This window comes from Homarus americanus, unplaced genomic scaffold (genome assembly GCF_018991925.1).
Source record: "Homarus americanus isolate GMGI-L3 unplaced genomic scaffold, GMGI_Hamer_2.0 scaffold45698, whole genome shotgun sequence".
Taxonomy (NCBI): Eukaryota; Metazoa; Arthropoda; class Malacostraca; order Decapoda; family Nephropidae; genus Homarus; species Homarus americanus.
Window position 1 is genome coordinate 12,637,438 of NW_024735554.1, and position 144,179 is coordinate 12,781,616.

Consider the following 144,179-nt stretch of genomic DNA (forward strand, 5'->3'; position numbering starts at 1 on the left):
CCCGGCGATCCCCCCAACACACCAGGTGACTGTATCCTCAACACCCAGGTGACTGTATCCCAACACACCAGGCTGCCTCCACACCAGGTGTGATCCCAACACACCAGGTACTTACCCAGGTGACTGTATCCCCAAACACACCAGGTGACTGTAATCTCCAACACACCAGGTGACTGTATCCTCCAACACACCAGGTGACTGTATCCACACCAGGTGACTGTATCCTAACACACCAGGTGACAGATCTCAACAACAGTGACTGTATCTCAACACACTGGTGCATCCCCAACACACCAGGTGACTGTATCCTCCAACACACCAGGTGACTGTATCCTCCAACACACCAGGTGACTGTATCCTCCAAGAAAAAGATTAAAGACAATAACAATTAATCAATAGTGACAAGACAGACGGTGTCAGCAAGGCTTTACAGCACTAGAAAACATGTTTATTTCACCTTATTCGGAGATGATGCGAGGCACCAGGCTAGTTTCACAACAGGATAATTAATTCTCTAGGTAAAACTCGGCTGTGACTTTATCAGCCTACTGAAGCCAAAAAGTAGGAGATCGTGTGTGTTATTTTCAAACAAGAATGTCTTTGAATAGTATGACGATCACTGGAGGTGATAAGACATATGCATTGCTACCTATCCAAAACAATGTTGATTGTCAGTAGCCCTGTCCGTCAACCATCTCAACTATTGGATATACACCTCACACCGTTACACCTTCAATCACCACTGTACCAATCTTAAAATCTTCAACATATGATGCAGTTGCTGGTGAAATTAAGTCACAATACAAAAAATATATTCCTATGAGCGTCAAGAGAATTTGTACACGAGGCTGCACCTTGAATGTCGATACTGATAACTCTGAGCTGAGCTTGACCCTACTAAAGGTAAAAGCCTGTGGGCGCCTCAAATACCATATACCCCTTCCCACGACATGTGTTGAAACCTCCTCCTACAGGTCCCCAGCCATTGATCGCTTTGCTCTACACAGGTGAACTTTCTGGGACTCATCTCTACGAACAACGCATCCTTCACTCTCTTAACTTAACGCCCAAACTTCTGTGTTTAAGAAGTCAAACATCAATATCTAGTGTTCCCTTTTTCGGCGCAATGTTTTAATCCTTGGTGCAGGATGCTCAACTACCCCGCATGCCCACAGAAAGAGGAGAGGAGGAGGAAAGATGATGACGAGGAGGAGGAGAGCGTAACTAAGCAGATGACCTCTACTCTTAACTTGAGCAGACTTTCACTCTCCACCAGCTGATACACCACCTTCCCTCCCTCCCCTGAGCACTCCCACAATATATGTCGCCCCACATAACTCAACAGCCCGTCTCCCCAAACCCCCTAACCTCCCACACATAAACCCCACAACTTGTTCCTCCTCCCTATACACATCCACTTCTTTCACACACACACACACACACACACACACACACCCCCCACACACACACATACCCCCACACACACGCACACACACCCCACACGCACCCCATACCACACACACATACCACACACACACATATCCCAAGCTCACCTATGCTCCCCTACTGATTTTCTCCTTAAGCCACACGAAACACCTGAAAAAGTGCAAAAGATGGCATGCAAGATTATTCTTCTCCCTTCCTAATATCATAACGAAGCGTCAACACACTGGACCTTTGACTTCACTGACCATCACCACGACCTCATCTGCAAATTTGGTAAAAGCTTCTACACCATCCTCGACACCGGCTCCTACTACCACCTGAGATCCTTAGCCCGAGAATTGCTGTTCGACACACAACCGCATCCAGCCCATACGCACGAACTGATCGCTATAAGAACAGCCCAGTCCCAACCATTGTAAAATTATCAATAACTTGTAATAAACCAGTGTATTCACCGTAAATTAGCTTTAATGTTGAATGCACTGTAGTTTGAGTTTCATCTATATTATATATCTTATTTGTATCACTTATGTTACTTGTATATTATTTATAATTCGAAACCCATTCTCAATATGTAACTGTATATTTTCAGCCTTCTGGCTGCTGCTCTTCAATAAACCAATTACATAATTATTATTTATACACACGACACATACCCCCCCCACACACACACACACACCCCCACACATACAACCACACACACACACACACATATATATATATAATATATATATATATATATAGCGGATAACCACAAGGAGAAAAACACGACTTTCCTTGAAGAATGCATATACTAGATCACGCGCACTACAGTGATTTACTATATATATATATATATATATATATATATATAAATAATATATATATATATATATATATATATATATATATATATATATATATATATATATCCCAACCATTTTAAAGATAATCAATAACTCGTAGTTAAACAGTGTGTCTACTCCCAGTCAATCTTAATGCCTGCTATAATTCTCCCCATTATATAATTTATATTTCACTTATGTTACTTGTATATTATTTCAATCACCCTCACCTTGCCTCAGCTGCCATGTCTCAATAAACTGATATAGCCTACACACACCATTATACACATATATATAGACCTAAAATACACACTTACCCACATACATAATCATATTCCGCACACACTCCAATCTCATAAAGACACATTTTCCCCACATACACATACTGTACATATCCCACACAAACGACCCCACACACACCCAACAGGCATTTACCCACCTGTACAAATGTCACATCTCAAGGGAGTTCAATATATATAATTTTCGGATGTTAAGGCTTTGAGATATAGCTATGAAGAGGTAGGGGAGAGGGGAGGGGTGAGGGGGAGGGGGAGGGGGAGAGGGGGAGAGGGGGAGGGGGGGGAGAGGGGGAGGGGAGAGGGGGGAGAGGGGTGAGGAGAGGGGGAGGAGAGGGAGAGGGGGGGAGAGAGGGGGGAGTGGGTGAGGGGAGGGGGGAGGGTGGAGGAGGGAGAGGGGGAAGGGGAGGGGGGTGAGGGGAGAGGGGTGAGGGGGTGAGAGAGGGAGGAGGAGGGGGAGGGGGAGAGAGGGGGAGAGGGGATGAGGAGGAAGGAGAGGGACCTATATCATCACGTCAACCACACCAATGGCACCTCTACCACCTCTCTATCAAACCTACCATCACCATCAACCACACACTCACCTCTACCACACTTACCATCAACCACACCTGCACCTCTACCACACTCCATCAACCACACACCTGCACCAAGATGACATCACTCAGGGCAGGAGGGAGGAGGAGGGTCGAACTTGAATCAAGAACTCCCAGTTACCTACACCAACACCCTCTACCACCCCACACCCTCTACACCCCCCTCCACCCCACCCTCTACCACCCACCCTCTACCACACACCCCATTCCACCACACCCTCTACCACCCCACACCCTCTACCACCCACACCCTCTACCACCCACCCTTACCCTCACCTCTACCCACCCACACCTCTACCACCACCCCTACCCTCCCCCACCACACCACACCATCCACCACCACCATCTACACCCACACCCTCTACCACCCACCCTCCTACCACACACACCCCACCACCACCATCCCCCACCGCCCTCTACCCATACCTCTACCACCCACACACCTCTACACCCACCCTCCACCACCCACACCCTCTACCCACCACCCCCTACCCTTCCCACCCCACCACCCACACCCCTACACCCACCCTCTACCACCCACCCCTCCACCACCCACACCTACCACCCACCTCTACCACCCCCTCTACCCACCCCTACCCCACACCCTCTACCACCCACCCTCTACCACCCACACCTCTACCACCCCACACTACCACCCACACTCTCACCACCCCCTCTACCACCCACACCCCACACCACACACACACCCTCTACACACCCTCTACCACCCACCCTCTACCACCCACTCTACCACCACACTCTACCACCCTCTCACCACCCACACACCCTACCACCCACCTCTACCACCCACCCTCTACCACCCCTCCCACCACCCACACCTCTACCCACCCTCGACCACCCACACCATCTACCTCCCACTCACCCCCCCCTCTACCCACACCCTCTACCACCCATACCCTCTACCACCCACACCCTCTACCACCCACCCCTCTACCACCCACCCTCTAACCACCCACCTCTACACCCAAACCTCTACCACCCACCTCTACCACCCCACACCTCCACCACCCCTACCCCCCTCCTACCACCCACCATCTACCCCCACACTCTCTACAACCCACCCTCTACAAACCTCTACCCCACACCCTCTTACCACCACCCTCTAACCACCCACACCTCTAACCACCCAAACCCTACCCACACCTCTACCACTCACACTCACCACCATCCTCTACTACCCACACACACTCCACCAACAAAACTAACACACTCCACCCACCACCATCCCCCCTCACCACCCACGCACTCCACCCTCTACCCCACACACTCCACCAGCAAAACAACACATTCCACCCCACCACCACCCACCACTACCCACACCCTCTACCACCACCAACATCCACACCCTCTACCACCCTTACATTCCACACACACACCACCACCAACCACTACCGACACCTTCCACCAACACGCCACCCACACACCACCACAACCCACCCCTCCACCACCACCACCCCACACCTCCACCCACCACCACCCCACCCTCCACCCAACACCACCCCACACCCTTCACCTACCACCACCCACCCTCCACCCCAACACCACACACACCCACCACCACCCACACCCTCCACCCAACACCACCAACACCCCTACCACCAACACCCTACCACCCACACCTCCACCCACACCCACACCTCCCCACCTCCCCCACCACCCACCCTCCACCTACCACCACACCCCTCCCACCTACTACCACCCCCCTCCCACCTACACCCACCCCTCCCACCCCTCCCTACCCACACCCCACCTCCACCCCCACCCACCTCCCACCCCCTCCACCTACCACCCCCCACACACACCTCCTCCTACCACCCACACCCTCACCTACCCCACCCACACCCCACCCTCCTACCACCCACACCACCTACCCCACACCCTCACCACCACCCCACACCCTCCACCTACTACCACCCACACCCCCACATATACATGTTTCATGATTCACTAGATTACAAGATTTTGTAACCGCTAGATTAAGGTTAGGATATAAGTACCTCTGGCAGTATGTTCCTCAAGCAGATGTAAGACTAAATGTAAGTGTGTGGCCAGACATATGGCCACCTTGAACACTACGTCCTCATGTGTGAAGATAGAACCTTTAGGGACAGGTCCAAGCACACTGTGTGTGAAATGGTACAGCACTTCATCTCTAATGGCAAGATAGCCGACATATTAAGATTGTATCCACTTTTGCACTTAGTAACTATATCAGTTCTCATGTACAGAACCAAATACGCAATGTGCTTGAATACTTCTCACGTAAATGTGAATAACAAGTGTGAGGCCAGACATACTCCTCACACGCCTGTACTCACGCATTTGTGAATAAGTTACCCTTTATGTATGGAACTAAACAAATAATGTATTGAAATACTGTGTAACATTCAGTGCCATAATATCCTGACAACGGGGTTAATTATTATGACCCGTTGTAAACTATTCTGTAATCCTTTGCGCTACCGCTCACAGGATGAGTGTGGGGTGCACAATAAAAAGTAGCGCTGAAAGCAGCAAAATCAAATCAAATCCATCCACCAACTCACCCAGCACTACCCACCATCCACCCACCACCACCCCACCACCACCCTCCACCCTACCTACCACCACCCACCTCCACACCACCCACCCACCCCTCCACCCACCACCACCCACACACCTCCACCAACTCTGTACCCTCCCACCCACACCCTCCCACCCCACCACCACCCATACCCTCCACCTACCACCCACCTCCACCAACTCCACCATCACCCCACCTCCACCCACCACCCCACCTCACCTACCACCCACACCCCTCCTCTCCCCACCCTCCCACCCCACCTCCCACCCCCAAACCCCACCTCCACCCCACCACCCCACCCCTCTACCCCACCACCACCCACCCCTCCATCCACACCCACCCTTCCCCACCACCCCACACACCCTACTTACCCCTCCATCACCCACCCCTCCACCACCTCACAGCACTACCCACATCCTCCACCACCACCACCCCACCCCCCACCTGCCCACCCTCCACCCACCACCTTCACCCTAAGACAGGTAGTCGGTTGCAATTACTGTCAAGGCTGTTGTGGAGGAAACTTTCTCTCCGCCTGTTGCTGACACCTGTTGCTAAAGCCTGTTGCTGACACCTGTTGCTGAAGCCTGTTGCTGAAGCCTGTTGCTGACACCTGTTGCTGAGCCTGTTATGACACCTGTTGCTGAAGCCTGTTGCTGAAGCCTGTTGCTGACACCTGTTGCTGAAGCCTGTTGCTGAAGCTTTGCCTGTTGCTAGCTTGCTGACACCTGTTGCTAAGCCTGTTCTGACACCTGTTGCTAAAGCCTGTTGCTGACACCTGTTGCTAAAGCCTGTTGCTGACACACCTGTTGCTAAAGCCTGTTGCTGACACCTGTTGCTAAAGCCTGTTGCTGACACCTGTTGCTGACACCTGTTGCTAAAGCCTGTTGCTGACACCTGTTGCTAAAGCCTGTTGCTGACACCTGTTGCTGACACCTGTTGCTAAAGCCTGTTGCTGACACCTGTTTTGACACCTGTTGCAAAGCCTGTTGCTGACACCTGTTGCTGACACCTGTTTTGCTAAAGCCTGTTGCTGACACCTGTTGCTGACACCTGTTGCTAAAGCCTGTTGCTGACACCTGTTGCTGACACCTGTTGCTAAAGCCTGTTGCTGACACCTGTTGCAAAGCCTGTTGCTGACACCTGTTGCTAAAGCCTGTTGCTGACACCTGTTGCTAAAGCCTGTTGCTGACACCTGTTGCAAAGCCTGTTGCTGACACCTAGTGTAACACCTGTTGCTGACACCTAGTGTAACACCTGTTGCTGACTGACGCCTAGTATAACTTGTTGCTGACACCTAGTGTAACACCTGTTGCTGACACCTAGTGTAACACCTGTTGCTGACACCTAGTGTAACACGTGTTGATGAACGCCTAGTGTAACACGTGTTGCTGATGCCTAGTGTAACACGTGTTGATGACGCCTAGTGTAACACGTGTTGCTGATGCCTAGTGTAACACGTGTTGCTGACTGACGCCTAGTATAACTTGTTGATGCCTAGTGTAACACGTGTTGATGACGCCTAGTGTAACACGTGTTGCTGATGCCTGATGTATTCACGTGTTGCTGACGCCTAGTGTAACACGTGTTGATGACACCTAGTGTAACACGTGTTGATGACTGACGCCTAGTATAACTTGTTGATGACTAGTGTAACACGTGTTGATGACGCCTAGTGTAACACGTGTTGCTGATGCCTAGTGTAACACGTGTTGCTGATGCCTAGTGTAACACGTGTTGCTGATGCCTAGTGTAACACGTGTTGCTGACTGACGCCTAGTATAACTTGTTGATGACTAGTGTAACACGTGTTGATGACGCCTAGTGTAACACGTGTTGCTGATGCCTAGTGTATTCACGTGTTGCTGACGTCTAGTGTAACACCTGTTGCTGAACTGTCGTGACACCTGTTACTGACAACCGGTGTAAAACCTCGACAGAAACCCAAACCTGAGACGGTTTGACACCTGTTGCTCTCGTCTGTTGTAACACATGGTACAGACACCCGTTACCAACACTTGTTACGGCACCTAGTGCGAGAACCTTCTGGAACTCCTGTTGGTGACACTCATTGCTTAAACCCCAGGTGACATCTTATGTGACACCCTTTGTGGCACCAGCTGCTAAAGACCCCGCGTGACACTTAGTGCTGACGACACATGTGACAACTCTTGCTGATACCTGTTATGACATCTCGTCCAACGTCTACTCCTGACACGGACCGGACACCAGGCTGTAAACTACTATTTGTTAATCAGAATATTTAACATCTGACTGCTGACGTTGTTGAGTTAATATTTAATAACATGTGGATTAACACCTGTTAATTAAGAGCTGTGATCATATGGCTGAGAAAACTTAGATATCAGTTCAGAACATGACCGTGAAGATATGAGTAGTGGTGACACACACACACACACACACACACACACACAAACCAAACACACACACACACACACACACACACACACACACACACACACACACACACACACACACACACACACACACACACACACACACACACACACACACACTTTTGGTTCTTAAGCGTTAGTGAAGAATACTCAAGATATGCTCCAGAGTTTACAGCAAGGAGCATGTGCGGGGCAATGAAGAAGCTAGTCAGTCAGTCACGAGAAACATCCATACAGACGATACATATCTGACAACAACACTCCTATATGGTAAATGAACTCTAGTGATCTGTAAAATAAAATACCACTAAAATAATAACAATATGTGAGGTGATATTTCTTTATATGAGGGCGAAAAGTATGAGTGGGTGCGTGAGTGTGTGTGGCAGTAGTGGGTGCGTGAGGTGGGTGGGTGCGTGGGTGGTGTGGCGGTGAGTGGTGGGTGTGTGGAATGGCGGTGGAGTGGTGGGTGCGTGGTGGTGTGGCGGTAGTGGTGGGTGCGTAGTGGTGTGGCGGTAGTGAGGGGTGCGTGATGGTGTGGCGGTAATGAGTGGGTGCGTGGTGGAGTGGGTGCGTGGTGGTGGGTGCGTAGTGAGTGTGGCGGTAGTGGTGGTGCGTGAGGTGCGTGGTGGTGTGGCGGTGAAGGACTGGAGTGCGTGGTGGTGAGTGCGTGGTGGTGTGGCGGTGGTGGTGCTGGTGGTGGGTGCGTGAGAGTGGTGAGTGGCGGTGGTGGTGGGTGTGCGTGGTGGGTGTGGGGGTGGAGTAGTGGTGCGTAGTGGTGTGGGGTGAGTGACTGGGTGCGTGGTGGGTGGGTGCGTGAGTGAGAGGTGTGGCGGTAGTGGTGTGGTGCTGAGTGAGTGGGTGCGTGAGTGTGTGGGGTGTGAGTAGTGGTGCGAGTGGAGTGGGGGGTGAGTGATGGGTGTGGTGGGTGGGTGCGTGGTGAGTGTGGCGGTGAATGAGTGTGGTGCTGGTGAGTGGGTGCGTGAGTGAGTGTGGCGGTGGAGTGACTGGGTGCGTGGTGGGTGGGTGCGTGGTGGTGTGGCGGTGGTGAGTGTGGTGCTGAGTGGTGGATGCGTGGTAAGTGTAGTGGCGGTGTGGGAGTTAGTGAGTAAGTGTGAATTTCGGAGTGAGGGAATGAGTGACTGGTGATAGAGTGAGTGACTGAAATTGTGACTGAGTCTGATGGTGAATGAATGAATGAATGAATGAACGAGTGTAGTGATGGTGGTGATAGGAGGCAGTGAGTGACCAAACCGCAGCCTGTCCTATCCTGGTAACTCACCCTCTCACACACACACACACACACACACAGTCACGCCACCCCCCACATGTTTATTCTCACGTGATGACCTCAACACACGGCCTGACACCAGCTATGGAACAAAACACACACACACACACACACACACACACACACACACACACACACACACACACCAGGCTATTAGAGTGAAGTATATTAGGTGTAAAGGCTAATAAAACAAATGTGAGGAGAGGATTGTGGATGTGAGGGAGGATGGTGGTGTAGTGTGAGGGAGAGAATGGTGGTGTAGTGTGAGGAGGATGTGGTGGTGTAGTGTGAGAGAGAATGGTGGTGTAGTGTGGGGAGAGGATGGTGGTGTAGTGTGAGGGAGAGGATGGTGGTTGTGTGAGGGAGAGGATGGTGGTGTGGAGAGGATGGTGGTGTAGTGTGAGGAGAGGATGGGTGGTGTAGTGTGAGGGAGAGGATGGTGGTGTGGTGTGGGGGGGAGAGGATGGTGGTGGTGTGGTGTGAGGGAGGATGGTGGGGTAGTGTGGGGGGAGAGGATGGTGTGGTGTGGTGTGGGGGGAGAGGATGGTGGGGTAGTGTAGGGGAGAGGATGGTGGTGTAGTGTGAGGAGGATGGTGGTGTAGTGTGAGGGAGGATGGTGGGGTGGTGTGAGGGAGAGGATGGTGGGGTGGTGAGGGGAGAGGATGGTGGGTGTGAGTGTGAGGGGAGAGGATGGTGGTGTAGTGTGAGGGAGAGGATGGTGGGGTAGTGTGGGGGAGAGGATGGTGGCGTAGTGTGAGGGAGAGGATGGTGGTGTGAGTGTGAGGAGAGGGATGGTGGGGTGGTGTGAGGGGAGAGGATGGGGGGTAGTGTGGGGGAGAGGATGGTGGGTGTAGTGTGAGGGGAGAGGATGGTGGTGTAGTGTGAGGGAGAGGATGGTGGTGTAGTGTGAGGGGGAGGGATGGTGGGGTGTAGTGTGAGGGGGAGAGGATGGTGGTGTAGTGTGGGGGGAGAGGATGGTGGTGTGGTGTGAGGGAGAGGATGGTGGTGTGGTGTGAGGGGGAGAGGATGGTGGGGTGGTGTGAGGGAGAGGATGGTGGTGGTGGGAGGGAGAGGATGGTGGGGTGTAGTGTGGGGGAGAGGATGGTGGTGTGGTGTGAGGGAGGGGATGGTGGGGTGGTGTGAGGGGAGAGGATGGTGGTGTGGTGTGAGAGGATGGTGGTGTAGTGTGAGGGGGAGAGGATGGTGGTGGTGTGGGTGTGAGGGGGAGAGGATGGTGGTGTAGTGTGAGGGGAGAGGATGGTGGTGTGGTGTGAGGGAGGATGGTGGTGTGGTGTGAGGGAGAGGATGGTGGTGTAGTGTGAGGAGGGATGGTGGTGTGGTGTGGGGGAGGATGGTGGGGTGGTGTGAGGGAGAGGATGGTGGTGTAGTGTGAGGGGGAGAGGATGGTGGGGGTGAGTGTGGGGGAGAGGATGGTGGGGTGGTGTGAGGGGGGAGGAGGGATGGTGGGGTAGTGTGAGGGAGAGGATGGTGGGTGTAGGGGAGAGGATGGTGGTAGTGTGGGGGGAGAGGATGGGGTGAGTGTGGGGGAGAGGATGGTGGTGTGGTGTGAGGGAGAGGATGGTGGTGTGGTGTGGGGAGAGGATGGTGGGTGTGGTGTGGGGGGAGAGGATGGTGGTGTGGTGTGGGGGAGAGGGGGATGGTGTAGTGTGAGGGAGAGGATGGGGGGGTGAGGTGTGAGGGAGAGGATGGTGGTGTGGTGTGGGGGGAGAGGATGGTGGTGTAGTGTGAGGGGAGAGGATGGTGGCGTAGTGTGAGGGGAGGATGGTGGTGTAGTGTGAGGGAGAGGATGGTGTAGTGTGAGGAGAGGATGGTGGTGTAGTGTGAGGGGAGAGGATGGTGGCGTAGTGTGAGGGAGAGGATGGTGGGTGGTGTGAGGGAGGGATGGTGGTGTGAGTGTGAGGGGAGAGGATGGTGGTGTAGTGTGAGGAGAGGATGGTGGTGTAGTGTGAGGGAGAGGATGGTGGGTAGTGTGAGGGAGAGGATGGTGGGGTAGTGGAGGGAGAGGATGGTGGTGTAGTGTGAGGGAGAGGATGGTGGTGTAGTGAGGGAGAGAGGAGGATGTGGTAGGTGAGGGAGAGGATGGTGGTGTAGTGTGAGGGAGAGGATGGTGGTGTAGTGTGAGGGAGAGGATGGGGGGGAGGTGAGGGAGAGGATGGTGGTGTAGTGTGAGGGAGAGGATGGTGGTGTGTGTGAGGGGAGAGGATGGTGGGTGAGGTGAGGAGAGGATGGTGTAGTGTGAGGGAGAGGATGGTGGTGTAGTGTGAGGAGAGGATGGTGGCGTGGTGTGAGGGAGAGGATGGTGGTGTAGTGTGAGGGAGAGAGGATGGTGGTGTAGTGTGAGGGGAGAGGATGGTGGTGTAGTGTGAGGAGAGATGGTGGTGTAGTGAGGGGAGAGATGGTGGCGTAGTGTGAGGGAGAGGATGGTGGTGTAGTGTGAGGGAGGATGGTGTAGTGTGAGGAGAGGATGTGGCATAGTGTGAGGGAGAGATGGTGGTGTAGGTGTGAGGGAGAGGATGGTGTAGTGTGAGGGAGAGGATGGTGGGGTAGTGTGAGGGAGAGGATGGTGGTGTAGTGTGTGAGGGAGAGGATGGTGGTGCAGTGTGAGGGAGAGGATGGTGGTGTAGTGTGAGGGAGAGGATGGTGGGGATAATGGCGCGCACACACACACACATAGACGAAGAGATAAATGCATACCGACAGACACACCGACATGAAGACAGGCACAGTTATACAGACAGAACCATAGAAACATACACATAGACAGATAGAAAGACAGACAGACAGGGAGGCACCAGGCAGGTTCTTCAAGCTCTTGGTCCACTCCACTTGATAGATCTCGTCACCCCCTGTTATTAACTTTACATATGTTCACAAACTCATATTCACACAAGTATGAAATCCTTTAATAATAATAATAATAATAATAATAATAATAATAATAATAACGGTATTATTTTTTTTTTAATTTGCCTCGCGAGGGGGCTAGTTTATTGGGCACTCCCTTGCATTCAGTGCAAAAAGCGTTTACAGCGCCCAATAAGGAAGCACGCCGAGCTCATGCTTGCCTAGTTGACTCATGCATTAAAAGGCGTAACTTGTCACTCGTGTACGAGGATGGCTGGCCCATGGGCCACCTAGAAGTTGTCCGGTCCAAGAAGACCGGACAACTCGCCAACTACACTGGCTAACCATTACCCCGGAACACGATCCACAAATTGAATAACATCCAGGTTCCCAATTACTGCTGGGTAGACAGAGGCACCTGGCGTAAAGAAACTTGCCCATAGCTTCACCCTGCCCGGGGATCAAACTCGGGTCCACTCGTTTGCGAGGCGAGCATGCTGATTATTACACAACAGGTAGACATACAATCATTTAAACACACACAAACACACACACACACACACACACACAAAGGTTAACGGCAAGACCACCAAAACAAATGTAAACGTTAGTAAATATTTAATCCAGAGGAACGTGGAGACGTGAACACACCGACACACACCCGAGAATAATGTCGGCTCGGCTAACCTAACCCCACTAAAGACTCCCCCACCTGAATAGCGTTAGGGTAGTTAATCTTCAAGTGATTCCTCAGCTCAAACTAGCGCTCCCCAAACAGTGGCAAGATGTTGATGAATTCACCAAAAGGATAAAGAAGCCGGTACTAGTGGTAGTCCAGAGGTAAACAAGGATGACTAACTGACCTATCGGCCAAGCTCCACCCACTCGACACAGTACATGGAAGCTGCTACACTAAGCAACCAACAATTTATCATAAACTGTAATGGTTACTAATGACGCCAAAAATAGGAGCTTAGCCGACAGGTCAACTGGTGGTCAAGAGTTTTTAGGAGAAAGATAAATTAACTGAAAATTTGTATTGTATCAAAAATAAATTTTTTAGTGTACTGTATTAAGTTATCATTATGTTGAGCAATGTGAAATGTGCCAGAGACGACGGCGGAACACGAGCCACGTCAGGACACAAGAACTGACCCATACTGTACAGTACAGTATATCAGGAGTACAGCCACCACCACACGCCTCCTGTAACAAGTTTCCTTTAATTCTTTTCAAATTTGTTGGGCGAGTTGATTACATAAACTTATGTTACAAGACAAATGAACATACCAACTGGTTTATGCCCCACCCAAACTAGGGGGAATAATAATAGGTTAAAAAAAAAAATAATAATAATAATTATATATATATATATATATATATATATATATATATATATATATATATATATATATATATATATATATATATATATATATATATACTCCTATGTATAAAATAATAAAAGAAATAACATCTATATCTCCCTGATACAAGAACTGTCACCAACACAAACATGAGAGAGCGGCAGAGTAAACACTGAGCGTCAGCCAGTTTGTTTCCTTTACATCTTCAACACCAACAAAAGGCTTACAACTAATGATCTTCTCTGGCATGAATATTAAACACAAATTGTGATTAACTTTTACTAAACAAAACCAAGTTGTCTGCCCACACCAAGCGGCGAGAAAAACCTCGTGGATGGAAGCCAAGAAAAATATTTACTGTACTGTACATAATTATTGATGACACACAGGACATGTTAAGGAAGACGGACTGATTAAGGTTACCGGCACAGTTATGTCAATATGACTAGATAACAGAGCATCCCCCTTGTGTGTGGGCCACGACCTGTGTGTGGGCCACGAGCTGTCTGTGAGCCACGAGCTGTCTGTGGGCCACGACGACCTGTGTGTGTGTGGGCCACGACGACCTGTGTGTGTGTGTGGGCCACGACCTGTGTGTGTGTGTGGGCCACGACCTGTGTGTGTAAATTACGACTTGAATGGAGGGTCCGGATAAAACATTAACCACAGTGACCACCTCGCCTGTGAGCAGTGGAGCCAGCAGTAAGGGTCTGGCTCCCTTGTTTACATCTTGTTGGCCTCGTGACGCCCGACAACCGGACATAAAACTACAGCTGTCACTTAACCAACTCTCTCAGGGCTCATCCGGTTATTCTTTCCTTTAAGAACTGGCCCAACTTAACCGCGGCATTAATCACACCACCTGAAGCTTAGCCCTCTCCGTTTATTTCACCACAAGTTTAACCACCCTAACAGTAACCTATAACTCCGTAGGTGGCGTTAGTCTGTTTTATAATAAGCTAAAGGGGGTAAATCTACAGGTGACCCAATTAACCTATATAATAAAAACACAAATTAGGGATCTGTGAACACTCATTATCTCCTCCGGGTTCCTGATCCTATTGAAACATGGCATGAATACTCCCTGAGCCACGGGGTGTGTTGGTAAGAGTATGGAGGACTGGTGCACGTCCATGTTCGTGGTGAAGTAATTGGACGCAGCCAAATTTCATCCCGGTCTAAGAAGTGAATTTGCTGGTACTGGTTTGTGATATAATTATGTGATATGATTATTTTAACACCGGTGAACATGAGCACACACCAGCCATATAGGCCCGTAAATCAACAATGCTTTCAAAGGTGTCACAGATATGAGTGGTGGAGCCAACACTGAACAATACCACCTCTGCCAAATGGTCACACACACACACACACACACACACACACCAGCATCACAGTCCTCCCCACAGACAATTATACACGGGTAATCTATCTCGCCTTTCTCTAAATATACGCGAACCACCCCATCTCAACCCCTGCCACCTAGGTGACATGCTCCGCCCTCTTATTTCTGGGTGTGTACAGTGGGCCAGCCTTTTTTTTATGTGTGTGTGTGTGTGTGTGTGTGTGTGTGTGTGTGTGTGTGCAGACATCTACTCCCAGCCCCTCCGACCCATTTGATCGTTAGTGCGTTAACAAGTAACTAAATAATAGCAAAAAATGTATATTGCAACTTGTAATAATTGATCATAACAAATAAATAAAAAAAATTAGAGAACAGCCGAAGGCACAGACTGGGTAGAGACCAACAACGGAACTATTTATTGAGGGAGATATTTTGATGGAACATGATTTTCCGAAACGTTAGTGATTAATGAAACCCAACTTAGTCAAGTTGTTTGTGTTTTACCTGGTTCTCCTCTTCGTTATGAAACTACGCTTTCCACGAAACAAGTCCATTGCTGAAGTGCTGAAGTTATATATATATATATATATATATATATATATATATATATATATATATATATATATATATATATATATATATATATATATATAAAATTTTTAGTCCATATAACACGAGACTTTGAACATATATTTCAACGACCTCACCAGCGAGTAATCCCACACTCTCTCTCTCAAGACGGGCAGTTATTACTAGGATGAGAAACGTACGAAAAACTTTCACAGAGAAACAAACTGGAAAGTAAGTTATATTACATTGGGTTAGGTTAAGTGGGAATTAAATTATGTTATGTTATATCATGTTTGGTTTTGTATGTTATGTTATTTTAGGTTAGGTAACATGGGGAGTAGGTTATGTTATGTTATGTTAGGTGGAGGAGGGTGAGAGGGGGTAGAGAAGGTTAGGGTCACACAGCAGCCTCCCTGACCCAACAACAGCTGTGTATGTACAGGTAAAAAAGGTCATGACCTCTCCACATCTCTCTCACACACGATGACTCACGCACCACCACACCAGGAAACGGTACTTCTTCAATATAATCCCAAAAGAAGGAAAAATATTATCTCTCTCTCTCTCTCTCTACTGGTTCTCCATTCTGGGCATTACTGGACACTTAGGGCAGAATGTAAGCTGTTGTCACCCTGCGTCAACACTTCTCACTAAATAAAACTTTCCTTGTAAAAAACGTCACGAGAAAATTCATACAAAAATTTATATATATAATTTTTCTTGAATCGGTTTTTTTTACTTTTATATTTTCTTTGTATTGTTATATCTTATAATTAAATTTTGCCTCAGTGTTGTCTTCATCAATAACATTATTATTATCGTCATCATCAATTATTAATTATCATCGTCATCCTTAATTATTACAATCATCATCATCATAAATCATCATCATCATCAGTTATCATCATAAATCATCATTATCACAGTCACTATTCCAAAATAATCAAAATTAAATTAACGGAGACCCCCTGACTCTTACCCCCCCCCCCTCCCCGCCCCCTTGATGACACGTGTTCGATTTCATGGTTCTATTCCAGGTATCATGTGATGTTATGTGACGTGACGTGTGTGTATGTGCTACCAGTGCGCGCGCGCACACACACACACACACACACACATTGTTATCTCATAAGGATCGTGTATGACAGGCGGGGTACAGTAAGCAGTTCATGGCAGACTTTCACTGATATTGTTGATAGGGGAGGACATCCTGGGTGGGGAAGCAGGGTGGTGATGTAGAGGAGGTGGGTGATGGTGGGGAGGAGGTGGTGGTGGTATGGTGGAGGAAGTAGTGGTGGTGATGGTGGAGGAGGTAGGTGGTGATGGTGGAGGAGGTAGTGGTGGTGATGGTGTATAGAGAGGTGGGTGATGGTGGGGGGAGATAGTGGTGGTGATGGTGGGGGAGGTAGTGGTGGTATGGTGGGGGAGGTAGGTAGATGATGGAGGAGGTAGTGGTGGTGGTGGTGGATGTAGGGATGGTGGTGGTAGTGGTGAAGGTGGTGGTAATGGTGGTGGTGGTGGTAGTAGTGGAGGTAGGAGTTGTGGTGGTAATGGTGGAGGTAGTGGTGGATGTAGGGGTGGTGGTGGTGGTGGTGACGATGGTGATGATGGAGGTAGTGGTGATGGAGGTAGTGGTGATGGAGGTAGTGGTGATGGAGGTAGTGATGATGGAGGTAGTGGTGGAGGAGGTAGTGGTGATGGAGGTAGTGGTGGTGGAGGTAGTGGTGATGGAGGTAGTGGCGGGTGTGGAGGAGGTAGTGGTGGTGGGTGGCGGAGGTGGAGGATGGTGGTGGTGGAGGTGGGAGGAGGTATGGAGGGAGGAGGTAGGTGGTGGAGGAGGTGGTGGTGTGGTGAGGTGCAGTGGCGGTGGTGGAGGAGGGTGGTGGTGGTGGGTGGAGGTGGGAGGAGTGTAGGTGGGTGGAGCAGGTGGGTAGGAGGTAGGGCGGTGGTGGAGGAGGTAGGTGGTGGTGGTGGTGGAGAGGTGGAGGGGAGGTAGTGGTGGAGGAGGTGGTGGTGGTGGTGGAGGTAGTGGTGGTGGAGGAGGTAGTGGTGGTGGTGGAGGTAGTGGTGGTGGTGGAGGTAGTGGCCCTCAACATAACTTACAACACTCCTGTATCAGTAAGTGGCGGTCGTGGTGAGCTTACCGTGGACTATTGGCACCAGCCATCAACTACAAGAGGTTGAAGAGACAGGCGTGTCAATAGTACACCCTTGTATGATACAGTGGTGTGTGGCAATTAAACACTAGTTACACCACTTAGGAATAATTTACACCATTGTTTTCATAACATCCCTATTTTCACCACTTAGGAATAAGTGACACCACTGTTTTCATAACACCACTATTTTCATAGTTTGGGAATAACTGACACCATTGTTTTCATAACATCCCTATTTTCACCACTTAGGAATAACTGACACCATTGTTTTCATATCACCACTATTTTCACCACTTAAGAATAACTGACACCATTAATTTTCCTTCAGAATAACACACCACTTGGGAATAAACCGCACAACTAGATGTAACCATATAGGAATAAAGCGCATGTGGTCACTTGGGACCCACTGTATCTTTACCGGTGGTTACTGAAGCAGTTTTCTAGTGTCGAATACTTTGGAGAGTTACCAGACCTCAGTCTCAACAGGTCTGTGTGTGTACCTTATTTCACACACACACACACACACACACATATATATATATATATATATATATATATATATATATATATATATATATATATATATATATATATATATATATATATATATATATATATATATAAATCAGGATAATTACTTCCCAGTTGACACTATTAATAAATATTTACTACTGTTTATAGATACATAAGTTAAGTAAAGAGAGGTCAGTGTTCACTTAGGAAAGGTCCACTAGCGTCGCACATTAATAACCAGGTTTCACTTTATCATCATGTTTAGCTGTACAAATATCTTTTGAAACGTTCACTTGTGACACATATATAACTTTACACAGCTCTGTATTTACGCCTTATTTCAGATATATATACCTGATATTCAAGGTAATTGATACGTTTCTACTAGTCTCAACAGATGTACATAACAAGAGGACCTTAACACGCGTGACACTGTGGACGTGTGTGTTTGACCCACGCCACAAGTGAAGTTGTACCCACCAGCGAGCTACTGGCGATCCTCACGCAGCCTCACCAAACGCCACACTGCTGCCGCCCACCCCGTCCTGCCACCCACCTCTCACTACCTCTTACCTACCCTCTCTCTCTACCTCCACACGCACCGCTCCACCCCCTTCTCCTTTTGCGACCTACCCCTCCCTATCCTACCTCTCCTTACCCCTCCACACACACACCACACTTATGCCATCCACCCCTCACCACCCTACATCCCCCCTCCACGAAAATATTTGGGAAGGTGACAAGCCAAGACGATGTCACAACAATGCAGTAAGACCTGCATGAGCTGTTCAAATGGTCTTGAGACTAGCAAATACTCCTTAACATTATAAAATGCAAGGCCCTACACGTAGGATACAACAACCTTAATCACAACTATTTTGTTCGTAACACTTTCATAGATACTGTTAATAAGGAGAAATATCTTGGCGTTGTGATACGAGTATATCATTCACTGAAGTGGAGGCAGCAGTGAGGAAAGCATATCGAGATCTGGGAATTATAAAGCGTACCTTTGAATACAAAGATATGAAAATGCTCCTTCAACTGTACAACCCTCAAGTACGTCCCAGTCTGGATTACTGTATACAGGCAATATGGAAATCCTACCTCCCTAAGGACCTAGCAACCCTAGAAAAGGTGCAACACAGAGAGACTAAGATGATTTGGGAACTATATCATTTCGATCATCCAGGTACTGTAGACTGAGGGCCTTGAGACTACAACCCTACAAAATAAGGCAGATCTCAATGAAACAAAATTCGGAAAGGGATGGAAAACGTGAACCAGGGCCATTTCTCTGTGCTGTCACACGAGAGGACATAACTACAAGTTCATCAAGTTATCATGCAGAACGAATACAAGGAAATACTTCTTCACACAGAGGCTGGCAGATCTAAGAAACAGTCTACCAGCCCACGTTGTGGAATCAAGAAGAGTACTGCTGACGGTCGTGTAATATTTCAATGTGATTCTGGTCTTTTAATATGTTAGTTTTTGCATAATGTAGTATTACTGATACATAATTTGTCTTAGTATGCCTTATTGTGGGTAAAAATAAGTATATATTAAATGCATCCTCCGAAAGCGTGAATTTGCTACCAGAGTTTAACAGTTAATTCATGTATAATACTTCTTATAAACTTCCCACGTGCTAATGTTTGAAATAATGAATGTATGTATCTTTATATAATTTAGGTAAATATCGTTCTCGTCAGAAACGGTCATCCCAACGATTATGAATAAACTCATTAAGAAATACATCATTACTTCAGGACAAAATCGGACAGATTTGCAAGTCAATCAGCTGTAACTTTTTAGGAGGGGGCGGGACATCTGTTCTCAGCTGGGAAATAACGCACTATAGTATTAACCCGACGTAATCCTCCAAGTAGTGTTAAGGTGTTTAATCATCAGGCGAAATAAGCTGAGATGCCTAATCTTCACACAGTTAAATTATCTCGGTGATTCTTGTAATACTGTTGGTGTTTCCTTTACTCCTTTTGAACATTTTCTCTTCCCCCTTGTCTCCTCGCACCTTTATCCTCCAGCGCGGCCATATGGTGGGCACAAGGCCAATCAATATATATTGACCTTGGGTGGGCCTAACACCCACACCTTCCTCCGCAAGTGTCCTACCGCCCACGTTATTCAGTTCATATACAGCATATAAACTCTGTGTAAACATAAATCATATTATTACAGCAGGTGTCATCCAGTGTGACCCAACCAAACATCCCAGGTTCTCTCCGAACGGCTATTAAGCAGACAAGTGCTGGAAGTAATAAATTAAACTTCACACAGACCTGATAGTAGAACCCGTCAACCAGCAGCTCCATAACTTTGCTCCAAAATGGGTTTGTCGGCAGTCCTTTAGGGGCGTTGGTGTAGCCGCTTGCGGTGTAAGTTTTCCCCCATTTGGTTGTTGTCACAAACTCCTGCAACTATCCTAAGGCGTTCTGGAATGATGCTCCCTTCATGGTCGTTGGATGCCATGCAGTAAGACAAGTGCCAATAAATATTCCTCTCGTTTAAACGGAGAGATGCGCGTTCCCACTGAGTCCTTCAGGGAGAAGTTTATCACCTCTATGGACTGGTTTAAGAGCTCATCACCCTACACTAACTAGTGGCCGGTGAAGGACGGTGCACACCTCAGGAGGTACATCAGCCTATACACACAGAGACACTTTGTGAGGAGGTACAAGGTGTCATGGGCATCCAGGTGCTGGTCTATTCTTTTCTCCATCATAACTTCTTAATGTACAATACATGAGCTTATTTTGGAGGACAACGGTGATAACGCTGGTGTCCACGGGTGCCCCAAGCAGGGTACTGTTGGAGTGCCTGCAGGCATCCAGCAAGATGCCCCTTAATGAATGCCTTACAATAAATTAATCTCAATCTCACCAAACAGCAGGTTTAGGACTTTGCCGAACCAAGATGACACGCCGGGCAGGAGACAGAAACAGAGATGGATGGCTTTGGTACTTCACTTCTTCTGGTCTAGTTGAAAACGCACTTGAAGTCACATTTTACTTCACCTTCTCCCCAGTGGTGTTGTTGACAGTGACCTTTAATGCACGGACTGTTGCCCAAGTAATTTGTTATCAGTAGTTTGGTGGTGGCCAATAAGATATCTCCCATTACTGTTCTGACGAAAAGGCACCAGAGGGTGTTACCCACAATATGTCTGATTCCGCTACATTTATTTTTCGGGCCATTTAAGGAAGGTGTTGACAAGGCTTGCTAGCTCAACCAGGTACATCATAATGACACGTTCAGGGACTGGGTTGATAACAATGTATTTTAGGGGTAATTCTAAAACAGCAGAAATTTATATACAAAGAGTTGTTCTTCCCTTTTCAACAATTCAAATAGGTTTCTATGTAGATATGAAGATGTAGATTGTTGATAATACCACAAATAATACATGAATAACATCAACACTAACCAACCTAAGAACCTAGCCTTGACTAAACCAATTTAGGTATATTTTAGTTACGTTGTGATGGCAATTTGTGTCTTAAATGAAACTGAGCTAATTTTACCATCATGAGCTAAATTTCCTTAGGTTATAGAAATATAAACAGAAACTTACTCCAATCTGGCGAACATAAACACACACAGACAGAAGAACTCACCGTGAAGTGGTTGAAACAGCTGTCAGCCGTCAATACAAGTCTTTCCTTACCTGGGGAAAATAAACATAAGAATCAGTACCTGTACATATTAACAACTAGAGTCATGAGGGAGCTTAGACATTTTAGAAAGAAGAGGACACACACACACACACTGTACCATGTTTATCATAGTTTCATTAGTAATTGTATGACGATCTGATTTTGGTCTCTCTCTCTCTCTCTCTCTCCCAAGGCCACACCCTCGCTACTTCCCTTTTAACCCTGATAACACTCTGCTATCAGTGCATCACGATCCTTCTTCTATTACACTCAACACAGAAACTGGCCACGCCCCTCCCAGCTCTCTCTCACACAGACACCTGCATAGGCCTGTGTGTGTGTGTGTGTGTGTGTGTGTGTGTGTGTGTGTGTGTGTGGTGTGTGTGTGTGTGTGTGTGTGTGTGTGTGTGTGTGTGTGTGTGTGTGTGTGTGTGTGTGTGTGTGAAGAGGAGAACAAGAAAAACACAAACATATTGACTACGTTCGGTTTCTTAATTTACTAACATTTCGTTTTTATTTTCCATCATAAGAGCCAGAAAACAGACTGAAAGTTCAAAATTACAAGTAATAAAATTAAATATTATTAAAAATTTCCTTTCACAAAACTTTTAAAGATAAAATAGTATTATAAATTACAACTACTAAAAATGACGGGAGACCAAAGTACAAAACTAATATCAAAACAAACTAAAACATACAGGAGATACTACCTTAATTGAGAAGGCCTTGGTGAGAAAAACACAGGAAGCTATATCACAAATGTGTGGCTTTACTTTAGAAAGTCACCCATCACCAGCACGACCTTACCAGCTAGCATCACCCATCACCAGCACGACCTTACCAGCCAGCATCACCCATCACCAGCACGACCTTGGCAGCTAGCATTACCCATCACCAACACGACCTTACAGTAGCGTACCCACATCCTGCCCGAGCCTTGTTAGCACATCACGCATCACCAGCACAACCTTACCAGCCAGCGTTACCCCATCACCAGCACGACCTTACCAGCTGGCATCACCCATCACCAGCACATTGTACCAGCTAGCATCACCCATCACCAGCACCACGCAGCTAGCATTACCCATCGCAACACGACGCCCTGGCTAACATTACCCATCACCAGCACGACCTTACAACCCAGCATCGCATCACCAGCACAACCTTACCAGCCAGCGTTACCCATCACCAGCACGACCCTTACCAGCTAGCATCACCCATCAGCTTTTGACCTTACCGGCTGCGTGCCATCACCAACACGACCTTACCAGCTAACGTGCCATCACCAACACGACCTTACCGGCTTCAGCATCACCCATCCTGTACGACCTTACCAGCTAGCATTACCCATCACCAGCGCACGACAAAAAGCCAGCATTACCCATCACCAGCACGACGCCTGAAGCTGGCATCTCACCCATCACCAGCACGACGCCTACAGTAGCATTGCCATCACCAGCACGACGCCCTGGCTAGCATCTCACCCATCACCAGCACGACATACCAACTAGCGTACCCATCACCAACACGACCTTACAACCCAGCATCACCCATCCTTAGCACAACCTTAAAAGCCAGCATTACCCATCACCAACGACCTTACAAATAGCATCACCCATCACCAGCACGACCTTACCGGCTAGCATCACCCATCACCAGCACGACAACACAACCCAGCATCACCCATCACCAGCGACGCCTGGCTAGCATCACCCATCGCAGCCGACCTTACAAGTAGCATCACCCATCGCCAGCGACCTTAAAGCCAGCATCACCCATCACCAGCACGACAGCAAAAGCTAGCATCTTGTCCCCACGACCTTACAAGCCAGCGTACCCATCACCAGCACGACCTTACAAGCTGGCATCACCCATCACCAGCACGACCCAGCAAAAGCCAGTACCCATCACCAGCTTACGACCCGCCTGGCTAGCATCACCCATCACCAGCACGACCTTTAAAACCGGCATGCCCATCACCAACACGACCTTACAAGCTAGCGGTACCCATCACCAGCACACGAACCCAGCAAAAGCCAGCGTACCCATCACCAACACGACCTTACTGGTACAGCATCACCCATCACCAGCACAGACAGCAAAAGCCAGCATTGCCCATCACCAGCACGACCTTTAAGCCTGCGTACCCATCACCAGCACAGACGCCAAAGCCAGCATTACCCATCACCAACACGACCTTACAAGCTGGCATCACCCATCACCAACTGAACCGTAAAAAGCCAGCGTACCCATCCACCAGCACGACCTTACAAGCTAGCATTACCCATCACCAGCACAGACAGCAAGCCAGCGTACCCCATCACCAACACGACCTTACAAGCTAGCATCACCCATCACCAGCACGACAGCAAAGCCAGCGTTACCCATCACCAGCACGACCTTACAAATGGCATTGCCATCCACCAGCACAGACAAAGCCAGCATTATCCATCACCAGCACATTATTAAAGCCAGCATTGCCCATCTTAACACGACCTTACAAGCTAGCATTGCCATCACCGCGCACGAACGTTAAAAGCCAGCATTACCATCACCAACACGACCTTACAAGCTGGCATCTTACATCACCAGCACACGACCTTACAAGCCAGCATCACCCATCACCAGCACGACCTTTACAAACTAGCATTACCCATCACCAGCACGACGATACAAGCCAGCATTACCCATCCTGGCACAGACAGCCAAAAGCCAACGTACCATCACCAACACGACCCTTACAAACCGGCATTACCCATCACCAGCACGACCTTCAAGCTGGCATTGCCATCACCAACACGACCTTACAAACCAGCACATTACCCATCAGCACGACATACAAGCCAGCATCACCCATCACCAGCACGACCCTTACAAACTAACGTTACCCATCACCAGCGCGACATTACAAGCCAGCACCTATCACCAGCACGAACCAGCAAAAACCAGCATTACCCATCGCAGCACGAACGCCAAAAGCCAGCGTGCCATCACCAGCACGACCGCCTGGCTAGCATTACCCATCACCAACACGACCATACACATGTCGGCATTACCCATCACCAACAAGACCCTTCAAGCCAGCACTACATCACCAGCGACATTACAAGATAGCATTACCTCCACCAGCGTTTACAAACCGCGTGCCATCACCAGCATGACCTTGCAAGCTACTGTCACCCATCAACAGCACATTGTACATGTCAGCATTACCCATCACCAGCACGACATTGCAAGCCAGCATTGCCATCACCAGCACGAACGCCAAAGCCAGCGTACCCATCCTGGCCCGACCTTATAAGCCAGCATTACCCATCACCAACAAGACCACCACAAACCAGCACTACCCATCACCAGCACGACCTTACAAAGCCAGCATCACCCATCACCAGCACGACCGCCTGACCAGCATCACCCATCACCAGCACGACCATGCAAGCCAGCACTACCCATCACCAGCACGACGCCGTACAAACTAGCATTACCATCACCAGCACGACCTTACAAACCAGCATCACCCATCACCAGCACGACCTTACAAGCCAGCACTACCCATCACCAGCACGACATTAAGATAGCATCACCCATCACCAGCACGACAGCCTGAAGCTACCATCACCCATCACCAGCACAACCTTACAGCCAGCACTACCCATCACCAGCACGACATTACAAGATAGCATCACCCATCACCAGCACGACCTTACGACTACCCGGCATACCCATCACCAGCACAACCTTACAAGCCGGCACTACCCATCACCAGCACGACCTTCCTGAGATAGCATCACCCATCACCAGCACGACCTTACAAGCTACCAACACCCATCACCAGCACAACCTTACAAGCCAGCACTACCCATCACCAGCACGACATTACAAGATAGCATCACCCATCACCAGCACGACCTTACAAGCTACATCACCATCACCAGCACAACCTTACAAACCAGCACTACCCATCACCAGCACGACCTTACAAGCTACCATCACCCACCACCAGCACGACCTTGCAAGCTACCATCACCCATCACCAACACGACCTTACAAGCTGCAACACCCATCACCAGCACGACCTTACAAACTAGCATCACCATCACCAGCACGACGTTACAGATAGCATCGCATGCTGGCACGACCTGGCTAGCATCACCCTCACCAGCACGACCTTACAAAGTTAGCATCACCCATCACCAGCGACCTTACAAGCCCTAGCATCACCCATCACCAGCACGACCTTACTGTGGCATCACCCATCACCAGCGACGCCTGAAAGCCAGCATCACCCATCACCAGCACGACGCCCTGGCCAGCATTACCCATCACCAGCACGACCTCACGTACCAGTACCCATCACCGGCACGACCTTACAAACTAGCATCACCCATCACCAGCACGACGTAAGCCAGCGTACCCATCACCAACACGACCTTACAGGCTAGCATCGCCATCACCAGCACGACCTTAAAAATAGCATTACCCATCACCAACACGACCTTACAAATGGCATTACCCATCACCAGCACGAACCTTAAAGCCAGCGTACCCATCACCAACACGACCTTACAAGCTAGCATCACCCATCACCGGCACGAACCTTAAAGCAATGCCCATCACCAACCGACCAACCCTGGCTAGCATTACCCATCCTGGCACAGACGCAAAAGCCAGCATTACCCATCACCAGCAAACCTGGCTGGCATTGCCCATCACCAGCACAGACAGCAAAAGCCAGCATTACCCATCACCAGCGACCGCCTGGCTAGCATCACCCATCACCAGCGACGCTCAAAGCCAGCATTACCCATCACCAGCACGTATACAGGCTAGCATTACCATCACCAGCACGAACCTTAAGCCAGCGGCATTATCATCACCAGCACGACCTTAAAACCGGCATTACCCATCGCAACACGACCTTACAAGCTAGCATTACCCATCACCAGCACGAACGTTCAAAACCAGCGTTACCCATCACCACGACCTTACAAGTAGCATCACCCATCACCACTTCGACCTTACAAGCCAGCATCACCCATCACCAGCACGACCTTACAAACTAGCATTGCCCATCACCAGCACGACATTACAAGCCGGCATTGCCCATCACCAGCACGAGCCGCCGTAGCATTACCCATCACCAACACGACCTTACAAGCCAGCGTGCCATCACCGGCGACTTACAAGCTGGCATTGCCCATCACCAACACGACCGCCCTGACCAGCATTACCCATCACCAGCACGACCTTCCTGAGCCAGCATCACCCATCACCAGCACGACCTTACAAACTAACATTGCCATCACCAGCACGACATTACAAGCCAGCGTTACCTATCACCAGCACGAACCTTAAAACCAGGCATTTACCCATCACCAGCACCAGACAAAGCAGCATTACCATCCACCAGCACGACCAACCTGAAGCTAGCATTACCCATCCACCAACACGACCTTACATCGGCGTTACCCATCACCAACAAGACCCATTCAAGCCAGCACTACCCATCACCAGCACGACATTACTGAAATAGCGTACCCATCACCAACACGATCTTCCAAGCCAGCGTACCCATCACCAGCATGACCTTGCGACTCATCCTGCATCAACAACGTTAACACATGTCAGCATTACCATCACCGGCACGACATTACAAGCCAGCATTACCCATCACCAGCTACGAACCTTAAGCCAGCATTACCCATCACCAGCACGACCTTACAAGCCAGCATTACCCGCCACCAACAAAGACCCTACAGCCAGCACTACCCATCACCAGCACGACCTTACAATCGGCATCACCCATCACCAGCACGACCTTACAAGCCAGCATCACCCATCACCAGCACGACCGTGCAAGCCAGCACTACCCATCCAGCACGACATTACAAGCTAATTACCCATCACCAGCACGACCTTACAGCCAGCATCACCCATCACCAGCACGACCTTACCAAGCCAGCACTACACATCACCAGCACGACATTACAAGATAGCATCACCCATCACCAGCACGACCTGGCTACCATCACCCATCACCAGCACAACCTTACAAGCCAGCACTACCCATCACCAGCACGACGTTACAAGATAGCATCACCCATCACCAGCACGACCTTACAAGCTACCAACACCCATCACCAGCACAACCTTACAAGCCAGCACTACCCATCACCAGCACGACCTTACAAGATAACATCACCATCACCAGCACGACCTTACAAGCTACCAACACCCATCACCAGCACAACCTTACAAACCAGCTACCCATCGCCAGCACGACATTACAAGATAGCATCACCCATCACCAGCACGACCTTACAAGCTACCATCACCCATCACCAGCACAACCTTACAAGCCAGCACTACCCATCACCAGCACGACGCTTACAAGCTATCACCCACCACCAGCACGACCTTGCGAAACTGCCATCACCATCACCAGCACGACCGCCCCTGACTACCAGCACCCATCACCAGCACATTGTACAATGGCATCACCCATCACCAGCACGACATTACAAGATAGCATCACCATCACCAGCACGACCTTACAAGCTGGCATCACCCATCACGCCAGCGACCGCCTGAGATAGCATCACCCATCACCAGCACGACCTTACAAATAGCATCACCCATCACCAGCACGACCTTACTAGCCAGCATCACCCATCGCCAGCACGACCTTACAGCCAGCATCGCACCCATCACCAGCACGACCTTACCAAGCCAGCATTACCCATCACCAGCACATTCTCACATGCTAGCGTGCCCATCACCAGCACGACCTTACAAGCCAGCGTGCCCATCACGAGCCCGACCTTGTGCCAGCATCTTACATCCTGGCAACGACCTTACAAGCCAGCATCACCCCTCCTGGCACGACCTTACAAGCCAGCATCACCCATCACCAGCACGACCTTACAAGCCAGCATCACCCATCGCAGCGGCCTTCCAGCATTACCCATCACCAGCCCGACCTTACGTACCAGCACTACTTATCCCCGGCACGACATTACCAAGCTAGCATTACCCATCACCAGCACATTACAAATAGCATCTGCCATCTGGCACGACCTTACAGAATAGCATCACCCGTCACCAGCGACCGCCTGGCTAGCATCACCCATCACCAGCGACCTTATTAGCCAGCATCACCCATCACCAGCTTGCGACCTTACAAGATAGCATCACCCATCACCAGCACGACCGCCTGACCAGCATCACCCATCACCAGCACGACCTTATTAGCCAGCATCACCATCACCAGCACGACAACCCACAAGCCAGCATTGCCATCACCAGCACGACCTTACAAACCAGCATTACCGTCACCAGCACGACCTTACAAGCCAGCATTACCCATCACCAGCACGACCTTACAAGCCAGCATTGCCATCACCAGCGCGACCTGGCAAGCATTGCCATCACCAGCACGACATACAAAGCCAGCACTACCCATCTGGCACGATCTTACAAACCAGCATTACCCATCCTGCTTACGACCTTACAAATAGCATTGCCATCACCAGCACGACCCCTTACCGACCAGCATTACCCATCACCAGCACGACCTTACCAAGCTGGCATTACCCATCCTGGCACGATCTTACAAGCCGCATTGCCTATCACCAGCACGATCTTACAAGCCAGCGTGCCCATCACCAGCACGACCTTTACAAGCCAGCATTACCCATCACCAGCACGACCTTACAAGCCGGCATTACCCATCACCAGCACAACCTTACAAGCCAGCATTACCATCAGCACGACCTTACAAGCTAGCATTACCCATCACCGGCCACGATCTTACAAGCCAGCATTACCCATCACCAGCGACCGCCTGAAAGCCAGCATTGCCCATCACCAGCACGACCTTACCAGCCAGCATTACCCATCACCATACGACCTTACAATGGCATTACCCATCGCCAGCACGATCTTCAAGCCAGCATTACCCATCACCAGCACGACCTTACAACCAGCGTACCCATCACCAGCACGTGTACCAAGCCAGCGTTACCCATCACCAGCACGATCGCACAAGCCAGCCATTACCCATCACCAGCACGACCTTACAAGCCAGCATTACCCATCACCAGCACGACCGCCTGAGCCAGCGTGCCATCACCAGCACGACCTTACAAGCCAGCATTACCCATCACCAGCACACGACCTTACAAGCCAGCATTACCCATCACCAGCACGATCTTACAAAGCCAGCGTACCCATCACCAGCGACCGCCTGAAGCCAGCGTACCCATCACCAGCACGATCTTACAACCCAGCGTACCCATCACCAGCACGACCTTCAAGCCAGCATTATAATCACCAGCACGACCTTACAAGCCAGCATTACCCATCACCGGCACGACCTTACAAGCCAACGTGCCATCACCGGCACGACCTTACAAGCCAGCATTACCCATCTGCCAGCACGATCTTACAAGCCAGCGTTACCCATCACCAACGCACGATCTTACAAGCCAGCATTACCCATCACCAGCACGACCTTACAAACCAGCGTGCCCATCACCAGCACGATCTTACAGTATTTACCCATCACCAGCACGACCTTACAAGCCAGCGTGCCATCACCAGCACGATCACAAACCAGCATTGCATCCCAGCACGATCTTACAAGCCAGCATTACCCATCACCAGCACGATCTTCCAAGCCAGCGCCACATCTCCAGCACGAGTCTTACCGACCCGGCATTACCCGTCACCAGCACGATCTTACAAACCGGCATTGCCCATCGCCAGCACGATCTTACAAACCAGCGTTACCCATCGCAGCACGATCTTACAAGCGGCATTACCCATCTTCCGGCGCGATCTTCCAAGCCAGCATTACCCATCACCGGCACGATCTTCCCAACCCAACGTGCCCATCACCAGCACGATCTTACCAACCAGCATTTACCCCATCACCAGCACGATCTTACAAGCCAGCATTGCCCATCACCAGCGCTGACCTTACAAGCCGGCGTGCCATCACCAGCACAATCTTACATGCAGCATTGCCATCACCAGCACGATCTTACAACCCAGCGTGCCCATCACCAGCATGACCTTCCTGGCCAGCATTGCCCATCACCAGCACGATCTTACAACCCAGCATTGCCCATCACCAGCGCGACCTTACAAGCCAGCGTTACCCATCTCCAGCAGATCTTCAACCCAGCATTGCCCATCACCAGCACGACCTTACAAACCGGCATTGCCGTCACCAGCGCGCGACCTTACAAGCCAGCGTTGCCATCTGGCACGACATACAAGCCAGCGTACCCATCGCCAGCACGATCTTGCAAGCCAGCGTGCCATCACCAGCACAACCTTACAAGCCAGCGTTACCCATCACCAGCACGATCTTACAAACCAACGTACCCATCACCAGCACGACCTTACAAGCCAGCATTACCCATCACCAGCACGATGCTTACAAGCCAGCGTGCCATCACCAGCACGACCTTACAAGCCAGCATTACCCATCACCAGCACGATCTTACAAGCGGCATTGTTACATCACCAGCACGACCTTACAACCAGCGTACCCATCACCAGCACGACCTTACAAGCCGGCGTGCCCATCGCCAGCACGATCTTACAAGCCAGCATTACCCATCACCAGCACGACCTTACAAACCAGCATTACCCATCACCAGCACGATCTTACAAGCCAGCGTACCCATCTACCAGCGACCTTACAAACCAGCATTGCCCATCGCCAGCACGATCTTACAAGCAGCATTGCCATCACCAGCACGACCTTACAAGCCGGCGTTACCCCATCACCAGCACGATCCTGACCCAGCATTGCCATCGCAGCACGACCTTACAAGCCAGCGTACCCATCACCGGCACGACGCCCACAAGCCAGCATTACCCATCACCAGCACGACCTTACAAACCAGCATTACCCCGCCATCGGCACGATCTTACAAGCCAGCGTGCCATCACCAGCACAACCTTACAAGCCGGCGTGCCATCACCAGCACGATCTTGCAAGCCAGCATTACCCATCACCAGCACGACATACAAACCAGCGTTACCATCACCAGCACGATCTTACAAGCTGGCATTACCCATCACCAGCACGACCTTACAAGCCAGCATACCCATCACCAGCACGATCTTACAAGCCAGCATTACCCATCACCAGCGCGACCTTACAAGCCAGCATTGCCATCGCAGCACGACCCACAAGCCAGCATTACCCATCGCCAGCACGATCTTACAGCCAGCATTACCCATCACCAGCGACCGCCTGAAGCCAGCATTACCCATCACCAGCACGATCTTACAAGCCAGCGTACCCATCACCAGCACGACCCTTACAAACCAGCGTACCCATCACCAGCACGATCTTACAAGCCAGCATTGCCATCCCCGCAGCACGACCTTACAAGCCAGCGTTACCCATCACCAGCACGATCTTGCAAATAGCGTACCAGTACACCTACCATCACAACCTCTTCCCGTGTTAATGTACTGTACACCTACCAACAGAACCTCTTCCCGTGTTAATGTACTGTACACCTACCATCACAACCTCTTCCCGTGTTAATGTACTGTATTCCTACCATCACAACCTCTTCCCGTGTTAATGTACTGTACACCTACCATCACAACCTCTTCCCGTGTTAATGTACTGTATTCCTACCATCACAACCTCTTCCCGTGTTAATGTACTGTACACCTACCAACACAACCTCTTCCCGTGTTAATGTACTGTACATCTACCATCACAACCTCTTCCCGTGTTAATGTACTGTACACCTACCAACACAACCTCTTCCCGTGTTAATGTACTGTATTCCTACCATCACAACCTCTTCTGTTAAACCACTGTTCAGTAAAATACAAGCCTGTCCAACTAACCGTGAATCTATCATACACTTAATTTATCCACCCTGTCTCACACTCACCTATGCGTGCATCCATGACCTCTTTGGTGTACCACATCGCACAAGTGTAATATTCACCAATAGCACCAGCTTACTAAGTGCACCACACACGCACAGTACTGCCTCCAATGTACCATCACCCAAAAAACGCCCTGTCACCTCTCATCCTGAACCATGAACCCCGAGATTCAGACTCTTGAATCCGAAGCATTTATGGGCAGAATAATGTATCAGTGTCTACTGCTCTGGCTCCTTTAGTCTGAATCTCGGGGATCGTGGTTCAGGATGAGAGGCGACAGAAATTTTGGGGTGACTGTACAGTATTAAGGATATTTCACTTTGTAGTACTGTACAATATAGTAACTGTGCACTATATCAACAAGGTTGCTGCACTGAAACAGGCAGAGGAACTAGATAAACAAGTTATCGGTTCAGCCAGGAAGTCTCCAAAACTAATAATTTCATTATCATGTAAAGTTCCGGTCCCATTTCAGTATCTGGCATATTAGCTAAGGTACAGTCACTCTCAAAAGTTGGACGCATACCCTCTCACACCCCCCACCACACATTGTGGTTCCACCTGTCAGTGAGAACAAATACCAATCTCCACCATAACCAGAGTTTCTTGTCACCAATCCCTTTATCAGTGAGGCGAGGAAGCAAGGTGTTGTCATACCCAGAATATTACTGCTGCTAGTATCATTACTGACTTCCGTAATATGACATTTTAAAAGTTTAATGGCTAATGTATTTCAAGGATTTAGTAACACCTGTTGTAGGAACCATGACATAAAAAACATAAGGATAAATATGTAATAATAATTCTAGTCGTATTCGACAAGCAACACGATTTATCTATACCATAACAATATTATGCATTACAGTATAGAAAATGTGTCTCTTAATAACTAGTGCTACTCTAATGTGTATTTCCTCAAGAGTGCACTAGAGTGGACAGCAGAATCATTCTCTGGTGAAGAGGTTAGGGTGAGAGGGTTAGGCTCAGGACTGACCATACCTTTGCATTATGTTAACATTGAGACGGGATTTATAAGTGGTAAGGTTAAAGCTGGTATAAGTGAGAAATTACCTGTACATGGTGTAGATATGTTGCTGGGAAATGACTTGGCAGGTGACAGGGTGGTCCCAGAACCAATAATGATTGATAATCCTTTGGAGTGTGATGTAGATAATACAGTACTGCATTGGAAATGTACCTATAACTGATGTGATCCATACAAATTCTGATGATGTGGTGAAAGGGGAGGCTGTGGCAACTGATGTGTTCCCAGCTTATGTTATAACAAGGGCTATGGCCAAGGATAAAGATATTTGTGCTGATGAAATGAATTTAGATGAATTGTTTATGGAAAATGAGAAATGTAACGAGGATGTAACAAATACTGACAAGGTGGAGTTGTAGGTGGATTTTAATCCAGATTTTCTTGTTGAGAAAAAAGAATTAATAAGATGTCAGTTAGGTGATGATAGTTCAAGAGAATTTAAAAGTGAAGCTGAAAGGAATGGAGTATCTGGTGATGAGTCAGTAGGATTTTATTTTCAAGGTGGTGTGTTAATGAGAAAGTGGAGGCCTCTGAATGTTCCAGTATCTGATCATTGGGAAATGAAAAGGTACTGTAACTAGTTGTTCCTAGAAGGTACAGGAGGGATATAATAGCTTTGTCCCATGAACCTTATTTATCAGGACATTTAGGAGTAAGGAAAACCACTGACAGAATACTGTGGTGGGCCTTTGCCAAAGACACACAGGGGAAATAGTTATTTGTTAACTATTATGTGTACTTCAACTAGGTTCCCAGAAGCAGTACCTTTAAGGAGTAGTCATACTAAAAATATTGTGAGAAAATTAATTAAGTATTTTTCATGCATAGGATTGCCAGAAATTATTCAGTCTGACCAGGGAAGTAATTTTACTTCAATTATGTTCAAGAAAATTTTGAGGGGTTTACACATTCATAAAAAATTATCAAGTGCTTATCATCCTCAGTCACAGGGATGTTTGGAAAGATTTCATCAGACACTTAAGAACACCTTAAGGATTTAGTGAGGAATTGGTAATAGATTGGGATGAGGGTGTCCCATTAGCTTTGTTTGTCTTAAGAGATGCTGTGCAGGCGTCTGTAGGTTTCAGCCCATTTGAGTTGGTGTATGGACATGATGTGAGGGGGCCTCATAATATCCTCAAGGAGAAACGGCTAGGGAGTGAAAACCTTCCATGTCTATTTTAATATGTTTCAGAATTTAAAGATAGGTTGTTAAGAGCTCGTGAACTGGCCGCGGAAAAATTTGAAAGAATCGCTGGATGAGATAAAATTGTGATATGACAAAGATACAAGGTCAAGGGAATTTAGACCTGGTGAAAAAGTATTAGTCTTGCTACCATTGCAAGGAAATCCATTAAAAGCAAGATTCAGTGGCCCATGGGTAGTTGAAAAGAAATTGAGCAATGTGAATTATGTAGTAAACACTCCAGGCAGATGCAAAAAAAAATCAATTATGCCATATTAATTTGATGAAGCCATATTATGAAAGAAATATAGAGAATGAAAACCAGAGTGGGGTGAACAATGAAGTGAATTGTGGATGTGTAGAGTTGGGAAAAGAGGCATTTGATGAACCTGATGATGTAAAGTTTAGTAGATGTGAGGATAAAATTCTGAAGAGCTCTGTTGTGTTAAGTATGTTAGAGAGTAAGCTTTATCACTTAGACCATGATAAAAAATGTGAAATTATAGATGTTGTTAATGAATATAGATCTTTGTTTTCTGATGCTCCCAGGAGAACTAATGTTGTAATTCACAATATAGAGGTAGAGAGTGTATCCCCTATTAAGCAACATCCACATAGAGTAAATCCAAGAATGAGGGAATTATGAAGAGAGAAATTGAATATATGCTTGAGAATGACTTGATTGAACCCAGTAACAGTCCATGGAGTTCGTCTTGTGTTCTAGTTCTTAAGCCTGATGGTGTTTCCTATAGATTTTGCACAGATTATAGAAAGATAAATAATATAACTAAAACTGATTCTTATCCTATTCCTAGGATTGATGATTGTATTGACCAGGTTGGAGATGCTAGATTTGTGAGTAAATTTGATCTGCTGAAAGGGTTTTGGCAGGTGGGTTTGACTGAGAGAGCGAAAACAATCTTCTTTTGTTACAATGAATGAACTGTATCAATATAAAGTGTTACCATTTGGATTAAAGAATAGTGGAAGTTGTTTTCAGAGATTAGTGAATGAAGTATTACGTGATGTTAATGGTTGTTCTGTATATATTGATGATATTATATTATATTCTGAGGAATGGAGAGATCATGTTTGTCTAATTAGAGAAGTGTTTGATAGATTAAATAAAGCAAATCTCATTGTAAATTTGATGAAAAGTGATTTTGTAAAAGCTACTGTAGAAGGTTTTGTAAAAATTTATCTGCCATTGCATTACCTTTAACAAGATTGTCGTCAAAGAAAATAGAGTTTGTTTGGGATGATCGTTGTCATGATGCTTTTAATAAGATTGAGCACTTCCAGATTGAGAGATTTCTAGGTAATGAGACGACTCTCTCAAGGCCGGAAAAATCCTTCATCCCCGGAATTTTCCAGAATTTTCCTGAGTACTGGGAAAATTTTATCAGAATTTTCCAGAGAATGTGCCTTCTGAAAATCGTTCCCAAAGCCAGAATTTTCCAGAAAATTACAGCTTTTGGAAAAAATTTTCAAGAAAATTTCAATTCCGGCTATGGGAGAGTTCCGGTTAAGAGGGATTCCGGCTAACAGAGATATTACTATATCTCTAAACTGTATGTACACCTGACCCTCGCTTTATGCTGTAGTTGTGTTCTGGGACAACACAGCATAATGGTATATGTTCTACAAATAGTAAAAATCAACAGTAATGTTATAAAAGTTGTGGAAAAATCATTATAATTCTCTAATGTGGGTTATAAATAAGGATAATATAATATGAAACTATAAACTAAGACATATGAAGAACATGGGTGTTTGTGTGGCAGTGAAAGTGTGTGGAGTGGCTGACTCGCCATTCCAGCTGCATCCTGTGATGTCACATACAGCGCAGTACACACACACTGTGCCACATTTCACAACTATTCCTGGAGCATTAATACTCTAAAAGTTGTAGAAAATCATTAAAATACTCTAATGTGGCTGAGAAATAAAGATAATATAATATAATATAAAATAATATAAAACTAGTGCGCTATACAGTATCTTCTACAGAACACATAATAGGGAATCTTTTCCGCATTAAATGGATTATGGGTAGAAAAAGGGTCGCCACATAAATGCGAATTCCCATACTGTATAATGAATGCACATAAAGTGATGGTCCAGTGTATGTACAGTACAGTATATAAGAAATGTACCCTGATCCACTTCATCTCCACTGAAAGTGAAAGTAGGTCCCATACACACCTGCAAAACACACGTAGCCATAGCTGTGGCCTTGAGGTGGCTACGTTGTCACTGACTCATTTAATGAAACTTCTGTGTTGTTGTGATGCGGGTTGGCGGATGACGTGGTTTGCATCTTCGCCCCAAAACAATAACTAATTACCGACAAAGATTTTTATTTATTTTTTTTTTACCCAAATTTGTGTTGCTACTCAGACACATTGATACTCAGGAGTCCAGTGATCACGGTCTTTACTGTACACTAAAAATTCATGACTTGATGACCTGGTGGCACTGTGGTGACCTGTGATGCTCTAGTTACCAGGTCACTAATTTTCTCTCATTCACTATTACCTGTTTCTCTTATATACTACTGTGAGCTGGTCTTGGTGTTGCTTCACTATATTACCCGGTGTTTCTATAGTGGGTAGCTCATGGACACCACTAATGGATACCTCTGATTAGTTGCTCTACTTTCCACTTTTATTTCCCTTGACTAGTGGCCTAAGGCAACTGATACTTAACCATTAGGCAATTCACTCAAACTAATAAAGTTTATATTTTTCCTCAATTTCTGATGTACCAGGTACTTTAGTAAATAGCTACTGCATGCAGTACAGTATAACCTTCTCTTTACTTACAGTAAGTCTGTGTGAAAAAAATTTGAAAACCAAAAATTCAAAAGAATGTTCTTTTAGTTCACTTTTGGAACAGTTTTGAGTTAAAAATAAACATCAAAAACACTATTTTAATAATAAAATGCAAATCCTATATTCAAAAATTTCAAATCATATATTTTCCAATAATACAACCCATTCACAAACATGCCTACCATAACACTATTAATCTACAGTTAACTGAGCCTTAATTTATTCCTTTAATCTCAGCCTAGTTTTATGAGGTTACTTTAAATGGCCTTAATACTAAATTAAGAGGTTACTTTATATGGCCCTAATACGATGATGTCATTCACTTCAAATTGGGGATGATATTATGAGCTTATTCATTTAAACTGGGCAAGTCGAGGTTTTTCATTTATACTGATCAAATGTTTATCAGATTATTCCTTTAGACCTGGAAATTATAAGGCTATTAATCTACACTAATCCTATATTTACACTGACCCTGATATTATGAAATATATATATATATATATGGTACCCTGTAAACATTCTCATGTTAAATATTTATACATCTAAAGTGAGTGTTACAAAGTCATTCATTTGAACTGAACCTGATATTAAAATTATTCATTTAAACTGGCCTTAATGATAATGAGGTCATTCATTATAACAGAGCTCCGTGTTACTTATTCAAACTGTATCTGAGACGGTTTAAATTGACCGAGTTGGTTTAAATTAATCCTAATATGGTTTAAATTGATCCTGTGATGGTTTAAATTGACAGACATGGTTTAAATTGATCCTATTATGGTTTAAATTGATCCTAAGATGGCTTAAATTGATCCTACAATAGTTTAAATTGATCCTGAAATATTTTAACTTTAAATTAACCGAGATGGTTTAAATTGATCATTGCATTAAATGATCATACATTAAACGAAGCCCAAGTATATATGTACGAATTTCCAGTGCATTAATTTGTAATTTGTGTAGAGATTATTCATCTTTGACTGAGTATATGAATGGTATATATATAGATTATTATTCAGTAAAAAGAGCCCAAGGTTAGAATTTATATACAGGTCATTAAAACTAAGGTTTTATAAGGTCATTCCTTAAATTCAAACTGAGATTGTGAGCGACTCCAAGACCCAATAAATTCTGTAATATATACATAAGTTGAAAGATCATTCATTTAAATACAGCCTGAGGTTAAGTGGTTATTCACTAAGTTCATCCTCGGTAAGACTGGTAGAATGACACCTGCCACCCACACTCCGCCCACTCACCTAAATCATCCATTTTTGCCTAAAACTGTTGGGCTGGAGCAATGACCTGGTCCCTCACACCTCACTACCCGCTCCTTCAAGTGTCCACTGTACGTGTTTGATATTTATTTGTTGTTATCAATGTTATCAGGGAGATTATGCACTTAAAAGGTAAGAAAGATACGTCAACCCAAATATGGCGGAGAACTGGACCGATGCCAACTTGTAAATAAATACAATTAATATACGACATAATATAAGTATAGGAAGGTAAAAATACAGTATTATACCTCAATATACTTTATAAGCTCCAAATTAATAGTATGAAGTGGAGATAAGTTTATAAAGCACTGTTCATGTGGCTGCGCTTGGAGATACTCGTCTTAACAGTTGGCGATGTAAACAAAGTTATCTTCCCCGGTATTCCTCAAATTCAACCTTACATTTTATAATAATATCATTTACTTTTATCCTCTTCACTATTTGTCAGTTAACTAGTCGCTCAGTTCTCTGTTACACACTTGGCAAGAGCTGAGAGTGCCAGTGTTGGTCAAGTCCCTTAGTGGGTCGGCCATCCGCTCTTTCATAATAGGTATATTTGTGAATAACTTGAATACAGACTATGTTGCCTCAAACTACGAGATGGTTAGGCATCTGAATCAGCATGAAGTGTGAGCTCCAGAGTATCTTACAACAAACTTTGCAAGGATAGGGATATGAACCGGCAGCCAGCAGGGCACGAGAGGGAGCGAAGTTAGCGAACATATAATGTTGTGATACCTGGGTGTCCACAGGGTCGGATTAACCATGAGGCACTGGCCTCAGGCCCCCCGACTCTAAGGGGCCCCCAAATCCAAACATTCTCGAAGTAAAAAACATATAAAACATTCAACGATGTCCTAGCAACGTCCTTTTCTGTCTCTTATGACCATTGAATGTGTTATTTTGCAGAAGCTTTTATATATATATATATATATATATATATATATATATATATATATATATATATATATATATATATATATATATATATATATATATATACCTTGAGGGTAGGGGGCCCCAAGTTGATCTGTGCCTCAGGCCCCTATTAAGCTTAATCCGTCACTGGGTGTCCACGGTCAAGCGAAAAACATTTTCTTCTTTACCAGACCATATCAAAGCCAGTTAAGGAATTAAACAATTCAAAACTAAAACAAAGAAACACATAACAGATGAAGCAAGAGAAGGCAGCTTCCATATATTATATAACTACTGAATGTAGTACTGTAGTGGCAGTAGTGCAGTATTAATCCGTCAGCCTTGGATAATCTAAGGCAAAGCGTAAACCTAAGCAAAGAGACTGTAGTGGATACTCTTCCCTACAACTGCTGCTTGAACACTTGCCGTCCGCTTACCAGCCAAAAAGCGGCGAGTTCCTAATGTGATAGGCCTCACTTTCGGATTGCTCGGTGATTGGCCCGTTACCGCCTTCACCTCAGCCAATCAGCACTGCCACTCACTTCACACCTCTCCAACCTTCGAACTAGCAAGGATACCAGGGAAGAGAAGGAAGAAATCAAAAGCGCAAGCTGGCTCAAGTGGTGCTCCGAACTGAACGAGCACACCTCCCTCGGCAAAATGTGGGCCCAGATCCGAAGGGTATCTGGGAAGACAACACCACCACCAACCCATCCCAACCCAGACGAGGAAGCCAAGGGACTTGCAAAACTCTTCTCCGACCGATCAGCAACGAAAAACCTCCCGAGACATGCGGAGGAGACACAACAGCGTCTGCGACAGACCAGACTCCAGATGGTCGAAGAGGCCTGCAATGTTGAAGATGACACCGACAGACCCTTCAACCAGCAAGAACTACAGAAGTCGATAAAACGAAGCAAGGACACAGCACCAGGGGCCGACAGGATAACCTACTCCACGCTTTCCTATGCCGGAGAAGCCGGCCACGAAGCATTGCTACAAGCCATCAACACTTAGTGGATAGCACAGAGACTTCCACCTGAATGGAAGAAGGCAGATATACAGCCCATTCCGAAGCCCAGAGAACCAGACAAACCAAGACCCATCTCCCTCCTCAGCTGCATAGCGAAGATGGGAGAAAGAATGGCTCTCAACAGACTCAAGTGGAAAGTCGGCAGCCCACACCCTCACATTTTTGCTTAAACTGATAACACCGGCACAAGCAACAACATTACCTAGATACTTACACAGTGGACAATAAACCAGCTTTGGTGGTCTTCCTCGACATGGAGAAGGCCTTTGAACTAGCAAATCCACTGGCCATTGTAACGACGGTCGCTGAAAAATGCGTCAAAGGAAGGTTGCTGGGGTGGATCCAGAACTACCTTACACAGAGAGAAGCAAGAGTACGCTTTCAGTGGGCAACGTCAAGCTATAGGGTCCACGAAAACGAAATTCCACAAGGAGGCATCCTCAGTCCAACGCTGTTCAATGTCCTGATGGAAAATCTAGTCAGACTACCTTTCAGATAAACAGCCAAGCTCCTCTGCTATGCAAACGACTTACAGCTCAGAGTAAGAGGAACAAACAGACTAGCCAACATGCAACACGCACTCCAACTTATAGAAGAGGAGTGCAACAGACTTTGACTCAAGATAAATCCAGCCAAGTCGAAAGCAATAGCCATCTGCACAGACACACCAGAAATGATGCTCTCCATTCAAAACACGCCGGTAGTCTGGACCAACACCCACCAGTGTCTTGGAATCTGATTCGACCAGAAACTCACATTCAAGTCGCAACTCGAGTATCTCAAGCACAGGACGAAGAACAGACACAACATAATGAGGTCGCTCACCAGTACAACTGCAGGAGCGAACATACACTTGCTCAAAGACCTACTACACGGCCACCATCAGATCGCTGGTACATTACAGTGCTCCAGCGCTCATTGAACTGAGAGAAGACCAGATACTTAAACTAGAAGTTATCCAAAACAATGCTCTCAGGACCATGCTCGGAGCACCCATGTGGACCAGAATTTGCAATTCTCAAATGGAAACTGAACTACCACCCCTGGCAGTGCGGGTCAAGCAGGTGACAGCCGGTCTCCTCGCCAAAATCTGTAGATCAGATAAGCCCACAGCTGCCAAAACGTGAATCAGTGCCTCCCTCCACCTCGACCACGAGGCAAACGAGGTAGGCACCTGCAAGCAGAAACACTCGTCAAGAACAATCAAGACATACGAGACAGGGATTATGTAGTAACACCACCATGGAGCCCTCCACCAGCCACATTCAAAATCACCGAACTAGGTGATAGCAAAGCCAACCTCCAGAAGGAGGACCTCAAAAAAAAAAAAAACTCAGGAAGCCATAGCCACCGAGACACCGGATTAGGTAGCATCATACTTCACAGACAGCTAGGTGGTCCCAAAACATCTTTTTACTTTTTTACTTTTATTCTCTTCACCACTGATTGGCTCGTTAGCCGCTTGGGCGATCGGTCACGTCTCTGTTATGCACTGTTGGCAAGTACTGGGCATCCACAGGCTCCTGAATGTACCTGAACCCGCTCCAGTGTTGGTCAAGTCTTATCTTGAAAGAGCTCACACTCGGTGCCGTCATAACACTTTCTGGCAGATTGTTCCAAGAGTTCACAACTCTCACTCCGAAAAAGTTTGTCCTCACAGTATTCTGGACTTGCGGCTTCTTCAACCTTGAGCTGTGACCCCTTATGGGGCGAGCGTCCGCCAGCTCCAAGTAAGGACACTCGACCGAGTAGTGCCCCTTGAGATGCTTATACACCTCTATTAGGTCACCCCTTGCCCGTCCGTAGTATAAGCTAGGCAAGTTCAGGCGCTCCAAACTCTCAGGGTAGCTGAGGTGCCGAAGGGCAGGCACCAGTCTGGTGGTCCTCCTTTGAACATTTTCAACCAACTGACAGTCCCTAGCATAGCTTGGGGACCAGACGGGGTGACAGTACTCCAGATGGGGAAGCACTTCACTCTTGAAGTTCGTTACGAGGGACGGACCGTCTAGATATCTAAACGACCTTCTTATAAGACCAAATAATTTATTTGCCTGGTTTACCTTCTTCTCGCAATGGCCCGAGAACTTCAGCTCATTGTCAACATACACACCTAGGTCCTCACATTCAGTCTCAAATATTGCAGTTTCTTCATCCCGTTGGAACATATGATACGCTTCCTTACCGTTGGTACGCCCCAGGTGCATCCTCTTACACTTCGTGACATTGAATCTCAGCAGCCATTTTTTCGACCATTCTTGGAGCCCACAGAGGTCCTTCTGCAGCTCTTCACAGTCCACTTGGTTCTTGATTTCCCGAAATAACTTGGCGTCATCGGCAAACATTTGTATGGAGGAGTGTAGAACGTCAGGCATGTCATTTATGAAACAAACAACAGCGGGTCCAATACACTGCCCTGTGGTACCCCACTTGTGACAGGTACGGATAATCATTTCGTGCCATTAATAACCACACACTGCTTGCGGTCATGTAGAAAGTGTTCTATCCATGCTAGGACATTTCCCCGAATTCCGTATCCTTCCAGTTTGATTTTCAGCCTTTCGTGGGGTACACTGTCGAAAGCCTTGGCAAAATCTAGGTAAATATTGTCGATATTACCACCCCGTTCCAGAATATGGGTCCAAATATCCAATATTGTACCTTGAGCAATTGTGTTAAGCAGGAGCGACAGGCATAAAACCGTGTTGACAATCCTTTACAAGGTTGTTTCGTAGTAGATGTTCCATCGCGGCATCTCTGATAATACTCTCAAGTACTTTACATATTATGCTGGTCAGCTTCACCGGTCAATAATTGTTCGTGGAGTGACGATCGCCCTTCTTGAAGATGGGATTCACATAAGCCACTTTCCATTCACTGGGGACCTTTCGTTCATCCAGGCATTTATAAAATGAGGATCTTCAGGGGCTCGGCAAGCTCGTTGCTCAACTCTTTTAGCACTCTAGGATGCACCATGTCAGGGCCGGGACTCTTATAGACCTTTAGCTTTGACAGTTTATCCGAAGCGGCCTTCTACGCCCAAGGTCAGACCTTCCTATGGAGACTTTCTAATGACTGCTCCACCCTACAAACGGAGTTGGTAGCAATCTCAAAGGCCCTACAACAAGCTGCAACACAACACAACAAGTCCATCATAATTCACAAGGACTCGAAAACGGCCATGCAGGCGCTGCAACACAGTCAACCAAGAGACAACGTCCACATCATAACCTCGATCCTCGCACAGCTACAGGACTTCCAAACACAAAATCGCCCAGTCGTCTTACACTGGATTCCCAGTCATGTAGGGATCAGGGGAAACGACGTGGCAGACGAAGCAGCCAAGGCAGCCACACGTTCTAGAAGCGTACACATTCAAGTTCCAGCAAGTGTGCAACAGATCAAGAACTACCACAGAAAGACTACCAAGCTTCACATCCAAAAGAGCGTCCTTGACGCATTCAACGCTGGTTCCCAATCAGCCAAATGGTACCTGGTGGCTACAAAAGGGGAACCACCATTCGCGGACAAGAAAACACCAAGACAAAACCAAGTTAGCCTTCATCGACTACAATTAGGGTACAAGTGCACCTGGCAGACGGTCGGAAATGTCGTCAGGGAATGCACCTACTGTCAGGAGCCAGCGGCCAACCCACTTGAACACTATCTCCTCGACTGTGAAGTCACAGAATTCGAAACTTCCAAGAAGAACACACAACACCAGCGGCCACTCTAACCCGAAAGGCCCAAACAAACCACATTCACCACCTTCTCCGGGTCATCACACGATACCCACCACCCAGATAGCTAGAAAGGTATCCTCCCCCAGCAAGTGCAGACCCCAGTTCGGGGGGCGCGCCACTCCGAAACTGACCACGTCCAAGAGTGGTGGTTGGTGGTAAGCGTTCACTGACCGAGGGTCCGCTTACACTTGCAACCTGCAGTATCCTTTCATATCTGCAGGTAGGACAACCTCCATCCCCAATCCTAAATCCGGTCTAGCTGCTCCAAGAGCTCCAGCCGGAACCACCAAACAGGCCGACAATCTCAACAACAACAACAACACATGCGCGGTGATTGGCCAGTTGCCCCCTTCACCTCAGGCAATCAGCAACGTTTCTCATCTTTGCACTTCGACTCTTGATCTGGCAGACAACACCACGCTCTTTGGCAGAGAAGACCGCCTCTAAGGCAGCTCCTCCACGGTAACTCCTCTACTACGCAGCAACTTCCCAGCACCAGACTGATATATATATATATATATATATATATATATATATATATATATATATATATATATATATATATATATATATATATATATATATATATATATATATATATATATATATATACAACGTTACCGAGAACAAATTCTGGCTTGAATGTCGTGTACACTAATACTGACACGTTCCTTGATAAGAGAGAGGAGTTTGAAACACTACTGAAGGTACACCAACCAAATATTGTAGGAGTCGTCGAACTGTTGTACAAGAACAGGAGAATCGACCCAGAGGAATGTGAGTTCAATACTGCTGGATATGACTCATTTACGAACCTTTCTCAAGAAACTTGCAAGAGGAATGTGGTTATCTATGCTAGGCAAGACCTTAAAGCCAGCCAGGCGAGGGTACAGGGAGAGGATGTTTTTGAAGAGTCCAAGTGGTGTAAAATTAAATTAAAGGGAAGGGACTTACTTATTGTCGGGTGTATCTACAGATCCCCAAACTGTGGCCCACTAAATCAAAGGAACTTAAGAGCCTTAATAGACAACGCAGCTATGCTCAACCCTAGCCACCTCCTTATCATAGGGGACTTTAACTATGGCGACATCGACCGGAGAAACGAGTTCACCCCAAATGACTTGAATAACCCTGCTACTCTTCTTGTAGAAACTTTGAGAGATAATTTTCTGTTCCAACATGTTAGAGACCCGACACATTACAGAGGGGAGCAAACACCCAAGCCACTAGACCTCATCATAACAAACGAGGAGGGTATGGTGGCCAAACTGGAACATCTTGCCCCAGTTGGCACCAGTCACCATGTAGTGGTGTCATTCAGATTTAACTGTTACTTAGTTCAAGATAAAGCCAGGCCAAGGTGCAAATATTACAAGGGAAATTATATAGGGATGAGGGAAGAGATGAGGGGTATCAACTGGCCTGACTCATTAAGGCACAAGAACGCAGACACTACGCTGAATAACATAACTAGTAAAGTGACCCATTTGATCGATAAATATATACCCAGTGCCTCTAGGAATACGAGGGGATCCCAACACATGAACCATGCGGCGGTCGACAAAGTTAAGAAGAAAACTCAGAAATTCAAGACGTGGGTTGTGTAAAACGATGAGCAGGACAGGAGGATGTATGCAAGAGCCAGAAACCAAGCAAAGATAGAGTGTAGAAGGGCTGAAAAGGAGTTCCAGAGACTGGTTGCAAGCGAGGTCAAGTCAAACTCAAAGGCGTTTTACCGCTATGCAAAGTCGAAATTAAAAACGTGAGTAGGAGTATCAGACCTGAGACTTGAAGATGGTAGTTATGCAGATTCTGACCAGGATAAAGCTGGGGCATTGAACAGCTTCGTTTCCTCGGTGCTCACAAGAGAGGGTGCGATTAACCTTCCTGAGTTTGAGGACAGACGGTTCGACACAGCACTGACCCACATTGTGTTCACAGAAGAGGGTATAAGAAATAAACTGTGAAAGCTAAAGATCCATAAGAGTCCCGGCCTTGACATTGTGCATCCAAGAGTGCTAAGAGAGTTGTGCAATGAGCTTGCCGAGCCCCTGAAGATCCTGTTCTGTAAATGCCTGGATGAACAAAAGGTCCCCAGTGAATGGAAAGTGGCTTTTGTGAGCTCTATCTTCAAGAAGGGCGATCGTCACTTCACGAACAACTATAGACCGGGGGCACTCAAGGGGCACTACTCAATCGAGTGTCCTTAATTGGAGCTGGCAGACGCTCGCCCCACAAGGGGTCACACCTCAATATTGAAGAAGCCGCAAGTCCAGAAAACTGTGAGGGCAAACTTTTTCGGAGTGAGATTTGTGAACTCTTGGAACAATCTACCAGAAAGTGTTGTGACGGCACCAAGTGTGAGCTCTTTCAAGACCAGACTTGACCAACACTGGAGCAGGTTCAGGTACATTCAGGAGCCGGTGCATGCCCAGTACTTGCCAACAGTGCGTAACAGAGACGTGACCGATCGCCCAAGTGGCTAACGAGTCGATCATTTGGTGAAGAGGATGTATTGCAAACGCATAAAGCTAACGCTACCGTGCCACTGGAAACAGCCATGTACATTTCAATGTGATCTCTTTTTGGAATGGAATACCAGCTTAACACTGTGCATGATACCATATTGGTGTTATCCCGCCGATTTCCAACTGGACGTTAGTCTCTTATGAGATTTTTACCATCTTACATAGACGATTAGGTTACTAATACGTTATGCTTGTCTATGTTAGGTTGACTATCGTAAATACAGACGATCGTCCATATGGGAACCGCCCAAACGGCTAGTAAACTGATAAGTGGCGAATAGGAGACAAAAAAGTGGGATGTAAATAACCTTAACTTAACACAAGCTCGAATGGAGTCAGACGTAAATATATACTGTTAGTAGTCGTCTGTTGTTACAGAGATTTTCAGCAAGATGGCATGTGACCGGCTGCTTCTTTAACCAGTACGAGGCGAATAGTAGTCAAATAAAGATGTTTATTATGAGATATGACTGGGAGTCATGTCATTGGTTGCAGTGGTTGGTAAATACCTGTTGCTAGTAAAAAAAACACACACACCAGGGAACTAGAGTGTCTACTGTGAAATTAACTCACTTAATAAACAAGAGCGTCTGGTGGTGAGTGGGCTAATGTTAGATAAGTACCACGTGGAAAACCATTAAATCAGGAATTTTATTTTAAAAGTTAATGATCTGTATATTATCTTACATATTCTAATGTAACGTAAGGGTCTTCCGATATTTTTGACTAAGTTTGGAAAATCTTGATTGTTTTGTATTCCTCAAAAAAAGTTTATAGTTTTGTGTAGCACGTTATATTTTTTAACATTGATCTATTATACCTTAAGGCACCTGAGTCTGAGTTTAACAAATCAGAAAAGAAGTTTGTAATGACCAATTGATGATGATAAAGTGAACAACTGAAGCACCTGTTACAGAAGAACAACCGTCATGGCTACAAGTGGTAGGTCAAAGATTCGTAAATGCTACTTAGCATTGTACTATACTGTAAAGGTTAGCGGCGTGTCCTGACTAGCTGCTTTGGTTTATTGCAATATATATATATATATATATATATATATATATATATATATATATATATATATATATATATATATATATATATATATATATATATATATATATATATATATATATATATATATATATATATATATATATATATATATATATATGGTCAATTTATAGTATCACACAGGTCTTTATTTCGATATTAAAAATAAGTTTTTCCTATGTGTTTCGAGCGAATTTGATATTAATTTCCACCGGAAGTCACGTACTTTGTTAGATAACCTGTAAATTTGCATTAGTGCACACAACTCTGTTAGAAAGTCAAAACTATGTGTTTATAGTGCACTTTTGTGTTTTGATTGGTTTTGACCTTCATTTCCGTCGGAAATTCCCCGTTTTTTAGTTATCAGGGGTTTTTTGGTGGGAAGTTTTCCGATAAAAATTATGACTAAGCGAATGCAAAATGCAAAAAAAAAAAACCTGACCTAACGTAACCTAACCTAACTAACTCTCACCATATGATGGAATCACTTCTTTCTTACCTTATTGGCCTGGTTCTGGTTTGTCGTTGGATTCTGAGATTAGTAAAGGTTGCTGATGCTGATTCTCACTCAACGGGAGGGGGGGGGTGGTATAGGCGGACAGCTTGCACTTAGGACACTTTATTGAGGTTGGGAGAACACCATGAAATCTAAAAGATAATATAGCTTGTTCGTTTTTTCCCCAAAACGCTCGAGCAATTCCATATAATTGAAGTGACACCCATCGCAGACTTCCATGGTCGGAAAGGAATTTGAATTTCAAAATAGAGACCCAAAATAAAAATTGAATTTGATTGGGCCAAACATACCGCGAATTAAACCACAAATCATTTCAATTGGTGGCCAAAAAAACAACAACTTTTGAGTGGTTGCGTGACATGTACAGGAATGCATGTGTGTGACGATTTATGAAGGAGACACGCAGAGTGGGAGGTGAGGTAGGCGATAAAGGAGAAATATTTGGCATGTGCTATCTCCATTATTATATGCTTGCGACGGTAATGTAATAGAAGAAAATTATCTTATAATTAGATGTCTTTTTCGAATATGATAATAGATTTGGGGTAGGACAGTTGTGTGCACAAATGCAAGAATACCAGATAACCCCCCCCTTCCTCCCCTCCCCACACCCAACAATCATAATGGAAAAAGTTGGATTTCTTTTTCGAATAAATAACATAAATTATATTACTAACCAACCAAGAAAACCTAACCAAACCCGTTGTTCATGCCCCAGACGTTTAAAGAGTGAAGACGGAGGCCTGGAGCGATGCGTGAGCGTGGGGTCAGACCACCTCCGCCATAAGTAAACACAATTAATACTTAAGAGAAATAGAGAAATACAGTCGCCAAGTTAATGTCCATTCAAATAATGGACTCAACTCCCTCCCCGTCTTCTCACACTACACTCGCTGGCTCTTCCCTCTCTGAGAAATTTTGGGGGGAAAACCACTAGATTTTAATAAATAATACCTCAAACTAAAGTTAGGATAATATTATTGACATTGCTGGATTCCTTGTAAGACCAGGAATATTTTGAATATAAATGTCAAATATTTTGCACAAAAGATAACATATTTACTCAGAGTAAACATTATATCTAAAATTTGTATGTCTAATGCAAAATCTATGATGTTTATATTCAAAATGATCATCAAATTGTAAGAATTCCAGCAATGTAAATTATATTCTGGCCGGGTAATTTGTATGAATTTTATGAGCTAAAACAAATATCTTCAGTTAATGAAAAAAAAAATATATTCTTCACACCGCCAGATGGTCGGTCGGTCCCTCCCTCACCCCCCACCAACCCTCCCTACCAGATGTGTGGGAAAACCAGAATATTTACCTTTTTAGTAATAAATAATACCTCAAACTAAAGTTAGGATAATATAATTGACATTGCTGGATTCCTTGTAAGACCAGGAATATTTTGAATATAAATGTCATATATTTTGCACAAAAAATAACATATTTACTCAGAGTAAACATTATATCTAAAATTTGTATGTCTAATGCAAAATCTATGATGTTTATATTCAAAATGATCATCATATTGTAAGAATTCCAGCAATGTAAATTATATTCTGGCCGGGTAATTTGTATGAATTTTATGAGCTAAATAAAAAAAAAAATATTATACTTCACCGCATATATGAGTAGATGAACCGCGTTAAGTGAAAGTTCGGTTCTGGCGAGGCACCGTGTATATGAGAAATTGCGTTAAGTGAAACTGCATAAAGCGGGGTATTACTGTACAACTACTCCTCGACTTACGACATACTTGACATACTACCACCCGGACATACGACCGCCCCTGTCGTACCAAATTTTTTTCAAATTATGTATTTTTGAGTCCCGATGTTAGTGATCGCTCTGTGTACGGACAAAATTTTCGTTTGTAATTCCATTTAAAATGGCTGGCATGCTTAAAAGTGAGAGTTTTGTGGTGCTGAGAAGAAAAAGAGACACCCATTTTAGATTTTCTATGTATTATCTTCGCATTTTCGACTTACGACCTGGATTTGGGTCCCTAACCCCGTCGTAAGTTGAGGAGTGGCTGTACTGAAAGAAATGTAACCTAACCTAACCTACCCCCTTTTTCTGTGTAAAAAAAAAAACATAAAACAAAAAACAAAAACCAACCAACCTAACCTGACCCCCTAGTGTGCAAAAAACTTACCTTAAATAAGAGATACAGAAGGATAGAGTAATGCAGCTTGATTGACGAAGTGATGTCTTCCTCAGTGCCCTTACCACAGCACCATGCATGGTGATCTACACGGTACTGACACTGAATTACATCTCAGACATTTAACAGATGATACAACAACACTGCGAGCCTTAAAAATGTCAACAGCTGCTGCTTCATTGTCCAATATGCGGCAGTCAGCCAATGTACAACCTTTGCACACAGACTCCATCTTCCAACTGGATGTGAATGCTGATTAGCGCACAAGTATTACGTCACATCGGCACTCGAGCTGATTGGCGCGTACGACTATGAAGTCACATCAACACTAATGCTGATTGGTGAAATATTATAAAATAAAAGTTAAAATAACTCAAATATAATAAATTTCTGTTGGAAATGTTATACAATAAAATATTTTTATTTTTTTTTCTATCTCCCCATATATGACTCAATATTCAGTTAGGTGGTGGCAACTTCTAAATGTTAACCACCTGACAGGCTGTGTTTGGCTATAAATATGGTGACATTACGTCCCCTGTGGTGACCATTACGTTGGACCACTCCTAAGATATAAGGGAGTGAATCTGGTCTTGTCAACATGTGCAGTCAAAGACAAAAGATGTGTCCGGGAATTTGGTGAAAACATCTCTTGAATGGCAAACCATTTAGTGTGCACTTTCTTGTGTCATCAGAACAGTTGGATTCAGGCTTGCCAACTGCCAGGATATAGTCGTGGAATGGATTTCAATATGGTTCGTTAAATGTACTGTGATCATCAGACAGAACAAGAACACTACTTCTGTCTGACTGTACAAGACAGGATCAGCATCTTATGGCTGTGATTGAATTTCATAGTAGGGGCTTGGATACCTTACATTTTAATTTGGAGTTGCATTGGATTCAAAGTCATTTGTATGTTCCTTTTGCTATTGTTCTTCCACAAGGAGTCGCATTGCCTCATGTACACAATTATGGTGTGTATTGGAAATTCCATAAGTTATTGTAAGCCATGGACATGTTAGAAGGATGTGCAAGTGTCCAAAATACGGTAGGGAAGTGACATCCAACCGACATTATTTGTTTCAGTGTAACACGCAACCTCACTATTATTAAGGTAAGTTCCTGCTCCAGATCTGGGGGGCAATGGTAAGTTAATATGGCTAAACAACATAAATATGCTTGGCCTCACCATTTTCTCTAATATGTCATGGAACCCACACATCCTCAACATTGCTAAAGCTGCCTCTCGAAAGCTGGGAATTCCGTACAGATGCTGCACCTACTTCACTCCTGAACAGGTGCTTCAAGTATAGAAGGGATTCATTTGTCCTAACTTTGAGTACTGCTCTCATATCTGGGGTGGCTCTTCTTCTGTCCAATTGTTAGTTAGGGTGGAATCAAGGGCATTTCATCTCATTGACTCTCCTCCTTTAGTTGATAATCTTTCTTCCCTTTCTCTTCACCACAATGTTGCTTCACTCTCTTTCTTTTACAGGTTCTTTAATGGGCAATGTTCAGTGGATTTGGCATCCTGTGTACTACCTTGCCGGTGGTACACAGGATGCCAAATCCATGAGCTGTAAGCTCGTAACACTCGCCTTGCCCACGGTGCCCACCATTTCTCTGTGGAAGTCGGTCACACTAGAATAACACTTTCTTTCCTCACACAGCCAATCTGTGGAATGCTCTGCCTTCTTCTGTGTTTCCACACTCACACAATGTCTCACTTCAAAAAGCTGGTTTTCATGCATTTGCGTGGTGTAGATTAATATAATCTTTACCTTTTCTACTTTAATTTCCTTTTACTCTTATTTTTTCGCCCCTAGGCCCAGTTGTGGGTCGATGACCTGTGCCTGGTGGGGGTGTAGTGCCCGGCCTGGTCTATCAGTGTAAACAAGTACGTACTGTACTGTACCTGTACTATACACTTCTTGTACTATACACTTCATCCATGTCGGTCAGTTGTGGAGTACACATCTATGGTCTACAGCACAAGCTTTTCTCACTTGTTTTCCATCATTGCTCAGTGTTTTTGCCATTATGTCTGATAACCCTGAACGAAGCACCTCTAAAAGTACTGTAATTAGTAATATTTAAATTTTGATTGGGGCGGATGAAGAAAAAATACAGTAAAGCCTCACTAAGGCCGACCCCGCTTAAGCCGAAAAAAAATTATTTGCAAAAAAAAAGAAGAAAAGTAGGACAAGCCTCTTGCAGTCAGAGGCATGTCCAGCTGGATCTGCCTTCCATTTTTGGGGTTAAGTGTACAGTACTTTGTGTACATTACTCCTTTTTTTAATTAATTTAGATTAAAAACATGTATTTCATTCATAAAAACTGGATACTTTGGTGTTGTACTTGTTTTTTGTTTAAAATAGTTTTATTTATTTTTATTTTTTTTAATTTGCTCTAAGGTGGACAACCTCTTATCCCGGACACCCCTTCCCCCCAATTAGTCCGCCTTAGCGGTTTTTACTGTACCATTGTTTTTGTTTGTTTCTGGAGATGTCCCTCATATTTCATAGCATCTCATTTCGAATTATGGGTGTTTACTATGTACAAAATTACTTTTGCATTTATTTAGTGCAGAAATTTGTAGATACTGTATTGTGCTGTTTATTAATAGATTGTGCTACAAGGTTTAATATTTTAATACTAAAACATGGTATCTTTTGTTTACTCTCAGAAGAAACAGTTCGGATCTTTGAACTCAAAGATGCTCGGTCAGTGCAGGATCCTGTCCATCCATATGATGCGAGTCATAAAGAAGTCCCTCTCATAATTGATAATGGTAAGTGGAAAGTCATGTACCTCAATATCATATCTGGCAGTTTTCTAGACAACTTTATAATTTTGCATGATCCCAAATGCAATCCTCATTGTAGTATACAATATTATACTGTAACCATTTGAGCAGTGAGTTCTGAGTTTCAAATTTCATGCTATGTCCGGCATACGGTAATGAGTTTTTGAAATGCAGAATAACCTTTATAGTCTACACTCCTCTGGGACTGTTAATCTTATTTGAAACTTGAAATTTTAAGTTGAAGCTAATCAATATAACATGAACCATTATAAATGTACAGTTGGTCTATTTTTGGGTTAATGTAACCCGGAGGTACCGCGGAAAGTGAAAGCGTAAGTGAATAACATAACATATGGGATTAATTGAAATGGAGTCGGGCGATCCCCAAACTCCACTTTTACGACACAACTATGTTGTAGTAAAAATATTATCTTAACTTTATGATGGCATGCACACAATTAATAATTAAGAGAAATATCAATAATAGGTTTTTAACACTTACATTAGTAAAAAAGATGGCTGGGCACAGGATGGGCGGTTGGTTCGAGGCAGAGGGCAGATTATTGGCCCTCACCTGTATCACTTGTATCAATTGTATCACTATCCACCACAGAGGCTTGCAGGGCCTCTTTGTCAAACCCCCAAAGTTCATATAAGTCCATATCCTCACTATAATTATCACTATCACTGACTTGGGCGGCTGTAGTGGGTGGCGGGTGAAGAACTGGTCATGTTTTGATGACTGGGCGACCTTGTGCTCCATTTTCGCGCCTCTTACACAACATGGCGGATGGCGGGAGGTTTGGATCCAAATGGCGGCTTGCCAGCCGCCCTCTCCCGTAATGGGGTTCACGACATGGAATGTGAAATGTTAGGTTCTGGCAAGGCACCCGTTAGCGGTGAAAGCGGAATCTGGGACAGCGTAATATGAGGACCAACTGTATTTTTATTTTTTATTTTTTATTTTTTTTTTACAGACATTAGCCCACCCAGGTACAGATCACTGACCCACATCAGGACCTGGGGGCGAAAATATAAAAATAATGATACTGTAAAAATAAAAATAAAATATTTATATTATTATTATTATTATAATAATAATAGTAAAGAACCATTAATAAATACAAAAAAGAAAAAAAAGAAAAAATCAAGAGTGTGAAACGATGTGCAATGTATGTTGTGTTGTCAAAGTAAAAGAAACAATTGAGACCCTGTAATTGTATGTAAATGAGGCACAAAGTCAGATCAGCAACCTGGGACTTGGTCACAATTTTCGTGATACCATATGGCAGCAGGGTCTACCATTAGACAACACATAATGCTTCCAATTTCTTCCCAGGCGGTAGTACCTCCCTGTTTGATAGCTGCCTACTACTGACAACCTGAATTAAATACAATACATAATATATAAACAATTTACAATGGAATCATTTGAAATATGAACCATTAATAATGTGGATCATGTGTAGTATTTTTTAACAATTACATGAGGAAATCAGTCTTGTTTAATCCCCCCCCCTTGTTCTTGGTGAGTTTGTCCTTCCTTGTCCAGTGGTAATGCAGGAGAAGATTAGAATACTGTACTGTACTGTACATGATTGGTAGAGTAACACTGGATAACACTTACTTTATCTTCTCACATCTGACCTGGGAATTGAACTCAAGGAGCAGTACTGTACAGTACACTACCACTGTACCACCACCATTATGTAAAATATGAGTAATTTATAATGTGAACCATTTACATTATGAACTATGTCTAAAATTAAATATACTGTATTCTGAGTCGTGTATAATATGAATCATTTGCAGTACTGTGTGAACCATAACAAAATAAATTTACCTCAGATTAAAAAAAATTATCTTTAATCTTTATTATTTTATGTAAATCCCATTAAAGTCTCTGGTAGTTACTGACCCTAAAATTTCCTTTGTTTTCAGGGTCCTACCACTGTCGTGTAGGATGGGCAACTGATCAAGAACCAAGAATTGTTTTTCGGAATTGCTATGCCAAGCACAGGAAGGACAGAGGGAAGAAAATTGCGACGGTAATTTTAACTGTATTTTTAAATAACCAACCTCATTAAATCTAATTCTTCTGTGTATGCAGGGAGCTATTAGGAAATGGAAACACAAAGGCTAAAATATAGTGTGGTACATTTTACTCCTTGTAACCAAGAACAAATATGAAAAGACTTGGAACTTTGTGTTTCCTGTTTGTGAATATCTTGTCTCTTCATATGTATCCTAGCAATCCAGGTTGAACTCATCCTTCCACTTTCAGTTTTGAGCTGACAGTCCAAGAGGATGCTACAAAGATTTAGATATTTCTCTTGTATATTTTATTCTACAAAAGGTAAATACCAGTTCCCATTCTTGATGCTCAATGTTCTGTTAACTTTATGTTGCAGGTCTAGGTCTCATAATGTATAGTGAGGCAAATTTTACTATCACAACACTCTCTGTTAGGTTATTCAAAGAGTTTACTCCAAAGAAGTTATTTCTTATAATTTTCTACATTTATAACATCTTTAAATATGCTTTTAAAGGTTAATTTCAAATGTAGACAGTTGACAGCTGCTGCAAAAGTAGTTTCCCCCACCCACGAACATGCACGAACTGTTAAAACAAGCTACAACTACACAGTTCTCTCATGCCACCCTAAATAAACAAAACAAAATCCATCTTAGGTTGTTTTGTTGGAGTAGTAATATTGAGTCTGAACAACTGCAGTCCAGAAAGCATTGACATAGATCACATATGATTCACAACAACTGAGTTCTATTGCTCCATCACTTACCTTGAGTGTGAAAAACTGAAGTCTATGAAACAGTGTTGAAATAAGAAAAAGTGGTGTGTTAGAGAATTTTTTGTGTGAATGTTTTGGGGCTGTGATTCTGTACCCTACTTTCTATTGAAAGACATGGATCGATTTAATATGACTCAATTTTACAGACAGTTATCTGTCCCACTCTCGTGTTCAATCGGGGGTTTGCTGTACTGTACTTACAAAAGTAGCTTACTACATATATTTTGGGGAGCTGCTGTATTTACTTTATTTTTTATTTATTAATCATTAGAAAGGGATGTGACTGCTGAGTGGATAGAATGCTCACCTCCTGTTTTGAAGGTTACAGGTTCATGCCCAAGGCACTCCTAGTTTACCCAGTTGTGAATGAGTGCCTATCTTTACAGCCTAGAAATGTGAAGTGTATCGCATTAGATACAGAGACCTATCCCCATGATTGACTCATTTTTGACTGTGTTTTATAGCAGTGATGCTTGATTTAGAAATGTAAGGGCTGTACATTTGGTGTACAATTACATCTCATTTCCTATTATGGAAAGGATGCCTTAACAAAGATGAGAATACAGGTGCTCCCGGACTTACGACGGGGTTAGGGACCCAAATCCAGGTCGTAAGTCCGACATGGTCGTAAGTCCGACATAGATAAAAAAAAAAAAAAAAAAAATTAAAAATTAAAAAAAAAAAATAAATAAATAAAAAATCTACAATGAAATACAGTACACTAAACGTAATAAATAATGAGGAATGGATACAGTGCAGTAAAAGTAATAAATAATGAGGAATGGATACAGTGTGACTGAGCACTTACCTTAAATGTAGTCAGCTGAATGCACACGGCCCCCATAATTTTCTATTTACAGGATACATGGAGACTACATTAATTGGAAGAAGCAGAAGAGGAGACAGGGCTGGGTGGGGCATCAATGTCGCTTTCTTCAGACAGGTTTATGTGCTGTGGAAACTGGCTGGTTGAAGGTATTGGATCATCTTGAGAGTGAAGAGGCAGCACTGGTGGCGTGAGGAGACAGCACTGGGGCTTCTTGAAATAGATGTCAATTTAGACTACAGTTTGCTTTTTCTTTTCATTATAAATCTCCCTGTAGCAAGCTAGTGACTCTTGGACCATTCTGTCAACTTTGGCATAACGCTCATAATTTTGATCCATGCCGTCAAACATTTGCATTCCTTTATTAACTGTAGCAAATGCCTCTGCCATATGTTTCACTGAAAACTTTTTGGGGGTGCAGGTTCTTCTTCTACATTTTGTCTCTCTTCTTCCTCTGTAATTTTCTGTGCATCTAGTTCAATAAGATCCTCGTTACTGAGCTCTTCTTTTTCAACCAACTGTCAATCACTTCATCTAACTCCTCCTTAAAAGCTTCGGCATACCAACATCGACACTAGCTGCCTCTCCACTCACCTTAACATTGTGTAGACTGTAGCATTTTTTAAATCTATCAAACCACCCATGACTTCCTATAAAGGTTTGATCACATTCATCTCCTGCCTGCTCCTTCAGGCTTTGGAACAGGCTTCTTGCTTTAGCCTGTATGGTTAGAAAGCAGGGTACACACTTCTATATCTGGTCTTCTATCCATATCACCAATAATTTTTCCATATCGTGAATAGGACCTTGTCTTCTCTTTGATATTATAGTTCCTTTATAGGTGTTGTTCCTTTCACTACTTACGAAAACGTTCCTTGTCCTTCAGAATAGTGGATATAGTCGAGTGTGATAAACCTAGGTCACGTGAGATTGTTGCTACTGTTTTTCATTCTCATGCTGTGTTATTATCTTCATTTTCATCTCAAAGTAATTGCCTGTCTCCTTTTCTTTGGAGCACCACCAGCATTCTCACTTTTACGCTTTCCAGTCATTATAAAGTCAATTAAATCGATAATAACGAAAGTTCTAGCGCGATCAGTATAGGATCGATAGCCAAACACAAACAAAGCGCTCCACTGGTGAGTGTACCTGAAGCGACCGAGATGCGCCACCCTTTCTCCCGGGACGGAAACGTTTCGGTATAGAAAATCTTGGCGCATCATTTGAAAATATTTTTGGTCACGATGCAGGCGTATGTCCCGTATGGACGTACGGTCAAAGTAGGTAAAGTACCCATGGACGTAAGTCCATGTGTTAAGTCGGGGACTACCTGTATATGAAAGTGGGTTCAATTGGCTTGTTGGCCTATTAGGAGCAGGGCAGAAACAGCTCACTGTATGCTCAAGCTTCAGTACACAAGGGGGCAGTGTGTCTGACACCACATTTGACTGCCTTCACTTCCTCATCTATAAAGTTAGGTACTGTACCAGTTTACAGCTGGGTGAACTGGATGTACACTGGATATAGACCAGTAGCAGGACAAGAGACAAGTGCTGTATCCACTTAGCCAATCCATCCCTAGGTAAGAATATAAATGAGCCTAAACTCTGTTTAATCTTGTCATTTAGGTATAAAGTACAGGTACAGCAATTACCATGGATGTAGTTAGGAATATGCATTTACATTATCTAAAAATGAGTACCTAATTATGTACACCCAGTAATTTTATGAGTCACCATACTGTAATCTTATATAATATTTCTCCGTTGCAGGAAACTGAAGTGTTAGTTGCCAATGAAATAGGAAACATTGAGGCTGTGAGGTTCCAGTTAAAGTCCCCACATGATGAGAATATTGTTACTCATTTTGAAGCTCAGGAGACAATGTTTGACTACACTTTCTCTCACCTGGGCATCAACACATCTCGGGTGGACCATCCAATTATCCTGACAGAGGCATTCTGCAACCCTAACTACTCCAGACAGTGTGAGTTTCATTTATTACACCCAGTTTATTACACTATTCGTGAGCCACATTTATAATGGTTGGGTTGAGTGGTGATCTACGGTATGTAGACTGGGGCCTATTAGAACTGCAGTAGTGCTTATTTAATATTCAACCAATATTATTCTCACCCGCTTAGGCTTAGTTAACTCAGTTTTCTAGATCTGACGTACTTCAAGGAATGGTAAGAGATGAAGTACCATATATTACTGGCATACTGCCTTCCTTACATTTTTCTTAACATTCCTAGATAGTTCATTACTGTATACCTATTTCTGAGGTGCTCCTCCCCTCCCTTTAATTTCTTATAAATTCCTTTCTTTATTCCTATGTCATGTTTAAGTTTTTGGTCATCCACCTTGGGTCATTCTTATTTGACCTAATTTTTCTGTGTGGTATATTTTGTTCTTGTGCTTTATGTAGTATACTAGTGAATATATTATCGTCATGATCAATTGTTAAGTCGCCTGTGACCTCACCCGTTCCTACCGGGTACTGACCTGACTTTTCCCACAAATTACCGACTCATGAATTATAGGAATAGAATATGAATTATACAGTACAGTCGAACGTTGATTTAACGTGAGATACGTTCCAAGAGAGGTCGCTTTAAACCGAATTCGCGCTAAATCAAAGTGTTGTTTCAATGGAATAATTTAGTTTGGTACTTGAGAGAAACACAAAATACTAAAAACACTGAGAGTCTACCCGGATGCACATCAGCCCATCTCCTAGAATAAACAAAACTATTTTTTTTAGTATGTTAAAACAAACACTCATAAATCAACACAGCTAAAATTAAGGGATAAGAAATGGTCTGTTTACTCGCGATGAGCTGATGTCAGAGGGTGGTCACGCTGGCGCTGCACACCACCCGCCTCTCGTCTGACTCGCCAAGCACTCTCACTTTCCTCTCAACTTAGTTTTTAATTGATTTATGCAAATTTACTTAGCAATTCATCCTCTGAAGATGCAGAGCCCAACTCGACTCATTATCCAGATCACTGTCCAAATGCCCCCACCTTGAAGCACCATTTCCTCGCTGCAGTGCTTCCAGCATGTTTTCTGCTCCAGTGTAATTGCTTGCCTTGATTTCATGGCCTGGGGGAAATTAATGATGTAGTAGCTCTTGGACATAGTGGCGATGGTTGATACACGTGATAGAAGAGATAGTGTCACACAGTATATCCGTTCACTAGAGCGCTCAGTGTGAGAACTGAGGATGCGAGGCGGGAGGTGGTGGACAGCATTGTGTAGTGTGTCCAGAGACGTGTCTGGTGGGAAACATTAGGTGCAAAATTTAAAATTTGATGCGCCAGATTGACTATATAGGAAAGTTTCGCTTTAAATTGAAACATTGTCCTTAATTGTGTTCTAAATCAATAATCTTAAATCGATTCACGTTAAATCGACGTTCTACTGTACAATATTAAGATACTGCACAAAAGTGAATTTGGGTGCATAGACTGGGGGAGATGATGGGTGGTAGAGGGAGGACTAATGGACAACTTGCCTGGTCTGTCACCAGAATTCTAGTGCTGTACTGTATTAAAGTTCATTTTGGTTCCTGGTTAATACAACATTTTCAAAACATAATTAATTTTCCTCCCAAAATCCCACACTTAGTTCCATATGAGCTATTGCATTGTAATATATTACAGTATCACTCTTGTTTACAGTGAAGTAACAACTGATGTTTCCACTGACACTGCTCTAACAGTCAGTAAAGTTGCTAGCACTAGTCATCTCACTGTTATTCACTGCTCAAGAGGGTTGGTGCAGGATCTGTTGATTTTCAGAACATAATAAATATTATTGTAGAGTATTGTATATAATGCATCTCCATATGCCCTGGTTTATTCACTCATTAAAATTTTATAAGCCCATGGTTTAATAATGCTGTTAAAGGCGTGTCAGTGTCTTATCATGTCATCCCTCAACTCATCACCTTACTACCTGCCTCCACACCCACACCTTCCTCATCCCTCGCCTCCTCACCCCTCAACTCATCAATTCTGCCTCACCACACCACTACTCCCTCACACACCCCTGCCACCTCCTTCCTCACCCCTCAACTCATCACCTCACTACCTGCCTCCACACCCCTCGCCTTGTCACAAAAGTAGGAGATTGTTGAATAATGTACATTGTATAATACATTTTGTATAGAGTACAGTACTCACCAGCAGATGCTGTCGCTTTGAGCTTATGATACAGGCAGGCAGGTGCCAACGAAGTGCTGCGTCGTAGTGATGAGGGCTGTGGGTTGGGGCCAGAAACACTACCACCACTGGTGCTAGGGAAATAGCTGGTGGAGGAGGCAACACTAGGACACCTAGGGACTCTAGAGAAGTAGTTGCCGATCTTACACTGCTTCATCTGGACTTCATCAATGACTACTGTTCGCATCTCACGAAGGTTATGGCAAAAGGGGATGAGGCTGAGGATGTCAGTGTTGTTGGGCAGGGACTTCCAGTAGAGGCCTGTTTCATCCGCATTGTACATCTCATACCTCCTGATGTTGTTGTTGCGCTTGAGTTGCAACAACTCCTCTTTAAATGGCTGAACACTAGCCACATCGGCACTTGCACTCTCGCCAGCTACTCGCCTGTTGGAAATTCCATGGAGCCTGTAGAACTTGTGCAACCATCCAAAGCTCCCACGGAAGTCAGGCACTCCAACAGCGTAGCAAAGCATTTGGCGGCATCACACAGATCAGTGCCACGAATGGGAACTCCACTGGCTTGTTGCTGCTTGTACCAGTTGTATACAGCAGCATCCACTTTCTCGCATTTCACTGGACCCATTCGAGTGTGGGTGAGGCTACCTCCTTCATCTGCGCCTGGCAAAGCTTTTTGTTCTTGTTTCCTCAACTTCTTCTTGGCATACTTGACGTCATAGATGGTAGACATGTCCACTCCATACATACTCCTCCATCAATGCTTTCACTGACACATTTTTTCCAAGTTTGGTCAAAATGTCCAATTTTTTCTTAATGGACAGCCTTTTCACTGGGCCTCTCTTCGACCCCTTGGTGCCCAGGGCCGGATTCAGGAGTGGGCAAAGTGGGCAGCTGCCCAGGGGCCTCCACAATCTGGGGGCCTCCACATGTGCGGTAGTAGCTATATCAGGGCTGGTCGACTTGAAACCACATGAATGACTCCAGTCATGTCTCACTTTTGTGTGTGTGTTGGGAATTTGTACACTATCAATAAATACAGTATACAGTTAATTAAACATTTCTCAATGTTCTAATTTCCTCAATATAACTGCATATGGCTTCAAAATTCTCCAAAGAAGTGTTCAAATTTCAAAATTTTCCCAGGGGGCTTACAGCTCCCCCCGGAACTCCCAGATGTTTAGGCTCGCTTCACTTTCCACCCCACCCTCTTAGGTAGTTATAATGAGGGGGGCCTCCACAAAGAGGCTGCCCATGGGCCTCCACAGGTCTAAATCCGGCACTGTTGGTGCCACGGGTTTTCTCTGTAGCTTTCGGCATTGCAATACACGTAATTACATTATGTACATAAATAACACGATGCTACAGTACATAAACACTGTTCACTGCTATGCACGTTAGCATATACTGTACATGGTGTTCACAATGTTAATTTACAGTGTAAAATTATACACTGTAATCACTGTTCATGTCTTAACACAGTATACTGTACATTATTGTACTGTGTTGTATCTCAGAATTTGATGATTTCATATACAGTAGTTCGACATGTATATGGTCTCGGAATGGATGAGACCAAAGTGAACAAGAGATGCACGAGTCTGAATGTGGAGGGTGAGGAGCCAGGGGTAAGCAATGACATGGGGAGTGGTTATAAGAAATAACATACTTAAAAAACCTGACGAGAGACTGCAGGAGACTGTGCACCATGGAGAGCCACTATCAGGTAATCACAACCAACCCACACAAGCATGGAAAGTGGTCACAAAATGTTGATGATGACGATAGTGTTGCTTACTTACTACTTAGTCACTAAGGTGCAGCTCTCTCAGTGCATCTCCATAGCTAGTGTTGTTCCTGTGGTTAATGGTTAGGTAACAGAAATGCTTCTGCACAGACTTAATGACATTAGACACATACTTTGTGATGCAGCATTGCCAAACATCAAACTTGTGTGGTCAGATCAATGATTAATAGAAACTATTAATATGATTAATATGATTAAACCTGTAATTTTATCCCAACTTCAGTAATTTAGGAACAGTTGAATGTGATACAATACACCATATACTGTACTGTATCGATCATTTTGGGTTAAGAGTTTTATTTAAATAGTATAAATACAATATAAAGTAGGATTAGATCACATTTAAGTCATAAATGACCCTCTTTCTTTTTCATCTGTGCTGAGTAAACTATCTTTCTTATTAAAAAAAATATAAATTTCATATGTATAATTTTTGAAATTATATCTCCTCAACAGTAATGTCGGAACTTCTGTTTGAGTGCTATGGAATTCCAAGTGTATCATACTGTATTGATGGCTTGCTGAGCTACCACAGAAACAATCGTAACAATCCGGATGGGCTCCTTATCAACATAGGCAATTACACAACACATGTCATTCCAATCTTAGATGGCTATGCTGATCCTTCAAGCTCACGTAGGATTAGGATGGGAGGTCTTCATCTGAGCAAGTTCTTGTGGCGATGGCTGCAACTGAGATTTCCACAGCATTTAAATGCTGTTACATTATCAAGAGCAGAGGTAAACAAGTGTGATGAACATGAAATCCTCACCTTTGGAGTTATTCACATCTAGGTTAAAGCACCAACATTATACAGTACTGTACTTGTACTTTTTTACCTATGTAAATCTATAGTTGTACATTAATTTATGAAAGAGGAATTGAGAGAGAATTCAGAAGCAGTAACTGCTACCCCCTTAGTAGATGGAGCTAAAGCCAGTGAGAGCTGATATTGACACAATACAACATCGTCAGCCATAGTAGCTTCAAAACTACCCAGCAACATTTAGACAAGGGGAAGAAGGGTTTGTCCGATCGTTAAACCTTCACTTGCCATGGCTCCGGCTATTAGGGGGGAAGCAATTATACTGCTTCTGACTGTACAGCACTTTACATATATATTTATATTTAGTTTTTAATTGTTTATTTTTTGTATATACAGTGGAGTCTCAATAATTTATGAAATATAAATTCGCATTCTCAGATTCACAGGTACTGTACAGTACCTCTATTACTACCCTGTTTTTTAATTTTGTAGTCAAATATTCATATTTAGTGGCAAGTGCTGACTATCACAGTGTTTGTTTGCATAAAAAAACGTAAAAGTTGTGGAAATATCATTTCATTGCTCTAATTTGCCTTGGAAATAAAGAAAATATAAAACTATAAAACAAGAAAAATTAAAAGTAGAAAGTGAACTGTTTGAGGGAGGTAGGGCGGTTGGGTGATTGACTGAGGGTCCCCTTCCCCCCATTCCCGAACTGAGCACATCTCCGACCTCATCAATACAACATTACGTAATTTTGCCAAATTCCCATATTACTGTACTATACATTATTTAGGTTCATTTGGTACCTGGTTACCGGGTAATGAAACATTAATGTAAAGTATTTAAAAAAAATTCCCACACTCAACCCCAGTTCAGTTTGTGTGGTATTAAATTCCTGGCTCTTTGTTGACAGTGTGGTCACAGCCAGCCCAGCGACTGCCTGTCTCCATGTTACTGTATGGGCATAACCCCCACGAATTTATGAGATGGGAAGGAGCTGTTTATGTTATATAGAACTACTTTTTGTACAATATCTGTGTGTTACTGTATTTTGTGATGTATTATATACACTGTTAGTGTTCATTACAGCAGTTTTGGAACAGACAGGCATTTCTTGGCCTCTGGAATGAAACATTCTTTCCATTAAAAATAATTAAACTATACAGTAATTCACACTTTGATAATTCACAATGTCATCTGGTACCTAACCCGCAAATTATCAAGACTCCAGTGTACTATATATACAGGTGGCCTTTGCTTGATGCTGGGGAAAATTTGCATAGAGCAATATTGTATAAAGAAAATACTGTAATTTATTACATGTACAGTACTGTACTGCATACAACAGGGATGTGTTCCAGGACCTTTACTGACTCGTCCAAAAAATATTTTTTAAAGCTACAGGTAATTTATAACAAATCCAATGAAAAATCAATTAATAAGGTAAAGCAGTTGTTTAATATTATATAGAAAAATAGAAATCAAATAAATAAGATACAAATTTATTTGAATACTCACATTCATGAGGGACATGTAACCACTTGAGGGATCTCTTATTTTCCATCAGATTTGGTCCTCAGTTCTGTGTATCTTCTCCATTTTTCCCAGCTGAGGACATCTGACCCAGACAGGGTAGTCTAGTTGAACCATCAAGAGTGTATTATATACGTACGATAAACTTTTAATTGAAAGTACAGTCTCTCCTCAACTTACGACAACTCGGACATATGACCGTCATGGTAGTATAAAATATTTTTCACATTACGTATTTTAGAGCCCCCGAAACGTTTGGTTGTAATGTGACCCCGTACGACAGCGTAGGCTGGGCCACCTTGTGGTGTGCAGCATCCACGTTGTACCCCGCTCAGTTAATGGTGGCCTTTGTTGTTGTTAGTGATCGTGCTATGTACTGACAAAATTTTCGTTTGTAATAACCTTTAAAATGGCTGGCAAGCATAAAAGTGAGAGTTCTCGTGGTGCTGAGAAGAAAAAGAGACAGTCAATTACTTTTGAGATGAAAATGAAAAAACGGTAGCAACCATTTCATGTGACCTTGGCTTCTCTCACTCGACAATATCAACAATTTTGAAGGACAAGGAACGAATTCGTGAGGTAGTGAAAGGATCAGCACCTATAAAGGGAACAATAATAACGAAAAAAAAGACAAGGTCCTCTTCATGAGATGGAAAAATTACTTGTGATGTGGATGGAAGATCAGACACAAAAGCGTGTACCCTTAAGCCTTCTAACCATACAGGCTAAGGCAAGAAGCCTTTTCGAAGGCCTGAAAGAGCAGGCAGGAGATGAGTGTGACCAAAACTTCACAGCAAGTCATGGATGGTTCCAAAGGTTTAAGAAACATTACAGTTCGCACAGTGTAAAGGTGAGTGGAGAGGCAGCAAGTGCTGATGTGGGTGCTACCGAAGCTTTTAAGGAGCAGCTAGATCGTGTCATGGTGGAGGGAAATTATTTGCCTGAGCAAATATTTAATGTGGATGAAACTGGCTTATTCTGGAAGCGCATGCCAGAACGGACATACATCCACAAAGAGGCGAAAACCATGCTGGGATTCAAGGCATTCAAGGACCAAATCACACTTCTGTTGGGGGGGGAATGTAGCTGTTTTCAAGGTAAAACCCTTTATGATATATCATTCAGAGAACCCAAGGGCTTTTAAAAATGTCAGCAAGCACACACTGCCAGTGTTTTATCGCAGTAATAAGAAAGCATGGATGACCCTAGCACTGTTTGAGGATTGGTTCCTGAGTTGTTTCATTCCATGAGCCAAGGAGTATTGTTTGCAACAAAGGGTTGTGTTCAAGATTTTATTAATTTTAGTTAATGCTCCGGGACACCCACCACACCTGGACGACCTGCACCCTGATGTTAAGGTAGTCTACCTTCCATCTAACACTACTTCTATCATCCAACCCATGGATCAAGGTGCTATTTCACAGCCATTTTAAAGTGAATTACAAACGAAAAGTTTGTCAGTACACAGCGCAATCACTGACGTAGTTTATTCTCTCGAAAAACTTAACCCAGTACCCAGAAGAATGTAACAATAAATAAAATGGCTGGGCTGGTAAGTCGGCGACACAGCTACAGCCTACCACCTCCACACACGTACACACCAAATGCTCTTCATATTTTCAATTTTACAGTTTTATATTATATGTGTACTTTCTTTATTTCTAAGCCACATTGTTTATGTAGAGTGAATTTTCATGAATGTTTAAATTTCAAAACAATTTAATTAAAAAAAAAAACATGGTAATTGGGGAAGTCATGAAAATTAACATTTTTGTGGAAAAATGGACTTCCGAGATACAAATTTGCAAAGTCAGCCTGTAGCACTGTGCACTGTAGGAATTACTGGGGGATCCCAAGAGTAAGGTTCAACTAACCAGAAAATCTCCTTATCATGCACTTATCAATCCCCATAGGTGCCAGATAACCAGGATGCTACTGTACAGTATTTCCATACCAAATACTATATACTATATTATAATGACCCCATTGTAAGCTGATTTACTTAAATTTCTCTCTCTCTTCTGAGCTTTTAAGAGGTATTACTCTACATGTTGGATCACATATATTCCTAATTACATTAATTCTCATGGAGAAAAATTCTCCAACCTGTAATGAGGACCCCCTCTACTGTACTGTATGCAGTATGTACTTTGACAGGAAATTCTTCATAACCACATGCATGTTGCTGAGGATTACATGTCAGAGATCTCCAAGTGGTCTAATGTCAACTACTATGAAAAGTATGTTCGGAGAATTCAGCTCCCTTTTGTAGCCGCACCAGTGAGCACAGTGTCTGTGGAACAACAGCGTGAGCGACGTAAGGAGGCTGCCAGACGACTTGTTGAGATGAATGCTAAGAAAAGAGAAGAAAAGGTGAGTTTGTTAACATAGATTAAAAGTGTTTGGTTTCTTCTGTTTTAAATGGAGATTGGTAGATTGAACTTGTGATTTTTCAGTTTATAGGAAACCCTTGATAATCCAGTTTAATTTGGAGAGTTGGTGAGAAACATATGAAATTATGGATGTTCTGGCCATGTTCTATGGTGCATGAAATACAACCACTCTCAGCTTTTTTCATAAATTGTACTGTACCTTATTGCATCCATGTTCCATTAAGCACAAAGAAATGTATATTGACAGTAAATACTTTTACAATAAATTACAGAACCACAGAGACTTAAAGAGGTAACCTGTTAATATGCTCTGAAGGTACTGAGTGAAGTGGCAACCTAAAGATAAACGTACAGTAATCTACATGCTAAACCAATGTGAATTTCTGTAGCTAATTATTTTTTAATAAATTTCTGCCTGTCAATATCTCTCTCTTTTCCCATCTTTGTCTGTGATATGTAGAAATCAAGAGTCGGAAGTGTATTAATCAAATATAATAAATTTTAGCTGATGGAGGATGAAGCAGAACTAACCCGCTTGATAGAATTAGTGGAAGCCATGGAAGAATTCACACCGGATGAACCGGAGTACCAACATGCCCTGGAGGAGGCAGAGGTTACATCTCCAGATGACCTCACCAAAAAGATCACATTATTGCACCAAAAGATTGAGAAGACTCGTCAGAAGATGCTGCAAGCTACTTCAGCTGCTACTGAGGAGGAGGTATGTAAGATTCACACAAAGCTATGCCCAAAAGTTGACAGATGAAGATGATTGTTGAATTCTTAACAGAAGGAAAGGCCTTTGGAACATTTTCTCAAAATATTTGTTATACTGTTACTGAAACTTCATCGAGAAATAAAAGTATTAGTGTCAATTCTGGTGTAAAGTGTAAGTACAGTACAGTGGTCCCTCGGTTAACGAGCACAATCCGTTCTAGAAGGTTGCTCGTTAACCGAAACCATTGTTTCAATGGGTTTTTGGGTAATTGGTTCCAGCTCACCGAAAATTGCCTAAATTCAACAAAAAATGTAGTAAAGTACACTTACTTTCAGGTGTGTATGTAGAAGGCTCCTGGATAATGATGATGATGGGAATTAGAATGGGGTGGAGGAGAAGGGAGAAGAGAAGGCACTGGGGTGGAAGAGAAGTCACCCCATGGCGCCATTTCACCCATAAAATTTTAGTTCTCTTGGTGTACCGTATATACTCGTCTATAATTGTACCTCGTTTATAGGTCGACCCTGATTTTTTGACCAAGAAATCATTAATTTATGATATGCCTCGTTTATAGGCCGACCTAAGTTTTTGAGTGTGAAATATCGAAAAGGTTTTTATTACCGGTATTTTTGTAGATCAATGAGTACTGTGATACCGTATATGATATGATAAGTTAGCCTGTGCTAAGAACTTCAACATAGACTACTGAAAGCACGTTGTAAGATAATTTAGCCTGTTGTAAGTTGGTGAGCTTCATCTGCTGAAGGCACTGCACAGCTTTTCATTACTAATTGGTACATATTTTATGTTTCCATTGTTTACTGGCAGTAAATGGTAAATATTTTTCATGTCTGAAGCTAAAAGTACAAAGGCCAGCCAAAGCAATCTTCCAGTGGCGTGACAGTCCCTTATATTCCCAGGCACTCAATGCATAGTGTCTGGTGTCAAAATTTTGTGAATACAGTACCAGACACCTGTCTAACAACACGTCTGAATAATGACACAAATCTTTGAAAAAAATATTTTAAAAACGAAAAAATATCTTATGTATCTTATGTGTCATTGTTAGCTGTGGAGCAGAATGGTGGAGATCACATAGTTCCACCAACCCAGCCCGGCCCACATCACAACATAGAATAATAAAAGATTGGACCCTCTCCAACCACAGCATTAAATTTCAAGTATCTGCGGATTAGTGTGGCATCTGCGGCTGAATGTATTTTTATGTAAATGTGAGGAATGAATAAAATAATACTGTACTAATAAATAAAAGAAAAACAAATACTGCATTGCCATTTGGAAATCGTTTCATTAAGGACACCGAGGACAGGAATGTGCCCCCCCCTCCCACAGACATAAGAAATGTATATTCTCTTTATATTTTTGACCATATGATAATCAATTCTTTTATTTTCACTTTTTTGCACACACTGTATGAACGATTGCGTGTGCATGTAATCCATGTTAAACAAACCCGTGTTAAGCAAGCGGGTGGTGTATGTACAGGTATTGATATTTCGTTCCTGTCCATTACGGGGGATAGGTGTGTCAGGCAGAGATGGTTAAGAATGCATTGAGACTGCTTGAAAGATGGATAGATGAAAGAAAATCTTATGCCATTTTTCACAGTACAGTACAATACAGTAAACCCTCACTTCTACGTAAGGTTGTATCCCTAAAGGGGTCGTGTAATCATAAAATCACACTGTTATAAATCTATAAAGTAATGGGAAAATAAGGCAGAAGGTCCAGGAACCACTGAGCTCATCCTTTATAGCCCTTATATAACATTAACCGAATGATAAACACAAAATTTAAATTAAAAAAGCTATTGAGTACAGTAAAAATACTGTATGTGCAAATTTAGTGTCATGTAAGTAATGAAACCACTGCAGTAATAAAAATGTCTCAAGTAGTTAATTGAAATTAATGGTAAATTAAAGAGGTAAACAATCATCATGTTGACATTTCTGTACGTCCTGTACTTTTATTTTAGAACATCAAGTGGTAAAGTACTTGAACTTTTTATTATTATTTTCTTTGAGTTGTTCATGATAGATGAAGTTGATAAGAGCATTTTTGAAGCTGTGTATCTGTCTTATAGGATATACTGAACTGGCAATGATATTTAAACTTAAATTAGCTTATATAATTTCCAAACTACCTAAGAATAGCTTCTTCAGGTTTCAAATTACACTACTGAAGAATATTTCTTTTAGGTTGTGAATTAATTAGATGGCCTGTTTCTTTCAGGAACCTAAACCAAAGAGAGTGTGTGAGGATATAAGTCCCAAGAAAAAAGCTGACCTTGAGCAGTGGGTTGAGGAGGTCAAGCAACAGTGGAGGGACATCCAGTCTCGCCGGGCAGCTCGGCGACACAAGAGGTTGGACTGGTTAACTTAGCCATGCATCACTGTCTCGGCCTTAATTAATTCTGTCATTGGTAATCTTTAAAACTCATTGCATCAGGACCAGTTCTTTTTATAGCTTCCGTGACTTTCTTAACATATTATTAATATACAGTTAACTTTCTCTAATCTGGTTTGACCGAAATTCCGGGTTGGATGTGGGTCTGTATTGTCTATATTGCAAGGTGGAAAATGTCAAGAAGGTGGAGGGATTTCCGACTCAAGCTACCTAAGAACACTGAACCTACTATAATTTTAAGCCTAGACTAAACACACTCAGGGTTTTTATATATCATCTGAATGTTTTGTTTAGCAGCTTAGGGAAAAGGTATTTTTTCCTCGGTCTCTCATATGCTCTAGGCAGCTTGGTGCCTTCTCTCAGTACAGTCAGTCTCCGAGTGGCTGGTGTTGCCTGGAGTTCTCTCATATACCTGGTAGCAGTGTGTGCTGTCTTGACTGTCACACCCAGCTGCATTCAAGCCACATGCTCCTAAAAACACCTCTATTTGATTGCCTGTATCATATAGATCTTTTGTATATATATATATATATATATATATATATATATATATATATATATATATATATATATATATATATATATATATATATATATATATATATATATATATATATATATATATATATATATATATATATATATATATATATATATATATATATAGTCAACCCTCACTTTACGCGGTTAATGTAACCCACAGGGTACCGCGGAAAGTGAGAAACGCGTAAAGTGAATAACATAACATATGGGATTAAATGAAATAGAGACCAGCTGACCCCCAAACTCCACTTTTTCCAACACAATACCTATGTTCTAGTAAAAATAACATCTTAATTTTATGATGGTACATGCACACAATTAATACTTAAGAGAAATAGAGAAATACAGTCGCCAAGTTAATGTCCATTCAAATAATGGACACGACTCCCTCCCCCTCTTCTCACACTACACTGCTGGCTCTTCCCTCTGAGAAATTTTGGGGGGAAAACCAGGTATAGTAATAAATAATACCTCAAACTAAAGTTAGGATAATATAATTGACATTGCTGGATTCCTTGTAAGACCAGGAATATTTTGAATATAAATGTCATATATTTTTCACAAAAGATAACATATTTACTCAGATTAAACATTTTATCTAAAATTTGTATGTCTAATGCAAAATATATGATGTTTATATTCAAAATGATCACCAAATTGTAAGAATTCCAGCAATGTAAATTATATTCTGGCCGGGTAATTTGTATGAATTTTATGAGCTAAAACAAATATCTTCAGTTAATAAAAAAAAAATATTCTTCACGACACTATCTGTCAATCAAAGTACCCCACCTTGCCTCCCCCCTCTTCCAACCGCGCGGTCAGTCCCAACCCTCCCCCCCACCCCCCACCAATCCTCCCTTCAAGAGAAAGAGTGGGTGAAAAAAATAAATTTTAACATTTTGTATTAAATAATACCTCAGATTAAAGTTAGGATAATATAATTGACATTGCTGGATTCCTTGTAAGACCAGGAATATTTTGAATATAAATGTCATATATTTTGCACAAAAGATAACATAGTTACCCAGAGAAAAATTTTTATCTAAAATTTGTATGTCTAATGCAAAATATATGATGTTTATATTCAAAATGATCACCAAATTATAAGAATTCCAGCAATGTAAATTATATTCTGACCGGGTAATTTGTATGAATTTTATGAGCTAAAACAAATATCTTCAGTTAATAAAAAAAAAATAATCTTCACGACACTATCTGTCAATCAAAGTACCCCACCTTGCCTCCCCCCCTCTTCCAACCGCGCGGTCAGTCCCAACCCTCCCCCCCACCCCCCACCAATCCTCCCTTCAAGAGATGTGGGGTGAAAAAAATAAATTTTAACATTTTGTATTAAATAATACCTCAGATTAAAGTTAGGATAATATAATTGACATTGCTGGATTCCTTGTAAGACCAGGAATATTTTGAATATAAATGTCATATATTTTGCACAAAAGATAACATTCTTACTCAGATTAAACATTTTATCTAAAATTTGTATGTCTAATGCAAAATATATGATGTTTATATTCAAAATGATCATCAAATTATAAGAATTCCAGCAATGTAAATTATATTCTGACCGGGTAATTTGTATGAATTTTATGAGCTAAAACAAATATCTTCAGTTAATAAAAAAAAAAAAATATTCTTCACAGGGTAACAGATGGTCGGTCGGTCCCTCCCTCCCCCCCACCCCCCACCAACCGTCCCAAGGAGATGTGTGGGAAAACCAGAATACTTAACTTTTTTGTAATAAATAATACCTCAAACTAAAGTTAGGATAATATAATTGACATTGCTGGATTCCTTGTAAGACCAGGAATATTTTGAATATAAATGTCATATATTTTGCACAAAAGATAACATATTTACTCAAGAGTAAACATTTTATCTAAAATTTGTATGTCTAATGCAAAATATATGATGTTTATATTCAAAATGATCACCAAATTATAAGAATTCCAGCAATGTAAATTATATTCTGGCCGGGTAATTTGTATGAATTTTATGAGCTAAAACAGGCAGTCAGGCAGGGTGGTGGGTGGGGCAAATCTAAAAATAGCGTCTCGAGCCGGACACTCACCGCGTATATGTGGAAAAAATCCGTGTTAAGTGAAAGTTCAGCTCTGGCGAGGCACCGCGTATATGATAAAACGCGTGAAGTGAAACCGCGTTAGGCGGGGTAATACTGTATATATATATATAATATATTCAGGATTACTGTGGTATAAAAATGGTGTTTCTAACTTAATTACTGTTTTTTATGGCATATAAGATGCACTTTTTTGTTTGAAAAGTAGCTAAAAAAATTGGCCTGCGCCGTATACAGTATGTGAGGCTGTGGTCTGCTGTAGGCTAATGAATCCCCCAGTTGCTGTCTCCAATTAGCTAAATTCTACCTAGCCAAACTCCAAAATTAAAAATACTGAATGTTAATAATTAAACACATTATTATTTATTTAAATAATAAAAAAAGAAAAGAAATATAAAAGCTGCATTTATAGCTACAGTATTATACTAATGATGATAACCCAAGACAATTAGCATCCATACAGCTGACACCCAACTCTTCAGAGGTGCTGTAGTTAAATAGTAACCATTTCTGAACTCCTACAAGGATTACTATCTATTAATGTCATACCTGTAACAATTATATTTAAACCTACAAATATCTGATACAAATGAAGATTTACAGATAACTTCTTTTCACATTTGTGTGTTAACATCGCTGTTTGCATTATAGCCAAGTTAGACTCGTCACTGTAACCACCAGGCTACTGGGCCAAGCTATGTGTAATGGTTGTTTTCAACTTGTATTTTTGGGTAGACATACGTAATTTTCTTCATTTATTTTTACTCAGTTACATGCACACACCATCCTACATACATATTGTGAAAAAAATTTAAAAGAAACGATTGCCCTAAGGAGAAACACATGAAGGGAATATCTATTTCGCACACAAGTTATGCGGCTCAGTGGGTGAGCGAGAGGATGGCGCAGAGTGTTGGGGGTGGAGCGTTAATAGGGAGTCGACAGAGGTAGCTTCCCTGCTGGTCTGCGCTCTTATGGTGAAGCAGGGAGTGTATGCAAATGGCAATTGAGCTAAACTTTCATTTGGGTTTTATTTACTGGTTTGGCAACTTTCTTTTGGGTTTTAATTACTGGTTTGGCAATACTGTACTGTACAATATTTTTTGCTGTAACTTATTTATTGGTATTATTTTTATTTATTCCTCACATTTACTGGTACTGTATATATTATTTTAAGAAAACTATGGTTACAGGAAGAAAATACACTCAAAAGTTTTTTCCTAAAGAATTGAGTTCCCATCATTATATTGTGTAAAAATATTTTATCAAAGGATTTTTAATTGAAACAGTCTTCTAGAGAATTAATTCAGGATCATTATGGTACAGTAGAATGTCGATTTAAAGCGATTCAATTTAAGATTATTGATTTAAAGCAACACCCACAATTAAGGACAATGTTTTAATTTAAAGCGAATCTTTCCTATTTTGCGCGAGTCAATCTGGTGCATCATATTTAACATTTTGCGCCTAATATTTCTCTGGGCACGCTACACAGTCCTAAGGGCAAAGCTGTACTGTACATGTACTCAAAATAATGTACTAAATGATTACTAAAATTTTTGTCTACTGCAAACTATAGCATGTTTATATTCAAATTAATCACTATCTTATAAGAATTCCAGCAATGTAAATTATATTCTCCCCGGTCACTTTTGTGACATTTTATAAGCAAAAAACATAAACTCAAGCTAAAGGACATAAATAAACAAATAAATACTTCACTAGACCTTCAGCTCTAATTGTCCAACATGTCACTGTCACTTCCCTCCCTCCCTCCCACCATCCCCCCCAGTTAGGGTTTGGTGTTTTAGGCTTAAAGTTTGTTCTTATATAATGTCACAGACTAAAGTTAGGAGAATATAATTTGTATTTCTGGAATCCTTGCAAGACAGTGAATAATTTGAATATAAACGTCATATATTTTGCACAAGAGATAAAAATTTTTGCTCTTTATAATAAAATTCTTAAATTAGAGCTAAAATTTGTATGTCTAATGCGAGCTATAGCATGTTTATATTCAAATTAATTACTATCTTATAAGAATTCCAGCAATGTTAATTATATTCTCCCATGTCAGTTCAGTGACATTTTATAAGAGAAAAACTTAAAGTCATTCTTAAGGACAGATAATTAAAAAAGCACTAGACCTTAGCATCAACTGTCAAACATATCACCTCACCCCCCCATCTTCCCAGTCAGTAAACAGACCATTTTGCATCCCTTAATTTTAGTTGTGTTGATTTACGAGTGTTGTTTTACCATAATACAGTGATCCCTCGGTTAACGAACGCCTCGGTTAACAAAATTTTAGGTTAACGAATTACCTTCCATAAGATTCTTCACTTCGGTTCACGAAAAAATTTCGGTTAACGAATTCCTTACAAATTTTTTCCAACATGTTTTCTCTTGTTTTCGGCTGCTCACCAGCTGTAGTATTAGTCCGCCAATGCAGTAATCGGTTCTAGGGCTTAAATTCGTTACCATTTGAGTAAATATCAAGAAGGTTGTACTATTCAATAATTTTAAAAGTTTTATATTAAATTTTTTAGTAATTTTAACAATGATTTAACATATAGTATACTGTAGTCTGCATTTACGCGGTCAATTGAACCCATGGAGGTTCGCGTAAAATGAGAAACGCGTAAACGAAACAACAGAACATATGGGATTAATTGAAATAGAGACTGGGCCGACTCCCAAACTCCACTTTTTCCGACACAATACGTACCTTATAGTAAAAATAACATATTTTATGATGGTATTGCTACACACATAATATCTAAATAAAAAACTACAAATCTAAAGGTGTTTAACACTTACGTTAGTAGAAGAGATGGGTCGGCACACGTGGATGGCGGCTGGTTCCGAGGCAGAGGGCAGATTAGTTGCCCTCCGGTGAATCACTTTCACTACTCGCAGAGGTTTGCAGGGTCTCTCTGACAAACCCCTCAAAGTCCATATCCTCACTGTCGCTATCACTGACTTGGATTGGCTGTGGTTGTGGTGGGTTGCGGGCAAAGAAGTCCTTAATGCTACGTTGACGACTAGCATTGATGTTGTCGTGATAGATCTGGACATATGGCTCCATAATTTTCGACAGAAGGTTATTAGACACTTCATACCGATGATTGACTGGATCTTTGTCAAGGACAAGCTTGATTTTCTCCCCCAACTCGATGATTTCCTTCACATAACCATGGCTTGGTCCAGGTAATTCAAGGTTTTTCTCAAGTGGTGGGGGTCCAGCGGAAGCCATTGTGAGGGGAATAGCTGGCACAAGAGAGAACTGTATTCGCGGACTGAGAACAATGAGACTGGCCCGGCTAGGTCAGCGACTTCTGGTGGCAGGGCACATCATGTTACATTAGACCAATCACAGCTAGCGGTGGAGAGAACGCGTGGGTGGTAAGGATGCGTGGCCCAATCACAATCCGATACGTCATATGACGTCAGCGATAATGTAGGAGCGACCTAATGAGCACAATGCCCGCGCCGCTTCCCGCGTAAATGATGAAATTTACCACATAATTAAAACATTTCATTCTGGCAAGGCACCGCGTAAATGACCAAACGCGTAAACAAAATCCACGTAAATCCGACTATACTGTAATTGAAGTACAGGGAACTAAATTTTAGTGCGCCAAACAGCCACTTGACTCACCCAAAATGGCGTCAGTGTGTGTTCCTGTTCAGTGGAGGAAGCATCTTGCTTGAGACACTCTTGAACATAAACTATTTTTATGTTTTTACAGTACAATTATTGGTCATTTTGAAGTTTATTTTACATATTGACAATATATAATGCAGTGCAGTGTTGATTTAAAGAAAATAATCTTGAATTACACCAAGTGAACTAAAAGTTTATGGGTGAAATGGTGGCATGAAGCATGGGGTCACTTCTCTTCCACCCCAATGCCTTCTCTTCTCCCTTCTCCTCCACCCCCCATTCTAATTCCCATCATCATCATCAACCAGGAGCCTTCTACATGCACACCTCAAAGTAAGTGTACTTTACTGCATTTATTTTTAGTTTGTATGTAATTTCCGGTGAGCTGGAACCAATTACCCAAAATCCCATTGAAACAATGGTTTCGGTTAACAAAATTTTCAGTTAACGAACGACCTTCTGGAACGAATTGTGTTCGGTAACCGAGGGACCACTGTACTACAAAAAACAATGTTTTGTTTATTCTAAGAGATGGGCTGAGGTGCATCTGGGTAGACTCTCAGTCTTTTTTGTATTTTGTGTTTCTCTCAAGTACCAAACTAAATTATTCCATTGAAACAACACTTTGATTTAGTGCGAATTTGGTTTAAAGCGACCTCTCTTGGAACCTATCTCGTGTTATATGACGTTCTACTGTCCCAAATTTATCTTTCAAACACAATTAGAATAGATTCTGTGGATAAAAGTTTATGTACTTTTTTGCTAGCTATAAATATTTTTACTTGTGGCTGCGGCCTAATATAATGAGAGTGATAAGAAAATCGTATAAAAGAAAAGTACTGAACTTATTAATTATCAACTTATCATGAGGCGGTTGAGTCTTGAGGTGGGAGGTGATTATACTATACAATGTATCTGGTGCTGGACCCCAGTCCAGTTTGCAAGGGGATCCAGATTAAGTGAGTCTGGTGGTAGAGGGAGTTTAATGTAAATGTTAATAAATATTATGGTATGCTGTATCCTTATCTATATTCCACAACCTCAATTTTAGCCACTCCCTTGGTACTTTTGTCTCCTCTATCATCTCTCTGCTCCCACTTGTATTGTAGCTATGTGGTGGATCAAGGGAAACAAAAACAGGCAGAAAGAGGGAAAAGTATTGTAAGGTAAGTGTAGAACGTGACAAGAAAACACTAAAATAACAAGTGTGAATACTTTGCACACACACTACACCATGTCCTCAACTTACAGAACATAGAATGCAATTTGAATCCTTAACTTTTTCATTGAGTACATGTACAAGGTTTAATATCAATTCAACATGCAAGCTAAATTGATTTATCAGGCATTTTTGCATTTAAAATTACATCATAATTTTTTAAATGTAGTATTATTATCAAGAATTTTTACATCCCAGACAGGAGATGGCTAAGCGACGTACTGCAGCTTCCCAAGAAAGAATGCGTATCATATCACAGTTGGCAAGACGGGAGAAAAAAGATGACAACTTTGGTATGAGGGATGAAGATTGGGATGTGTATAAGGCCATCAATAAGGTTTGTAATTTGTCAAGTTATCATCTTAATAAAATATGGGGTGGGGGGAGTGTGCCAGTGTGCAACTCCTTAGTTTCCAAAGTCATGACTGCATTTGGTGTGCCCCAGCAAGGAGAATGTATGAGGCCTTTAGAATAGGTGCATTTAATATGAAAGGAGTTCATGCAGTATAAAAGAAGTGAAAATTATTTAAGCATTTTGCAGATCATAGACTGGATGTCTTTATATAAGTACTGTACTGTAATTAGGGAGATGCTTCTGCCAGGAAAGGGAGTATGGGAAACAGAAGAGAGAAGTTATGGATGGGAAGGAATAGATGTTTGGATGTTGTGGCCTGAAGTAGGTGAAAATTATACAGGATTAAAAGAAACTGTGGCAATCCTCTTATTACCAAGGGCAAAATTATGGGATATGGCTGTGAAAACTCCAGAATGGTATGGATAGTATGCAAAAGATAGGTAAATAAGTATGCATTAATATTTGCATATGTCCAGTAAATAAAGAAACAAATCAGGGAAAGTAAAAACCAGAATCCTTTGGAATCAGTTAAATAATTGTATCCAAAGACTTCAGAGAAATAGAAAAGTAATATTGTTAGGTGAAATGAAAGCAAAACTCAGAATTAAGAGTAATATGAACATTATAGATATATAAGGGGTTGCAGACTGAAATACAGATGGAGATTTGTTGAGTGTACAGTATGCAAAAAAAAAATTGTTTGAAGCATAAATAAATATAAACTTAGGTATGCTTGGAGAAGAAGGGACAAGATAGGATATACACTGAGGGATTAGGAAGCACTACCTGGTGTTTGTAGAATTTAATAGGAGAATGAGATGGGTCAACAAACCAGCAGTGCAGGGACAAAAGAGGTGAGAGTCGAGTGGGTAAAGATGAAGGAAACTGAGGTTGAACAAGAGTTTATCCAAAAACAGGAGGAGTTAGATGAGACTACAAAAGAAAATCAATATAACAAAGACATAAACAAGCTGTGGGAGGAGAGTAGTAATGGTGTAAATGAAACAGTAGAGAGCGCTCGAAAGTAACATATAATGCCAAGTTCCCACTCTGTAAAATTGGATTGGCGAGAGGAAGGGCATCCAGCCATACAACTGACTTCAAATTTGTTTGATGGCAACCAGGACCTAATGTCATCAGGTAATTGTAGCTAACTCACTCAAATGTGGAAAATAGCTGTAAAATGGTGGTGATGAATTGATGATGATTTATTATTATCATTCAAGACTCCAAACTGCTGTGGGTGACACATTGGTTAACTTGTCAGTGGTCTTTAAAAGGTCAGGAAGAGAAGTTGAGTACATGTTCTCAGAATAATTAGTAAAACAAACTTTTGAAACAATTAGTGAGATATGCATTTTAAATGGTCAGTAAAATGAGTTCATTGAATGGACATCGAGAAAAGTTGTTTGAATTGTCAGTGAATGAGTTCTTTGAATAGTCTATGAAATATGCTGTTTAAACGTCCAGTAAGAATAGTTCTTTAAATGGTCAACAAGCCATGCTCATTAACTGATCAGCAAAATAAATCCATTGGATGGCCAATTTTGGCAGTAGATTAAGGTATTGTGTTTGAAGATAGAGACAACCTGAAGAAGGTGATAAGGTGAAAATTGTTGACTGTAGGTCCAGGGTTTTCTCTCATTATAGAGACTAAACACTCCATAATTCTTAAAATTATAGAGGAGAAAGTATTATTATTGAACTCCTCTGAGGTTTTATTGGGTTACATGCTTCAATCAAGTTTAATAGGGGTGCTTGTGGTAGAAGCGGTACCGCTCTTGCCTCGCAAGCAAGATGTCACGGGTTCGATTCCCGGGCAGGCGGAAGTTGTTTGGACACTCTTCCTAGCCCCCTTGGTCCCTGTTCACCTAGCAGTAAAGTAGGTACCTGTTGTAAATCGAAAGGTTGTGAATTCGTATTCAGGGAAAGTTGTTTGAGCTTCTAAACTTGGAACTAACACAATCTGAGGAGTGGTGACCCGAGGATCACACACCAAACACGGACAAAAACCAAATACGTGCGCTATGTGCTAACCAAATAAACGCAGTCGTGTAAAGCCACGGCACTATCTCTCCTACTACAATTCCCTTCCTAACCTCCTGCTCCTTCCTCTGTCATCTTCCCCGCTCTGCCTTTCACTACCAACAACTTTTGGAGCTTCTAAACTTGGAAAAAGTTTAATATTAAAATAGGTTTATTTGTTCAAATAGTCTCATTTATACAATGTCTGGACAGATGGCAATTATTTCCATTGTCCACTCCACTGGCCTCTGGCATGATAAGGGACAAAGAAGTGTGAAGGTAATGTGGACTGTCATACAAGGAACAAGTATAGGTTGTATCATAATTCTTCCATACCATGGGAAGAGAAGTATTTAATGTGTGTATATAAACTGGCAGAGGGAAAGAAAGTGATCAACAAGTGCTCATCAGTGTGGTCTGGTCTGAATTTTCCCCCAGTGAGTGAGTTAGTCAGAATTAAAATACAGTACATGCAGTTGACTGATGAAACTACTGAGGAACAGTATGGGCTGATTACAAAGTCCTATCAGTGAGTGGGTGAGTCAGTCATTCAGGAGTAATATTCATCGTAATTTAAACTGACCAATAGAACTACAAACAACTGATATTGGCAGGAGGGAGGAGGGTCAGACAGTGAAGAGGAGAATGAGAAGTTGCAGGAGCTTGAGTCAGCCTTACGACAACACAGTCCTGAGTTCTTGGGAGACACCACTGCCACCAAACCAACTTCACTTGCTGAAAATTACCAGATTCAGCTCTCTACAGAACAGGTACATAAGCTAGAGGTTCACTATGTCACAAAACTCAATACAGTATTATTATTGTGTTCACTGGAAGCCATATTACTGATTCAGCTGTCAATGGAACAGTATCACTTGAGGTCATAAATTTATTTATTTTTTATCATGTTTTCTTGAAGTAACTTCCATAGTCACATCTCACTGGAACACGTAATGAATTTACTTGTTCGGTAGTGGTTATAACATTATTTTCTGCTTGAGTGAAGTAATTTTTTATGTGGCAGGATTTCACTTTGTCTCACTGATCCTAAGTTGAAATCTTAAATTTTATAAGTTTATGCCTTATTAATAGCATCCACAGTTTTCATATTTACCCAGTTTATGATTTAAGCCAAAGATGGTCATCAGCCCTCCCCTTAAAATTCAATCTCCTGGGAGGCCAAAATTTATTTGTAAAAAAATACCTCAAAAGCTCCCAACAACCCTAAAATATAAGGAAATCGCAAAGAAATTGCATATCATGTCATTTAAATGTCTTGTGGCATGACAAAATGTTTTGTGATGTCATAATGGCACGGGAATTCCCTCCAGCTGAGCCAAGCCCAGCATGCTGTGCCACGTCTTCCATTGCCTCCCATTTGCTCGCTCTTACCTCACAATCAGAATACATCCCCACACCTGTTTTTTAAGTTTTGTATTATAATTTACTTATTTCTATAGTAGGTACAACTCGACTTTCGACTTACGACCACCCAGACATACGACCACCCCAGTCGTACCAAAATTTTTTCAAATTACGTATTTTCGAGTTCCGGCGTTAGTGATTGCGCTGTGTACTGACAAAATTTTCGTTTGTAATTCCCTTTAAAGTGGCTGGCAAGCTTAAAAGTGAGAGTTTTGTGGTGCTGAGAAGAAAAAGAGACACCCATTTTAGATTTTCTATGTATTATTTTTGCATTTTCGAAATACGAGCAATTTGACTTACAACCTGGATTTGGGTCCCTAACCCTGTCGTAAGTCAGGGACTGCCTGTACACTATATGTAATGAATATTGAAATACTTTTTCCACAACTCTTATTTTTTTTTGACTTATTAATTTGTTTTTTTGTAAGTGGCATCACAGACATTCTTCTCTGTGCTGCCTGGAGTTCACCACTTGAGACACACGCACAAAATGCTTCCACTATATCACTTATAAAGGTATCCCACGTTTAATGATGGGGATGCATTACTGAGAAACCTATCGTTACATGAAATGATCGCTAAATGAGGAATAATATCCTAAACGAGGGATAACAAAGGGTAATATCCTTGGAGATGGCATGTAGCCGATTCACCACATAGTAGCACTCAGTACTATGTTATTGTTCAACTCATAATTTCGGGTAGATGTACATAATTTTCTTCATTTTTTTTACTGTTACATGCACACACAGGTGTTCATACAGAATGTGCAAAAAACAACAATACAAAATATAATTGTCATAAAGTAAAAAACGTAAAAGGGAATAAACATTTCTTATGTGTGTGGGAGTTAACACAGAGAGCATGGGAGAGGGGAAGTAGCGTGGGGGATCTCTCGGCTGTTTGCAGTCTTGTGTCCTTTATGGAGCGAAATGATTGCCAGATGGAAACACAGTATTCTTTCTTTTCTTTTATTAATTGTTATTATTTCTATTTATTCCTCACATTACTGGTACAGTATACACACACCACAGTTCATCCGGGCAGCCACCAAGCTGACTCATGAGACGTGTGTGGCTGCTGCCTGTATGCCGTGGTGTCACATAGGGTGGAGGGAGAGTACAGCTAGCCACAGTTACAGCTCACTGCCTCAATATATAAATTTACGTCCCACACATACACACCCATGCTTTTCATTTTTCTTATTTTATCGTTTTATATTACAGGCATCCCCGGGTTATGGAAGGGTTCTGTTCCTGAAAATCTTTCCATATTGCAAAATTTCATATCGCGAAGCCATTTTTTCCCATTGACTCCCATTATATAAGATGAGATGCATTCCTATGGAAATTTTTTGTGGCCAAAAAATGTAACACAAGCACATATATGAATGAAAATAGACACATATGATGATTCAATCATGATGTAACATGACAATAAATGCACTCACTTGAAGTTAACTTACCAGAAACAATGTTGAGTGCTGCAGGAGGTGGTGCAATCAGAGTTACTGGGAGTTACCTCCTTAAAACATCATGTTTATAGTCCAACATACCATATTTTATGGTATATAAGATGCACGGTCATATAAGACGCACCCCCCATTTTAGCAGGGAGTACAGTAAAGCCTTGAATAACGATGGTAATGTGTCCTCCAATATTGCAGTGCAAGGTGAATCATCATATCGTGAATCATTAACTTCAGTTCCATTAAAATAAAGCAATAATAACGAGATGCGTTCCCTATTCTGACCGTTTCATATCTTTTGTGTGGCTCTATTTTCCCCCAAAACAATAAAATTAATGAAAAATGCAAACTATATTCTTTAAATAATGTTTATGAATGAACCTTATACATTATAAATCAATAATACTATGGTCACACAAGAGGAGATGGAATGCCACTGTTGTTGTCAGTGTTTACACCCCTGATGTCAGTTATCCATCTGAAACTGAAGAAAATCAGACCCTGGTTGTTGTTGTAGTAAAATTAATGTAAAAAATATGTATGTTTTAATTAATGTTATTTAATGTGCAGTAGAAGTAACCACTGATATTAAAGAAAAAAGTGAGAGACTGATAGTGGAATGCCAATGTATGTACGAGAGCAGTCATGGAAACATAGCGTCATTTACCTTATTAAGAATGTGTACAAAATATTCAATATTGTTTATTACTGAATATTTATTTGATTGAATTAATGTTTATGCATGCGAAATGAACAATACGATTCATTAATAATACGTAGAATATTAAAACACACAATAGGAGACGATATGCCATTATTTTCGTTAGTGTTTACACCCGTGACGATGGTTCTACACTGAAACTGAAGAAAATAAGACTGGTTACAGTTGAAGCAAAATTAATGTAAAAAAAGAATATTTATGTTTTTTTTTTAATGTTATTTAATGTAAATAAATGGAACAATAGAAGTAGCTAACCACTAATGGTAAAGAAAAAAGCGATACGGATTGCTCAACGCCACCGTATGCAAGTGCGTACATGTGAAAATATATTGTCATTTCTCTACATAAGAATATGAAAGCAACACTTATTACTGTTCATATATGTCTTAAATAATACTTACAAGTGTAACACAAAAATTCTACTCACCAATGGTGGTAAAGTCTAAAACATAAGGACAGCCAATGTTGTTGGCCGAGTTTTTACTCAGATGACAAAGTCATCAGGTTCATCTCTGGCTGAAGCTGTAGCTTTCCATAAAGATGCCACAGCTGTTGCTGAACCTGAAGCTGTTGCTGAAGCTGTTACTGAACCTGTAGTTGTTGCTGAAGCTGCTACTGATGCTGAATTTGATGATGTAGCTGAAACTGAAGTTGATGGTGTAGCTGACCCTGAAGTTGATGGTGTAGCTGTACCTGAAGTTGATGGTGTAGCTGTACCTGAAGTTGATGGTGTAGCTGTACCTGAAGTTGATGGTGTAGCTGTACCTGAAGTTGATGGTGTAGCTGTACCTGAAGTTGATGGTGTTGTAGCTGTACCTGAAGTTGATGGTAGCTGTACCTGAAGTTGTTGGTGTAGCTGTACCTGAAGTTGATGGTGTAGCTGTACCTGAAGTTGATGGTGTAGCTGTACCTGAAGTTGATGGTGTGCTGTACCTGAAGTTGAAGGTGTAGCTGTACCTGAAGTTGATGGTAGCTGTACCTGAAGTTGAGCTGTACCTGAAGTTGATGGTGTAGCTGTACCTGAAGTTGATGGTGTAGCTGTACCTGAAGTTGATGGTGTAGCTGTACCTGAAGTTGATGGTGTAGCTGTACCTGAAGTTGATGGTGTAGCTGTACCTGAAGTTGTTGGTGTAGCTGTACCTGAAGTTGATGGTGTAGCTGTACCTGAAGTTGATGGTGTAGCTGTACCTGAAGTTGATGGTGTAGCTGTACCTGAAGTTGATGGTGTAGCTGTACCTGAAGTTGATGGTGTAGCTGTACCTGAAGTTGATGGTGTAGCTGTACCTGAAGTTGATGGTGTAGCTGTACCTGAAGTTGATGGTGTAGCTGTACCTGAAGTTGATGGTGTAGCTGTACCTGAAGTTGATGGTGTAGCTGTACCTGAAGTTGATGGTTTAGTTCTTCAAATAATAAAACTGATGAAAGAACCTTGCAGTTGTGTAAGTTGCACAGCTGCTTTCTTTTTCTTATACATCTTTATGTAGAGGTCATATGCATTTTTCACATCACTATTTGCTCCATATAATATCCATAGATCTCTCACCTTTTTATGTTGTTATAACACATCTAGTTTCTTGGCTAGGCTTATACACTTTCTTTTAGCTTTTGAACCAGCACTACCATCACTTGCTCTCTTGCTCATGTTGAATAGGGACACAAAAATGCCATAAGAAACCTGAGAAAAATTTTCTCCTGTTCACATTCGTGAAAACAAAAGGCCCGCCAAGCTGCACCTGCTTATACTAGTGATGCTGGCGTCACCACTCACAAGCCCGGCAGCTTCCATGCGCAAGGAGTGGTAATTTTTTTTTTATGATAAATATCGGGATTTACTTATTATTTACAGTGACCCCTCGTTTAACGAACGCCTCGGTTAACGAAATTTCGGTTAACGAACTGCCTTCCATAAGGATCTTCAATTCGGTTAACGAACAAAAATTCGGTTAACGAATTTCTTACGAACCGACCTCAACATGTTTTCGCTTGCACTGACCGGGCAACCAGCTTTAGTATCAGTCCGCCAATACATTAATCGGTTCTAGGGCTTAAATTCCTTACTATTTTAGTAAATATCAAGAAGTTTATACTATTCAATAATTTTAAAAGTTTAATATTCAATTTTTTAGTCATTTTAACAATTATTGAACATAATTGAAGGTAAAGTGACTAGTTTAATGTGCGGCATCCAGCCTCTTAACACAGCAAACAGGCGTTAGTCTCTCTCTGTTTTCACTGGAGGTAACATCTTGCTTGAGACTCTTTTCAACTAAACGCTTTTTTTCTGTGTTTCCAAGCAAATTATTGGTCATTTTGAAATATATTTTACATATTGACAATATATAATGCAGTGCAGTGTTGATTTAAAGAAAATAATCTTCAAATACACCAAGAGAACTAAAATTTTATGGGTGAAATGGCACCATGGGGTGACTTCTCTTCCACCCCAATGCCTTCTCTTCTTCCTTCTCCACCCCCATTCTAATTCCCATCATCATCATCATCATCCAGGAGCCTTCTACATACACACCTCAAAGTAAGTGAACTTTTCTACCATTTTTGTTGAATTTAGGAAATTTTTGGGGAGCTGGAACCAATTACCAAAAAACCCATTGAAACAATGGTTTCGGTTAACGAACTTTTCGGTTAACAAACGACCTTCTGGAACGGATTGAGTTCGTTAAACAAGGGGTCACTGTATATGAAAATGTAAGTTTATTCTATTTTTGTCGTAAATCTGAATAAAATAACGGTGTAATTTGAATTGGGTCCTAAATTAAACAGGGTTTTAATACGAATCGTTGTTAGTAGAACTGTCATTATCGGAGGTTTTCCTGTTCAGTAAAGCCTTGAATAATGACGGTATGTGTCCTCCAATATTGCAGTGTAAGGTAACCAATCGTATCGCGAATCATTAATTACCATTAAAATAAAGCAATAAAAATGAGATGTGTTCCCAAGTGTGACCTTTTCAAATCTTTTGTGTGGCTTTTTACCCTCTTCCCCCCCCCTCCGAAACAATACAATTAATAAAAATTGCAAACTATACAGGCAGTCCCCGACTTATGACAGGGTTTGGGACCCAAATCCAGGTCGAAAATGAAAAAATAATACATAGAAAATCTAAAATGGGTCTCTCTTTTTCTTCTCAGCACCACAAAACTCTCACTTTTAAGCTTCCCAACCATTTTAAAGGGAATTACAAACGAAAATTTTGTCAGTACACAGCGCAATCACTAACGTTGGGACTCGAAAATACGTAATTTGAAAAAATTTTAGTACGACTGGGGCGGTTGTATGTCTGGGTGGTTGTAAGTCGAGGAGTACCTGTATTCTTTAAATAATATTTCTGAATGCACCTTATACAATGTAAATGAATAATAATATGGTCACACAAGAGGAGATGGGACGCCATTGTTTTCGTTTGTGTTTACAGCTGGGAGTCCGGGACGATAGTTCTACACGAGAAAATGAAGAAAGTAAGACCCTGGTTATAGCTGTAGTAAAATTAATGTAAAAAAAATTAATATACTGTATATGATTTAAGTAACGTTATATAATGTTAATAAATGGAACAATAGAAGTAGCTAACCACTAATGGCAAAGAAAAAAAGAGATGGATTGGGAATGCCAACATATACGTGCGCATTTAAGGATAGCGCTTCATTTATCTTTTTAAGAATATGTACAAAAGATTCATTATTGCTTATTACTGAATATGTATTTGATTGAATTATTCTTTATATTTGCGAAATGAACAATACAATTCATTAATAATACGTAGAATATTAAAACACACAAGAGGATAAGAGACGGCATTGTTGTCTGTGTTTACACCCATAATGTCAGTTATCCACCTGAAACTGAAGAAAACAAGACCCTGGTTGTTGTTGTAGTAAAATTTATGTAAAAAATATGTATGTTTTAATTAATTTCATTTAATGTACAGTAGAAGTAACCACTGATATTAAAGAAAAATGTGAGACTGATAGTGGAACGCCAATGCATACGTACACACTCAAGGAAACATCGTCATTTATCTTAAGAATATGTACAAAAGATTCACTATTGTTTATTACTGAATATGTATTTGATTGAATTAATGTTTATATACTATGTGAAATGAACAATGCAATTCATTAATAATACTTAGAATATTAAAACACAAACGAGGAGACAAGGCGGCATTGTTTTCGTTTGTGACGATGGTTCTACATAAGAAACTGAAGAAAATAAAACCCTAGTTGTAGTTGTAGTGAACTTAATTTAAAAAATGAATACCTGTATGTATGTTTTAAGTAATGTTATTTAATATTAATAAATGGAACACTAGAAGTAGCTAACCACTAATGGTAAATGAATAAAGTGAGACGATTGGGAACGCCAACGTATGAACAGTAAGTGCGTACATGTGAAAACATATCATTTTTCTACATTTGAATATGAAAGCAACACTTATTTACTGTTTTAAATAATATTTACGAATGTAAAACAAAAATTCTACTCATCAATGGTGGTAAGTCTAAAACATAAGGACAGCCAATGAATATTGTGCGAGTTTTTACTCAGATGACGAAGGCATCAGGTTCAACTCTGGCTGAAGCTGTAGGTTCAACTCTGGCTTAAGCTGTAGGTTCAACTCTGGCTGAAGCTGTAGCTTTCCATAAAGCTGTTGCTGAAACTGTTACTGAACCTGAAGTTGATGTTGAAGCTGCTTATGATGCTGAATTTGATGGTGTAGCTGAAATTGATGGTTTAGGCCTTTGAATAATAAAGCTGTCGAAAGAACCTTGCACAGCTGCTTTCTTTTTTCATTATACATCTTTATGTAGAGGTAATTTGCATTTACAGGGTACTGTATTTAAATTTTAATGCTTTGTTCTGTTAATGGATCCACTTCAGAATATATGTTCATTGCTTGCTCCATATAATATCCACAGACCTCTCACATTTTTCATATTATTTTAACACATCTAGTTTCTTGGCTAAGCTTATACACTTTCTATTACCTTTTGAAACAACACTACCATCACTTGCTCTCCTGCTCATGTTGAACAGGGATGCAAAAATGCTGTAAGAAACCTGAGAAAGTTTTCCTCCTGTTCCTGTTCAGATGCGTGAAAACAAATGGACCGCCAAGCTCCGACTGTTGTTTACTGGTGATGCCCATTACCACTCATTAGCCAGGCAGTTTCTTTGTGCAAGGCGCTCTTCACTTTTTTTACATATTGGGATTTAGTTATTATTTATATGAAAATATAATGTTATTTTATTTTTATTATATTTTGGTCATAAACATGAATGAAATAAGGACGTAAATTGAATTGGGTCCTAAATTAACTAGGGTCTTAAATATGAAAAGTTGTTGGCTGAACCTTTGTTATCAGAGGCTTTACTGTATTTAGGAAAAAAACTTTTGAGTGTATGTATTTTCTTCCTGTAACCATAGTTTTCTTAAAATATACATACTATACATACAGTACCAGTAAATGTGAGGAATAAATAAAAATAATGCCAATAAATAAGTTGCAACCCAAAATACTGTACAGTACTGTATTGCCAAACCAGTAAATAAAAGAAAATGGAAGTTTAACACAGTTGCCATTTGCATATACAGTAGACCCTTGCCGTTTGCGATTTTGACGATTCGCTGAAAGCAGATGGCAGCTCTGGTGGCTAGCTTGCGAGCCTTTTCCCACAGTACAATAAGTTACCCCACGTGCCCTTGGCATCTCATCTCCCTCTGTTCGTGCTCACCCAGTACCTGTGACCCAGCATCTCGTATCGTACTCTCAAAACTTTCGTGTTTCTTTGTTAAAATGGCCCCTAAAAGACAACCTCGTGTCAGTGCTAGTGATGCTAGTGGAGTGAAACGTAAAAGGCAAAAGTCAGTGATGACCCTGACAAAGAAACTTGAATTATTAGACAAGTTAAAGGAGGGGAGTAGTGCTGCCGTGGTTGGTCAGTTGTTTGCTGTGAGCGAATCCACTGTGAGGTATATAAAGAAAATGAACAAGCAATTCATGATCTATTCAAGTGAGTGCTCCTGCAGGTGCTAAAGTGGCGCAGGTTGTTCGTGACAATAACATAATGAAAACACAGAAAGCACTGAATATTTGGATTGAGGACCAGCACCGCAAAAATGTTCCAATCGACAGCAACGTGATTTGTAAGAAAGCTAAAATTCTTAAAGCTCATTTTTATGAGTCAACAGGTGGTGAAGGGGCTGAACCAACTTTTAGTGCTAGTAAAGGTTGGTTCGAGAATTTTAAGAAAAGATTCTCTCTCCATAATTTGAAGCTGACTGGGGAGGCAGCTTCAGCTGACCACACAGCCGCAGATGTCTTTCCCGCCAAGTTAAAGAAAATAATAGAAGAGAAAGGCTACAGACCAGAGCAAGCGTTTAATGCCAATGAATCCGGTTTATATTGGAAGAAAATGTCAAGGACAGTGATGCTCATCTTCTGTGGCAGTGCAGCTGGCCACATGATCAAACCTGGCTTGCTTTACCACTCAACAAACCCTAGGGCTTTAACCCCTACGCTCCGGTTGACGTTCCAGAATGTCCATCTAGGGCGCCCCAGTTGACGTTCCAGAATGTGCGCCCTTTTGCGGCATTGTTTGAACACCCTGCGTGAGTTATCAGGTTCCAGGATGACTATTTGCTTATCATGCCACACGCACGGCCACAGGAAAGCTTCCTGAATGTAAGTACAGCTCCTCCCCGACTTATGAAGGGGTTAGGAACTCAAATCCAGGTCGTAAGTCGAAATGGTCGTAAGTTGAAAATGCATAAATAATACATAGAAAATCTAAAATAGGTGTCTCTTTTTCTTCTCAGCACCACAAAACTCTCACTTTTAAGCTTGCCAGCCATTTTAAAGTGAATTACAAACGAAAATTTTCTCTGTGTACTGACGTTGGGACTCGAAAATACGTAATTTGACAAAATTTTGGTACAACTGAGGCAGGTCGTAAGTGCGAGTGGTCGTAAGTCGGGGAGGAGCTGTATAGGTACACCACCGATTATCTGGGAACTGATAGTCCGGCACCTCCTTTAGTCTGGTCAAAATTATGAGAGGGCACTTAACTTCCCTCCCTCCCTCCCTCCCAGCCAGGGTGAAGGTAGTTTTAGGCTTAAAGTTTTTATATTATAAAATGTAGCTGACTAGACTTTGCAGAATATGAATTGCATTGCTGGAATCTTTGTAAGATGGTGATTAATTTGAGTATAAACATCACATAGTTTGCACAAGTTATATAAATTTTAGTCTAGTATAGTGCATATGTGTACAAGTTTTTTAACTCATATTTTCTGGAAGATATACTGTATGTAACTTTCTTTATTTATTTTTACTCATTTACATGCACACACCATCCTAAATACATATTGTGAAAACACTAAAAGAAATAATTGTCCTAAGATTAAACCTGTACTAAGTTAATTACGTACTAAAAATTTTATGTCTAGTGCAAACTATGTGATGTTTATACTCAAATTAATCACTATCTTACAAGAATTACAGCAATGCAAATTATATACTGCCAAGTCAATTCAGTGACATTTTATAAGGGAAAAACTAAAACTTCTGTTTTGATAACTTCACACTTTATTTCCCCTCCCTGACAGCTGTCAACCTTTCAACCCCCTCTCCCCTCCCCTTCCTCACAGCCAGGGTGAAGGCAGCTTAGGCTTAAAGTTTTTATCTTATGAAATGTCGCAGACTAGACTTAGCAGAATATAAATTACATTGCTGGAATCCTTGTAAGATAATGATTAATGTGAGTACAGTCAACCCTCACTTTATGCGGTTAATTCAACCCACAGGGTACCGCGGAAAGTGAGAAACGCGTAAAGTGAACAACATAACATATGAGATTAATTGAAATAGAGACCGGGCCGACCCCCAAACTCCACTTTTTCAGACACAATACCTACGTTGTAGTAAAAATAACTTCTTAATTTTATGATGGTATGCACACACAATTAATAATTAAGAGAAATATCAATAATATTAGGTTTTTTAACACTTACATTAATAGAAAAGATGGCTGGGCACATGGGGATGGGGGGTTGGTTCCGAGGCAGAGGGCAGATTATTGGCCCTCACCTGTATCACTTGTATCAATTGTATCACTATCCACCACAGAGGCTTGCAGGGCCTCTTTGTCAAACCCCTCAAAGTCCATATAAGTCCATATCCTCACTGTATAATTATCACTATCACTGACTTGGGCCGGCTGTGGTGGGTGGTGGGTGAAGAACTCGGTAATGTTTTGATGACTGGGCGACCTTGTGCGCACCCTGCTTGCGCCGCTTACACAACATGGCGGATGGCAGGAGAGGGCGGGAGAGATGGCGGGAGGTTTGGATCCAAAAATGGCGCGGCTCGCCAGTCGCTCTCCGCGTAAAGGGGTACACGCACCGCGGAATGTGAGCATTCCGGTTTCGGCAGGGTACCGCGTAAACGTGGAAACGCGGAATGTGGGACCGTGTAAAGCGAGGGTTGACTGTATAAACATCACATAATTTGCACAAGAGATAAAATTTTTAGCACAGTGTAGTACAGTACATTTGAGTACACCGTGTGTACAGTAATGTTGCTCAAAATTATGGCTTTTTCACATTTAATTTACATTTAATATTTGTTTAATTTAAGTTTCTAACAGTCCATGATGCTTTAGAGACACAGGAGGTGTATAATTTGTGGGTCAGAGGTGTATTGTTGAATAATTATTACCTGACCTCGGTTTGTCCGGCAAAATGGATAATCCAGCAAGGCTTTGGAACCAAGGGTGCCGGAAAATCAGTGGTGTACCTGTACCCTGTAGTAATATTTCCATTGGCTGGAATCCCTCAAACCCAGAAATCTCCGATTGCCAAAATTGAAATTTGCTTGGAATATCATTCCCAAAGCTGTAATATTCCAAAAAATTTCCGGCTTTAGGAAAAAAATTCCGAGGTTGAAAATCCAGGGAATTTTCTGAAAATGTCTTGAATAAAGATTAAAGTTAAAGTATTTTTGGGGGACTTGACCTGCCTCAGTGTCAGGTGGAGGTAAGGTAGGGGGTTAGTGGTCTCATTACTGACCTTCTGATGGAATGTCAGGTCACCCTTTCTTGGGTATTATGTATTACAGTCAATTGAGTGAAGTGTAATAGAGACGTGACGATCACTACATACCAACTACTGTAGTATGATCACACACACACCCGAACATCACACCCCAACACCATTCACATACCCCTAATAAGGGAATTAAGACAGCAGACATAAGGAGTGAGGGTCTTATTGTGTGACAAATTTGCGTGTGTGTGACTGCAAGTTAAATATCAGCTATTGACGAGTGCTTGGCAACACTCATTTCCACTCCATCTCTCTAATTACCCACACCTTTCTGCTTTCTCACTCCATTTATACTTATACTTTTCACAATCTCTCTAAAATTACTTTAGATTTCGTGTTTATTCAAGACATTTTAGGTCATGAAACTCACTAATCCCCTGGCCAAGAAAGGGTGACCTGACATTCCATCAGAAGGTCAGTAATATGAGACCACTAATACCCCACAGCTCCATGGGAAAGGAAAATACCAGTCTTTGCTGTAACACACAGTTTCATTCACGCCCATATCACATAGATTTTTAATTTTCAAATACATTTACTTTACCAAACTTTTAGATAAATTCTGGATTATTATAGTAAGGAAATGGAGTTTTTAACTTAATTATAATTGTATTTATGGTCTCCGGTAGTTTAGACTCAAGGAAAACATCCCCAGCACCCAGAAACATTCTGGGGAAGTGGGCTAGTGTCTGTGTGTGTGTGTGTAAGATGTCTAGCTTAGACACTTGGAAACTTTTCTCAATAACTGGAAAATATTCCGGGGATAAGGAATTTTTCCGGGTTTGAGAAAGTTGTCTGGTTAGCCGAAAATCTCTCATCCCCGGAAGTGCTCTGCACCAATTGTTCCGGTTAATGGGGATATCACTGTACTCGTATAAATAAACAAAATATACTACTATATACACTATACTGTACTGTACCCGGTACTCACCAGCAGAAGTTGTTTTCTTGAGCTTGTGATACAGGCAGGCCAAATGGTGATATGATGATACATGATGGCCTGCCTTTGTCCTGTACCATCTACTGTAGCAGGTGTTACTATCTGTCACTCCATGAAGGATGGATTGCACTCACACTGTATACTGTACATACACCCTCTACTCACTAGCCTACAGTAGGCATACACTATCCATTCTGCTATGTACAGTATAGTACTCTCACTTACAGAACATACAGTACAGTATACGTAACTGTAATCACTTTTTATTTGCTGATTTTGTCATGGTACATTAATGTACAGTATTGTACAACACAAATTACTTTTTAATTTTTACTTTTATCATCTTCGCCACTGATCGGCTCGTTAGCTGCTTGGGTGGTCTGTCACGTCTCTGTTACGCACTGTTGGCAAGTACTGGGCATGCACTGGCTCCTGAATGAATCTGAACCTGATCTAGTATTAGTCAAGTTTGGTCTTGAAAGAGCTCACACTCGGTGCCATCACAACACTTTCTGGCAGGTTGTTCCAAGAGTTCACAGTTTTCAATGTGAAAAAGTTTGCCCTCAGAGTTTTCTGGACTTGTGGCTTTCTCAACCTTGAGCTGAGGCCCCTTGTTGGGGGAGGGGTCTGCCTGCTCCAGGTATGGACACTCGATTGAGTAGTGCCCTTTGAGATGCTTATACACCTCAATTAGCTTACCCCTTGCCCATCTGTAGTAAAAGCTAGGCAGTTGCAGGCGCTCTAATCTCTCTGGATAACTGAAGTGCCAGAGTGCAAGCACCAGTCTGGTGGCCCTCCTTTGGACATTTTCAATCAACTGACAGTCCCTAGCATATCTTGGAGACCAGACGGGGTGACAATACTCCAGGCAGGGAAGCACCTCACTCTTGAAGATTGTTATGAGGGACTGACCATCCAGATATCTGAACGACCTTTTTATAAGGCCTACTGGTTTGGTGGCTTGATTCACCTTCTTCTCACAATGGCCCAAGAACTTCAGTTCATTGTCAACATACACACCCAGGTCCTTTTCGCATTTGGTTTCTATTAATGCAGTTTCTTCATCCCGTTGGGACATATGATAAGCCCCCTTACTGTTGGTGCGACCCAGGTACATCTTCTTACACTTTGTGACATTGAATCTTAGCAGCCATTTCTTTGACCACTCTTGAAGCTCACAGAGATCTTTTTGCAGCTCTTCACAGTCTGTTTGGTTCTTAATTTCCTTGAATAACTTGGCATCGTCCTTAAACATTTGTATGGAGGAGTGTATAGCTTCTGGCATGTCATTTATGAAACAAACAAACAACAATGGCCCAGTACACTGCCCTGTGGCATCCTGCTTGTCACGGGTACACATGACGATTGTGTACCATTAATTACCACACACTGCTTGCGATCATGCAGAAAGTCTCCGATCCATGCCAGTAAACGAGGGAAAACCTCATACAAAGGCAGCAGAATATGAACTAAGCACCTGAGCCTACTGCCTAAGTTACCCAAGCAGCTAGATCACCCATGTGCCTGACATGTGGGGGACACATCAGAGCATGATGCAATCTCTCGGAACTCTTGGAAAAAATTTTCCCATGCCTAGAGTGGAGAGATTTTCTTTGATTTCTTCTAGAAAATGTGCATGATTTCATCCTCAGAAACTCATGTCCATGTTTGGCTATTGGAGAGTTCCAGGGACCTGAGATTCTGGCTAATGGCGTGATTGCTGTATCTATTGTAGTTATTTTTTTAATGAAAAACTAGTTTACTCTAAGGTAATGTAATTATGTCATCAGTGAGTATAAAAGATGTAAAACAATTTCGTCCAAATTTTACAGAAATACTAATATGCATTGGGGGAGCTAACTGCTCGCCTCAGACCCCCAAAGCTTAATGGCTCACACCATTGGCACTCACCAATTTATACCACCCTTTGAATTTCAACCTTAATCAGAAACAGCTGTTAAGAAATTCCCAGCACACCTCTTGGTTGTAACCACTAAGAGTTGATGGGTACTTGTGCAGACTTGGCCCTAAAATGGAATTTCCAGGATCGATCTATGATTTTCACATACATCAACATTGTCCATTATTTTTTCTTAAACAGATGAGTTCTTAACCATTTCTCATATTGTTCTTGGTCATTTATTCATGTAATATTGATATGCTCCTGGCTATTTATTCTTACTAATTTGTTGATGTTCCTTTCTATTTAGTCCTTCTGTTTTACTGATGTGCTTCTGGTCATATAGTCCTCCTGGTCTGTTGATGTTACAGTACTTGACATTTAGTGATTCTGTTCCTGTTCATTTAGTCTTATTCTGATGATGTGTTCATAACTGTGTAGTCCTCCTGTTTTATAGATCTGTTTCTTGTAATTAAGTCAACCTGTTCTGTTGAGCTGCTCTTGGCCATGCATCCCTCCTGTTCCGATATACTAGTGTATATACTTTTTTTTTTTTACAGATCAGAATTGGAGAATTACTCTTCCAGCCATATATGTATGGGCTGGAGCAGGGTGGGATAACAGCCACCATTCAGTACGTGTTGGGCCTCTTTGACTCAGACATTCAGAACAGACTAGTGAACAATGTCTTCCTGACTGGTGGCCCTTCATCACTACCTGGACTTAAGCCTAGGATAGAGAGGGAACTTCTGGCCATGAGACCATTCCAGTCACATTTCAATGTTTGCCAAGCCCAGGTACAACATTTTTCATGAATAATTTATAATGTATATCTTGAATTTTGTTGTTACAGCATTAGAGAATGAATGGTAGCACCTGATGGGAGAGTTTGTATTTTCTCTTGATTCTGGCAATCCTACATCATAGTGGGGAAAAGTCTGGAGAGTGAAAGAAAAAAATGGAATCACATTGCTCAAAATACAAGTTTACTCTCTGGAGAGTATGTCAAGAAAGCAGATGTTTGGGATAGAAACAATTTATAACATTGTTTTCTACATTGTACAGAAAAAGCCTGTGTGCTTCCAAGGTCATTTCTAGCTTGACGAGATACAAAGAGATGGAACAATGATACAAAATTCATTAGAACATCTATCATAGAAATAACTGGTAAAGAAGGAGGAGTAAAACAGGTGGAAATCTTGAATGTTTTTTTTTTCTTTTCCATGTCATTATTTTACTGCTCTTCCATCTTTGTATGGAATGGATCAAAGGTTACAGACACTCACAATGGATGCTGTATTGCCAATAACAGATTAAATTTTTATTCTCAAGGTGTTTGAGAAAATAAGTAAGCATGTAATCTTTGATTACTTCAGGCAGTAAGGACCCTTACTTGCCATCTACAAAAGTGTTTTAAAGTCCTTTGTATAATGCCCAGTTCCCATTCTGTAAAAGTAGGTTGGCAATGGGAAGGGCATCCAGCCATGAACTTGCTTAAAATTTGCCTGATGGCAACTGGTACACCATGGCATTAAGTTATTATAGCTAACCCATGCAAGCACGTAGAATGGATGTAAATCAGTGATGATAAAGGGAGGGAAATTAGATTTATCTTCTTTTGGGGCCGAATGAATGATTGGTACACTAACATGATGCATAGCCAATTTGGTATGAATAAACAATGTCAATGTCCAAAGGGAGATCCATCTTTTCTCTTTTTATATTAAAAAGGTCTTAATAGAATTTATGTTGTTTTCCAAACAGGAAATTTTCATGCTTTAAAAAATAATAATTACTTACTTCATCAGAATCCTGTTTTGGATGCTTGGTATGGAGCCCTAGACACTAGTGAAGAGCTGGTGGCTATGGGGCTTACCAGGGCAGATTACCTGGAACATGGAGGAGACAGGATCAAATACCACAAGGATGGTAAGTTTCTTCTGGCCTTTTAATTCTCTATCTATTTGTACATTGTGTCTCCTAAGAAATAACTATAAATATTCCATCTGTCTTACTATACAGTATGTATCTTATCTTCTCATATCCTCAACACCTCACTTTTCTAACCAGCTCCCCTCTGAGGGGTTGGCCATGACAGAAGAGCCTTCAGGCTACTCTGTTACTAGGTGGTCCTTGTTATATGTGAGGGTTGTGTTCAAAAAAAGCTTGTACAAGCCAAATTGCATGAATTGCAACTGTTTAAAGGTAAACATATATCAGTACAATTCACAATGTACACAGTACCACCCTAAACCATTTCTGTCACAATTTCAAGACATTCATACAATATCCACCCACTAAAATAATTTAATAATATAAAAATAAAACACAGTACTGTACGGTAATACATTTCAAAAGAAGACTTACCTGATAAGTCCTACTTACAAAATGGAGACATGTAAGCTCAGGTACACAAGTTGATGGGGGCAGTTTACATGTTGAGGAGGAGAGAATAGTGCTGGGTCATCTTTTTCCTGTTCTCATGTTCATTTAATGACATACAGTGAACCCTCGAAGATCCGGACTAAAAGGGGGGACCACCTGTCCGGAAAAGCTGATTGTCCGAAGCTTCCGGCAAATGTACAAAATGTATAAAAACGATAAATAATGATACAAAAAACACCGAAAATACAGTACATATTATCCTGACCACTGGGGTTAGATATACAGACTTTTTCCTATGAAAAAGCCATAATTTTGGGCAACATATTACTGTACTCATTTGTACTCGATGTACTACACAAAAGGACGAAAAATTTTATCTTTTTTTACAAAATATATGATGTCTATACTCAAATTATTCACTCTCTTGCAAGGATTCCAGCAATACAAGTTATATTCTGCTAATTTTAGTCTGTGATATTATATAAGTTAAAAACTTTAAACCTTAAACTACCTTCACCCTGTTTTGGGGATGCTTCTTAGGGAGGCTTCTTAGCACAGAACCCCCAATTTTGTTGTCCGAATCTTCCGAAATCTGGATTTACTAGGTCCGTATCTTCGAGGGTTTACTGTATTCTGTTATCGCATTTACCAACCAACCTCAGAAATTTATAAAACGTTTCTTTAGCAAATACTAAAACCTGAATTAAAAACACTCAGTTAATTGGTGTTAAATAGCTTGGTTTAACATAAGTGATATTTTCCTACTCTTACAAATCTTTTCCCATTAAGGTGCAGGGTGATATATTTCAAGAGCAACATGCTCTCTCCAAATAAGATGTCATTAATTCTTTTTAAAAGCCTGACTATGGGAAGATGTATTTTACTTACTAATTACAGTATATTAGTGATTGTGAGGTTAATTACGTAATTTCGTGAGATTGGTGTGCTGAAATTGTTTTTATGGTTGATTTGCATGATTTAGGGTATTATGAAAAAAAAATTCTGCCAACTTGGATATTTATTGTACAGTCAGCAAAAAAATTTTCTGCACCCGTTGGTCTGATGGCCTCTGCAACGATCATTGACTGAGGCCATGTTAATTTGGTAAGGTTGGTATTTCTGGTTGTGTGATGCATTGTTTAACCAGTATGATGTAATTTTTATATCACTTATAGTTAATACAGAGAAATTAACAGAAATCACCTGCATAAATGAGTGTTGTTCAGAATTCTTGGTCTGGTGTGTCATATTTAATAAAACCATAAAGGTGCAGAAAATTTTGTTGTAGACTGTACATTAATAGGTGTTAATCACATATTTGGGGTCAGAATATGTAAAATAATTGTGATGCTAATTAATGTATATCTTACTACAAGGGTAGAAATTCTATACTGTAGGTAAACATCAGAGTAGATACTTTAATAACCTCTATTATGTCATAACCAATACAGTGAACCCTCACTTTACGTGGTCAATTGAACCCACAGCGGCCCGCGTAAAGTGAGAAACGAGTAAAGTGAACAACATAACATATGGGATTAATTGAAATAGAGACTGGGCCGACCCCCAAACTCCACTTTTTCAGACACAATACCTACGTTGTAGTAAAAATAACTTCTTAATATTATTATGGTATGCACACACAATTAATAATTAAGAGAAATATCAATAATATTAGGTTTTTTAACACTTACATTAGTAGAAAAGATGGCTGGGCACACGGGGATAGGGGGTTGGTTCCAAGGCAGAGGGCAGATTATTGGCCCTCACTTGTATCACTTGTATCAATTGTATCACTATCCACCACAGAGGCTTGCAGGGCCTCTTTGTCAAACCCCTCAAAGTCCATATCCTCACTATCATTATCACTATCACCGACTTGGGCCGGCTGTGGTGGGTGGCGGGTGAAGAACTCGGTAATGTTTTGATGACTGGGCGACCTTGTGCGCACCCTGCTTGCGCCACTCTCCGCGTAAAAGGGTACACACACCGCGGAAAGTGAGCATTCCATGTTCGGCAGGGTACCGCGCGTAAATGTGGAAACGCGTAAAGTGGGACTGCGTAAAGCGAGGGTTGACTGTACTCTGATCTCTGATGGTGCTGACCAAAATCTATATCAAAATTTAATTATATAGACCTAGAGATTTAAACCATATACTCAAATAAAACAATATATAAATGTTGTGCTTATGAAATAAGCTAACTTTGTTACTTAAAATAGACACTTATGCAGTGGAGAGTGGCACTGATGGTGAGGTTCTGACACATTTCAGAGCATCAGTAAAGAAAGTCCTGTAAGAGTTGAAGCATAATTTGTATTTCATCTTTAATTTGATGGCATTCCATTATATTTTGTACTGGTATTGATAGACACATCTAGATGATTTATAACCTTGTTTATTTTTAATTTTAATTGATGATATTGCTACAGTTATACAACGAAGGGTAAAGAAAAGCCACTTTTATATATTATGGTTTATGCCTGATAAAGTCAGTACAATACAATAGACATTGATTCACTTACAATTATAACTTCTAGTGAAAGTCATTACAATTATAATTGAGATAACTTGAGAGAATTACACTGTCTCTGTATCGTTTACATTCTATGCATCGTCTGCGTCAACTTGCTACAACGATGTGCACGAGATTGTTTTTTATGCCAGAACCAAATCCAAAATGTCTTTTGGAGCAGAAGGTAGAAAATACTTAACAAGGTAGAATTTCTCACCATCTATAATTCATCCACTTCCATCCAAAGGAATGTGTTGTGGTGTGGAAGTGTGATACCCTTTCAAAATGTTTACAATTACTCTTGATCTCTTGATGTGTGGTTCGAGCATAGCCCATCTTGAGGGTAGATTTTCTCCTCCTGTTCCCTTTTTTTTCTAAACATATCCTATCTAAGGACACATACAGTACTTTTGAAAAATATGTCTCATTTTTATACATGCTACAAATTAGCCTTTAGAGGATAAAATTTTCCTTCTTTTCATCTGTCATTCTGCCCATATGTTGGACGATTTTACAGATCTCTTCCATTTGTAGGTACTGTTTGAGCCATCTGTCTTTACTAATACTATCTCCACTGAATGCAGGAAGACCCAGTAGTCCCAGAGCCTTCACTTTTCCTACTGCTAAACATCTTCACTGTATTTACGCGATGAGTCAGTTTTGCCTGACCCGCAATGAGTGTGAAGTGCATGAGTGGTGTGCACAGAGGTCCATGAGTAATAGAAATAAATCAGTGTCAGGTGAACGCACATCAATGACTTATTTAGGATGTTTCTGATCAGCATCGAGGGTATGGTGAAGGATCAGGGTATCCGCTTCTTCAGGTAATCATCAATACCACCCAAAGCAGAGGTACCATAGACTACAGTACAACAACATTTTTTTCTTGAAGAAAGGTGTCATGAAGAACAGCATGACCCTAATATTTGGTATGTTTGTCTTTGGTCTTCACATGTGAAAGAAACTTCTTCAGTGATGTAGTCTTTAGTGAAGATGTGTCAGCTATTTGGAATTTGACAGCCTCAATGCCACCATTTCTTTTCTGTCTTGTTTTTCTTTTTCTTTTAGGTAGTCTTCAATGTATCTGTCGAATATCACTCAAAGTTCATCATAATCACGTCCAAGACAACTAGTTAGGTTTCCTTCTCGTTTGTTGATCATCATCAACTGGTTGAGATTCAATGCTGGGTAGTTCCTCAATGTTTTCATGAAAGAACTCTTGTCTGCTGGTAGTAAAACATAGCTGTTTGCAGAGAACAGGGAACTCAGTATTACTGAAAATTCCTTTGAATTAACTGCATCTTCAAGACAATGATCAGAATGACTCTCTTTTATGATCAGATATTGCATTATCAGTTGTCTTTTTTCTCTGAGTTTAATCACCTTCTCAACAGCTTGTATGGAAACCATTTTATTGAAACTCGGAAACATTAAGGACAGTAGAATCTCGATAAATTGGAATTGGGGCAGACTCCAGTCCAGAAAATGCGAAGGCCAAAAAAAAAAAAAAAACACACACACACACACAATAGGAGTCCGGACATATCCCTGCTTATCTGGACTGTTTCTGGAAAATCAGACATAAGTCTGGCTCGCGATAACTGTTTTCACTGATATGATTGCTTCGTACTGTAAAGTGTTTACCCAAAGTATAAATAGTAGAAGTGCTTCTCCATGTGTACTGGGTAGGAGTGTGTCACCAACCAGGGCTGCTCAATCACATTCGCCCGCGGGTGAAAAATCCTTACGACAAGTCAGATTAAAAAGTCATGAGGACGTCAGGTGAAGGACAATCTTGTCATGCAAAAGTGAAGGGGTCCTTGTAAGTAGATCCTACGATTTTGAAAGGTATTATAGTGATCAGTTCTTCAATTTGTATGAGAATGCGTGAAAATTGATTAATACTCGTCATCGTCAGATGACTCACCGAGGCACCACCAACACAGGAAAAGAAGTTAATTGGACATGTTGTAATTAATATTGTACACTAGCAGTGAATAAATGTATATTATTTATGAAAAAAATGTCAGCCCAAACTTTAAGTTTAACATACATTCAACCACAGAAAAAAGGTAAGATTTTAGGTAAAAATAATCCAAACAATGGTGATGGTAATCTTCCCGGGAAGAGAGCAATAGATGAGCGTGCATTACAGCATCCATGTCGCACACACACACACACGCACACACCTGCCACACTCCATCACTACCAGATGTACCGTATCCATTTTATGAGCTAGACATCACATTTTGGACTACAGTATATCACAAAAACTGTTTTTTTTAGAAAAAAGGCTTTTTCTATTATTTAATGTTATATTATTGATGAGGAAATATACACCGTACGAGGCTGATCATACGAGAATATAATAATGAATAAATAAAAACAAATTGGCGAACTGGCAACAGCAAGTCTCCCCTCCACCGCATTTATACTGTACATGAAGTTTCATCTCTGCACCTATTAGCTCTCCTGAGGTCTACATCAAATCTAATTTGACCACTGTACAGTATCCCATTAAAGACAATACTGTACATGTTAAACAGAGCAAATGCTATAAAATTCATAAAGGTGCTTTTATTTACATTACAGTGGTCCCTCGGTTAATGAACAGTTCGATTAACGAAATTTTGGTTCACAAATTAGCTCCCATAAGGATCTTCAATTCGGTTAACGAACAAAACTTCAATTAACGAAATCCTTACGACAAACACGTTTTGTTGTGAGCATCAGCTGATCAGCTAGTCCACCAATACAGTAATTTGTTCTGTGTTTACATTTGTTTCCAGTGGAGTAAATATCAAGAAGGTTGTGTTCTTGAATATTTTTGCATTTTTTATATTAAAATTATTGGTCATTCTAAAATTTAGCCATCCAAGCTCTGTCTACATATAGTTTTTAACTAATATTTTTGGCTCGATATACAGGTAGTCCTCAACTTACGACCTACTCGACATACGACCATCCGGACATACGACCTACTCGACATACGATGATCCGGACATACAACCTACTCGACATACGACCATCCGGACATACGACCACCTCAGTCGTACCAAAACTTTTTCAAACTCTGTACTTATTTTCTTGGACTGAAATGTTTCCGTCCCTTACGAGAGCGTCGCGTGGGCTGGGTTGCCGCGTGGTGTACAGCGTCCATGCCGTAGCACACTCAGTTGGTGTTTGGCTGTCGTTGTTGTTGGTAGTGATCGCGCTGTGTACTGACAATATTTTCGTTTCTAATTCTCTTTAGAATGACTGGAAAGCGTAAAAGTGAGAGTTCTGGTGATGCTCAGAAGAAAAGGAGACAGTCAGTTACTTTTGAGATGAAAATGAAAATAATAGCAATATGAAAATGGAAAAACGGTAGTAACCATTTCACGTGACCTAGGCTTCTTTTGACAGAGTGAGAGACAAGGAACGAATTCGTGAGGTAGTGAAAGATCAGCACCTATAAAGGGAACAATAATAAAAAAAAAAAAAGACAAGGTCCTATTCATGAGATGGAAAAATTACTTGTGGTGTGGATGGAAGATCAGATACAAAAGTGTGTACCCTTAAGCCTTCTAACCATACAGGCTAAGGCAAGAAGCCTTTTCGAAAGCCTGAAAGAGCAGGCGGGTGATGAGTGTGACTAAAACTTCACAGCAAGTCATGGGTGGTTCCAAAGGTTCAAGAAACGTGACAGTTTGCACAGTGTAAAGGCGAGTGGAGAGGCAGCAAGTGCTGATGTGGGTGCTGCCGAAGCTTTTAAGGAGGAGCTAGATCGTGTCATAGTGGAGGGAATTATTTGCCTGAGCAAATATTTTATGTGGACCAAACTGGATTATTCTGGAAGCGCATGTCAGAACGAACATACATCCACAAAGAGGAGAAAAGCATGCCGGGATTCAAGGCATGAATCACACTTCTGTTCGGGGGGGGAGGGGGTGTAGCTGGTTTCAAGATAAAACCCTTCATGATATATCATTCAGAGAACCCCAGGGCTTTTAAACATATCAGCAAGCACACACTGCCAGTGTTTTATTGCAGTAATAAGAAAGCATGGATGACCCTAGTACTGTTTGAGGATTTGTTCCCGAGTTGTTTCATTCCATGAGCCAAGGAGTATTGTTTGCAACAAGGGGTTGCATTCAAGATTTTATTAATATTAGATAATGCTCCTGGACACCCACCACACCTGGACGACCTGCACCCTGATGTTAAGGTCGTCTACATTCCACCAAACACTACCTCTATCATCCAACCCATGGATCAAGGTGCTATTGCTGCTTTTAAAGCGTATTATTTATGTACGACCTTCGCTCAGGCTGTTGCTGCTACTGAAGGTGAGAAAATGCTCAGAGAGTTTTGGAAGGGCTACAACATTGTGAAATGTATAAAGAACATAGCTGCAGCATGGGATGAGGTTACAGGTCAGTGCATGAATGGAATATGGAAGAAAGTCCTGAAAAGATATGTGAACAGTTTCAAAGGATTTAATGAATATGAATTAATTTCTGAGATTAGTAACAAGATAGTGGAGTTGGGTAAAGAGCTGGAGTTAGAAATTGATAATGAAGATATTGAGCAGTTGGTTGAAAGTGTAGCAGAAGAGATAGAGTAACAAGGATCTTATTGAACTGGATGCACAGAAAATTGCAGAGGAAGAAGAGAGTCAAAATGTAGAAGAACCACCTGCACCCCCCAAATAATTTTCAGTGAAACAAATGGCAGAGGCATTTGCTACTATTAATAAGGGTATGCAAATGTTTGACGAAATGGATCAAAATGTTGAGCGTTTTACAAAAGTTGACAGAATGATCCAAGATGCACTTGCTTGCTACAGGGAGTTTACAATGAAAAGAAAAGGCAAACTGTGCAGTCTAAATTGGACATATATTTTAAGAAGTCCTCCACTGCTGTCTCCTCACACCCCACCAGTGCCGCCTCTTCACTCCCTAAAGATGATCCAATACCTTCAACAAGCAAGTATGTTAGCCTGTCTGAAGAAAGCGAAATTGATGACCCACCCAGCCCTGTCTCCTCTGCTTCATCCAATTAATGTAGTCCGTGCTTAATTAAAAAATTATTGGGGCTCCGTGTGCATTCAGCTGACTACATTAAAGGTAAGTGCACAGTAACACTATATTCATTCTTCATTATTGATTACTTTTACTGTACTGTATTTCATTTTAGATTTTCTATGTATTATTTTTTGCATTTTCGACTTACGACCTGGATTTGGGTCCCTAACCCTGTTGTAAGTCGGGGACTGCCTGTATGTAACTTTATTCATTTATTGAAACTCATTTACATGCACACACTGTCTGAAGGACAAAGCTGTACTGTACATGTTATTAAAATAATGTACAAAATGATTACTAAAATTTTTGTCTAGTGCAAACTATAGCATGTTTACATTCAAATTAATCACTATCTTATAAGAATTCCAGCATTGTAAATTATATTCTCCCTGGTCACTTCTATGACATTTTATAAACAAAAAACAAAAACTCGATCTAAAGGACATAAATAAACAAATAAATACTTCACTAGATCTTCAGTGCCAACTGTCAAACATGTCACTTTTTTCTCCCCTCCCTCCCAGCCAGGGTTTGGTGGTTATACAGTAGGCTTTAAGTTTTTATCTTATATAATATCACAGACTAAAGTTAGGAGAATATAATTTGCATTGCTGGAATCCTTGCAAGACAGTGAATAATTTGATTAGAAATGTCATATATTTTGCACAAGAGATAAAATTTTTAGTACATTAGTGTACTGTAGTACATTTTAATAATGTACAGTTTTTCAACTGTATTTTTGGGTAGATTTACAAAAAAAATGTCATTTATTTTTATTCATTTACATGCACACACCATACTAAAAGAAATGTAAAAGAAATAAATGACCTAAGTGCAAACCTGTACTGTACATGTACTAAATGATTACTGTACTAAAATTTTTATGTCTAGTGCAAATTATAGCTTGTTTTTATTCAAATTAATCACTATCTTACAAGAATCCCAGCAATGTAAATTATATTCTCCCAGGTCATTTCACTGGCATTTTATAAGAGAAAAGCTTAGTCACTCTTAAGGACTGATAAATACACACACATTAGACCTTCGGCTCCAACTGTCAAACATATCACCTCACCTCCCTCCCTCTCCCCAGCCAGGGTTTTAGGCTTTAAGTTTTTATCTTATATAATATCACAGACTAAAGTTATGAGAATATAATTTGCATTGCTGGAATCCTTGCGAGACAGCGAATAATTTGAATATAAACGTCATATATTTTGCACGAGATAAAAATTAATCGCCTGTATCACATTACAGTAGTGATTTAAGAGTTCTAGTGTTTATGTACGTATATATATATCTAGTGATTTAAGGGCGATTTAGGGGAATTTTAGGAGTGTTTCTGACTTTATGCACTTTTTGGCTTTACTTTGTATCTACTTTTCTGTGAGCTGGAACCAATTACCCAATATCCCATTGAAATAATGGATTCGGTTAACGAACGACTCTGGAACAAATTGTGTTTGTTAACCGAGGGACCACTGTATTAGAATGCTGTAAACGGAAGTAGATGATGCACTTATAATGTTCAGGTACAATTTAGTGTGAGATACTTCTACAGAACAGTATGTTAATTGTTTGGTACTTAAACTGGATAGTAATAATTTTCTATTTACAACTTAAACAATACAGGTTCAGTAGTGTGTGGTTCTTCTTACTTGGCAAACTATACTTAATGCCAACTGTATAAACTTAATAATATTTTGACACGAGACGTTGATGGGGTAGGTGGTACGTATGAATGTGGGACTCGGACTGAGGTATGTGCTGCGTGACACGCACGCATGTACGAACACAAACTGTCCGGATTGATGCAAGATTTTCCGGACTTTTTAAATATTTCTGATAAATAGAGGGGCAGTCTGGAGCACCCCAGAGTCCATAAAAAGCAAATAATGATATATTTAAGTCCGTTTATTGAGGTTTGTACGTATATTAGTATTACTGTACTACCTTTTTTTATGTACACCCAACAATAAGTAGTGAAATTGGTGTTTTCAGATAAAAAAAATAAGATGGCTGCCAAATATAGCACCAGCAAATTTTTTTTTCATAATACCCTAAATCATACAAATTAACCATAAAAACAATTTCAGCACACTACTCTCATGGACGACGTATTTGGTAACATAGTGAACCTCATTATGAAATTTATTTAATGAACTGTATGTGTATGTCATTGATTCCTCAAAGCTTTCTAATTAACAATTAAATCTAAAGTTTGCATTTTTTTTTGCTTAGGTAACATGTTTTGGGCCCCTTTAATGCCAGTAGCACCTGAGTCAGCACCAGGATCAGCAGTTCCGAGCAAAGAGACAACTCCAGCACCTGAGGCCAAGCCAACACCAGAGGGCATGTTTTCTACTGATAATATAACAACTGTAGAACCCACTGGAGATTCTTCATCAAGTTAAAGTTTGTCCATTATAATAACATAACTGTACTAATAGTATTGATCAAAACTGAAAAATAAATAATGAAAGAGTATAATAACTTTTTTATTTGCCATGGGAAAAATAATGTACTAATTTACAATAAGTGTTCTTTATATATGTGCAAAACATACAAATCATACAATATTTTCAGTGTCTTATACTAAAGCTATTTTTACAAGCAATATACAAGGTCTGGAAACAGTTTTGTACTTGAGAAAGACATTGTAGTATTTGTAACATGGTGGCTAAAACTTGCCAGTCTCCAAATTTACATGAATGACCTTATTCTAAGTCTGTACAGAAATTACAATGAAATACTATTTATCTTCACTATTGTTTTTGCCCATCACCACTACAGTCAGACAATCAACAGCAATTTTTTGTCAAGTCTACAGAACTCGTCTACGGAATGACATTATGAAAGACAGATTTTCTACAATAAAAAAATCAGAAACACTAGTTTATCCACTACTGTAAAGAATGTGATATTTTTTCTGATTAAGGATTTGTAAACTCTGAAAGCCGTCATCAAACTGCTTATGGAGCCAAGTCTATGTGTCTATTTGAAAGTCATGAAGCCAGATTTTCTGAGAATTTACCAGAGTATTTACATTAGCTAGGACTATTGTTATTCATGAGCAACCTTACACAAAACACAGTAATAAGGCAAATAAGATGACTACTTTTATCAAAATAGAAAACTAACATCATGCTCTTTTTTTGTTCATTCACAAACACCACTGCTTCCCAGATGTCCATCCCTCTCTTTTCTACTACACACTTCACTTGATCATACTATTTCCTTCTTGGAGTTCCCCTTTCCCTCCCATCCACCTATCTCTTAATTACACACATTTTACCAAATTTTCACTTCCCTTTCCCTAAATATCTGAACCATATTGGTAAACCCTGATCAACTCTACTAATTTCTGTACAGTAGTCAAGAATGAGATAAAGACCAAGACCATTCACAATTTTAGCCTTTATTGATCACCTGAAGATTAGCCTCTCATATAGTTTTAAGGTGGTTAAACTTCAGGCTGGTTAAGCTAAGGGGGGGAGGGGGATCTTCAGGTGAGCACTTGTAGGGCTAATCTTCAACTGATTCATGAAGGCTAAACTTACAAATGGTCTCATTTTTGGTCTTGACTATATTACAGTTTCTAGCTCTTTGCATATCACAGTACAGTATTCACCCCACATAATACTCTCAAGTGCATCATTTCTGTTGCTTCTAATATGCTACTTAATGATGTATCCAGAACCCACGATTCACACCCACAGCATAATGTCAAATCAACAGTTCCCTAAAACAAGGTGTCCCATAAATTTCCATACATAGGAAAAATGTAGTCATGTAGAGCATATTATATAAATAAAAATGGATTTTCATATAAAAAGGTATATTTTTCCTATGTATGGAAATTTATGGGACACCCTGTACATCCTCAGTACTACTTCCTTTGACATATTTCTCCGTCTCTTCATAAATACAATACGTATCTCACTATTTTCTATCTCCGCTACTCTGACTCTGTTCCTATAGTACAGGGATCTGGGGTTCAGTGGTGGCTTTCAAACCCAATATATTTTCAATCCAGTATATCACTGGATTTACCTAATATTAAATGGCATTGGTGTTAGGTGAATATGTATTAACTAAATGAAAGAAACATGAATGAATTTATAGTACTGGATCTTTTTTTTTTCATTATGATCAGTATCAAAGCTTAATATGAAAAAATCTATTTTTTTTAACTCATTACTGCTAAACACACTGCATTATCTGAGTAATAGTGAAGTTATACAAAAGATAGAAGTTGCATAGAGGATTCAGTGTTACTGATACTACTTGTTTGTCCTGTACAGAGTAATATGCTCTGTAATTGGTAGTAAAAGTTTTTGATGGGTTAAATATGAAACTACCCAGTACAATGATCTGTAAATTAAAGAAAAGAAAAGAAAACAACAACTTTACATTAAGCACATCATAAATGGAATGTTTTGTTGTAAAAAAGGTAACCTTTCATCCATCTCAACACATGTATACCCCTGTACAGTAGCTAAAACAACTATCTGTGCAGGTGGGGGTCGATATGCTCTGAAATTTTACATGACTAGTGACAGTCTTCATATACCAAAATTTATTATCCATGGTCTCATATTGTTTCCAAAAAAAAAAAAAAAAAAAAAACACACACACGTTGACAATCCTTTATCCGAAATCCTTGGGGCCAGAGGCATTTCGGATTTTGGAATCTTTCGGTTTTCATAATTTTTTTTTCTTTTTTAATGTGAATTAGCTCACCCGGGCATAGATCACTGACCCACATTGGGGCCTGGGGGAGGGGTAGCGAAAATATAAAATTATAATAATAATAATTCATAGGTCTAGGTCGTGTTTCTCACTTTTGATCTTTTTTTCATTCTTGTATTTCTTTATTATTTTATTATTACAGTATTATTGTTATTATTATTATTGATTTTATTAATATATTTTTTTAGTATTATTATTATTGTTATCATTATTATTTTATTTTGGTGTATTTTTATTAACATTTTTATTTACTATGAATAATTATTATTATAATTATTATTACCATTACATTTTTGCCCCCCAGGCCCCGATGTGGGTCAGTGATCTATGCCTGGGTGTGCTAATCCCTGTTAAAAAAAAAAAAAAAAAATTCGGTTTTCAGAGCTTTACGGTTTTCGGATAAAGGGTTGTCAATCTATATATAATTTTTTTTTCTCAATTAAGTAGAGAAAAAAATTATAAATGTAATAAATGAATAATACCCACACTGAAATTACAATTATCTTCCAGCAAAGTGAAATGAATTGCACATTATCCAGAATTTTAGTACCTTTCACCTTTGTTTTCACAGCACGCTGTACCATACAATAAGTGGATATAGGATAGAGGACGTATTATTCATGTACAGTACCTGAAATGTCATATGTTCTAAACTGTAATCTAATTCCTCCCCATTTATTACTTACTCTGAGGGCTGCTCAATAAGTAATTAAACTGGATACTCATTATGTTACACAATAAGTGTAAAATAAAAAGTTAGAACTTGTTTTAGTCTGCATCAATGAGTTATGCCATCTAATCAATATCATATAGTCAAGGCAGTGTGTTTATAGAATATGGTAGTAATGTATTGCCAATTCATTACAGATTTGCAAATCAAAGGGTGGTTATCAAATTTTGCTAGTGGCACAGTACAACTACATGATTTAACAAGCATACCAAGATAAACTTCTGCATCATACAAGAATTTTGGGTGATACAAAAAGGTTTCTTCTGGTCACAAGGGATTTAACGCTAAGAGGTCACACCACACCCAAAACGAGAGCCAAAGATAACATAAAAATCAGTGCAGAGTGCCATTACATACCCAGAGGACAGATTGTTACAATAAATTAGTATTTCCATGTGCTAAAATACCAAATGTATTTAAAACAATGAAAAATTCCCCAACTTCACTAAGGCTGGAGTGTCACTTTTTTGCTTCTCAAAACTGATTTGAGGCTCCTGTTTTGAATCTAACAAGAACTGAATAACACCCTGGTGGGCATATAGTACTCAACACAAAGGTGCTTACAGGGCTTCGGTTCATGTTTGAATCACCATGCAGGTCTGAATAGTCTATGTTGCCAAGTAGGCATTTATCATTTGGTTGCTCATGCCTCCCTTCTCAGAAACTTTTTAGTTTTTGTGAAGAAGGGATCTCACCCATTGACTTCATATGCCGCATGTTTCCCCCCCAAATGCAAATGTAGTTGGGGGTCTTTACCATCAACAGATTTGTGATCAATTACTGGAGGCAGTAAAAATAACTAAGTACTGTAGTTAAAATAGTAATATGATAAAACAAGTGTCCTGTATCTCATACTGCCTACAAATTAGTGTTGTTTACATTGTACTGCCAACCTCACCCCACTTCACACATATCCTCGACTCTTCCTAGCTCCGGTGATGCCAACCTGTGGTAAGTATATATATTTCTATACAGGCATATCTCGATTCACAAGCATTTGTTTTACACCATTTTTATAATAATGCGCACGGTTCATTTACACCTATTTTTTAATTTACCTGGGCTCATGTTTGGCATAATACAACCATCGACAAATATCATCATTAGGCTGGGAGCGCAGTCGTATCATGTTGACTGCCATACGAGTTGTATGGGTATACAGCTTCTCACCTTGCAGTCCTCAGTTTGTGGATACAGTCTATAGTAATGGAGTGCTACAGTACAGTATACTGTACTGTATATTGCACGTGTTTTGCCCCTTGCATCCTGCCACGAAAGCGTCCTTTACAATATCCTGATACCAGTGGTGCTTCGAAGCTTAAGGCCATCACCACTGAGATTAAGACAGATGTGCTCAAATGTTAAGAGAGGTGAACTTACAACTGATATTACACGTGCCCTTGATCTTGGTGAATCTACTTTACGGACTATTCATGATAGTGCAGAAAAGATCAAGGAGAGTGCCAAGAGTGGAACATTAGTCAGTGCATTTAAACCCTCATATTCAAGAAGTTTGATTAAGGAACAAATGTTGATCACATGGATCAAACATCAAACTGACAAAAATGTTCCCATCAGCATGCCTGTGAAGCAGGCAAAGGTCTGGAGTATTTTATATTTCCTGGTATAATATTGGGCGCTGTCTTATTAATAACAAAACCCCCTAATCTCCGCTTTTTACATTGTTTGATTTACGTGTTTTTTATTTACATGACCATTTTCAAGAAAGTATTTATCATATAAATCAAGAGGTTCCTGTACTGTTTACATCATGCATGACCAATTTGTATAATTAAACTAGTTTTTATTTGTTTTATAAATTTTCTCAAACATAACCACAGGGGGGGGGTGGGGGTTAAAGTGGTAGGAGCAGTGTATTGGAAAGGAAGGAGGCTGTTTTGAAAAATCATAAACAAAATATTACCCCATTTTTTTTTCTATACCATCAATCACATTGTTTATTAAACAGCCCTTGTATCTATTTAATTATGACAACAGAATAACTTGAGAGTGGAATGATTTAAATTTTCATATTTATACTTGGCAGACAAGTCCACAAAGTTGAAACCCTACAGCTACATGCTTTTAATAATAAATATATTTTAGGTCATAGTTAAAATTTGGAAAAATACAAAACCTGGGTTGAATTGGCACCTCCCTAAAGGGCCAGTACAGTATACAGTAGTTTTAATCATATTTTCAGTGTAACTTTGCTTCTTCATTAACAATCATCTTACTCCGGGTGCTCTTTGGTTCAAATATTCTAATGGTTACACCCTTTTATTATACTGAACACTTGCCTTTTCATTTTCATTAAATCCCATCTCTACTTCAACTTTTTTTTGAGTACAGCAATTCATTTATTAAATCTTTACACTCTTATTTCATGAATATACTGTATAATTACTTTTCACTACACTTCCCCATAACAACAATAAATGACCCATAATCTCATACAACATTTACACCAACCATTAATTGAACAGGAAGCTAACTCTTCCTGCATTTCTTAATCAATCTTTGCTTCCCCATATATCACACACTACTAAGTACGGTAAACTTTAACATACCATTAATACTAGCAGGATCATTCACCTTTTCCTGGTAGATAACAGCTGGTTCCACCCACTATTTTTGTGGCATTTAATGAAGTAACACGTTTAATCTGAAATTATAGTTAAAGTATTTACATCTCATCATTATTTCTTTCTTATCCCTTGTACAGTTGTGGTCATGGGTATTTTAGTCACACAAACCCCACACTTAAAATTTTGGATGGATCAATGAGGACCTTAGTACAGTAGTCTTATTCCACTCATATATGCATGGGCTTTTTTGGGATCACATGATCATTGTTAACTAGAAAATGGCCAATGGGTCCACTGTCCTCTGAACAGCTATTTAATGTTTTATCATCACTAATCACTATGCAGTAATGTAATGACAGCTTTGTTCCCCAAATTGTACTCATATTTTCAAATACATTACACATCCTAATACTGTACTAGCCTTTTTCATTATTCTATCAAAGTATACTGTTCTGTCAATGTCTTGCAACTTCTACAGGGTGTCCAAAAAGTGTGTACCCAAAGGGAAACTATATATGTATTTCTACAAGTAGTATTAAAAAACAAAAAACAAACAAATGACTAGTGTTTCCTCCATGTATGTATATGTGCTTGACTGTCATAGCCATAATTTGTATTGTTTTTCTAACAATACATCTAGAAATATTAAAGTACTCATTTCAAGTAGAGATTTGAGAGACCCAGCAGGTGAAAACTTATTTTGTTTTTATATCTTTTTCCCTTTCAGAGTGTATCTAACAACAGAAACCTTACACTAGACCATAGTATACCAGTAGTTCCTTTTATATAAATGCTGCAGTTACCATATTTTATGAAATATAAACTTTTAATTTACAGTAACAGGCAAGTTAATTGTATATTCCAATAATCTTTGTAATACCCTGTATGACCAAACACTTTAATCTAATTCTGAAACTGTGTTCATCTCTCTTATTAAATTCAAAAGTTTATATAAAAAAATAACTATTAAATCGGATTTGGAAAACTTGTTTGTTATATTTATATACTGTACTCGGTGGACTGTATCACTTTACAAAACACCAACAAAATAATTATAAAAAGGTATACTTTACAGGTAGTCCCAATTTATGAAGATTTAGTTTACAAAAACAAAATAAGTTCCATGCTTTGATTCATGAATGAAAAATGTGCTAGTGTAGAGGGCGTATGTACAGTAGCTAAAAATGTATATGTACATACTCTGTGTGAAACAATACGAGACCACGAACGATAGGTATTGCGATAAGCATGTTGTCTCCTTATACTAAGTGATAGTAATCACTTAACCATTAATATTATTCCTATATGTCAAATCACCCCGAGTTGGACATTGAATGGCGGTGGGTGAAAACACGCATACCAACCCTCCCGAGACACCACGAGTTGTACGTATAATTTCAGATGTCATCGGACCCACCCTATCACATACTTTTTTTTAACTACCGTACAGTCATCCAACCAGATGATATCATGGTTTTCAGTCCGATTAATTCAAATAATGGTATTTGACAACTTGGCAGGAACCCAGCGAGTGAGTCACCAACTGACCAATGGGCTGGACGCAGTTGAAGTAGACTGGTATATTAATGAACTGATACGCCAAATTTCTCGCTACCTAACTTTCCTCTGGCACCCCTATATACTTTCACAGGTAAAAGGCTTCAAAACAGGTAACAATAGTAAAAGAATTATATACCAATCCATGTTTGAAAGACGAATATCCTGCACATGTTTAGAAGTTGCTTTATTTTTAGAATAATATAAAAGGTATTTGTTACTCTAAAATTATTATAGTTGAATAAGGTTTCATATAAGTTAGCAATTTAACCACGTTTTACTTTTTTCATTCATAACGAATGACTATTGAATGGGAATCTTTTAAGTTTTATATTTTATTCTTGGGTTCTAAATAATACAGATTCCCTATTATGAGTTCTGTAGATGATATGGCTCACTACATTAGAGTATTTTAATGATTTTTCTACAACTTTTAGAGCATTAATGCTCCAGGAATAGTTGTGAAATGTGGCACAGTGTGTGTGTGTACTGCGCTGTATGTGACGTCACAGGATGCAGCTGGAGTGGTGAGTCAGCCACTCCACACACTTTCACTTCCACACAAACACCCATGGTCTTCATATGTCTTAGTTTATAGTTTCATATTATATTATCTTTATTTATAACCCACATTAGAGAATTATAATGATTTTTCCACAACTTTTATAACATTACTGTTGACTTTAATAGTTGTGGAATATTCTAATTTTCCCCATAAGATTAAGTATTCACTATTCTACAGTATGCGGATTCCCATTATAATGTGTTGTAAAAGAAAACAACCCTAGCATAAAGTGAGGGTCAGGTGTTTAGTGTATACAGTAGTATATTTTGTTTATTCACAATATACTGTCTATGTACTGTGGTGTTTGCATAAATAAATACAGCTTTGTGTCTGTCCATGCGAGATGCATAGTTTAGACTCTTGAAAAACTTTCCCAATGCAGTATCCAAAATTTTTGGGGAGCATTTGCAATTTTTTCCGAGGAGGAGAAAATCTCATCTCCACACCCAGAAATGTCTCAATCCCGGAGCCACTCTACACCAATTATTCTAGCTAATGGGTATAACACTATAATAAGGAAAATATGCCACAGGGGATCTTCTCTTACCCGTTGTACCAATATATGTCATTTCACATATATGTCACGAACAAATATAAGAAGAAATTTTCATTGTACGTCATCTGCATCACCCCATTTTATATGAAGTGTGTGTATCAGAATATGATGTATAAAAACGGTAGTTAAAAATCTAATATACTGTAATGTAAAAAAATAAATATAAGTAATAAAAATGTGGGAGATGGAGTGTATCTGAGAGTAGCATGTGGTTTGGCAACACACCATAACTTGCCAGACTACTGTACACCTCACCGCTAACATTTAAGTTACAAAAATGTTCCAACACCAAAAACTTAAAAGTACAATAGAGGGTATGCATGAAAAGAAATGGAAAGAAAAAAAATGCAAAACTTGTTAGGGTGTGTAGCCATGGAGAGGAGGTGGAGGGAGTGAGTGCTGGCTGGACTGAGACTGAGAGGAAAACTCATTCTCCCGTGCTAGTCAGCCTGCGATTTCTTTGGTGCAGTACATCTTAATGCAACTTTACCATAATCCCCATATTATTTAGGTCCATTTGGTGCCAGGTCATTAACACATTATCATAAAATAATAAATTAAAAAAATTCTCACACTCAACCCTAGATGAGTCAATGCATCATAATAAATTCCCAGTACATTGGCCACCCCGTCCCTCACCATGTTGTCATGCTTACCATAACGCCCGTTTCTTATTAAATTTATTGTAGTTTATTATGCACCTGCATATACCCTGGTTTATTCATTAATCAGTTATTTTATTGTACAAGTAGCCAAATCAAGCCATCATTTATCACTCAAAGGTAACAAAGAATGCTGCTAGGAAGGTAACAAGTATAGCATTTGAATTTGCACTCCCTTGAGAGAGACATAGAGTGAGGGGCGATATGATTGATGTGTATAAATGGAAGTCCAGGTTAAACAAAGGTGATATAACAAAGGTACTTAAACTATCCAACCATGAGCGAACTCATAGCAATGGCTTTAAATTAGACAAATTTAGATTTAGGCACGAGATAGGTAAACATTGATTTGTCAATAGAGCAGTGGATGAGTGGAACAAATTATGAAACATCATCATTAACTCGAACAAGCTGGGTAGCTTCAAATATAGGTTGGACGGATATATGAGTGATAAGGGTTGGGTGTAAATAGGGCTGCCCAGTATGGGTCAATAAGTTCACTGCAGTTTTTCCATTCTTATGTTCTTATCAAATACTATACATTACAGTACAGTATTTTATAATGACTCCACTGTAAGTTGATGGCTGAAAGCTCTCTCTCTCTCTCTAGGAACACATCCTGAGCTGTAGATGTTGGAACGCATGTACTATACGTATCCCTAATTACATTAATTCTTAGGGGAAAATTTTTTCACTATGTATCATGAACACCTGCAAAGTAATTAAGTCTACATATAAGCTTTCTGTGTCATAATTCTCTTACAATCACCATACAACTTACTCCTAAACTCACATAGAGAAAAATAGACTCATCACTCAGCCAGTTGCCTGATTGTCCAATTTCTCCTCTCATTTATTCTTATATTATATAATTTCCAATTATATAACAAGTCATTATATTACTATGGTAATATAATTATCATAAATATTGGCTTAACATTTCACACTTCACATTGTATCCAATCTTGTCTGGTTTCTTGTAACACAAGTATAAAATTATTACTGCACGTACTTTACTTTTTATGTTTATCATTAAAAACATGTTTTGTAGCATTATGTGGCATTTTGAGATGTTTGGAGAATTTTTTTCCCAAGAACGTATCTTAGCTTTTATAATTGGAGTCTACAGAAAAATGTGCTTAAATTTACAAATGTCTATTATGAAAGGTTTTTCAGGAATGGAACCCTTTCGTAAACTGGGGAATACCTGTATCAGCAATTCCGTGTGCTTTAATAAATTATGTAAGAAAATTAAAAACAAACTTAATATCAACAGCCTAAAAATGAATAGTTTTTGTCTTAAACCTAATTATAAACTTTGAAACAAATAGTACCATACACATACACTTATGAGATCCACCTTCGACATACAAGCACCTAAGTTTATTCTTTAGGGCCTCATATGAAAGCCACCACTTATTAAGTCACCTTGTTGTTACAGTACAATATCAATATCAATAAAAGGAATCGTTCTTAATGTTACCGAATAAAAATAGTAAAAGATAACCCTGAATGCTTTTGAGAGTCTACAATAGAGAACAAATATAAATTTGTAAAAAAAAATAAAAAATAAAAAAATAAAATATAAAAAATAAATAAATCAAAACTAAAATAAAATAAATCATAATAATAATAATGATAATAATAATAATAATAATAATAATAATAATAATAATAATAATAATAATAATAATTTCAACATTTTGTCTCAGGCAATATTTTGACTGCGGAGAAGACCCTCAATTTCAGAGTCAGGCACCTTGTGCACTGTTAGTAAGTGCACTTTCATGTGGTAATGGCGGGATAAAACCTTCTTGCACACTGGGCATTTGGTTCGTAGCTGATGCACCTGTAATATGGTAATGACAATTATATAAAATAATATATTGCACTAAAAATTTTTAATTAATGTTGTTTTTAAATATCTTTCTGTTTATATTTAAGGTAAAAAATGAACTTCCTGAACCTGTCACTCAATCAGGTGCCATCCTTTATGGCCCTCAACTACATATATTTGACCTTGTAAGTTCACAAGTTGGTACAAGTCATAAAACAAATATACAGTACTGTACAATAAAACAAGCAATACAGTCTCCCCTCGACTTACGACATATTCGACTTACGACAACCCGGACATACGACAGCCATGGTCGTATAAAATATTTTTCACATTACGGTACGTATTTTCGAGTCCCGACGTTAGTGATCGCGCTGTGTACTGAAAATTTTTTAGTTTGTAATTCCCTTTAAAATGGCTGGCAAGCGTAAAAGTGAGAGTTCTCATGGTGCTGAGATGAAAAAGAGACACCCATTTTAGAATTTCTATGTATTATTTTTGCCTTTTCGACTTCTGATCAATTCGACTTACGACCTGGTCGTCGGGACGGAACCCCTTCGTAAGTCGAGGAGAGACTGTACAGTACTGTACATACATTATATATATGAATATCTTGATAAAATATGAAATATATTAATATATGGGTGAAAAAGAGAATGTCAAAGTCTATAAAGCCAATGAGGGAGGAAATTGACATACTGTATATAATACATGAAGCAATGCATCACATCTCTTACTACTGCTGGTTTTAACTGAGAAAGGAGTGGTGAATGTTGGGGCTCTATAGCTGCTTGGCTCACAGCTAAAGTTGCCAGACACCATCAGCCCCATTATCCCCACTCCTTCAGTGTTAATATTTGCAGAGTATTCAACTATTAAATAAAATAATTTACATACATTATAGATACAAAAAAAAGAAAAGAGAGATTATAGTGTATGTTTAGATTCCAGTGGCTCTATACTGATGTCAGGTCTGATTTGGTTAAGGTTAGTTATGTTAGGTATGTTTGGGCTTATTTGGATTCACTCAGAATTTTAAAGTGGACCCTAACTGCCAAGGTTGAGTAAGTACTAGTTGGGTGGTCACAGCTCTAGTTAAACCTTCAATTGTTTGGAACAACCACTACATCAAAGCCACCCTCACATGAGGCTAACAACACAGGGATGGGAAGGGAAGGATAAATGGTTTATCCTTAGGATTAACTGGTTAACCCAGGGTGATGCTAGGCAATATTACAAGAAGTGTCTGTCTGTGGGTGATAGCCAGAAATTACTTAAATGCTCTCCAATACAGAATTCATTATGAAGTTTACATAATTCTCATCCTTATGAGATGGAATATTATGACTGACTATAAATATAAGGCACAGTTTTGGCTGCTTCAGAATGTGTAATTTCTGTTTTGTTATGTACAAGACCTTTTACTACATTAAAAAAAATGGATTGGTTGTAATTCTGTCTCAGTGAGTTTGTTGAAACCTTCTCTCAGTTAATAAGTCAGTAATGATTAATATTAAGAGACGAATGATAATGGACGAAAAAGTTAGGGCTACTACATGCCTGGTAGTGGGCAACAAGTGATCCTTGGTGCTTGAAGACTTTACCACACACTTTGCACACAGGGTAGCCTCCCTCATTGTAGTTTAAGGCCATTGGTGACTGGGTCTCACCGGGCGGCCATTCAACTGTATAAATATTATACAAGTTTAGAACCAAAGAAAAATATTTAATAGTTGAGGACAAAATAGTTAGTATCAAATTGCATTTTACAACATAAGATGACCCTAACATGAGCAAATATAAAACTGTATGGCAGTGTTTGCAGTTCATTCATTGTTGCATCAAAGTTTGCTACAGTTTTTCAAATTGAATTTGTCCCACAAAGAGCTCTTCTATTCACTTGTGTGTTCTTCAGAAAATTAAGGTGTAATAAATTAGGTTATTGAAAGGGATTACATATAACAACCTCTTGCTAACCACAGCTTTGTAAACCATATGAACAAACACAGTATCCACATGTTTCTATGGCCACTGCAGGAGATCTTGAGTCCAGTGCTGTGGGAATGTTTGCTGGATCATATCCATCAAGTGGTTGATATTGTTTGAATTGAATTGAATTGAAACAGTTTATTTAGCCAGAAAAACACAGATACAGAGTGGATAATAATAACAATATTAACATGGCTGAGCCAGTTGAGAACCTGAGCTCTCTTTGAGGCACCTGATATATACTATACATTTATCTCAAGGAAGTATTATGTAACATTTAGTATCATCTGGAATAGTACAATAGCATGGTAGTGTTACGAACCACGCCACCAATTGTCATGATCTACCTACCCAGCACTACGAACCACGCCATCTATTGTCCTGATCTACCTACCCAGCACCACGAGCAACGCCATCTAGGGACGAAACACGAGTATGACTCGTCTTAGTTACCACTCCGGGGTTTCCCTTTTCCATATCCTGGTTGTTGCGTCACCTCCTCCAAGTCTTCTTTGTCAGCTCGAGTTCGAGGAGAGTTGAGTTCACTCTGGGAAGTGACCACAGGACCACCTATCCTGGAAACCTACGGCACAGTGACTACCTACCGTCTTCTACAATACTCAGCCTTACTCGTCAGCCATCTTAGCTCCGCACTTAAGTATTTGTAATCTTATATTGCCTCCCCACGTCCACCTTGCTTCACGATTGTTTTGTGTTGTATAAATATGTATATATTGTTAATGTTTAGGCTAAGTATGGTTAAGGGTAAAGTCTAGAAAGCTGAATATTTTGTTAAGGAATTTATGGTACTTTATTATACACAACATAAACTCGCATCCTTTGTCTACCCTTTTATAGTCCGATTGTCTTTGTTTTTTTATTGTTGTTGCCTGTTGGGATCTGGGTAGACTTTTAACTATATTCTAAATCCCCAACTCGTAACAGTAGTAATAAGTTCATCTCATAGTGTTACCACGGTTATCACTTCAATATTTATTTATTTTATTAGGTATATGTTCCTTAAATGACAATTTGTTATCATATACAGTATCATGACTAGGTCCTCTGCTTACTACATCAGTGACTTAAAAATTTCACTAAACCTTAATTTTTGGGTGTCATGGTGCCTTCCAAGCATGATTATAAACAAAAATTGATAAAATAAAATATTCTATGTTATAAAATTTTAAAATATTATAAATATGTTTATAAATACTTATACAGTTGAGTCTGGATTTACGCGGTTTTGGTTTACGCGTTTTGTCATTTACTCGGTGCTTTGCCAGAATTGAAATGCTTGATTTACGCTGTAAATTTGGTCATTTACGCGGAGAGCATCTGGGGGTCCTGCCGTGCGGCTCCATTTTTGGATTCAAACCTCCCGCCATGCTTGGGTAAGCGGCGCGAGTAGCTTGCGCAGTGTTTGTCTCTGTTGCGTTATCGGTGACGTCATATGACGTATTGGACTGTGATTGGGCCTCGCATCCTTACCTCCCTCCGCTGCTAGCTGTGATTGGTTTAATGTAATATGACGTGCCCTGCCACGGGAGGGAAGAAGGCGCTTGACCTAGCCACGTCAGTTACTCTCCTCCCAGTCACTACGTGTAAGCTGTGTTCTATTGTTCCGATAACCTCGTAAGAATGGCTTCCACTGGATCCCCACCACCACAGAAAAACCTTGCATTACCTGGACCCAGCCGCCCTAAGCCAAAGAAGATACGACGTGCCCTAAGTTACGAAGTGAAGTACAAGATCATACAAGATTTAGAAAAAGGAACGAAACAGGTTGATTTGGCGCGCCAGCATGGTGTGAACGAATCTACGATCAGGATGATCAAGAAGGATGCAGCCAAGATAAAAGAGCACATGAACATCACAAAGCCTGCAGGTGCTTCAATGGTGAAGTACTGCCAGAACGAAGTGCTGCTCAAGACGGAGAATTTACTTGTGAGCTACTTGATTCATCAGGCAAGACGGAACATGGCAGTGGACACGCGGTCGGTTCAAGAGTACGCACGTGAACTGTACGTAGCAGTGGCACGTAAGATGGGAATTGCAGAGCCCAAACCCTTCAGTGCTTCCTCTGGGTGGCTGCAAGGGTTTAAGAAGACGAACAAGATCACCAACATTATCACTGGTGGTGAAGGAGCGAATGCTGACCGTGTTGCGGCTAGTGATTTTCCTCCATTCTTACGTGATGGTATGGAGGAAGGACAGTACACCGACGACCAGGTGTTCAACATGGATGAATCCGGTCTGTTTTGGAAAAAGCTACCTACCAAGACCTTTGTTGTCAAGTCTGCCGGCTAGTGTCGGGGCCGGAAGTTGCAGAAGGAGCACATCACCGTCCTGTTTACCACCAATGCCTCCGGTACCTGTAAACTCAACTTATCGGTGATCCACACAGCCCGCAAGCCGCACGCCTACAAGAACATGGACATGACCAAGCTAAATGTCCACTGGCTAACCGCAAGTAAGGCGTGGATGTTCTCTGCTCTGTCCCTCTCCTGGTTTGACGAGTATTTCGTTCCCGACGTCAAGAAATTCTGCGAGCAACAAAATGTTCCATTCAACATTTTGTTGCGCCTTGACAACACACCAGGACACTCGCCCCTACTGTTGGATCGTCACCCCAACGTAAAAGTGGTCTTCCTTCCTCCCAAGGTCGTTAATCCAGCCCATGGACCAGGAGTTGATATGCAATGTTAGGGCTGCATTCTCTACAAAGAAGTTTAAGCTCCTGAACGACTGTACCAACACCAAGGATGAGTTGCGTAACCTGGGTGACACCGATAGCGAGAGCGACGAGGACGAGGAACAAGAGTTGGCGGATCAAGAAGTTCGCGTCAAACAGTTTTGGAAGAAATTTAAGGTCAAGAAAGCTGTTGATTTCTTGGTGGAGGCATGGGATCAGCTGTCTGTAGCAACGATTCGTCACGCATGGCGGCATGTGTTGCAAGGTAACCCAGGTGGGAGGCAGAGTCAACCTGTGACTGGTGAGGTTCAGTCTGTTGCAGTGGCAGTGGACCTTGCAAGAGAAGCTGCGCGGAGTGTTACAGCTGCAGGCTTCTCCGAGATCACCAACGATGACATTATGGAGGTGATAAGGGATCTTGAGGTGACTGCCGACGAGATGTTAGAATACGATGACGTCAGTGAAGATGCAGGTGGTGCGTCATCCCGAGAAGAACACAAGTTAACGCATGGTAATGTTAAGGATGCAATCGAGTTTGCAGAGAAACTCAAGCTCGTCCTTTCCAACGACCCTGACGATAACCGCTATGAAGTCTTCAATAACCAGCTGTTGCAGACTATGGAGTCGTACATCAAGGTGTATCACGACAACATCAACACTAGCCGTCAACATAACATCACGGACTTCTTCGCCCGCAACCCACCACAGCCAGCCCAAGCCAGTGACAGTGATGCTATGGACTTTGAGGGATTTGTCAGGGAGGCCCTGACAACTATGGTGGATAGTGATGGTGATTCACCTGAGGGTCAGTAATCTGCCCTCTGCCTCGGAACCAGCCGCCATTCCCGTACGCCGACCCATCTCTTCTACTAACGTAATTGTTAAACTTAACCTAACCTTGATATTTTTTCTAACCTAACCTAATGTAAGTGTTAAACCTTGATTTTTTCTAACCTAACCTAACCTTACGGAAGTGTTAAACCTTGATTTTTTTTCAAACCTAACCTAACGTAAGTGTTAAACCTTGATTTTTCTTTTACCTGGTACAGTATATTATTCTCTTATTGATATTTCTCTTCTATATTATGTGTGTGTGCATACCATCATAAAGCTAAGACACAATTTTTACTACAACGTCCGTATTGTGTCGGAAAAAGTGGAGTTTGGGGGTCGGCCCAGTCTCTATTTCAATTAATCCCATATGTTCTGTTATTTCATTTACACGTTTCTCGTTTTACGGGTACTCCGCGGGTTCAATTGACCGCGTAAATGAAGACCCAACTGTAGTGGCAATCAACAAACTGACTTAGTAAAGATGGTTACCATTATACTATTTACTATTTGGCTTCTATTAACAGTGTATTACAAACATGTACTGTACAGCCAGTTCTCCTATAATGCAGTATACTTGCATTCCTGAAAACACTGCATTATAGGAAAATTGCGCTATAGTAATGAATGATTCAATGGTTACTAGTACAGTAGTTTCGAGAACACCAACATGAGAACTACTTTCAAATTGTTGTTTTTTATGTGCTCTTTAATAATAACTGTGTTTTAGTTTAATATCATTCATTAATAGAATAAAACAGTGATACGGTGGAAAAATGCTTGTTACAGTGTGCTAGTGTAAGTTGCTGCACGATAGAAAACAGAGCCATGAAGGAAGGTGTAGAACGAATATGATGAGATAATAAGTACTGGAGTGGAATGTGACTCGCTTAATAGCTTTTAATGTTAAAACTGTTTTAAATAAAAAATATTTTAACCATAACAAACGTAAATAAACTTATAAGAATATTCTAACACTCGCCACAAGAAGAGCAGATGGCTGTTTGAGACAAGTGGTGGAGGAGATGAGGGTATCACATCAAATTTTTGTTCCTTCGTTTTACTTCATTTCCACTACCAGAATGCTTTACACCCTTGTCATGCATTGTAATTAAAAGTAATATAGTTGATACTGAACAGTACTTGTATGTATACGAAAACAAACGTCTGATGTGTATGGGAGAATTACATCCCTGGTGAGGCAACAGCTTAGGTCATATATCACTGAATTAAAATAAAAGCTTAGAACACTAAAATCAAATAATGCAAGTTAAAAAACATAAATAATAAATAACATAGAAGTTTCATAAAAACATTTAAATATTAAAAGATAAAACTCAAAGCTTGCGTAGAAGGCCAGCTTCCTCCACAAAGGAGAGGATGTTCCCTCCCATACTACCCACTCCCCCGCCAGCACCAAAGATAGATGGTAAGACCTGTCTCCAGTGTTTTACATTGACGCCGCTAATTTAACGCCGTCAATGGATGGCGGCAACTTTTTGTTAACTCCATCAATTTTGGGGGCAGGTGACGCAGTCAACTTTACAGCCGAGCGTAGTGTCAAGCGTCAATTTGTTCATCAACTTCAAAATTTTTTTATTTTTCCTAGTTCGATTTTCAATTATCTTGTTATAAAGACGACCGGGGAAAAGTTTTGCCGCGCCGTCACCCGCGCAGCTTTCTACAAATTTGAATTTTCAAGTGAGGAAAAAGGCCACCAATCAGCTGTCCAGGTTGGTGGAGAAGTCCGTGCACAAGACTGAGAGAAGCAGCAGTGAGGGAGATGACAAAGACCATGACGTGGAGGACAAATTGTTCCAGGCCCTGTACGAGAACCCCTGCAGGAGTGATGAAGACAGTGACCTTTTCAAGTGTTTCCTGAGGGAGCTACCTTTAAAAAAACTTTCGACAAGGACACCTTCCCCAACAGGGCCATGAGGGAGTTGTTCGTCAAATACAACACCCCCATCCCCTCTAGTGCTGCCGTGGAGCGCATGTTCTCCATGGGCAAGGACGTCTTCAGGCTCAAGCGCAGCAGAATGAGCGACAAGCATTTTGAGATGCTAGTATTCTTGCGGGGAACAAATGAATACTTAAAATTATATAAAATAAATCCTAATAAATGATTAAAATGAATGACTATTTTTTATTTTGCATATGTTACTCCCATACACAGGAGAATACGCATTTCTTGGCTGCATTTGTAAGTCACTGAAAATTCGTTGACGCTAATGGCGTCGATTTATGAAATTGTTTACACCGACGCCATCAAATTTCTCGGCCGTTTACGCTGACGCTGGTGGCGCCACTTTTTTCGTTGACGCGTACAACACTGCCTGTCTCCCCCCCCCCGGTATTAGGAGAGGTGCTTACTACGAAGATCTCTTGGACTGGGGCACTCCACCAGGAGGTGTCGAACTGTCAATGGGACCAGGCAGTTATAACAATGGGGAGGGGGCGCCCTTTCCATTAAAAAACCATAAGTCAGCCGTGTGTGGCCAATGCGGAGGCGGGCCTAAGCAGTCTCCTGGTGGCGGGACAGTCCCCGATATCACCAGGCACCCATTGCAGGATGGAAGTTGTGAAGTTTGTTTGTTCCAATAGCATCCCACCAGCATTGCCAACTCGAGCAGATGGCAGCTCTAATTACTAGCTTCATATCAGAGGCAGGTAGAGGGGAATGATGTGCCACAGGGCAAGAAGCAGCTGCTTTCACCACTGCATCAGAACACTCATTCCCCTTCTCTCCCACATGGGCCGGAACTCAGCAAAAACCGGCCCCGACATTGGATGAGAAACAGCCATTGTAAAATATCTATAACTAAGGGATGGGGCGATGAGACACTAGCTAAGGCCTGGAGAGCACTACGAGAATCACTAAAAATTGTAAAGTCACTATGAGGTTGGGTAAAAATATTCTTGAGGGCAAGTAAAGTACCCGAAAGCCCTGCCATAAAAATAGATGCTATGGTGGGGAGACTACCGTCCCAACAGAATTTGGGAAAGATCACCCCAAAACCCACCTCTGCATCTAACTTAAAGCAGTCAGTGTAAACAGGGATACTCCCTCAATGAGAGGAGGCATGTTCTAAAAAGAGATGAACCACACAGTTAGGGAGTACCGGTAAGTCCTCCCTTTTGTAAAAATATTGTATTGACAAACTTGAACTTCAGGGAGAATCCATGGAGTGGCACTAGGGAACTGCATGGGGCACATCTGAACAGGAGGAAGGCAAAGAATACTAACAACCTTCCTTACCCTGAAGCCAAAAGGTCGTGGGAGGCCTGGATGCTGAGTGTAGTGTGGGGACATAGTCTCATTGACTACACAAGTGTTGGTTACAGACTGTGGAAGGCAGTGGAGGTGAAACCAACACTGGACCTGGAGATACTGACATGAAAGATCAAGGGGTGGCTCATCAGCATCAACTAGTAGAGTTGGGACTGGCAAAGACCTGAAGGCACTGGTCACAAGGCACACCCCAGCATGATAAATAGAGTTCAGTGCATTGAGTCTAGCTTCCATTGCTGAGGAGTACACCTTGCACCCATAATCCAGTTTAGGTCTAACTAGCATGTGGTAAAGGTGTAGCAGAGTTCCTCCGTCAGCACCCCACAACGTATGCTCCAAGACTCTCAACAACTTGAGAGCACGCGGGCAGGACTCGTTGACAAATGGCTTATGTGGCTGCCACATAAGCCATTTGTCAAAGATAATGCTCAGGAAATGGGTCTCAGCGACACACCACACACTCTGACCATAGAGCTGTAGATCAGGATCTGGGTGAACACCTCGAAGGTGACAGAAATGCATGGCAATGGTTTTCAAGGGAGAAAATCTGAAACCATGCTCTGTGGTCCAACGTGAAACCTTGTCTAAAGCAAGTTGCATGTATCATTCAGCCATTGACAAGCGGGAAGCTGCATACCAAATGGCCAAGTCGTTTCAATACAATGAGAATGATACACCACCTGGAACCAATGCTGCTACCCTATTTATGGTGATGGCAAACAGGGTCACACTCAAAACACTACCCTGAGGAAACCCGTCCTCCTGAATATGTGGGGCTGACATTTCTGCGGCAACTTGGACCCTAAAAGTGCGATGTCCAAAGAACTAACTTACAGTATTAATGATGGTAACTTTATCCACAATTCACAATTTTGAAGCTCCTTAAGGATGTCAAATCTCCAAGTAGTGTCATATGCTTTCTCTAGGTCGAAAAAAAAACAGACAAGATGCTGACGACGTGTAAAAGCGTCACAGACCAAGGAAACAAGACAAGCAAGAGCATCTGTTGTTTAATGCATCTTCCAGAATCCAGACTGATATAGAGTAGTGAAAAATGGGCATTCTTCTCCAGGTAGTACACCAATTGTGAGGGGACCATCTTTTCAAACAGCTTGCAGATGAAGACCCTCTTTTCTAGTCTTCTTGAAAAGCAGGACAGTAGCCTCCCACCATGAAAACGGGAAGGCACCCACTTGCCAGATATTGTTATATAGCTCCAACAGAAAGGTCTGTGCCTCAACTTCAAGGTGGCAGAGTAATGGGATATCATCAGGCCCTGGTGATGTATCTCCAGTGAGTGAGAGGACGGTTCTCATTTCTTTCATTGAGAACATGATGTTGTATGTCTCGCCACGTCCCACTCCAAAATCCAGGGCCCATGACTCCTATGCTCTACACACCTGCTTGAACTCTGAAGATCGAGCTGCCATAGAAGGCACCCGTGCAAATAATGTGGCAAAAAACTCAGCATCTTCTTGAGGAGCAGTAACTGAGCTGCCATCATTAGCCCTGAGAACTGGGGGAGGATTAGATGAAAACTTGCCCGTTATTTTTTGCACACGTTTCCATACCATCGCAGGACAGATTACCCCCTGACAGCTCATCTCCCTCACAAGGGCACACTACCCATACTCCCACTAAAACTAGATTTAGTTGCCTTGTTCAGGCTAAGTGCACCACTGTGGGGCACAGAGGAGGACGGGAAAGGGCAGGAGGGGCGAGGAACATCACCTAATGCTCCAACAATTAACAACATTTACGTATAGAAATTCATTTATTTTCGTAAAAAAATTATGTAATATTTTTATGCATTATATTTAACCAATAATTTACAATTATTATTTTATATATTTTGAAAACAATAAGCATTTATAAACACATTATGTATAATTTATGTAAAAAATATAGAAACTTTGAGTGAGGAACATTCGTATTTGGGAGCTTGAGTGGCAGCCATACACTAAAATTTTTTATATACAGTAAGTCCTTGAAACACATTACATATACAGAAGTTCAATGGCATTTATATAGAAAATAGTATATATATATATATATATATATATATATATATATATATATATATATATATATATATATATATATATATATATATATATATATATATATATATATATATATATATATATATATATACACACAGCTAAACCCCGACTTATGACTACATGGACTTACGTCCATTGGTACTTACGACCTGCTTTGACCGTACGTCCATCGGGACATACGACTGCGACCGTCGTGACCAAAAATATTTTCAAATGATGTGCGCATTTTCTATACCGAAACGTTTCCGTCCCGGGCGAGAGGGTGGCGCGTCTCGGGTCGCCTCGTGGGTACACTCACTCAGTGGAGCGCTTAGTTTGTGTTTGGCTATCGTATCCTATACTGATCGCGCTGTGAACTTTCATTATTATCGTATTTAATTGACTTTATAATGACTGGAAAGCGTAAAAGTGAGAATGCTGGTGGTGTTCCAAAGAAAAGGAGACAGGCAATTACTTTTGAGATGAAAATGAAAATAATAACAGTATGAGAATGGAAAAACAGTAGCAACAATCTCACGCGACCTAGGTTTCTCACACTCGACTATATCCACTATTCTGAAGGACAAGGAACGTATTCGTGAAGTAGTGAAAGGAACAACACCCATAAAGGGAACTATAATATCAAAGAGAAGACAAGGTCCAATTCACGATATGGAAAAATTATTGGTGATATGGATAGAAGACCAGATACAGAAGCATGTACCCTTAAGCGTTCTAACCATACAGGCTAAAGCAAGAAGCCTGTTCCAAAGCCTGAAGGCGCAGGCAGGAGATGAATGTGATCAAACCTTTACAGGAAGTCATGGGTGGTTTGATAGATTTAAAAAATGCTACAGTCTACACAATGTTAAGGTGAGTGGAGAGGCAGCTAGTGCCGATGTTGGTGCTGCCGAAGCTTTTAAGGAGGAGTTAGATGATGTGATTGTGGAAGGGAATTATATGCCTGAGCAAATATTCAATGAGGATGAGACTGGATTATTGTGGAAGCGCATGCCTGAGCGGACATACATCCACAAAGAGGCAAAAACAATGCCCGGATTCAAGGACAGAATTACACTTATGTTGGGGGGGGGGGGAATGCTGCTTGTTTCAAGCTAAAGCCCTTCATGATCTATCATTCAGAGAACCCTAGGGCTTTTAAACATGTCAGCAAGCACACACTGCCAGTGTTTTATCACAGTAAAACCTGGATGACCCTAGTACTGTTTGAGGATTGGTTCATGACTTGTTTCATTCCACGAGCCAAGGAGTATTGTCTGCAACAACATATTCCATTCAAGATTTTACTGATTTTGGATAATGCTCCGGGACACCCACCACACCTGGACGACATGCACCCTGATGTTAAGGTAGTGTACATTCCACCTAACACTACCTCTATCATCCAACCCATGGATCAAGGTGGTATTGCTGCCTTTAAAGCGTATTATTTACGCACGACCTTCGCTCAGGCTGTTGCTGCTACTGAAGGTGAGAAAACGCTCAGACAGTTTTGGAAGGAGTACAACATTTTGTCATGTATAAAGAACATTAGTACAGCATGGGATCAGGTTACAAAACATTGCATGAATGGAATATGGAAGAAAATCCTGAAAAGATATGTGCACAGTTTCAAAGGATTTAATGAAAATGAAGTTATTTCGGATATTAGTAACAAGATAGTGGAGTTAGGTAAACAGCTGGAGTTAGAAATTGATACTGAAGATGTTGGACAGTTGGTTGAAAGTGTAGCAGAAGAGCTCAGTAACGAGGATCTTACTGAACTAAATGCACAAAAAATTGCAGAGGAAGAAGAGAGACAAAATGTAGAAGAAGAACTTGCACCCCCCAAAAAGTTTTCAGTGAAACAAATGGCAGAGGCATTTGCTACAATTAATAAAGCAATGCAAATGTTCGATGACATGGATCAAAATTATGAGCGTTATGCCAAAGTTGACAGAACGATCCAAGATGCACTTGCTTGCTACAGAGAAATTTATAATGAAAAGAAAAAGCAAACTGTGCAGTCTAAATTGGACATCTATTTCAAGAAGTCCCCCAGTGCTGTCTCCTCACGCCCCACCAGTGCTGCCTCTTCACTCCCTCAAGATGATCCAATACCTTCAACCAGCAAGTTTTGACAGCATATAAACCTGTCTGAAGAAAGCGACATTGATGCCCCACCCCGCCCTGTCTCCTCTTCTGCTTCTTCCAATTAATATAGTCTCCATGTATCCTGTAAATTTATGGGGGCCCTGTGTGCATTCAGCTGACTACATTTAAGGTAAGTGCTCAGTCACACTGTATCCATTCCTCATAATTTATTACTTTTATTGTACTGTATCCATTCCTCATTATTTATTACATTTAGTGTACTGTATTACATTGTAGATTTTTAATTTAAAAAAAAATAAAAATTTTGAATTTTTATTTTATTTTTTTGAAATTTTTTATTTATTTTCTTTTATCTATGTTCTTACGACTGTAGGTGCGCGTTATCCAGGTATATGCTGATAACCACAAGGAAAAAAAAAACACGAAGTTTCCAAGTGCTTTCGTGTAATTCACATCTTCAGGGGTGAGTACAGCCTTCTTTTATCCTTGTAGTTATCAGCACACACACGCACACGCGCGCACGCACGCGCGCACGCACGCACACACACACACACGACTACATCCTTGACCACCGAAGGGTCAAGACGTACATGGCGCTCCTCTCAGAGCAGCCAGGTCAACTGTTATGTTGGCCCATACCAACTCCCTCCCCTGAACCCTCCTCCCCACCGGAATATCAACATGTTCTCGCCAGAAGTTACTATTTCATTTAGGAAAGGAATGGAACCAGTGTTAAACAGAGGTGAACAGTGGTGAACAGTGCTTAAGTCAGTGAGAACAACTCAACAGTAACAGTGGTACCCAAGTTGACCTTCACACAGTGAGGTCCCAGGTACCCAGTGATAACGGCCCGTGAGACCCAACAACCAGCGATGTGTTAATCCGTCTACGATAGGAAGGCCTGGAACCACACCTCACTCATATAACACCATCTGTGAGGGAATTACTACACCAAGTGAGGCCCCTCATAACACCATATGTGAAGGAGTTACTACACCACGTGAGGCCCCTCATAACACCATCTGTGAGGGAATTACTACACCACGTGAGGCCCCTCATAACACCATCTGTGAGGGAATTACTACACCACGTGAGGCCCCTCATAACACCATCTGTGAGGGAATTACTACACCACGTGAGGCCCCTCATAACACCATCTGTGAGGGAATTACTACTCATAACACCATCTGTGATTACACCACTGTGAGGCCACCTCATAACACCATCTGTGAGGGAATTACTACACCACGTGAGGCCCCTCATAACACCATCTGTGAGGGAATTACTACACCACGTGAGGCCCCTCATAACACCATCTGTGAGGGAACTACTACACCACGTGAGGTCCCTCCTAACACCATCTGGGAGGGAGTTACTACACTACGTTTTTGCTGTTCAACACCTACATTAATCTGTATGTTCACTGTATGTTCCTTTACCTTTCTCTAACGAAGGCTTTTGTTAAACCACCAATGTATGTAATAAGTCATTTATGTCCAATGTATATTTTCAGCCTTCGGGCTGCAGAACTTTTTCAATAAACCGTCAATTATTATCACGCACGCACATGCACACACACACAGTAATACCCCGCTTTATGCGTTTCAGTTTTACGCGTTTTACATTTACGCGGTACCCCGCCAAAATCGGAATTCCCACTTTACGCTGGGCATCTACTCATATACGCGGGAAGCAGCGCGGGAAGGGTGCGCACAAGGTCGCCCAGTCATCAAAACATTCCCGAGTTCTTCACCCGCCACCCACCACAGCCGGCCCAAGTCAGTGATAGTGAGGATATGGACTTATTTTGACTTTGAGGGGTTTGACAAAGAGGCCCTGCAAGCCTCTGTGGTGGATAGTGATACAATTGATACAAGTGACACAGGTGAGGGCCAATAATCTGCCCTCTGCCTCGGAACCAACCCCCCATCCCCGTGTGCCCAGCCATCTTTTCTACTAATGTAAGTGTTAAAAAACCTAATATTATTGATATTTCTCTTAATTATTAATTGTGTGTGCATACCATCATAAAATTAAGATGTTATTTTCACTACAACGTAGGTATTGTGTCTGAAGAAGTGGAATTTGGGGGTCGGCCCAATCTCTATTTCAATTAATCCCATATGTTCTGTTGTTCAGTTTGCGCGTTTCCCGCTTTACGCAGGCCGTGGAAGCCTAACAAAGACTGGCGTCACTTGGATACGTTGTGTGACGTTCCGCGAGTGAGAGGTAACGCGCCAAGCTGATAGAGAGTAGCGCGACAAGATGAGAGAGAGTGATGCTCATTTCAAAGTAGTCTGTGACGACTCAAAAACGACGCTATATTGAGTCGTCAAGACGTTTACCGAATTATTGGTATCTGAAGAGTAGCGAAGTTATAACGAAACAAAGTTATCGGGGGCAATGTTAAACGAGGACTTATTTTTAATCACTTATGTATAGATATAATAATTTGAAAGAGATTACCTATATTAAATTCTTTGTAGATAATGTATTTATAAAGCTAATGCAACAAATCTAACCTTTTTATCTCACTGATAACGACGGAGAAATGAGCAATAATTTGAATAAATATTTTTCTACAGTTTTCACCACCGAAAATTTAAACATGATACCCGAGGCACCGACTCTATTCGGAGATAGTGAAGAAAACAAATTAAGTGAGATAGTAGTGACTAGTAACGATGTTAGTAAGCAAATAGACAAACTAAAGCCTAATAAGTCACCTGGTCCCGATGAGATATTTGCCAGAGTATTAAAGGAATGTAAGGAAGAGCTTAGTATGCCCTTAGCAAAGTTGTTTAACATGTCCTTAAAAACAGGTGTAGTACCAGAATCCTGGAGGATAGCGAATGTAATACCGATTTTCAAGAAGGGGGATAGATCACTATCGTCTAACTACCGCCCAATCAGTCTAACATCAATAGTAGGCAAATTACTGGAAGCAATCATTTCAAACTCTAATCGAAATCACCTGGAGAAGCACGGATTGATCAATGATTCCCAGCATGGCTTCACAAGCGGACGTTCTTGCCTAACTAATCTATTAACATTCTTTTCATCAGTTTTCGAATCAGTGGACGAGGGGCACAATTATGATGTGGTATATCTCGACTTTAGCAAAGCCTTCGACAGAGTCCCCCCACGAAAGACTAATTAGAAAGGTAGAAGCTCATGGCATCAAAGGTGACATCCTTATGGATTAGGGCGTGGTTACAGGACAGGAAACAGTGAGTGAGCATTAACGGCACTAAGTCCCATTGGAGTAACGTCACAAGTGGAGTTCCCCAAGGCTCAGTACTTGGACCATTATTGTTTATTATATACATAAACGACATAGAAATCGGCATAGACAGCAATATAAGTAAATTTGCTGATGACACTAAAATAGGACGTGTTATCAAATCTGACGAGGACTCGGCAAAACTACAGGAAGATCTAAACAAATTTTTCGAATGGTCTGAAAAGTGGCAGATGAAATTCAACGTCGACAAATGTAATGTACTCAGTATAGGAGATGTAAACAGGGAAACCAGATATCAGATGAACAACGATGCCATAGAGAAATCCGACTGCGAGAGAGATTTAGGAGTAATGATAAGTAGGAACCTTAAGCCAAGTAAACAATGTGTTTTTGCTCGTAACAAGGCTAATAAAGTACTTGGGTTCATACAAAGGAGTGTTAGTTACAAGACTAGCGAGGTCATCCTAAAACTGTATCTTGCTCTTGTGAGACCACACCTGGATTACGCAGTTCAGTTCTGGTCACTGTATTACAGAATGGATATAGAATCCTTGGAAAGAATTCAGAGGAGAATGACAAGACTAATCCCGGGCATTAGGAACCTTGAGTATAGAGACAGGTTAAAGCATCTTAATTTGCACTCCTTGAGAGACGTAGAGCGAGGGGCGACCTAATAGAGGTGTATAAGTGGAAGGCAGGGCTAAACAAAGGGGACATTACAAAGGTACTCAAATTATCCAACCAGGAGCGAACTCGTAACAAGGGTTTTAAATTAGACAAATTTAGATTTAGGCGTGAAATAGGTAAACACTGGTTTGGAAACAGAGTAGTGGATGAATGGAACAAGTTACCAAATATCATCATTAACTCGAATACGCTGAATTGCTTCAAACATAGGTTGGATGCTCATATGAGTAATAGGGGTTGGGTGTAAATGGGACTGCCCAGTATGGGCCAATAGGCCCGCTGCAGTTTCCTCCATTCTTATGTTCTTATGTTCTTCTTAATAGTAACCTTGCTGTGACTCAACATGTACAATTATCTTTGGTGCCTGGAGGGAAAAAATGAATAATCTGTACTCAGCCAGGATGTGCTCTTCAGAACACACAATGTACACCACTATTACATTGAAAAATATTATTTTGTTCACAAATTTTCTTCTATAACTATTTTTTGTTAAACATGTACAGGGGGGATCTCGTTATATGAGCATTCTTTATACGAGAATTCGACGATACGAGGTTAAGGAATTTGCACCTTATACGCTGTACGAGCGATACTGTTCGACGATACATGAAGAGAGTAGTGACTAATGAGGTTACTTATACTACAGACTTTTTCCTGTGAAAAAGCCATAACTTTGAGCAACCTATTACTGTACACACTTTGTACCCAAATCTACTACACTAAAGGACTAAAAATTTTATATCTTGTGCAAACTAAGTGATGTTTAGACAGTACTCAAATTAATCACTATCTTACAATAATTCCAGCAATACAAGTTATTTTCTGCAAAGTTTTGTCTGTGACATTTTATAAGATAAAAACTTTAAGCCTAACCCACCTTCACCCTGGCTGGGAGGAAGGAAGGAAGGGGCAAAGTGTTGACAGCTGGGTGGGGAAATACCAAGTGCGTAGTTATCAGTCAAATAAAGGGAGTTTAAGTTTTTCTCTTATAAAATGTCACTGAATTCACTTGGCAAAATATAACTTACATTGCTGGAATTATTGTAAGATAGTGATTAATTTGAGTGTAAACATCCCATAGTTTGCACTAGACATAAAAATTTTAGTAATTAACTTAATACATTTGAGTACAGGTTTGCCCTTAGGACAATTAAGGCACTCCCATTGATAGTGATGAATCAACCAATGGCGCCCAAATCTGATTCTTGTTTCAACAGGAGGCCCGACTCTTTTTATACCCAATACAGAGTTTATTTGCCATCCTTCTGATAGATAGATCCAGTGAAATATGGCAGGGAGGGAGGAGAGTTAAGTGCAGATGTTAACTAGCAGTCACTCTTCTTTCCTGCACCTGTTGCCAGGCGTACGATCAAGATATGTATGGGAGAAATACATATCTTGTAGTCTAATTTGAAAACAGTGACGGGCCCAGTGATAAACAAATTATATAAACCAAGCATTTACCTATGATAACATAATAAGAAACATTGTACTGTATCATCACTAGAGTGAATTCAATATTCCCACAAACAACAGCGCCCACAATATTCTTTGCTCTGTTTACCCAGCCGAGTAGGCGGAACAAGCAGTGACATGGTCTGTGACGTCTCTCGTGATGTAGATGCACAGAGATGTTGTAAGGGCGGAAACAATCCTCCGGCTGGTTACCGCTGCTAACTTGCTCGTTTGCTGGTGCAGACGACACTTGGGGTGGTTGGACAGAGGTGAGAATGGCAGCGACTATCTGCGTCACCGGCAGATTCAACCCAGCCGTCATACAGTCAGTATCTAGCTACCCTGCTGTCCGTCAAATTCTGGCTGTGATCTCATCATAGGTCCTGGACTCGTGGGCTGTGTTCCCAGACCTTCACCTATCAACTGCCAACTCTCTGGTCATCTACCACTACCGCATACCACGACCGTCAGTTCATCACATTCCGTCTGTGCCCCGGTGTTCTCCTGCCATTACAAGACGTCGCTCGAGTGTGGAGTTGAAGGACGCTTCCCTACCCTGAGTGTGCATCACCGTGTTCCAGAACCTTCCCCAGGGCCACTGCCGTAGGAAATATTTGTTCATGGTTTGATTCTATAATTGTTTGATTCCATTAATTGCTGACTCCCCTTTATTGTTCGATTCTATCAATTGTTGACTCCATTTAATTGTTTGAATCCATTAATTGCTGACTCCCATTATCTGTTTGATTCCTTTAATTGTTTGCTTCCATTAATTGTTTGACCCCATTACCGTATATCACGGCCTATAAGGCGGCGGGGTGCATAAGACGCCCCCCCCCAAATTTCCATTTAAAAAGTAGCTTTTGAGCTCTATTTGCTGTATAAGACCAGTACCCCAAATGTGACACTTACCCACTGACTCAGTAGTCCTTTACCAACCATCCTTGATTTTTTAAAATAAGGCCAATTCACTTCAAGTAATGTCATCAAATTATACCCGCTGGTGGAGTGTAAACACTAGTGACGTCACTGAAGCGTGGTGGGAGTGTTCCCTCGTCTCGGTGGTGTGGCTGTGTTCCGACTATTTATACAACATGTGATTCAACAGCAACCACCGTATTCTAATTGTGGTGTTTCATTAGGATTTGAGTGAAAAAGGTTACCAGTATGTACTTACTACAGACATTTATTACACACACACACACATATATATATATATATATATATATATATATATATATATATATATATATATATATATATATATATATATATATATATATATATATATATATATATATATATATATATATATATATATATACTGAATATACTATGTACAACAAATGAATGTTCAATGAATTATTTATGGTGCATTAGGGTACTGGTCACTTCAAATGGGCTATAAATAGCTTTGTTATCTCCCCTCCATCTCACCCTGAGCCAGACGGAAGGGTCTTGGTAAATAACATGTTTGCTTATTTTCCATTTACTTTAAATAGATTTACCGAATTATTTGTTTTATTTATTTATTTATAATATACTGTAATATATTAAACACACTGTAATTATTTTCTTTAATTTATAAACTGTTTTGCGACAAAGGAATATTCTCCAGTAGTGTTTCATTAGGATTTGAGTGAAAAAATATTACGTACTTACACAATTGTTCCTCTTACTTTGACAACACAACATACATACAGTATATTATTTCTCAGTTTTGATCTTTTTTTTTAATTTTTGTATTTATTTATAGTTAGTTACTTAAAATAAGGCCATTTCACTTCAAGTAATGGCATCAAATATTACCAGCTGGTGTAGTGTAAACACTAGTGGGCCTTGGCGTCTGTAATTAACCGTCGATAGTTTCAATACACTTTTCCTTTCTTGTCTCCTCACTGAAATGGGGCGTGGGGAGGGTGTGTGATGATAGCTGTGTTTATTACAAAAACTCTTTACGGTATGTTAGACAGGTTTATAATACATTTTTATTATTTTAATATACGGTAATCTTAATTTGAATCCAGCTTAAGCGAAGTTTCAGTATAAAATAATTAGTGGTAAGACCTTGTGGTCTACGATGTTTTCATCACCACTCTTGACACATAAACCACAATATTTAAGAGGTAAAATTTTAAACTTGGTGGTTTAAACCCCCTACGGGCAGATTTTTAATGTCAAATTTCGTCTTATAGGCGTGATATCGGTATCTGTTGACTAATTGTTTGACTCCCGTAATTATTTGATGTTTGTTGAGTGGTGTCAAAGTTTTGTGTTATATTTTTATAGTAAAGAGATGCCAATCTCAAACGGTTGTTTGTTATTCCTCGGAAAACCATGGTCCTTGACTTTCCTTTATTAAGATCCTGATTAGCCTGGTAAGGGATTTCTATCCCTAAGTCCTCAGGCCTTTACAAATGTGTTTGTGAGCCACTCAGCCAGGCCGCACATCCTTCCCCTACCATCCCCTCACAGCCAGATCATGAGATGTGTTTGTGATCCACTCAACCAGGCCACGCACCCCTCCCCTACATCCCTACCGTCCTCGCCTCAGCCACCCTCTCCCTTCTCCGGTGTTTGAGTCTGCTATCCCAGTTTGTCCACTCTTAATGAATCACATTTATTTACTGCCATCGCTATACTCAGTGCTCAAGGCGCATCCCTATTTAACCCATGTATTATTCCTTCGTTATACAAATTTTTGCTACTCGAGCAGACTCCAAGGAACGTATTTACTCGTATCATCGAGATTTTACTGTACACTTTATAATGGAATAAGATTCATATTGCAATCACTTGAAATAACAAAGGTAAAAAGTGATGTAAAAACATTTTCATTAAGCGTAAACAAAAAATTTGTTCTACTCGCACTTATGTATAGAAATAATTTTTTTAGCGTGATAACTCATATAAAATTGTTTGTAGATAATTTATTTACAATACTAATGCAACAAACCCCACCCTTTATGTCAAATAGCAAGTTTGCTATGGCTTATTACGTACAATTATCTCTCGTGTGGTGCAGTCAAGTGTGGTGGCAGTGACCGGCCAGACCCCAATCTTGCCGGAGAGCACCTCCCTAAACATACGAGTGTTAAAATATGGAAAACATTTATATTTTATTGGCAACCTATAATACTCTACTTATACTAAAAAGACCTTATTAAGAATAGTTAGCTAAGCTTTACCATTACTTGAAGTTTCAAACAATATGTTTCTCGTAAGCAAAATTATTATGTAATGAATGTTTTTACTTATTAAGGCTATTATTGGTTTATAATCATTGTGTACACCAAAAATTGCCATTGAAAAATTGTTTGGTAACATTTTATTTATGTATCGTTACAGTATCTCAGCTTTATTAGTGGGAGTTTATGGTAAAATGTACTTCTACTTATAAAATTTGTATTTATGAAGGTTTTAAAAACGGAACACTCATGTAAATTGCGGCCTTCTTGTACTGTAAACTGATAATGTGGGTGGAGTTGCAAATGAGTTAGCCAGTGTATTGTGCTGAACTAAAACAAGGTTGCTGTATGTTTGTGAGAGTAGGACTAGGATGTAGCAATCCGTTAATAATTTCTTTTGGGGAAGTTAATATGGAAACATGAGGTTCAACAGAATCAGAAATGAGGGTCTCTCATCTTCCTATGGTATAATAAAGGTGATAGTGGGTCCCATAGGCATGACTGCCTGTTATGGACAGTGTGGATACAGCACACTGTATACTAAGTTTTCATTACACAAGGAAGCAGCATGGCTGGTACTGCATTCGACCGCCTTCACTATCCCAAGTTGCAAACTTATGTACCCACAGCTGGGTAAACTGTGAGCACCCGGGAATGGAACTACCGACCCCTGGAACAGGAGGCAAGTGCTGTATCCACTTGACCACCATATAACAGTAGTGTTACAAATTTAATGATCAAACATTGAGGAAGAGCGGATATCGTAAGGCAGCATGGAGTATGTGGATAGAATGGATGTTTTGTAGAATTATTATTAAAAAATGAACTACATAAAATATGAGATGAATGGGAATAAAAAGATGGAATTGATATTTGGAAGGAATGGAATTTGGATGAATGGAGTACAGTACAACAGTACACATTTAGGATGACTGACTGCATAAATGATAGCATAGAGCAGTGTAAGAGCCTAACTTAGCTAAGCAGTGACATGTTAGTGAAAATCAGGGGAATCAAATGACACTGTTGTTAACCCTTTCACCGCATGTCACGCACTTGTTATTTTATTCTGGCTATCGCCAGACAATTTTATTCAGCTTCGGGTAACCTCCCGCTGTGAAAGGGTTAGTGACATTATACTACTATCAAGTACCATGAGTCTAGTAGTCTACAAAACTGTGAAACAAAGCCAACAAGTTAGATAATATTATTTGTTATTGTCATTTGGCTTTAACCTTTATATATGACACTGATGAGGCATTTATGGTATTTCCACGCTAAGCTGGCCTGTGAGCCCGCCCTAGTCTATAGCTACAAATAGCCGATTGGTTTCTCCGAGTGTCTTACCTCCTCCCGGACTATGCGTATATAAGCATGTATTTATATGGACCTTTTATGATAAATATTTAAAATTTTCTAACATCCTCTCTGAAATGCTAATGCCTTGAAATGATTTGAAATTTGATAATCCATATATTTAACATCATTTTCGATAATAACAGGTCTACTTACCAATTGTGAACACATTTAGTTTGATTTTCAATGAACCAATCAACTATTAGTATAGAAGAGGGACAAGGCCTACAGGCTAGGTTAGTGTGGAAAGGGTAGAATTAAGGTTTTTGTTAGACAATTAGCAACCCTCAGTAAGTTATTACTTTTTTTTTATTAATTCCCAATGAAATAAATTATTTTGCATGGTTACGGAAATGGTAAAATGAAAGTGATATCTCTGTTAGCAGGAACAATTGGTGCAGAGCACTTCCGGGTATGAGAGATTTCCTGGTAATGAGGTGACTCTCAAACCGAAAAAAATCCTTCATGCCCGGCATTTTCCGGGGAACGGAAAAAATTTTCTTGGAAGTTCCAGAAATTGCACATTACACCATTTCTCGAACCCGGAAAAATATCCCATCCTTGGGATTTTTCGGGTACCTGTACGAGAAAATTAGTGCTAAAATTTCAGAAAATGCTCCTTTTTTCACCTCTCTCAACCCTGGAAAAAAGAACCTCCCCTATCCCGGGAATTTTCCAGGTACTGTACTGGGAAAATTTTCTAGTACAGGGGTTGCCCTACTTACGAACTGGTTAGATTCTTGAGGTCTGTTCGTGAGTCCAACATTACTCTTGTCAATACTGAAAACTGTATACAGTATTGTAAAAAAGTTTGTACAGACAGCTATACCCCAATAATACTTGACAGTATTTCTTACCAGCCTTAAACGGTATTTTAATGTATGACCAGCATGTACTGTATAGTAATAATAAATAAACACTCTCATCATGTTTAGCCTTTATGTTTTCAAAGAGAATTATGGCCTTCCGCTGAATTAAGTTAAGGCTTATAGGCATCTGTGCTGATGCTGGTCTTCCAGCCACACACTCAAAAAGTTTTTCCATCTCTGCGATCACTGACCCTCTTTTCTTACTGATGATCGTGGAATGCATTGGCTAAGAACCTTTCACATGTTGCATAAT

The 144,179-nt window shown here is 41.0% G+C and overlaps 2 protein-coding genes across 2 annotated transcripts; both read left to right on the forward strand.

The window, feature by feature from the left end:
- The first annotated feature begins 23,922 nt into the window (after nt 1–23,922).
- On the forward strand, nt 23,923–30,930 carry LOC121871351 (uncharacterized threonine-rich GPI-anchored glycoprotein PJ4664.02-like). Its single transcript, XM_042373570.1, has 3 exons — nt 23,923–24,021; nt 24,817–25,155; nt 29,224–30,930. The coding sequence occupies exons 1-3, from the start codon at nt 23,923–23,925 to the stop codon at nt 30,928–30,930; spliced, it is 2,145 nt and encodes a 714-aa protein (XP_042229504.1).
- Nucleotides 30,931–48,351: 17,421 nt separating this feature from the next.
- On the forward strand, nt 48,352–109,413 carry LOC121871531 (actin-related protein 5-like). The gene is made up of 13 exons (XM_042373961.1): nt 48,352–48,391; nt 53,882–53,986; nt 55,943–56,049; nt 59,409–59,622; nt 64,083–64,366; nt 68,086–68,301; nt 68,827–69,042; nt 71,293–71,423; nt 79,192–79,330; nt 81,988–82,143; nt 97,512–97,748; nt 98,760–98,880; nt 109,158–109,413. The coding sequence occupies exons 1-13, from the start codon at nt 48,379–48,381 to the stop codon at nt 109,328–109,330; spliced, it is 2,112 nt and encodes a 703-aa protein (XP_042229895.1). The 5' UTR covers nt 48,352–48,378; the 3' UTR covers nt 109,331–109,413.
- Nucleotides 109,414–144,179: the final 34,766 nt, after the last annotated feature.

Excerpts from the sequence above, each read along its gene's own strand:
- LOC121871531 (XM_042373961.1), top strand. Across the intron at positions 69,043-71,292 it reads CAGCTGCTACTGAGGAGGAG|GAACCTAAACCAAAGAGAGT; the intron begins GTATGTAAGATT and ends TGTTTCTTTCAG. Across the intron at positions 98,881-109,157 it reads GATCAAATACCACAAGGATG|GTAACATGTTTTGGGCCCCT; the intron begins GTAAGTTTCTTC and ends TTTTTTGCTTAG.
- LOC121871351 (XM_042373570.1), top strand. The coding sequence starts at position 23,923 with ATGCCCATCACCAACACGACCTTACAAGCTAGCGGTACCCATCACCAG. Across the intron at positions 24,022-24,816 it reads TCACCAACACGACCTTACTG|CACGACCCTTACAAACTAAC; the intron begins GTACAGCATCAC and ends ACCCATCACCAG. Across the intron at positions 25,156-29,223 it reads ATCAACAGCACATTGTACAT|CACGACAACCCACAAGCCAG; the intron begins GTCAGCATTACC and ends CACCATCACCAG.